Below are 144179 nucleotides of genomic sequence, written 5' to 3'. Positions count from 1 at the left end.
TTTTACCCCTCTGTAATGATGATGAACTGGTATAACACCTTATCTTTCCACTTCCTGCCCTGCAAACAACAGTATATTACTTAAAAATCTTAATTAATCTTTTATTTTGACTAAATAACCCTCTTTGTATAGTGTTGAAAAACTTCTCTTTGCTTTATGGTCAGGAAGCATAGTACTTACAGGAATATTGCTCTTTGTTTTTTAGAAGTGATTATTCTCAAAGAAAATAATTCTTTTATTTTGTGTTGAATATTCTCAATGTACCTTTTTCAAAAATTTAAACTTTTCCATTTAAAACTGAAGGTCATGTTGCCTGGTGATAAGTAGCTCGCTCAAGTACGGTGAATCATAAGGCCAAACAGAATTGATTGGGAATTGGCAGGACTCTGCATTCTCAGGGCTTATCAGGAGATTTAGTAAAAGCTAATCACTTCACTGAAAAAACAGCTAAAAATTTAAAGATCCCTTTTGCATTAGGTAAAGCATATTGACAGTAATTAGATGAGAATAATAAAGGTAACTAACTGCATTATTTTAAGCATATTTTCATGGGTAGTAAGAGTGTAGGTTTTGGATTAAAGGAGGGATTAATTGAAGAACACATCTCTTTTACCAGAGTCCATGCCTGAGCATAGTGACTACAGTCTTTACACTGAATTATTCAGAAGCTTTATTTATACCACTGACCCATCCACTGAATTTTTTTAAGGTTCTTTTGTCATTATTCATGAGGCAAAAGCTGCTCAGTAAAATTGTTTGTGGGTTATCATGTATCATCATACAATGGTCTTCTGGAACATCGTTCCTTTTCAGAATCTTAACCTGCCTAGCTCATAAAGAGCCGTGAGACTCGTCAGTTTTTGAAATCTAATGTCACATGCTCATGCCTAAAACTTAGCCAAATAGTAGAAAGTACAGACTGATACTTGTGACTTTCAGAACTGATGTGGGCCAAAGCTTAGTGGACTACCTTATTCCTTTAATCCTGCATATTATTTCTATGCATTCATTGTATAGAATATGTGGTTTGTTATAAATCTGCATTTTAAAAGATAACAAAATAAAGAGAAATGAAAAAGTGTTATAGAATTAAGTTGTATTTCTTGGGGGTCCACAGAGAGTATATACACATTTAATGCAGAGCTAAGTTTCTCAAATATAAAATCAATTGTACTTTAACTCAAACCTCAGAGGGATAAATGCTCTGTTTTAGTAGAAACTGCCTTTCTCTAAATTAATTAGGCCCCTTGATGCTTGGGATGCTAAACAGAAATTTTTTAAAGTAAATTTGTGGTAGTCATAGAAGTGCTTTTTAAAAAGTTCATTATATATCATATTTGAAACTGGAGGTTTTAGAGCACTGGGCTATTTCTGAAGTTCCTAAAACCAAGGATCAAGCTATATTTACCATAATAAATTTGCTAGTTGACCCCCATATCATAATGCCACCTGCATCACTGAAGAGTTAACCTAAAACTAGGTAATTTATTTTATACTTTTTTTTTGTTGTTGTTGGTCTTTTTTGTCCTTTTAGGGCCGCACCCGCAGCATATGAAGGTTCCCAGGCTAGGGGTCTAATCAGAGCTGTTGCTTTCGGCCTACTCCAGAGCCACAGCAACGCCAGATCCGAGCCACGTCAGCGACCTACACTACAGCTCACGGCAACACCGGATCCTTAACCCACTGCACAAGGCCAGGGATCGAACCTGCAACCTCCTGGTTCCTATTCGGATTTGTTTCCGCTGCACCACGATGGGAACTTCTATTTTATGCATTTTGAATTGAAAGTTTTTATGTAGTTTTCAGCCTAATTTTACTGAATCCTGAATACCACTTCTGCTGGCTCTTTGACTTCCCCTTTGCATAGGGACAGTAGATGACATCAATACTAACAGGACTGAAACATATAAGGTTCTGTTTTTTTTTTTTTTTTTTTTCTACAGTTTTAGTTTATTTTGAGTCTTCCAGTCACTGAGTGTAGTCACTATGCTCTAAAGTGAGGCCTTTTTCCTTGTGTAAAAACTTACTATTTGACTAGCAGGGGTGAGGCACATATGAATATTTGAATTTTGTGGAGGAGCAGCTTGATATTACCACGAGTTAGCAACATTCATTTTTAGCCAGTAGACAATCAACAAATAATTTGCTTAATGAACGAATGATTGTAAGTTCTAGAACTTGTTACAACTTCCTCAACTTTTCAGTACTCTGTCATCATCAGAAGAAAAGAGGGATAATAATTTCTGCCATGTACAAGTGTCTTGGGACAGCTTAGAGCAAGGTTGGGCAAACTATGACCCTCACCCAAATGTAGCCTGCCTCCTGTTTTTTCTTTTTTTTGTTTGTGTGCTAATGGTGATTTTTACATTTTTGAATGGTTGAGACAACAAACAAACAAACAAAAACGAAAAGGAGGATAACATTTTGCAGTATGTAATAAAATATGAAATTCCAATTTCTCTGCCCATAAATGTAGCTTTATTGAAACCGACCCGTGTTCATTTACTTACATCCTTACTGCTTTTGCACTACAAAGGAAGAGCTGTTTAGTTATGACAGACTCCATATGAACTGCAAAACCTAAAAAATTTACTATCTAGTTCTTTACAGAAGAAAAAAATGTTTGTCAATCCCTGACTTAGAAGATTGATGAAATGGTTCTCATAAAGAAAACTACTATGGGAAAAACAGTGCTGTATAAGCACAAAGTGTTATGACTTTGATTTCTAAATTTGTTTCTATTATTTCTGAGCATTTTGCTTGTAGGCCTTATAGTGGTAACAGGTGCACAAGAATATAACAATACCTCCTACTATAATGGTCCACATTCATAGAAAACTGCAGGTGTAGCTGTACCAGATGTTTAAAGAATAGGAACTGAAATGAAAATGTAGAAGTCTTCACTGAAAAAAAAAAAAAGAAGGATAAATGGCATAGGAATTGCACTCTTAAGACCTGGTAACAGCACAGGCAAAATAATTGTTTGTCTTTAATTCATGTGTATAATCCCTGGAATGGATTTTTAATAGTTGGCCCCACAAAATGCTTAAGAAATTTGACTAGACCATAAAGCAGTTTTCTAAGGTAAAAACTTTAATTTCCTTAAAATTTATGTAACGTCAACCAGTTCAAGTAAAAGTTACATTTTATTTTATTAACGATGAGTCATAGAAAATTTTGGCAATTTGTTTGTAATCATAGCATAATGTCTTGGTGAGATGTTTATATCCCTATGAGGTGAGTGCATAGGGTATTAATTCAGTGGCAGGGGAAAAAGGATGGGATATTAAATTTTGAATAATACAAGGAAACTTGAGCAGCTTTTAGGACTACATCCATTTTTAGGGCTAAAAGCTTATAACCTAGGCTATCTCAAAACTGCACAAATGAAAGTGAAGTTTAACTAATGGAGTTAATTTAACTAATGTAGACAGTAAAACGAGATACTTCACTCCCCAAATGGGATTACATTTTGGCAGTTATCTAGTAAATTTGATTCATTGAGATTTGTAAATTGGATCATTCAGAGTCCAAAGTGAAATGGTGATTCAAATGCAGCCCAATGGCCTCTGAAGAAATAATCAATTCTTTACAATTCATCTGAAGAATTAGCTTTTATCCTAATTACTCACCTAGAGAATTAACTAGAATTTTGAAGCATTTGACTAGGAAAAAAATAAACCTGGGCTTTCCATTTAGTAAAACCCTCCAGGGGACAACTTTGGAAAAATTTGAGCCCAGTAACAACAGGCTCAAAGCCTTTCTTTATAAAAAAATTCAATTATATTGCTCCATGGAATTAGCCAATCCATTCTCTTGTTTATTTAGTAAATATTTATGAAATTCTTCTCTGTGCCAAGTACTTATGTAACTACTGGGAATATAGAAGTAAACATGTAAATAAGATAAGTAGTTTCTCAGCCTTTTTGGAGCTAACATTCTTGTGTGTGGGGGGTGATAGATGATAATTATAGGTAAAAAAATTATTTCAGGTAGCAATACATTCCATATAATAAAATAAAACAAAGTCATTCCATAGAGCCTGAGGTAAGAGGCACTACTCTAATGTATGGTCAGTGAAGTCCTCTGAGGAGGTATCTTTTGAGCTGAGACATGATTGATGAAAAGGAGCTGGTCATGGGGATTTAATAGAGAAGATACCCCGAAATATATGAAATTAACCCCAGTATGGAGGCAGATTTAATTCCAGAGACTATTTTGCTCAACACTGAGACCCAATCTATGTTTTCCAAAAATACCTTGGCATCATTACTTTTGCTTAGATTATTATTAACATTTTATAACTCTTAGAGTTGAGATGTCTTCACATATATCCTTCTACTTGAACCTCGTGGTATGGGTCCTAATAGTATATTCATTTTATAGAAAAGAAGCCTTGGGATTCAGGGAGATCAAGTAGCCTACCCAAATTCACTCAGAGAATAATTTAGTAATTGTGCAGTTAGGGCCTTGAATTCAGACTATTTGTTCCAAATTTCCAAATTTCTTATTTTATTAATACCATTTCGTCTTAAGCTATAGCTGGAATTGTAATTGTCTGAATACTAATTAATATCCACAGCAGACAATATATTTCTGTCTGATAAAGTAAGATGCTTTAATATCTGTTACTTAGGAAAATAATCAGAACAGAATTTCCATCTGAAACTTCATGATGATTTATGATCAAAATAGAAGATATGATTGATTTTATATAGTATAACATGATTCCCCCATATTTAGGTTTTTTTGCTTCCTCTTTTCAAACTCAACATATTATTGGTTTATTTTTTTAAAGGATAATGGTTTTGAGCATGGAATTAGTCATAGTGTAAATTTGAAATTCAGTGGGATTTGCTTGGTTTATTTTTTGCTTTGCTTTTTGTTTTTGTTTTTGAGTTTCCCTGGCCCTAATGCTAAAATGACCACCTGCACTGGCCTGGGTGTGTGGGGGTATTTATTGACTTTATGTCCATAGTGAAGTAGTGCACATCGTCTTATGTGCAAAACACATTTGGCTATGGTTGACAGGATTTTCATTTTCCATTCACAGATGTAAAGCATTTTCAATATAACACAAGCCTCGGCATAACAAAGTCAGCAATTTATGAGAGACACACAGTTCTGCTTACCTTTCATTTGTCAAAGGTTGATGGGAAACATCTATATTGCTTGTTCAATCTGTTAATTGTATGTTTTCATCCAAGCTGAACTGACAAGCTAAGATCTGTCCACTCATATTAGTCTGTAGGGATGTGCTTGTCAATAAGGCCTTTAAACTGCTTTACATGTGACCTGTAATTCTTAATAAAACAATATTCAAAAGGTTATCTACACTTTAGCATTACAGTTGTGACACACTCTAAAGAAGGGTTGCAAACTTTAACGAGTGCAGTTTCATCATTTCTGAGGTTTGTAACTTAGTTAATTTTAATTGGGTTAATATTAGTTTTAGGAAGAAGTTAGGAAATTTATCATCAAAATTGTTTGCTTTTATTTATTTATTTTTTGGCTGCCCCATGGCATATGTTGTTCCCAGGCCAGGGATCAGCTTTAAGCCACAGTTATGCTGCAACTGCAGCAATGCTGGATCATTCAACCCACTGTGGCGGACTGGGGATCAAACCTACATCCTGGTGCTGCAGAGACACCACCAAACCCATTGCACCACAGTGGGAACTTCTTAATTTTTAAATTACTCAAGCTTTTACAAAGAATTTGGAGAAGTTTGGATAAGTAACATTGTGAGTTGTAGAGATGTTTTTTTACTCCATAAATAAGACCTGAAAAATCGCTCTAAAATCTAAATTGTAAAATACTCAAACCATAAGCATAGTGGACTATGAGCCCCTTGAGAGGAGTATCTTAACTGCTCAGCTCTGGGCCTTGTGTATAAAAGGTGCTCAGTAAACAATTGATGATTAAGTCACTAGTCTAACTTATTATTACTATTTTTAAATCTGGGGTTCGAAGAGATGAAATACCTTTTACATTGTCACAAAAAAGTAAAAGAGGAAAGCATCCTGGTCTCTTGAATCCCATCTACTTACTTCCTTTTCCTCTACATTACCATGTCTCTTTTAATTTACCTTGCTTCCTTAATCCTGATTTCCAGTGACTTGGGTTGAATAGGCAATTTGCTATTTAGACTCTTTCTCAATAAAAGGCTACACTCTCCAAACAAAGTATAGATACTATATCAAAGCATATATGGGGATTTTAACGTTAATAATGATTGTTTTCCATAAAAAGGTCAGTTTTTATTTGTCGTGCCTAGCATAGGTTGTATCTCAGCAGTGACAGCTGAAACTAATGTAATAGCACAGCTTTTTTTCATTAAGGAGCTATTGGCAACATAGGGAGCAAGAACATTTTCTGAATAAATGATCAAGTTGAATTGCTTGCTCTGATACATTACATATATGTTCCTCTGATATATTGTATAATCCTTTGAGAAGTGTTATCTTATTGATGCACTAGAGGGAAGGTTTCACTAAGTGTTGCCAGATAAAATACAAGATGCCCAGTAAATTATAACTTCAGAGAAACAATTAATATTTGTTTTTAGTATAAGTATGTCCCACCTGGGATTTATTTGCTATGTCTTGGCAGTCGTAGATTGTCCATCATGTCAAACACTCAAGATGGTCTTGATTTGCTTTTTGACAGCCTGCACTTGATTTTAATAGTAGTGATTGCTTTGCTCACCGTCCTCTTTACTGTGTATCAGTGAATCTTCAGGGCATCACTGAGGGCCGGTTGCTAATGCTAGCAATTTATAGGTCCTGTTAACAGAGTAGTGATCCAGGCATAACAGAAACTTTTCCCCAGAGCCTTTAGGGAGCTGGGGCTAAAATGTTGAACTGTTTTTTAAACTATTCAAACACATATCTCCAAATAAAAACTTATGTCCCTGAACTCCAGTGAGAATGTTATTTTCTATAGATTCTTTTATGAAAATATTTTGTCTTTTCTTTTACAAATATAACATTATATTATGATAGTAAGTATGCTTTTTCAAGGTACAGTCCATATAACATTGTTCTTGAGATTTTTGAAATCCATCTCTGGAGAATTGGACCTCCAAATGAGAATCAGTGGTCTATGAGATGTCAGAACCAATTAGTGAAAAGTCAAGTATTCAATCAAGCTACCCATTTAAATTTTTCTTTTTCTAAATCAGTGTTTTTCAAAGAGTAACTTCAACAAGGTTTAAATAGTAATTATATAGTTATTTTAATGTGCATTACAAAATAATGGTTTTCCATTCTGTTGTAGAGATAGAAAACTTCAATTTGGAAACCACTGGTTCATATGAAAGCCAAGAAATAGTTTACCTTTAAGAGAATTCCATTACCTTCTACCTTTCCCCCTAAGTTGACTGGCTGTTTGGGCCCTTTATAAGTGAGCAGAAAAAGACTGCTGCCCTTAACGATGGTCACATTCAAATCTGAAAATCTTTTTATTGTTAGCAAGTATAACATTATAATAACTTGCATTTTTCTCATTTATCTTTTAACACAGGGTTACAATTATATTATTCCTATTTTGCAGATGAAGAAATTTAATTGAGTAGAGAGATGCCTGGTTGAACTATTGAGGATCAGATCATAATCTTTATTATAAACCATAGCTTGTTTTTAGTTCTCTTGAATTAATTAAAAAATACATTATTGTTCATTTCTGTGCTTAAAGTGTCTATTGATATGTGAACTATTAGATTTAAAAGAGGAAGTTTTTATGAGAAGATGAATATCTAGGCAATTATTACTCTAGGAAAGAAGTATAGAGATATGTATTAAATCTCCTTATAGGTATTTGTTTTGTTATTACCCAAATCACACCTTATGCTAGCATCATGCATGGAAATATATAAAAGCAATGTCTTGTGTGGTATCATGCACTTGTGGATTAAGCTTGCTTAGCTGCCATAACAGCCCAGGGTTCATACATGTAATCTGGTTAGGCTGTTGCCTGCCAGTTAACTAGGACTTATTGATTTTCTTCAAGTTGGAGTGCACTATGACTCACAAATATTTACCCATTGATTTAATCAACCTAAAATAAATACCAAACTTAAACTGATTTCTGAGTTTTATCACATAATATCACTCAAGCGTAGACTATCATTTATCATTGTGGCACATCCTGGCCTCCTAAATAAAGGAAAACACAAATTACCTAGTGAATTTTTTTTTGGAAAGGTGTGAAAATACCACTTTACCAATTAGTTAGACATCCAGTATTAATTCTCTATGTTAACCAAAGGCAGAAATGAATAATCAGGATCTTTAGTGGTTACCGTGATACGAATTATGTATTTTAAAGTTATTGCAGATTAAAGTATTAAACACTGATTATTATTAAAATTAAATACTAAGATATTTATCAGACTCTTTAAAATTCATAGTCTGTCTTAAACAAAATTTCTATAGCAGTAAAATTTATATAAAATATCTAAAATCCTACCCTAAAGCAATTGTTTTGTAGTTACTCTTGATTTATGATTGTCCACCTCCATTTGCCTAGACATATTTTTTAAATCTTTTATTATGATTGATTTACTATATTCTGTCAATTTCTGTTGTACAGCAAAGTGATCCAGAATGTGTATATATATATACTTCTTTTTCTCACATTATCCTCCATCATGTTCCATTACAAGTGACTAGATATATAGTTTGCTGTGCTATACAGCAGGATCTCATTGCCCATCCACTCAAAATGCAAGAGTTTTCATCTACTAACCCCAGATTCTCAATCCATCCCACTCCCTTCCCCTCCCTCCGGCAGACACAAGTCTGTCCTACATGTCCATGATCTTTTCTGTTTTGTAGATAGATCATTTGTGCCAAATTTTAGATTCTACATATAAGTGATATCATATGGTGTCTTTTTGTTCTCTTTCTGGCTTATTTCACTCAGTATGAGAGTCTCTAGTTCCATCGATGTTGCTGCAGATGACATTTTGTCCTTTTTATGGCTGAGTAGTATTCCATTCTATATATGTACCACATCTTCCTAATCCATTCATCTATCAATGGGCATATAGGTTGTTTCCATGTCTTGGCTATTGTGAATAGTGCTATGATGAACATATGGGTACATGTATCTTTTTCACTGAAATTTTTGTCTGGATATATGCCCAGGAGTGGGGTTCCTGGGTCATATGGTAGTTCTATTTTTAGTTTGCTGAGGTATTTCCACACTTTTCTCCATAGTGGTTGTACCAATTTACATTCCCACCAACAGAGTAGGAGGGTTCCCTTTTCTCCACACCCTTTCCAGCATTTACTATTTGTTGACTTGTTAATGATGTTTTAAAATTTATATGGAAACGCAAAAGACCTCATATAGCCAAAGCAATATTGAAAAGAGGAATCAATATTGGAGGAACTGATTGGATTGGAATAAGTCCAATATTGATTGGATGTTGGAGGAATCAGGCTTCCTGACTTCAAACTCTACTACAAAGCTATAGTCATCAAGATGGTATGGGACTGGCACAAAAAGAGAAATACAGATCAATGGAACTGGATAGAAAGCCCAGAAATAAACCCAAATGCCTATGGTCAATTAATCTATGACAAAGGAAGCAAGAACTTACGGTGGAGGAAAGAAAGTCTCTTCAATAAATAGTGCTGGTAAAACTAGACAACTTCATGTAAGCAAATGGTCAATTAATCTATGACAAAGGAAGCAAGAACTTACGGTGGAGGAGAGAAAGTCTCTTCAATAAATAGTGCTGGTAAAACTGGACAACTTCATGTAAGCAAATGAAATTAGAACATTGTCTAATACCATACACAAAAATAAACTCAAAATGGATTAAAGACCTAAGTGTAAGGCAAGACACTATAAAACTCCGAGAGGAAAACATAGGTAGAACGTTCTTTGACATAAATCACAGGAACATCTTGTTTGATCCACCTCCCAGAATAAAAACAATAAAGACACAAATAAACCAATGGGACCTAATTAAATTCAAAAGCTTCTGCACAGCAAAAGAAACCATTAAAAAACAAAAAGACAGCCCACAGAATGGGAGAAAAATTTTGCAGATGACTCAACTGACAAAGGTTTAATCTCCAAAATATATAAAAACAACTCATACAACTCAACAACAACAACAAAAAACCAAACCCAATTGAAAAATGGGCAGAAGACCTAAATAATTTCACCAAAAAAGACGTACAGATGGCCATGAAAAAATGCTCAACATCACTAATTGTTAGAGAAATGAAAATCAAAACTACAATGAGGTACCACCGCACACCAGTTAGAGTGCCTAGACATCTTGATTTTTGAGACAATTTTGTCTTTTCTGTTTATCAACATAGAATGTCTCAAAAGATTACTAGCTGCATTGGAGATGAAGATTATATAGTGTAGGAAGATTAAGTGACTTCATAAAGGAGTTTTCTGAAGCTTCTTGCTCAGCCAGTACTAGGTAGAATTGTAGATATTGAACATTTTGAGGCTCTGTCTTCCTGATTTAAAAAAAAAATCAGAAAAATTGAAATAATGCCTGTTAACTAGATTAGTTAATCTAAACAAGGACCAACTTTTACATACTTTGAAAAAACCTGATTATTTATTTTCATTTGTAAGTCAAATGCTTGACAAGCTTGTTGCCCTAACCATCTTGTACATATTTAAATAAAGCTAAAAGAACATGTTAATCAGTCAAGTAGACACCAAATGACCTTAGCTAATATCCATGAATTGTTTTGATCCCATGCACACCCATCTTTGGTCTTGTGCCCTATCAATGTTTCCTTCCTTTAGCCTTCATTTAAACTGATTTTAGGGGAATTCCCATCATGGTGCAGTGGAAATGAATCTGACTAGTTAATATCCATTAGGGCGCAGGTTCGATCCCTGGCCTCGCTCAGTAGATTAAGGATCCAGCATTGCTGTGAGCTATGGTGTAGAACGCAGATGTGGCTCGGATCCTGCTGTGGCTGTGGTATAGGCTAATGGCTACAGTTCCAATTCAACCCTTAACCTGGGAACCTCCATTTGCCATGGGTGGGGTCCTAAGAAAGACCAAAAAATTTGATTTAAGGGATAACAAAGTATAATTCAAGTTGAATATCATTGTCAATTGATTTAGTGTTTTTTGCAAATATAATTATTATACTATTCTGTGAATATCTAAGTCACAATTGTAATGAGATTATCAAGATTTATATCAAAAAGACATTTTAATTAAATTATTACAACCTAAAAAACTGACTCTGGGTATAATGGTGTGATTAAATTATTATAATTATATGATGTTTTATTTTAAAGTACAGTTATAAATATATTTAACTTGAAAATCTATTTTAATACTTTAAAGTCTATTTTAATACTTTAAAGTTGTAAAGTGCCAGTTCAGTTCTAAATGAGTAGTCACATTTTAATATTTGAAAGTGTACAGGAAGCTGTTCTTAGTTTCTATCATTGTAATATTACATCATTTTTCCCTGAAAGTTTTCTTGAAAATGTGAAGTAAATCAAACCCTAGGTTATCCTACTGGAGCATTTATTGAGATGTTTTCTAGATGTTCCTTAAACAACAAAAACAACATACACAACCAGATAGCAACAACAATAATCAAAATTTATTGTTCAGTATAATGGAGAAATATTGCCTACTAACCGTAGTATTATCTCGGAGATTCCCAGTGTATATTAGTTAACTAGAGGCTCTATAAAGTTCTGTGATTAAAAAAAAAAAAAAACTGTTTATTTGACCATAGAAGTCAATTTGTTGGAGTGTGTAATACCTATTAGCATCCTAAAGAATGAGCATTATGTGGAACACACTTTGGCTAATGCTGTCCTAGTCTGATTGCTTTCAGTGTTCTTTAGGAATGAATTTTGAACATCATTTTAGTTTGCAGGAAAGGGTACAAAGCTAAGAGGCAGGCAAGTTGGCATTACTTGTTTTCCTAGTGCCTAGCCCCATGTCTTACAGAGAAAAAGGATCTATTGTTTCTGTTCTGTTACAAACTTGCCCTGGTATCTTAGATCAGTCTTTTGAATATTTGTTTCTTAAATGTCTTTGTCCTCAAAAAAGGAGAAAATGGTAGAAATTTAAATATTTTGAAAATAATACAGTACAAAAGGTTAATTTTTATATGTATACAGAAATATTTAGGGGAGAGACGTCATCTGAGATTTATTTTAAAATACTGCAGCTAAAAAACTAAAGCAAATTTAGCAAAATATTATTCAATCGAAGTTATAGGAATGTGGATATTTATTATTGTATTCAATTTTTAATGTACATTAAAATTTTTTCATAATTGAAAGTTTTAAAAATTTGTAAAAGATGGTATGCTCTTTGTATGTAAAGCTGCACTTACAATTGACATGTTCGCATGATTTTACAGAACAGAGTATAATATTACAAAGAAGCATGCCTATTTTGCCATTTCATCCTCCCTGTAATCAAGGGCAGATTTACATTGAACTATCAAATCTGGTTAGTGTAGTCATATCAGAATTTTCCTCTGTGTAAAACCAAATGACTAAAATGATATTTGAACTTAAAACATTAGGCTTGTTATGATCACACTTTAGTACAGTAATTCTCAAAGTGTGTTCTCTGAACCATCAGCATCGACATCACCTGGGAACTTGCTTGAAATGCAGATCTGCAGGTCAGATTCAAGACTTACTGAATTAGAAACTCGGAGGCGGGGGGGGGAATCTAGAAATCTGTGTTATAACAAGCCCCCCCCCCATTTGATGCATGCTCAGGTTTTAAAGTCACAAATCACTGCTCTAACCTATTGTGTTGATCTGCATAGACTGAAGAACAATATGTAAACTGTTTCTATACTAAGCATTGTGTAAATTCTGTCTTAACTCTATACTAATATGATAAAGTTAACAAGGATTGTATCATTGCTTGACTTAGCATACTGCTTCTCCATTTTTATTTTTAATTTTTAAAATTTTTTATTTTTATTTTTTTTTGCTTTTTTATAGGGCTGCACCCACTGCATATGGAGGTTCCCAGTCTAGGGGTCGAATCGGAGCTGTAGCTGCCAGCCTACACCATAGCCACAGCAACTCCAGATCTGAGCTCCATCAGCAACCTATACCACAGCTCACGGCAATGCCAGATCCTTAATCCACTGAACAAGGCCAGGGATCGAACCTGAAACCTCATGGTTCCTCGTTGGATTCGTTTCTGCTGCACCACAACGGGAATTCCTGCTTCTCCGTTTTTAGGACACTGTTTACACAGGTTGAGTAGATTTGAGGTAGGAGCTGAGAATGTGTATACTGCCTTAATGACCTGAGCGCCTTGTTGCGTGCCGCAGTGGTCTCATCCACACAAGCCATGCTTAGAGCATGCAGTGAGAACCTTTCACTGTGCAGATACTTTTAGACACATCCTCCAAGTTGTTGTGGACAGCTTATTTTATATATATATATATATTGTGTGTGTGACAAACATATTCTCTAGCAGGGTCTGCCTATATGTGGATGGTGGGTCACAGCCCATCTCAATGCTTGTAGCATATATAAGCACCCAAGTTACTGGATCACAGAGTTTGGGTTCAATTGTTATTTCAATAGGAACTGGTTACTGAAGTAGAAATGTCCTTTTCAGTTTTGGTAAAAAGCAAAAGGAACTCCCAGTCATCAGGCTGAAGCTTCCAAAAATTATAAAGCAGCCCAGTCTCTTTTCCTTGAGGCTTTATGGTAGAGGTGGCTAACATCTTTTAACTTGAAAATAAAACTCTAAATCAAGCTTCTTCAGAGAAATTCACAAATCCCTGCAGTTCCACTGTTAACTTGGTGAATTAGAGAAAGGAGAATCATTTCCATACAGGGGAAGATTGATGAGGAAATGGAAATTTGGGAACTTTTCTCTAATGCATACTTGGCATTATTATATGTATTCTAAATGCAAAGCAATATTACCCTCTGTTCTTACACTTCTTAATGAGGGAGGTCATTGTGTTGATAATATTTCACTTTTCATGCTAACACTTGGCAAAAGTTCTTCCCAGATGTTCATGGAAATACAAGATTAGGCATAGCATCACAGGTGATTTCCTCAAATCTTCTCCCTTTTTCTTTTGCCCCATCAAATAATGGCAGAATCTTTTGGCTTCGTAGAGAACATAGCCATTTCTAATCATGACAGCTGTAATATGATATTGACTGGCACTGTATTGCTGGCACATCAAGGGCATTTTCTCACTTTGTACATTGAATCAGTGTTGTTATAGGTTTTACCATTTACAATGTTTCCTGCCTCCTTTTCATTTATTCAATTCTAGAGCCATTAGGACTATGAAAAATTCCCAGTCCCTCTTAACAAATCTCTTGGGATAGTCAAGAGTTAAGTCAATTCATGAAGATGTGAATTGTAGAAACCAGAGGGCCCTTTAATTAATTAGTAGTAGAATTACTGGAGTTTGTAAAGGAAGTACCCATTTTCTGGGCCTCTACCTGGTAGTTGTTACAAGAGTCTAATAAGGAGGAAAAGATGACGGAGCAAGTCTTATTTAAGTGGTTCATTTTCTTCTTTTACTTGATTTTCATCTAAATCTCTATTAATCATTTTAACCAAAACCCATTTAGAAAGGGCTTACTTTTGGGAGTCAAATACAAAACAGTAAATGTTGATGCCATATTTTAGCTTTATTGAGGTGTAATTGACAAAAATCGTATAATATCTAAGGTGTACAACATGTGATTGTATATACTATACATTGAGAAATGTTTATCACAAGCAAGTTAATTAGTGCAACTATCACTTCACAGTTACCCTTTTTGTGAGGTGAGAACACTTAAGATTTACTCTCAGCACATGTCAGGGGTGAAATAGAGTATTGTTTAACTGTCATCACCATGCTGCACATTAGATCTCCAGAAATTATTCCTCTTATAACTGGAAATTTGTACCCTTTGACCAACATCTACCCCATTTCCCCTATCCGCCTAGCCTGTGACCACCACCATTCTTATATTGGGGACTCTGGCAGAAAACCAGGCTTTCAGTGTATGACAGGTTAAAGGCCAGCTTGTGATGAACAAGGACAAGGTTCTGGAGTTTTGGGGGTACCAAGACACTTCTGAGCTTTGTCTTAAACAGGAAAGTACCCTCAGTCACTCAGGAGAAGAGAAAGTGACTTAGAGGACAGGCCTGAGTGAGGGCCTTTGTGTATACACAGCAAGAACTCTTTTATTGGTCCCAGAAAGGTCTCTCCACTTACAGTATTAAACATAGTCACCAAATTCAGACTTCGATTAAATAAATACTTAGTGTACATCTTACTCTCTAAAGAAGGAAACAGACAATATGTATCAATTACAATATAAAGTGATAGGTACAATGATAGTGCAAAGACAGTGTGCTGTAGGGAGCTCAGGTGAGAAGCATTAGGTAATTTTAACCTTCATTTATTAAAGAAATATTACTGGACACTTAGCATGATCCAAGTACTAGCTAATATACTGTACTGTACTGTAAAATGCAGTGATGAATAAAAAAGATATGACCCCTGCCTTCCTGGGGCTTATATTTTAGGAGAGAAGAAAATTAAATAGCAATAGCTATACTTCTCAGTGTGATCAACTTAGGTTTTTTGGGGGGGGGCGGTGGTAGTCATAGATACCTTCCTGATAAGCAGTAGAGCCTTATCTTTTGACCTGAATTGGTTGTGTGTGTGTGTGTGTGATATCTCTAGACAAATAAAGGTAGAGGTAAAGGTATATGTAGAAGTATATATGAAGTTATGGTAATACTTACCAATGTAATAAAGTACCCTCAAATCACATTGGTTAAACACAATGAAAGATGATGATGATTGATGATGATGATGATGACGATGATGATGATTTTTGCTTACTTCTTAGTCTAGTGTGGATTGGTTGGAGTACGAGTTCAGGGATTCCACTCTGTGCACCCATGCCTTTCATTGTGGTCCATAGCTTTTTCTACCCTGCATTGTTTTGTATCCTTGTATGGACATAATCTTATTTCTCTAACTAGGTTTCTAGCCTCTTTTGGAATCTTAGACCTCTTTGTCTCTCAGTGCCTATCATATGTTTGTTGAAGATAATTTCCTAGATGTGTGTAGATTATCAAATCAAATAATAGAGCAGATTTAAAGTGAATTGAATCATGGACAGTTAAAGCAGAGAAATGACTTTGGACATCATTTAGTCCCAACTATCTCATTTTACAGACAAGGAAACTGAAATCTAGAAAATAATCCTAAAGCTATCATTTCTGTCAATGAATCTCACCTGACATTGTCAGCCAAGTGTGTTCTATCTCATGTGGAAAGGGTATTGTGGAACCAGAGGAGATAGCAAAAGATAATTATGGTGAGACCTGCCTCCTATTACCTTTCAAGGGAGGTTAGAGGGGTGTTTTAGTTAATCCACATGATTCACTTTTCTGATGTTTGGACTCCCTCCCTTATCAATTTATACGTACAAAGATCCTTCCAAATATAGAGCAGAATTTGAAAAGAATTGAAATTAGACAGAAACACAGAACAAGTTAAAAACAAGGTCATACATGTATGCATGAATGACTGGAATACACATGGATGACTGGACAGTGGGCAAGCCTTTTGCAGGCTTGTAAGCAAAATCCCTTCTGTAATTTAATTAAGACGCTAATTTGAATTGAAACAGGTGGGGAGGGAAGCCAGCTCATTCAACTACAGTAAGTTGAATTCCAGTGGAGTTGGTCTCTGGTTGTGATTAGAAGCCTTTAGAAGTCTCAAAAACTAGAAACAGGACCCTCAACCTTGTAGAGTCAGCAACTATGGGTGAGTTTGGGAAATGTTTTATTTCAGGATGTACTTCTCAGATGGCGGGGCTTGCTGGTCAGCAAGAAACCATTTGGCTGCAACAGATACAATATGTACGTGGTCATTTCTCATTTTATGTGAAAAAGCAGGCTCAGAGTTTAGAATTTTTCACATAGTTTATCACTTGGTGCAAAAAAAAAAAAAGGCTTATTACTTTTGATATTAAGGCAAACATCTTCTGTTCATACCAGACTCTATCTCAATGTACATTAACATGGTTCCTCTCATATTTGTAACATATGTTTTGGAAGTATGATGCTTTTAAAGGAATTCTGGAAATATAAATCCCACAATGAATATTCATTGTTTATTTTTCTATATTTTCTATCCTGACATAAATAAAAAGACGTCCCCAATGTTCATAGACTTCGGTTATTCTCAACCATGAATATCAGATGAACTTTCAAGTTTCGACATTTTCCTTACTTTAGGTCAGATAGTATTTTCAATTATTAAAACCATAATCCTGAAGACAAGCATAATTTTTGTAGCTTACTTGTAAATTTGTAGTTTTAATGACTTAGTTTATGCTGAACATGAATAATAAACTATCACCTATTAAATCTGGAGAGCACCAGAAGTTGCTAATATGATTTACAATGCACTATGAAATAGGATTCATTATTACCCTGCATTTTAGAGATTTGCAGTAGAGTAGTGTAAACAAGTATTTGCTTTAATTAAGGAAATAGCAAGGATTTTTTAGGGCTGTATTTTATATAGAAAAATACTTATCCAATAACCAGGAAGCTCATACCTGGTAAAAAGAATTCTCTGCATTTACTGAATTCTACCTGAAAACTTGTTCATCCTTTTGAAAGCCAATAAGGCATTTCTAAAAGCTTATCTACACACTGCTGCTGATGGCCTCTTTTCGATCTTGCCAGCTAGCCCTGTCTTTAAGGCAAGGTCAGTGGGAGGGCCTTTACTCAAGGGAGAGAGAATTTGAAGTATCCATGTTACTTTTCTTTTCTTAAATTGCCTTTATAGAGCAAGACGTTTATTAGTGGGCCTTGACATATCCTTGAGACTTAAAAAAATCACAGGTGGAGGGGATAATAGGCTAACTTTAGATCATGCTCAAACTCCCTAGCAGCATTCATCCAGCAGTCCTCCTCCCCCTGTAATCTGAGTCCACCATGCTATCTATGTTTGTCTCTCACTGTTCTCTAATATTAACATCTGCTTTCGTTGATGTTTGGTTTAAAAATGAGTTTCAGGAAGGCTTCTATTTCATGGATTATAATCTTTTTCAAGTCCACTTTTATTAACTCATCAAGTCAGATTCCTCTACCCTATGTACAAGATCTTTTCCCTTATTAACTAATATTTAATTCATTCTTCAAGCCCAGGGGGGTCATTCCTACTTTTTTCCATAAAGCCCTTGTCAACTAGTCTAGTTCATGTTGATCTCCACATCATTTGAGTACTCATAGTATTTATATGGTTTTTGTGCATGGGTAGCTCATATGTGGGAATATTATTCTCTAGTTGTCTTACATAAAATGTGAGATGTAAAATGTGTAGCCTCTTCATTTTAATATAAACATTTGCATTTTAATATGAACACACATACTAGAACCACAGCTTATAGATTAGGTTTTCTTCTAGGGAAGTTATTGCTGATTTTAGAGATGCTGCCAATGCTTCATAATTTGGGGGCAGGAAGGTGGTTTTAGAGAGAAATTCCATCTCAGTTCTTCTTCTTGTATCATGTTTTGTTTTTTTTTTCCAAGAAGGGGTTAGTGTGGTATAACACTCTTGGGAAATTGTGTTGACAATTTATTAATTTGGGTAGATCACGGCCTCAAAAAATACGAAGTCAGTGATTCTTTATATTCATTTGTTCATTTATTGAAGTTCTCTTCTCATGACACTTGTATGCTTCCTAGAAATCAGTTCTTAATTTAATTAATTTATTTATTTAGGGACACACCTGCGGCATATGGAAGTTTCCAGGCTAGGGATTGAATTGGAGCTGTAGCTGCTGACCTAAGCCACAGCCACAGCAATGTCAGATCCAAGCCATGTCTGCAACCTACATCACAGCTCACGGCAACGTCAGATACTCAACACACTGAATGAGGCCAGGGATCGAACCCACATCCTCATGGATAGTAGTTGGGTCTGTAACCCGTTGAGCCACAGTGGGAACTGCCTGAATCATGTTCTTGATGCCAAATGAAATTATGTAGCTTCGTAGCTCACTTCATTTGACAGATTTTATTCCGACTTATTTTTTTTAGGTATTTACAATTTTTTCTTTTTTCTTTTTGGTCTTTTTTCTATTTCTTTGGGCCGCTCCTGCGGCATATGGAGGTTCCCAGGCTAGGGGTCCAATCGGAGCTGTAGCCACTGGCCTACACCAGAGCCACAGCAACGCGGGATCCGAGCCGCATCTGCAACCTACACCACAGCTCACGGCAACGCCGGATTGTTAACCCACTGAGCAAGGGCAGGGACCGAACCCGCAACCTCATGGTTCCTAGTCGGATTCGTTAACCACTGTGCCACGACGGGAACTCCCTACAAATTTAAACTTCACCTCAAAGATAGACGTTTTCCACTAGTGAATAAGATAAGAGTGTGTTTCAGGTTTAGAACACAATCACTAAAAAAGAGTTCTGGAAATGTTTACAGCAGTGTAATAAGTGTATGGCTCCCTAAGGTGACTACTTTGAACAAGACGATCCTCATTTGTTTGTATCAATTCTACTGTGTTGTTAAAAAGAATCCATGATTATTGTGTTCTCAGGAGACATATGTTAAAATGTATATCCAAGGCTTTTGCCTCAACCAGAATGTAAGCTCATGCCTCCACCCATCATCTAACCTCAGGAAATTTAAGTTCTTGGTGCCTCACTTTTCCCATAAGTCAAATGGTTATAAGGCCTGTCTCATAAGATACTATGAAGACAAATAAGAATATATAGAAAACAGTTAAACATGGAGCCTGCCAAGCAGTAAATATTTAGTAAATATTAGCTGCTATTGTTATTATTAACATTGATTTTTTTAAAAAGTCTTTGTTCATGTTTACTCTCTTTTCTCAAATCCTATGGTCATTTTTTGGACCTAGTCATCTTATATTAAGTGACCATGCACAACACTCCTGATACACTCATCTTTATCTGTTTTTGAGCTCTTACTCTTCTCTTGAAACTTCTCAGTGGCTTCCTATTTAATTCTGTTCCAACTTCAAACACTTTGAAGCCAGTTTCAATGCTTATATCCTATTAACACTCATTGAAGCCAGAGACCATATGTCCTTATGCTATCTAGCATCATGTAAATTACATTAATAAATAACAGTAATATAATAATGAGCTACTTTGAAGAACTAGCAGCAATCTGAAAGGCACTCATGGGAAATGAAAATTTTTTTGTAAGATGAAACTCTCCATTTTAAAGCCACATGGTGGTTGACCATAATACAGAATCACAGGTGAAGCGATTTAAAATTTCATCCCTTCTAAAACGAACATGCACAACTGATGCTGTTAATAAACCTACTCAGGGTTCGCTGCCTTGACCTTGTACATAGATGAAAACAGAGTGATTTAGGAGATGGAGGCTTTCCAGACTGTTTTAAAAAATGGTCAGAGGTTGTTCTACTTGAACAACCTTACTATCCATGTTGAAAATGGGACAAGGGAGCAATCAGATCTAAAGTGGAAAATCACAGCCTAATTTGTGTTCAGGTCTCGTCTGTGTCTTGTGGTGTCCAGAACCACTGTCTCACACCTGGAACTAGATGTGCCAGGGAAATCGAGACTTTGGCATTTGACAGAGCATGTTGTCAAAGTTCCTATCATTAACTTGACCTAAATTAATGGAAGCATTCGTGAGGAGAGCACACCAGTAATGTTAAAGCACATTAAACTGAGACCTTTTGTCTCTGCAGAATAATGTTCTGTTTTGAGATTTCTCATTACACAAAGTAATGAAACAGCCAAATCACTATATGCATCTGTGTTTGTTGATACTCAACATTTGGTTTTAAAGTGAGATTTAAGAGGACCCTTATTTAATCTGGGTTGGAGTCTCCAGTGATCTAATTTATTTGCTGCCATTTGGATTTCATTTCTATAGTTGAGCATCCAGTTGCCCCAATATAAAATTAAAAGGCCTTCTTCTTTAATTAATTATACTTACTATATTCTGCACCATTATTCAACTCACTCACCTTGAAGAGTTAGAATTAACTGTATCTCATAGACAAATGGCACTCTCAGCTAAAGTTGAGTTTGGAGAGGTTTTGGAATACAGTTATAATTGCTATTGGCTCACATTCAAACTCCTTAATCTACTAGCATTTGAGGCCTTCCATGATCTGGTCATAGTTTGTCCTTTACTTTCATAAATTACCTTTCACATTCCCCAGACAAGGTAGTTGCTTAATAAACCAAGTATATTCTTCCTTCTCCCAGCTTTACTTGTACTTTAATCAAGCTGCTGTCTTCATACTTCTCTGCTTTCAAACTACCTGTCCTTTAAAGTCTACTAAAATCCCACCCTTTTTTGAAAGTTCTCTTTGTAGTATAGTGTCCTCTATGCTTTCTCTCTTTTCTTTAATTTCTATTGGGCTAGGCGCTAGATGCTGGTGGCTAGTTGATAGATGTTTTACACAGGTAGGTCTTTTCAACAGGATTATAATGGCTAATTGGGCAAGGACAACATCTTGTTCACATATACATCCTCCAGAGTGATTGGCTCAGTGCAAAGCTTATAAACAACAAACCTACTGACCTATGATCAAGTGGTTAACTGGCCTGCTATACATTTGAAACTGTTTATTTGATGAGAGTATGTATTTCTTGGCATAATGAGGATTCTGTAAGTGGGAATTTCACGATGAATGAAATATGAGGTTGAATTTCACTTGAAAGTGCAATTTTATTATTCTGGAAGGAGAAAAGTGATTGGTTTTTGTGGGGGTTTTGTTTGTTTTTATTAGTTCTTTTTTATTGTTGTTGTTCTTGGGTTGTTTGCCTTTTAGCTCTAATGGAATCAATAAATCCCCTCCTGATTTAACGTGGAATCTGTTGGTAAGCAGCTGTTAGGTTTCTAATCCTGAAATCCAGAAATAAAATTGGACTTTTGACTTGTATATCTATTTTTAGGAATGCTGTGTTAGACATATGTTTCATATGGACTACTCAGAACCTAGCTACATCTGTAAGGTAGTTGCTAACATAGGGCACCCTGAATAAATTAGTTTTGTTGTCACTAATATATTTTCAGGGACTTAAGAGTGTTTGCAAAAAGCTAGGTCAAAAAGTTAATATGAAGAAGGATTAAAGAATTTGAAAGATCAGGCACCTATTAGGCGATTATAGTATTTTGGGATTATAACTTGGATTTTCTGAAGAATATGCACAATTCTCAGATTTCACTACTGAAAGTCTACTTATTAATTTAAAATAAAAACCTTTTATGAGTAGTTTTTCCAGAAAAGCACTAAAGCACTTAATAAATTTTCTTTATTATGTGACTTACCTTTAAATGTCTAAAATTGTGCATATTTCCGCTGTTTTTTTTTTTTTAGGGAAAAACAGTGTTTTATTTTTCCTTCCAAATGCATAACAACTTAGTCTGTGAGAGGTTGTTTGTGATGTTTCTATAAAAACTAAGCATTTAAAGAAAGATGAAAATCAGAAACACAGCTTAGCAAATTGAAAGTATTAAGGAAAAAATTTAAAAAGGAATTTAAATATTCTTGCCTTTTCCCTTTTATGGTTAATGCTCAAATACTTCCCTTTACATTCGTATATATACTTACTATTTTGGTGGTAATAAAAACACTTTATACTCACATTCTTTAAAGCATGTGATTTATTGTTTAACTAGTGAGACTGAGTTCATGCATTCATACACTCCCCTTGATGAAAAATGTCATACATATTTGTAGCAGTTGGCAGAAGGTAAGGGGTTAATTTGAAGCCAAGTAATAGAAAAATGTCCCAATCCTGTGTTCTTGGCCTAAATGGAAGCAACATTTTGCCATGAAGAGTTACAAACTAGGACTCAGGAAACTTGGTTTCTAAAGTTCTGTGAACTTCTGGAAATTCATGCATTAATTTACTAAATTAATATTCATTGAACTAAGAGCAGGCTTTGGGGTGGGTATTGGGGCTTCAGTAGAATAAAATAGACAGGAGCCTTGCTGTGATGGAACTTATAGTCCAGTAGTAAAGACAGACATTATTAAAATAATCACACATCTAAATTATAAAACTGTACCTGTGATAAGTACATGAAGGGAATGATCCAGTGCTAAATAAGGGGAATTTGAATAAGTCAGGAAGTTCAGAGCCAGCTTCTCTGAAGAAGTTATGATTAATGCCTGAAGATACAAATTAGGCAAAGGAGGGTGGGGAGAGAAGATCATTTCAAACATAGGAAAAGCATGTGCAAAGGCCCTGTGGTGTGAGGGAACTTGGCAAGTTTAAGGAACTGAAAGCAAGTTAGCATTATGAGAGCAGAGGAAGTGAGGAGGCAGGTGGAAAAAGATGAGACTGCAGAGGTCCACAGAGGCTATATAATTTAGGGCCTTCAGGATCACATTAAAGAGTTTATCACTCATCCCAGGATCAATGAGAGGCCTTTCAAGAGTTTTAAGTGATCTTTTGTGAAAAGATCACTCTGACGACAACATGAAGAGCAAGTTATATTGGGGCCAGGGAAGAAGCAGGGAGACCACTTAGGAGACCGCTGCAGTGGTACCAGGGCAGTGATGGTGGCAGCTTGGACTGGGATGGTGGCAGGGGAAAAAAGTGGAAAGAGTCAATAGGGAGGATGTAAAATGGAAAGAACTTAGACTGAATCTACGGATGATAGAGTGGGGGCTGTCAGATGACTTATAGGGCTTGTCTGTCTAGGTAGATGGTGTGTTGTTCCTTGAAAAAAACACTGTAGAAGAATTGTGATTGTTTTGGGGGGCCAGGCAGATAGCAAAGACCATGAATCTTTTAATCAGATATGTTGAATTTAAGTCATTTAACCTGTTTGGGACTCAATTTCCTAATCTTTAAGGTAAGGATGATGATTCACTGAGGTCTCCTCTAGAGCAGAGGTTGGCAAATTTTTTTCTGTAAAGACCAGACATTATTTTTGACTTTGTGGAACATGTCTCTGTTGCAGCTACTCCACTCAGCTGTTGTAGCTGGATTAAAGTATTGTACCTCAGTTATCAGATTTAACACCTTTAGACCCTGTCAGTGTAAACCTGCCAACTGATTTGGTCAGTTGCAGGAAATAATCAATCAATGAATAACTGATTGTGTCATCAGTTAATGAATCAAACCAATAAAATTAATTGATGCAGTAGAGTTGAATAGACATAAGTATATGTATTATTAATATAACAGACCCTGCCGCCAACCTAAGGGGTGACAGTCGGGAGGTTAGAGATTATCCACCAGTGCAAAAACTAAACAAAGCAAATCAGAGCTATCATTGCAAAATGAGGGCTGAATCAGGCCTTTACTTTCTGAATAGAAGTTACTGTTTTTGCGGATGTTGCTTCTTGTTCCAATCATGGCTGTTGCCACTGCCTCTGTTTTGCAGAGTGAGACAGCCCAGCGACAGAAATGATATGTGTTTATGTGAACATTTGGGGAAATAAAATTATATGAAGAGTAGTATATTGTAATCTTATTTTCCAACTTAATGAATGTTTTGGACATTTGTTAATTTTAACTTTTTGTTGAAAAGTGCATATTCTTAAAAAAAAAAAAAAGAAAAGTGCATATTCTTAACTTTTTGAATTGTCTGTATTTAATTCTCATTTGACTTTATCCTTGCCACTCAAATTTTTCTGAAATTGCTTCCTCCCATCCTTAATTGGTATATATTTTTGTCTATAGTCACTACTCAATAAATGTTTGGGTAGGAGTGAGGTAAAAGCCTCATATAATGTACTCTCAGAGCTCAATAGGTTTAGGTTTTGAATAATATACTTTGCTAATGAAATGTTTTCTGCTCCTCACCATTAGCAGTGGTGATCAACAGTTAATCAGTTAATTGTGTTTGAGCATGACTTACGTAAAATGAGGCTTCTGAGTATATGGACCCTGACAGTTGGGTGAATAATTGAGTATCTCAGGAAAAAGTAAAAGTTTTAATCGAATCATGCCCATAACTCATCCTTATGAAATACTAGTTCGTTTCAATTCTTTACAGCTTGTTATGAGCGAATATAAGAAAGCTAACTAAGCTTAAAGCCAAAGATGTTTTTCATAAAATTCTCTCAATTAGAGACAGGTGGGTTAACATTTCCATGATTTATTTAATGAGATATTTTTACCTCATGCTTCATTATTATTTAATATTTATTGAACACTATCGACTGAGATGCTTGGAGAGGGAAAAGAAAGTTTTTCAAGTCTAGTTTACACCAATTCTGAGAAAAAGTTTTGCTGTAGAATTGTGTCAAAGCCACTAATTCTGCTTATCATGAGTGGAACATGACTACCAGTGAGGTCAGACTACCAAAGAGGCCAAAATCTAGAAGCTAAGCAGATGGATAGAGACTAGACAGCATTAAAAAAAAATGGATGAAGGTCTTATTTGTAGGGGGTAAATAGAAGGAAGTCTAGAAATTTAGTGACTTGTCCTCAGGGAAGCCAAGCAATATATAAAAATCTTAATGAGCAAGTCTGACATGTATCAGAGAAGGCCAATGGCAGAAATTTAGGTATTCTGGTAGTCACTAAATGTCAGGTTTGGTTCTCCTAGGAGTTGATGGGGCCAAATACAGCCAGGTTTCCACTCCTCAGAAGTACCAGAGTGAAGGCACTACTCACACTCCGGGAACTGTGGTTTTAGGCTAGGGAGATATAAGGAGGCGAAGACTTGGTTCCTGGAACTGGGATCATGGATGGGGCTTAATTGTAAAGGTGCAATACTGAAATACTAAGAGTTCAGAAGGTTAAAGCAAGTCCAGCAGCAAAGCTAATTTGATTCTAGACACTTGAGTCACTTAGAGATTTTTTTTTTTTATTCAACTTGCTAATTAGTCCCAGTATCAGGGATGGGAGGAGGGAGCATAGAACACAAATATGGGGTCTTAGTGACACTGGCTGCTCATATTAGAAGAATATAGAGTCAAGTATCCTATCATTATCAGAGCAGGATTATAAGTGGTACAAATTTCCCTTTTCTAGCAATCATTTGACTGAAAATGATAGAAATAGTCACGAGAACCACTTTGCTACATGAATTTGAATGTTTTCGTTTTCTTTCTTTCTTTCTTTCTTTCTATCTCACACACACACTGCTTGCACTCTCACAAATATCTGGATCCATAAGAAGAGAGCAGAGCTGGCCTTCCCTCTGGGGTGCTGTACACTCCCCCAACTATATTCATCTTCCACTATGACTGACCTGAAACTCCTGCATTGGCCACTCCTTTGGGAAGAAAAAGAGATGGTTGCTGAATTGCTGCTTTGATAGAAATATATTCCAGATATTTCAGTATTTCAGGGAAGATACAGAAGGGGTAGCAAGTATCACTTTGTCTGGGGCTAGTCTTGTACAAAATTCTTAAGTAGGGGTGAAATCAATCTTTGCCTCTCTCCCACCTACCCTTTCATACACTTATTTCCAATTGGACAAGTCTACCAAATTATGTTCAAAGTCCTCTGCACTACAAAAAATCTCCCAATCATTCAGTTTGAATCTACCTTTCTAACCTTATCACTCCATGATCTCCTATGCTGTACTTCCACTTCAGACAAACAGACCTACTCAACATTCTGTGAATAACAGCATATTCCCACCAACGCTGCATTTGCTCTTACTGTTCCCTTTGCCTAGAAACACCTCCTATTTTTATCATAGTTCTCCACTTACTGTGTTACTGGGAGCAAGTTACTTCACCTTCTGTAAACCTCAATTCCTTCATTATAAAATGTGAATAATAGTCCCTTTCTTATTAGGGAGGGTTGGGAGAATTGAATGAGAAATGAATAAAAAGTGCATAGCACAGTGCCTGGAACATAGGATATGTTCAATCTCTAATTAGTTTTATAATCATATCTTAAGTATTCTATTTCTTTCATGAAGTCCCTTCTTGATATTACTTTGTGAGCTTTGGGTCTATTTCAGCATTCCCTTTCACTTCTAAGAATTCCTAGTTAACTGTCACTCAATGATTATAGATAACTGTAATATTGTGATTTATAATAAGAAATATATATTTAATCTTCGTCACTTTCCTGGCACAGAGCTCCTAAAACCCTTGGAGTTTCCTAAGTGATGAGAGCTGTAAAGGTGTCTCTTGTTAGGTTAGTGATGTGACTTTTGGTTGTCCCCTAAAGATGGAGACTGGTTGCCAAGAGAACCAACCCTGTGACTAAACAGTTGTAACTTTCAGTTCCACTCCCTTGAGTTCTGGGGAGGGGAGGAGGGCTGGAGATCGAGTGCAGTCACCAAAGACCAATGATTTAATTAATCATGCCTATGTAATAAAACCTCCATAAAACCCCAACAGTATGGGATTTGGGGAGCTTCTAGGTTGGTGAATACGTGGAGGTGCTGGGAGAGGGCATAGAAGCTGTGCACCATTACTCCATACCTTGCCTTATGCACTCCTTCATCTGATTGCTCCTGAGTTATATCCTTTTATAATATACCAATAATCTGGTAAATGAAATGTTTCTCTCAGTTCTGTAAGCCATTCTAGTAAATTAAGCCCAAGAAGAGGGTCTTAGGACCCTCTGATTTATAGCCAGTTGGTCACAGGTACAGGTAACAACTTGGACTTCCAACTGCCCTCTGAAGTCCAAAGAGTAAGAACTTAAAATCTGTAACTAGTCCATCAGAAGGATAGGTAACAACCTGGACTTGCGATCAGCATTCTAAGTTGGTGGGGTTTTTTGCAACCTGCAGTTTGTAGTCAGTTGGTCAGAAGCACAGGTCACTGGAGGAGGTCATGGGAACCTCCCTGTCTGTAGCTGGTCCATCAGAATCACAGGTAAGCAGTTAGGGCTTGCAACTGCCCAATTGCCGGCCAAAGTGGGGAGGAGGACAGTTTTAACCTGTGGAATCTGATGCTGTCTCAGGGTAGATAGGTGTCAGAATTGAGTTGAATTATCTGGCACCCAGTTGATTTCCTGGGAAGTGCTTCTTTGTGTGGGGACCCAACCCAACCACTACATTGGAATTGGTACCATAACCAATTTAATAATAATAATAGGAATAGTAATAATAGCAGCAAGTAGTTTTTGAGCTATTATTTTGTGCCAGGCACTATATTGAGCACTTAACATACATTATCACGTTCAGTCCTTACCACAGTTTTGTGAGGAACGCACATTCTCTGTCTTTCCAGGCACCAATTCTTCCTCATGTCTGTGAGGACACAGAGGACATGTCTGTAGCCTTAGTGACTAAATCAGTGGCTGTCATGTTATAGGAACTCATGGAAGATTACTGGTTGAGGGAGTGAATGCTGTTCCCTTGTTGCTCAAACCCCAGCACCCACCCCCTCCCACCATGGTGCTCTATCTAGGCTTCAACACCTGAGCTCATCCCTAGCTCCACCCCATTGTATCTTTCCAACATTAGATAACCTTGGGGGCCTTTTATTTCTGCTGGACAATTAATGAATTAATCCTGATAGGATGATAGTAGCAGATAATTACTGTGAGTACATAGCATACTTTCATTTTAATGGAGCAATTTTGGATAAAATCCTTTAAGACAAAGGAATGAATCTTGAGGTTGAGAAAGACAGTGTCAGTGCCAGACTGCACTTGTGTGGGTGGGGAGGAAGATGGTGATGCACATACCTCAGAAGTGACACCATATAGACAGCCGCCTGCTCCACCTATGTGTTGTGCCAGCTTTCGTGAATAACGTTTATAATCCAGAATTATGATCTGTGGCAGTCCTTCCTTAGTTTTTTATTAGATTTGTGAATTCTCTAGAGCAAAACCTCAAGCCCGTTTGGGCAAAGACCAATGGCTAAGCCTAATAAGATACATGGTGCTCCGAAATTAAATTAACTAGGATTTGAATTGAAGTTGTTTTCCAGATAAAATTTGTCCAAAATGTATTCTTATGAAATGTTTGTCTATGGTGCTTACAGTATGCCACATTGAATGTAATTTTTATTTTGGTACTGGTAAAGGGAGTATGTAGTGGGACATCTCAGAGGAGGAGAAAAAAATATCTCTATACCCTTCTGTCATCTAGGAGGCCTTAGATGAACTCACCATGGTGTATTCCATTTTGGTTGTTGATATCTTTAAGAGGTTATAAGAGTAGTCTTTAAAAATTGTGTTAAAAAAAGGCATAAGTATATTACCATGGATTTTAAAAGGTTTGCTAATTTTACCTCTTTAAGATATATGTATATGATCTGCTTTTACACATAAATGATTGATATTGAGATTAATGGAGTTAGATTATTTTCAAATAACATGATGTCAGTTACCACAGAGAATGAAATTTGTGCTAAATGGCTTATTGTCCTCATCTGGATGCTTAAGATGGATCTATTCAACAAATGTTTGATGAACACCAACTATGTACCGGAAACTGTGAAAGGTACTATGAGGAATGTAAAGGTTATTAATAAGTGAATATTTTTAATATATCCTCAGGCCAGATCTGGGGTTTCAGACATTTTTTTCCTACATAAGACTTCAAAAGAACTGCTTCCATTTGGTTCCACTGATTTCTTTATCTTTCCTTACAATTATACCATATATTCTTGATTACTGTTATTTTGTAATACATTTTAAAATCGAGTAGCATAACTCCTTCAACATTTTTCTTCTTTTTCAAGATTGTTCTGACTACTCTAAGTTCTGTGTTTTTCTACCTAAATTTTAAAATCAGTTTGTCAATTTGTACAAAAATCCCTTCTGTTATTTTGACTGGGCAGGCAATTTGGGGAGAATCAGTATCTTAATGATATAAATCTGTGAACATAGTGTATTTCTCCATTTATCTAAATACTGTTTCTCTCAATAATGTTTCATAGTTTTAAGCATAGAGGTCTTGCATATTTTTGTTAATTTTTTTCTTAAATATTTTATGTTTTAGTTGATGACATAGTTACTGGCATTTCATATTTAATTTTCCAGGTTGCTACTAGTATGTAGTATAAATAAAACTAATATTAATATATTGATCATGAATCTTAAATTTACTTACTAGTTTCTAGTGGCTAATTTGTCAGCCCATAGGATTTTCTATGTAGTCATGTCATTTGCAAATAAAAGCAGTTTTGCTTCCTTCTTTAAAAGCTGTATCCCTTTTACTTTATATTTTTGCTTACCTTTTTGCATAGTCTAGGTCCTGTAGTACAATACTGACTAGAAGTGGTGAAACCGTGTATCTTTTCCTTGTTCCAGATCTTAGGAGAAAAATTGTTAAGCTTTCACTATTATGATAGTAACTATATTTTTTCATAGATGCCCTTTACAGGTTGAAAATTTCCCTTTTTAAAAATATTTTGCTGAAAGTTTTTTTTGTCATAAATTGATGTTAAATTTTGTCAAATATTCTTCTGCACTTTTTGAGGTGATCATATGAATTTTATCTTTTATCCTCTCAGTAGTGTAAATAATATTTATTGGTCATCCCTGTGATAAACCCTATGTGGTTATGATGTATTAGCCTCCTTTATATGTTGCTTGATTACCTTTGGTAATAATATGTTGGAGTTCCCATCGTGGCGCAGTGGTTAACGAATCTAAGAACCATGAGGTTGTGGGTTCAATCCCTGGCCTCGCTCAGTGGATTAAGGATCTTGCGTTGCTGTGAGCTGTGGTGTAGGTTGCAGACACGGCTCAGATCCCGCGTTGCTATGGCTCTAGTGTAGACCAGTGGCTACAGCTCCTATTCGACCCCTAGCCTGGGAACCTCCATATGCCATGGGATCGGCCCAAGAAATGGCAAAAAGACAAAAAAAAAAAAAAAGTTGACGATTTTGTATCTAGGTTTATGACATATTGATGCATAATTTTTTTTCTTGTAATGTCCATTTCAAGTTTGGGTATTTGTGTTATATTGGCATTGTAAAATGAATTGGGAATATTTCCCCCTCTATTTTCTGAGGTAGTCTAAGATGGTTATATTTATTTTAAAAATACTTGATAGGTAGATTTACCAGTAAAACTATCTGAGTAAAATTTTTCTGTTGAAGTTGTTTTTAAAACTACAAGTTCAATGTCTTTAATAGATTTTGGGGTAATTGGATTTTCCCTTACTTCGTGTATAAGTTTGCTAATTTTTAAAAGAATTTGCCCATTTTATCTATGATGTTGCTTTTATTGCTCTAAAGCTGCCCCTAATTTTTTTTTTATTATCTCCTTTAAAGTCAAAGGATCTGTAGTGATAACCCTAACTTCATTCCTGATTTGTCTTCGGCTTTATTTGGTGGTGGTAAAGAAATAGGTCAATCCCAAATAATATATAATTATGAATGTCCATCCTTTTAGATTCCATAACCATTGCTTCTTAAACTCCAGACATTTGTTTCTCCCTCTCTTTAATTATCTACCACTCCATCCTTCCCCAAATTCTACAATTGCCCAGAAAATACATTTTTTCATAAACTACTGCTATTTGCTTTCAACAAATTTTTTATTAGTAGGAAACAGTCGATTACCTTAAGCCAAGCAAACATGTCACTTTGAACTTTAAGTTACAGTAAGTTTTCAGATTGTTTGAGGAACAAACAAAAATCTGGTGTTAGTGTAAATGCTTGAATTAATCATCCAGAGTTCATGGTTCTAGAGATATTCTTCTAAATTCCTGGAGAGTAAAACGTAAAGGTATTTAGGAAGAATAAAATCTTAGCTTTAAATTACATAAATATCTTTAAAGATAGTCTTATACCATCTTTTAAAATTAAAAGACATATGTGTATATAACATGATATATATAATTCATATATATATATACCTAAAATGGAGGGCATATGGACAATATATATCATTTATATAGTTTCAGCATCTTAACTACTGTCATTTATTTGCATTTTCATTTGGTCCTTTTTATTCACAGATTTAACTTAGTTATAAACAATACGGTATATTTCTTTTTCACTTATGTTATAGTATATACATATTTTTAAGTCTTTACATAGTTTTCTTTGCCTTCACTTTTTTTCGTCTTTAGGGCTGCACCTGTGGCATATGGAGGTTTCCAGGCCAGGGGTCGAATCAGAGCTGTAGCTGCTGGCCTACACCACAGCCACAGCAACGCGGGATCCAAGGCACATCTGCAACCTACACCACAGCTTATGGCAATGCTGGATCATTAACCCACTGAGCTAGGCCAGGGATTGAACCTGTGTCCTCATGGATACGAGTCAGATTTGTTTCTGCTGAGCCATGACAGGAAGTCTGTCCTGCCTTCATTATTAATGATGGCATAATAGTAAGTCAAGTGGTAGACCAAAATATATGTATTCCCCTACTTCAACTCACTGGATTTTCCTCCTAGTATTTCAGTTCTCTAAACAATACTGAAATGAACATCTTTATATATAAACTTTCTCTAATATTTTGTCTTTTTTTAATTAGGATAGGTTCATATAAGTGAGATTATAATCAGGTGTTAAACAGGAAAGCAACCAGATTTTTTTTAAAAAAATTAGACTCACTACAGAGACTGTGACTATGAGTTTCCTATTGGAATTCCTTACATGTTGAGGATGATGATTAGTATTATTATCAGGGGGTCTCAATTTGGCTTACTTTAAAAAAATTCTTGAGAATGAGAGGTAAGGTATAGTGTAGCAAAAACATAGGAAAACTTAAGTCTTTCAAGATCATGGATTTATAAGGAATCCAGGTCTAGGGGAAGGATGTGGCGAAGGAATAGTGGGACAATTGTACAGTTAAATCCATTGAAGAATAAGAAGACATGTAGTAGCTTAAGAAGGTCCACTGCTGAGACAGCTAACATATATGCCCTGGGAAGGCCCTTGTTTCATAGAGAAATCATTTAAATACTCTTTGTAAGAATCCAAAATTGAAAATTCTAAGATTGTTGGACATTATACTGTCTTGTATTCAGAGGGAAGCATGGATAAGAGATTGCCTAAAAGAGCAATGATGAAGTAAACCCTAGGACAGCAGTCTTGACTCTTGAAAGAGTCCTAGAGGCTTTCAGATTCTTCCTTAGCATAAGGCTTAAATATTATATGAAAGTGACAACTCCATTTCATTTCTTAATTAAGAGGAGATAGGGGAGTTCTCATCATGGCTCAGTGGGTTAAGGACTCAGCATTGCCATAAGCTGTGGCGTAGTCTGCAGATGTGGCTCAGATCCAGTGTGGCAGTGGCTGTGGTGTAGGCCTCAGCTGCAGCTCAGATTTGACCCCTAACCTGGGAACTTCCATGTGCCGCAGGTATGGCCAAAAAAGAAAAGAAAAAAAAGAGGAGAAAGATCACCCTGGCCATCATGTTCAGAAAGATCTTGAAACAGTTGAAAAGTATATTCTGTGATACCATTGAGGTAGATCTTCCCAAAGAAACTGTATACCTTAATATTTTATTTTCACTGATTGAAACATCTCAGGTCAAGGAAAAGGTAATATAAGAAATAAAACATGAAAGAACTCCTTATTTAATATATATCCCTTTATCTGATTTTGAATAGAGCTATTATTAGTATTATTATTTTAAAAAAGAATAGTGACCACCTCTCCTTATATTTGCTCCATGTGCTAGCTTGTCCACCATTCTTTCTAGTCTGTGTCTACCTTTGGTTAGAAACTGCAAACTTTTAATTACCAGATCTCCTCCCACCACTGGCATTGCAGCTCAGTATACATGATGTGTCACATTTAATTTTTCATGCTTTTAAAAATAATGTTTGAGTTGTGATGTTGTGTAGAAATGTCAGGGCTACTGACTTGTCCAACTCATCATGTTGTGCTTCAGTGACTACCTCCCAAACATTAATTACATTGCAGAGACCACATCTATTGTTTTTTTTTTCCCCCTTTAAACTATGAATTTTGAATTGCTTTAAAAATTAAATGCAGCTAATTAGTTTTTATAAAATTCTCTTAATTAAACACAGTTGGAGGTCCAGGCTACATATTATATGAAAAACACTGATAGCGTTGCCAAAAGATAGCCCATACCCAGTTCATTTTCTGTGACAAGGAGTTTGTAAATGATTACAGCTCATGCCACATTTGTCAACCTATGTGTATTCTGATGTCAAGATAACTTGGAGATATAAATGACTACTTATCTCTAAGCATAGTGGATGTCACCCATGTGTTATTCACACTTGCCCAGGAGTAAATGCTTTAAGGTGACACTGCATCAAAGAAAGGTAGTGGGCCTAGAGGGTGATTCACAGGTCTTTGCCTTGATATTGGTGTTTTTTATAAATTCAGTAAGATTGAATAATCAGATGCCCTGCTTAATCAAATAATATGTTTTGTACCACTTCTGAGGAATGAGAATTTATTAGACTATATTTAAATGTAAAACTTCAATTAATGGCACTTTGAATATTCAGAAGGCACTTCCAGTTGAGGCTCTTCTTCAGGGTCATCATTAGAATTATCTATTATAGTACTGGCTGGAGCCTCAATCAGTAGAGATTTCTTGCTGACAGAATGCACCAACACAGAGTCTTGACTATAATTCACATGCTTTATTGAAGACAAAAGGGTCAGAGTCAGTTACTGTGGGCATTTTTAATCTCAAATATTTGAAACAGACACCAAATGAGACTCAGTAGGAAAAAAAAAAAATTCTAGAAATACCATTTCATTCTCGGTAACTTGAGGCCAATAGCTTCTTCAAGTCTCCTATAGTGTTGACAGAGATGGAAAAGAGCCCTAGCTTTGTATCACTGAATTCTACTAGAGGAATTTTATATAAGTGCATGGACACTGCAATTCATAGGGAGTTCCAAATTCTTAACCTATTTAGCAATGTTAATTCTTATGTTTAAGCAACCAGTGATGTAACACTGAATCTCTCTGAGACTACAGAGGGGAAAAAAAATTAGCTATCTAGAGATGAACTCAATTCTCACTTTATTAAATCCATGGAAGACATTTCATGGGGATTCAGACCAGTCCTGTCTCTGCCCTAAGGCTTAAGGAATCATATCCAGCTAGAATTCAGCCCTGTAAAGTCAGTGGTTGCTGGAATATTTTGATGTTAGAGACAGAAAGGAAAGCACTCTCTAGTCACAGGATATCTTCATAATGGTATTCTTTGGGGCTTAAATTTTAAAACTAGAAATTAATATCTTTAGTCAAAGATGCTGAATTTCCAAATGACCTCTGTGAAAATGAACTTTTTCTAGGAGGGAATAACTCATTTAGTTCCAGTTAGTCATTAATCACTTTGTATAAGTTGTTGACAGGTAAACATCTGGAAAAGACATGAGAGAAGGGGATATAGAGACAGATCAAGCAATCTTTAATGAAGGAGAGGAAAGAGGGAAAGACTTAGAATAGGAATGAGAGTAAGGTGCTATAGTAGGGCCTTTTATTTAGTCTGGGAGCAGTAAAAAGCTATTAGAATTCTGAAGAAGATAGGGGTGGAATTATAAGTGTGTACATGTTTGCGTGTGTGTGTGCACACACAAGTATACATGCACATGTATACATGATCAAGAGAGAAAAACTACCTACTGATTGAAATCTATGAGAATTGGTAAATTATTATTTAAGAGCACTGTTATTCCTTAGTTTTCATTATCTGGAATCCCTTCTTTTTCTTGATGTGATTTAATGACTCTGTCAAATCTTCATATAACTTCTTGCATACATTGTCTGCTTTTCAACATTTTGCTCCGTTTTAAGCAGTCTGATTCAGTGAGTGCATATTATGTGTTGCCAGAGTTTGGGTAGTTGACTTTCTCAGCCAAATCTACTTATTCATGATTCATGAAATGAGATGTATTTATATATGGGTACATTTCAAACAGTTATGTTAGGCATTTTACTTGCTTCTGAGATACATGGAATTAAGTAAGCCACCATACCTCTTTAAGCTTCTGTTTTCACACCTATAATAGGAAGAGTGAGGTGATGATGATATTAATGACAATGATAATGGCAGCTACCAATGAGGAATGAGTCCTTATTGTATTCCTCACACTAGAATATGAACTTCACATACATAATTTTTTTTTTTTTGTCCACACCTGCAGCATATGGGAGTTCCCAGGCCAGCGATCGAATCCTAGCTGTAGCTATGACTTGTGCCACAGCTCCGGCAACACCAGATCCTTAACCTGCTTCTCCACAGCAGGAACTCCTTCACATACATAATTTTCTTCCTTTCTTTCTTTCTTTTTTTTTTTTTGGTTTTTGTTTGTTTGTTTTAGGGCCACACCCACGGTATATGGAGGTTCCCAGGCTAGGGGTCTAATCAGAGCTGTAGTCGCCAGCCTACACCAGAGCCACAGCAACGTGGGATCCAAGCTGCATCTGCAACCTACACCACAGTTCATGGTAATGCCAGATTGTTAACCCACTGAGAGAGGCCAGGGATCGAACCCGCAACCTCATGGTTCCTAGTCGGATTCATTAACCACTGAGCCACTATGGGAACTCCATATGTAATTTTAAAATAGTGTGATATTATCTTTCTCATTATAATATTGGAATGTGTTCATTGTAAGAAAAAAGGCAGTAGAAAGAAAATGATAAAAATTTGCCTTCAGTACTGTCATCTAATAATCAACCTGAGAATTCTACCATGTATCCATTGTTGATACCTTAATGTTGTATATACTTTCAAACCTTTTTTTTATAAAATACATCCAGCATATATTTTTGATATTTGATATTCTCACATCAACATCGCAAGGTATATATGTTGTTATTCTAATTTTATAGATGAGAAAACATAAAGTGAATGGAAGAGCTGTTAGTAGAACCCAGGTCTCTCTGCTTGAAAAGCTTTCTCCAATATGCTTTGTCTTATCCTGCTGTAATAGAGCTATTTAAGGATAAACTCTTCTCTTTTGCCAAGTAGATGTCTGCACTTAAAAGGAACTCAAAATATTTCATTTCATTTCTTCCTCTGTACAAAACTTGTCAGTAAGGAGTCATCTACATGTAAGACAAGTTTTATCAAATGAAAAAGGTTGACCGTACTATGTGGAGAGCTAAGTCATCCAAAGTTACAGTGATATTTCTGGTAAAGACCCATATCTCACTCAGTGAACCCCTTCACTTTAATGGAAGATATTTTCCCTGAGAATTTCTATTAAACTGATAGCGAAGTTTCTTATAGCAGATAAACTAAAATTTTCTTGTTCTTAAACATCTACAGAGATATCTTCTTCACATATTCCACAGTCCCCTGCTCTACAGCATCTCTCTTCCTTCTTAAAGAAGAGGTGGACTCACTTGCAATGATTAGATCCTTTGTACCAAACTAAGGTCTACTTGAAGGTTTTAAAACCCACCAGGGCAAAAAGGGCAAAGATACTATTCTGCATATGAGCCCTTCCTTAGTTACTTCCTTAGTTGCCCTAACCCCCCCCCCTTTTTTTTCTTTTTGTCTTTTCTAGGGTCCCACCCACGGCATATGGAGGTTCCTAGGCTAGGGGTTGAATCGAAGCTGTAGCTGCCGGCCTATGCCACAGCCACAGCAATGCAGGATACAAGCTGCATCTGAGACCTACACCACAGCTTACGGCAACACCGGATCCTTAACCCACTGAGCGAGGGCAGGAATCGGACCCACAACCTCATGATTTCTAGTCAGATTCGTTAACCACTGAGCCACGATGGGAATTCCAGCCCTACTCTTTTAGTATTCTTGGTTGCTTCCTGATTTAACTTTCATTTTCTTCCCTGGGAATTACTTTCATTTTCTGAAGTTATGAATCCTCCTTCTCTAGCCAGAGATAAACCTAAAGCTCAGTTGTATCCCCACTTTCCTTGAACTGATGGGGAACCTAGATGACAACCTAGAGTACTTCTCTATAGTGTGTAATCTGGATAGTTTGTATTCACAAATGGGTCAAGCATATTGCATTCAGTGTTCCATCAAGTCATGCCAAGTCCATGTTCTCACGGGTTTAGATTTCAAAAGAAAGGGCTAGGAGGTTGTGCATTTCCTGGCATGGGGTATACCTCTTAGTGAAATGAAAGACACTTTGCAGACCAGAAGCTGGCATGAAACATAACTTTGATTTCATCAACAAGCCTGCCATATGTCACAAAATTCTACTGCTTCCTCCCTGTTATTTCATCCGAGTGCCTCTTTCCTGCACATGTTGCAGGAAAGTAAAATGGATAGTACAATTAATTGATGTAAATAACTTGAATTCAATTGGGCCTATGTTAGTTATTTGCTAAATTAATAGTATTCTGAGTCCGATACTCTTTATGGGAGGTAACATGTTATAGTGAAAAGAGCACCGGACTAGTAATAATGAAGCCTGGGTTTTTGTCCAAAGTCTGCTACTGCCTTGCTGTGTTTTGCAAATATTTGAGGCTCTGTTTTCTTATCTGAAAATAGGAATAATGATATCCTGCCAATGTGCTATGTCAGAGGGGTGTAAGCATAAAAATTATAATTCCGTATGTGAAATTTAAAAGTTGAAAATGTCTAAAGTGTTCAGCAAAGGGTGAGGTCCTCTTAATATGTGCCTTCTTATGAATGACCAAATAGCCATACATCTATATGAATGTGGACAGGAAAAGCAGAAAAGGAAAAGCAGTAAAAATTTTAAGTTTTCCATCCAAATCTTGTCATTCCTAATATTCTGATGAAAGAGTAATACATCCTCAATGTAGATAATAGGGAAAATATAAAGGATATAAAAATCATTCATGGTCACAAAACACAGAGATAATTGCCATTAGTATTTTTATGTATTTCCTTTCAGCTTTTAATTTTTAAAAAGTAATTGGTAGTCAACCTCTGTATGAGGGGTACTGCTTTTCTGATTAAAAATTAATAGAAGTTAATTATAGAAAATTTAATAAAATGTTATCTATAATCACTCCCTCTTCCCATGAAACTAGTTTTAACAACTTTTCACTATTAATTTGTGTTATATCTCTTACTTTTTCCCTTTAACCTTGTATTCTAGTGTTTTCCTAAATTATTAAAAAATTATCTGAAATTATTTTACTGTTTAGTATATAAGCTTCTTAACATATGTCGAAGTAGAGAGCATGCTCGAATGAACCCAACATTTAGCCATCACATAACCTCAATGACTTTCAACTCATGGACAGTCTTGCCTTGTCCTCATTCATTTCTGTCTCTTGCCCACCTAGGTTTTTCTGAAGTAAATCCAAGATATATCATTTCATCTTTAACCTAACTTGATACCATATTATTATTATGATACCGTATTGCACCTTAAAAATACACAATAAACAATAAATCTTTAATATCATCAGATATGCCGTACATTTTCAGATTTTTCAGACTATCTCATAAATGTATGTGTAGTTTTTTCATTTCCTTGTTCAAATGGGAAGCCTAATAAAATGTACACATTACAATTTATAGCTATGACTCCTAAATCTCTTTCAATCCCTGTATTTCCATTCCTGCTATTTTTTTCCTTGCAATTTATTTATTGAGGATACTCGATCATGTTTTCCTCCAAGTTTCTCTCATTCTTAATTTTGCTATTTGTATTCCTACTGCATTATTTGGGTATGTTTCTTTGTCTCTAGTACTACCAATAAAATGGATTTAGGTCTAGACTAGTATTAGCTAATATAAATATAATGCAGGACACTTAGGTATTTTTTAAATTTGGGGAGCCACATTGAAAAAGGAAAAATAAAACAGGTGAAATTAATTTTAATAATATATTTTACTTAACCCAATATATGCAATCTTCATATCAATGTATATATATAATCAATATGAAATAATGAGGTATTTAAAATTGTTTTTCTTATATTACATCTTTGAAATACTAAGTAAAAAAGCCACAAATCTCTAATGTGTAACACTTTAATAAAGTCCTGCCATTAAAAGATCAGTGATTTGGGCTGGATTTTGGCTGTGGCCTAGTAAGGATCTACAAAACCACTTCCTAAAACACCTATAAGCTATAAAGCTCTACAAGTTGACAAAAACAACCATTTAAGCACTCTGGAAATCAACCAAAGGCCTACAACAATCCAAGGGCAAAGAAAAGTATCTATAAACTCTCTCTGAATATCTCCAGATGTTGTAGTTAACATAGGAGACTTCAGAGCAACTATTATAAATATGTTCAAAGAAGAAAAAGAAAACATAAATAAAGACTTAATGGAAATTATGGCAAAAATAAACTAGTGATTTTCAAGAAGGAAGTACAAATATAAAAAGAACCCAGTGGAAATAATTGAAATGAAAAATTCACTAGAGGGACTCAATAGCAGACTCAAGATGACAAAAGAAACAGTAAGTTAAGAAACCATCCAATCTGAAGAACAGAGAGTTAAAAGATCAAAGAAAAATGAACAGAACTTCAGGGACATGTAGGACATCATCAAAAATACACCCAGAATAAAAAAGAATACCAACATATGCATAATATGAGTCCCAGAAGAAAGGTGAAAAAGAAAGGGGTGACAAAACATGCTTAACAAAAATATTAGCAAATTTAACACAATAACATTTTAAAAGGACATGAAAGACTGATACGTGTTCCAACATGTATGGATAAGACCATTATGAAAGCATTGTGAGGAGTTCCCATCGTGGCTCAGTGGTTAACGAATCCGACTAGGAACCATGAGGTTGCAGGTTCGATCCCTGGCCTTGCTCAGTGGTTTAAGGATCTGGCATTGACGTGAGCTGTGGTGTAGGTCTCAGGTGTGCCTCGGATCCCGCGTTGCTGTGGCTGTGGTGTAGGTCAGCGGCTACAGCTCTGATTAGACCCCTAGCCTGGGAACCTCCATATGCCACAGGTATGGCCCTAAAGAGAAAAAAAAAAAAAAAAAAAAAAAGAAAAACACAAAAGCATTGTGAAAGAAGCCAGATGCAAAAGGCCACACATTGTGTGATTCCATTTGTAGATGTAACAACCCTGTAAGTTTCATAGCATTAATGATATTAGGTATTTTCACTAATTTACAAAGAAGAAAAGAGTGGCATATTACACTTTGTCATAAAGGTGGGTCTGGGACCTATATTTTAGGATTCTCTCATTGGGCTCTTTCTAATATAGCCTGCTGCCTTTGACATAGCATTTGCCCAAAGGAGCAAAATGCTTGGTGCAAAACTCAGCAGTCATTATTAACCCCTGTATCCACCTCTACAATTAAGTCACTAAAAGGTCTACATCTTCGTAGTATATGTTATGTTAACTTGATTAGCTCTTTTTCCAACCAATTTTTAACATAATTGAAAATGAGGTTCAAGCAGTAAAAAGTGAAAATGTTTCTTCTCCCAATTGTTTTACATGAAACTTGGGAGGATTACCGGTAAAGTACAAATTTCACTGAACTAATATAGAAGATTGATGGCAATAGAGAGCTATGATTAATAGTTGCTTATTGCAAACTATGGAAGAAGGTGGTATCTCTGGTTGTTCAATACCATATTTAAAGCCTGTTACTTTTCAAGATACAGTATTAAATTTGATGCTACATTTTGACTAAGTATGTTAATGCTAAAATTACTATGAAATTTACAAAACCCCAGTGGATTTCATTGTGAGAAAAATGAATTGAATATGATTGTTTACTTGGGGAAATAAGCAATTATTGTTTTCCTCCAAAGAGTATAAAAAGGCTTTTATACATTGAATTACCTTCAATTTTTTTGAAGATTTTTCCCCATATTAAGTGTTTAGTTGATTTACATGATCTGCCACAAAGGATATTGAGAAGTTATAAAAGAAAAAGAGTTTGAAATTACTTCAGAAATATGTTGGAGTTCCAAAAGAGATAGTGTAATGGAGATAGATGTCATTGCAACTCAGAGATGTATTTTTATTTTCAAATTACTAAGGTATAGAGATGTGCTAAGTACTTATACAGAATTTTCAAGAAAATCCCTGCCTCAATGAATCTGAGATATGAACTAGAGATTCTGGGTCCTCATTTTGGCACACACTAGGCTGTTGCCATTTATCTAATGGGATATTATGAAGTAACAAATCTTTAAAATTAAGGTGTACATTGTTCCAATTCCTAAGAACTTTGCCCAAATGAATATGTGTGTGTGTGTGTGTGTGTGTGTGTGTGTGTGTTGTATGGGGGAGTTTTGGAGCTTCAATTCCCTAGGCAGCAATGAAGAATATGAAATGAGATTAAGTGTCCAAAATAATTGGCCTAGAATTCTAGATGTTTTTCTTTTAAAATCATTTTCCATATTAGTGTTTTTACGGAGTCTGACAACAAGACCATCTTTTCCACTAACTAATTCTTCTCTCTCTGCACTTATTTTGTGTGATTTAGTATCCATAGCCATAAAAAGGTTTAATTTTTATCCAAAAATAATGAGAAAAAAATAGACACAAGCAGCCAGGAAAAAAAAAACAAAACAAAAACAAAAAACAGCAAAAAACAAAAAAACCATCTACAAAAAGAGATGCGAGATTAATTAATCATCACTATTTAGTTGTGGAATTAAATGACTTCCATTTTTGTTTTTCAAAATGGCCTAAAGAGCCTGCCGAGGGAATCTACTGTGTCTGTTCTCACAACTGAGTCAAATTAGTTTTGGAGGAATATTTTTCAAAGAGGGATCTTTCATCCTTCCATTGTAAGATTTTAAAAGCACTTATAGAACAATTAGGTTAAACAAACTCGTGTGAACCAGTGTGGTAAACGGAATTTTACTTCAACTCTTGAATGTCATCTCTTTGATACAGTAGAATATCTAGGTAGCGCAAAAGTAGTCTACTTCAATAGCTATCATTTCCTGGCCTGGAATTCCCATATTCAGTACATAAAATTCTCAGCCTATTTCCTGAAAAATGATGATTTATTTCTCTTTTTATTTACTAAAATGTTATGGTAGTATCCATGAGACACCAAAATACCTGGGCAGTTCCATGATAAAAGCAAAAGTAGTAGTTGAGGTTTTATGTGCCTATCTAGGCTCGCATCATACAAAAATTGACAGTTTGTTTTTAATAATAGAATTCAGTCAAATTACAATTTGTTGGTGTATAATTAAATGAAGTCAGTCAAACAGCTGCTAAGCAATTAGATACTAACAAACTGTTTTCAGAAAAAAAGTCTTGGTTTTTAGTTGTCATATCTTTCTAAAGTGACTGATTTCTGTCCAGCCAGTGATCATGCTTTCCTTTTAGTGTAATGTTCATTCATCTAAAAAGGACAAAAATAAAAAGGGCAAACAACACACTATGAAAGATAGTTTCAGCAAATATTATAAAGGCTTAATTTATTTGCCATATTGTACCAATAAAGTTTAATTTTTAAAAAACTCACTAAGGTTCCCCAGTAGATAAATGCACAAAAGCCATAAATAGTTCATGAGAGGAAACAGAACTGCAAACACATGCAGAGAAAATTCAGCCTCACTAATAATCAAGGAAATGAAAACTAAAAGAAGAAGATATCTTTAATGTACTTATTTCAAATGGACATTAAAAAGTAATACTCAAAGTTGACAAGGATACAGTGAAAGGAGTGCTGTCCCACACATTGCTAATAGCAGTGTAAATCATTACAGCCCCTCAAAGATGCAAAAATGTTAAAAACTTTTGGTTCATTAATTGAAATTCTTGGAATCTACCCTAAGAAAATAATAAAAAATTTTGAAGATGTTCATGTTATCTTTCTATGACTTTAGTTATAATACTTGTAAATAGAAAGTGAAGAATATAAATACCCAATAATAGGAGAATGGGTGTGTAAATTACTGTACACCAGTACTAAAACTGCTTTTAAAAATGATGGTTACAGAAATTCTACAGAAACAAACATGCAAAGAACTCTAGACTAAAGGAAACAACACGAAAAATATATGTATATATTATGACTGAAAAGAAATGGGCCAGAATGACAGCAGTCACACTTACAGGCTGGAAGGATTATGGGGGAGATTTTCCCCTACATTTTGTAAAGATTCAAGTGATTATGTCACTTGTAAAGCTTTTTACCTCCCTATAACAGTTTACTACTTAAGGGTTTCCTTAAGATGAACAAAGAGGGAGTTCCCTGTTGGCCTAGTGGTTAAAGGATCCAGCATAGTCACTGCTGTGGCTCTGGTTGCTGCTGTGGCTTGGGTTTAATCCCTGACCTAGGAACTTTTGCATGCCATGAGCATGACCAGGAAACCAAAACCAAAACCAACCAAACAAATAAAAAAGCAAAGAGGAGTTCCCATCCTGGCTCAGTGGTTAACAAATCCGACTAGGAACCATGAGGTTGTGGCCTTGCTCAGTGGGTTAAGGACGCGGCATTGCCGTGAGCTGTGGAGTAGGTCACAGACGCAGCTCTATGCTGTGGCTCTGGCATAGGCTGGCAGCCGCAGCTCCGATTGGACCTCTAGCCTGGGAACCTCCATATGCCCCAGGAGTGGCCCTAGAAAAAGGCAAAAAGAAAAAAACAAAGAAAAGTGAGAGAAGAATCAGCCAAGAGTTCACATTCATTTCTTAAGCCCAGTGTTTTCTGAATCAGTTAACTGCATTAAAATAAAAACTCCGTATCAAGCAGACATTATTGTAATAATTCCAAGGAGTACTATCCCCATTTGCTAGCTATTCTCCATATACTTGGTGTCCTCATTTCCTGTCTGCTATGCTATGAAGACCTGTTCCTCTTGGACAATGTGCTATGTACCCTTTACTTGCTTTTTCTAGGGCAGAGGGAGTCTTTTTGGTGAAAGCCTCAACATATAAACAGTTACAAGGAGTAGGACAGTTCTGTTTTCCATTTTGAGAGGGCAACACATATGATTAAGAACAAGATATATGGAAAGAAAATAATACAATAGAGAAAAAGGAAGGGGGGGGGTTATCCTCAATGCATAGATGTGTACACAGATCTGCAAATTCAAAAACAATATTTTAAACTACCCTATAATAGGTTGGAATGAAAGTGAAAGGTTGGGAAAAAGGAGGGGAAAGGAAGGAAAGGTAGCCGGCCAAGGGGAGGGTGCGTGATGAAGAATGTACACTTGGCTTTGTATATACCCACCATGTTTTTGGCCAGTCATGCTGAGCTTCCCTTCAATTTCACATACAATCATGGGATTTTAGAACTTGAAGAGCTCTTTGATATAATCTAATCTATTTATAAGTATTTATAAGCTAATTATATAGTTTATAATTAGATAAACTAGAGACCCTTAGAGAGGGAAGGTGATGAACCTTAGGTCACTCTTCCAGGTGTTCTTCTGAAAGATAAAGTGGAATAGTGATTAAGAGTGTGGCCTTTGGAGACAGATTGTATGAATTGAATCCTCAGCTCTACTGCTTACTAGCTATGCAACCTTGGGCAAGTCACTTAACTGCTCTGTTTCTTAGTTTTCTTTATAAAATGGAGATAAAAGTGGTACCTACCTTATAGGGTCCCATAAGAATTATTGGAGTTAATGTATGAGAAGCATTTGCAAAGTTAATATAAGAAAAGCATTTGCAACAGTGACTAGTAGGCCTGATACCTGGTAATTGTCATGAGTTAGCTGCCAGTGGGCTACTACTGCTGTTGTTGTTATGATTTTCCTGCCATTTCAAGACTGGTAATTTCCACATATTATGTTGTCTCTCCATAGCTCTTATGGTGACTAAAGAAATAAACATAAATCTCATGGGTCTCCTCTGAAATCACCTCGGAGTTTATCTTGTTAGCAAGCAGAAAGTGGGAAACACAAGGGTAAACCACAGGTGGTGACATTTGAATTTATACTATGAGATCTGTCTGAATAGATCTTCTGCGGTAGCAAAGATAATAGACTTTTTTTTTTTGACTCTGTTACATAGCATCATGTGTTTTACCTACACAATTGCTTTAAAAAAAGCCATCATTATAAAAATAATAGAGAAATTAAAAATTGTTTTGAAGTGAATTGCATTGTGCATACATTTGGTTTTTGTATGAATTGACAGTATCATCATGGCTAAATGACAGGATGCACTAAATGTGCAAGATGATAGGCACTGAGTGAAAAAGTCAATTAAGCAAATATGAGCCTTTACCTTAGAGTATTTAAAACAACCTCTTTGCAGAATTTCTATGCTTTCATACTGTTACATTTAAAATATTAATTTCTTAATGTTTTAACATTTTTAATTTTTCAATGAGTGAAGTAGTTGTGACTGATGTCAAGTTCTGTCTCTTAAGAACTTGGTAAATCTCACAATTATACACTTTCTAAGCTCTAGGCACACAGTTATCTATACCTTTGTATCATGAGAGACTGGAATGTATCTTCTGCCACCTGGGTCCACTGACACAGATATTTAAGATAGGAAGTTGTGGTTGAGGGTCAGGCAGCAAGGAAGGACTATTTTTTCTTGTGTGTGTGTGTCTGTATGTGTGTTTAAAATGTGTTTGTTTGTTTTACCAATTTATGGTGTAAAGGAAGGTTGTTTCCAAGGGATAATCAATAACTTTGACTAGATGTGATATTCCTAGCTGACTATACTTCAAGAATGGTTCAAAATGGCTATAGGAATCCCTCTCTCCCCCCATCTCCCTCTAGTTTTCATGTTGCAAATGCACATACTGAGGGAAAGGAGAAGGTCTAGATTTCCATTCATTAAAAATAGAGGTGATTTTAACATGACAAATCATAGTAGCCAAAACACAACATTAGGCATTAGAAGTGAGATATTATTTTTCATTTTTTAAATTTAACTTGTCAGGTTTGAGTGGTATAAACTAAGGCTTAAGAAGGAGCATTATTTTGGCCATACCTCTGCTATGTTAATCCAGACAGAGTGAACCAAAGACTTCATTGAAAGAGCAAGTGAGAGATGGGAAGTGTGCTTTAGAAAATAAAACAATAACTATTTATCTCCATATTATAACATTTTTAAGCATTTTATATTTATTTTTAATTATAAGTTCCTTGATTGACATTTTTTGCATTGTCATTGACTTTATGTGGAGAATAGCTCTCTACACCTGTTTGGTAAACTTTCATTTTTTTTTTTTTAAGAACTGTACCTGCAATATATGGAAGTTCCCAGGCTAGGGGTTGAATTGGAGCTGTAGCTGTCAACCTACGCCACAGCCACAGCCACGCCAAATCTGAGCCATGTCTGTGACCTACATCATGGCAACACCAGATTCTTAACACACTGAGTGAGGCCAGCCAGGGATCAAACCCTTGTCCTCATGGATGCTAGTTGGGTTCTTAATCCACTAAGCCACAATAGGAACTCCTAAACTTTCACTCTTTAATGAAGAACTGTATGTGTTAGTCAAAATGAAGTGAAATTAATTTTATTGATGCCCTCTTTCTGGGTGAAATCCCAGTCTTGAGCTGCAAGTGTGTGTCTCTCAAAGTCTGCTATTGGTACATTTTTTTCACTTTGTACTGTTTTTTATCAAATCAAGGCCTAAAGTCCAGACAAAGTGTCTACCTTCTGAAGACCATGCTATGGGAACTTATTAAAAAAGAGATTAAAGCTGGAAATTCTAAAAAGTGATATATTGTTCATGATTGAGAAGCCATCATCTAGATGTCTGTAGCTTTCTTTAAAAATACATATAGTGAAGAGCTGAAAAAAAAGGAATCATTTTCACTGCAAAATAAAATCATAGCATTATTTGGTTTCAAGCTAGGTTTCTTTAACATTGTGTGAAAGGACCAAGTTGCAAAGTTGCAATAGTGGATGAAAAGGATGGTAAAATAACATAAAGAATGAAAATAAGAACATTTTTACAAGGCTTTAAACTTTTCAGAAGACTTTGACATCTCAGATGGAGTTTGATCTTCTCAAACTGCTCTGTGCTAAGTAAGGGGAATAATGCCTCTACTGGTCTTAAGAGCCTTAGTGGCTCCGAGCTCAGCATTCTGTGGGGAAGGGGGGTTCTTTCAATGATTTATCATGAAGTTTTAAATTTCTATTTCTAAACCCTATTTAAATCCTGCTGTTCCTACACCAGTGTACTCACCAGAAGTGTTGTTTATATCCTCTCGGTACTATGAAGAACAAAAATTTACCACTACCTAACTCATTAAAAATGCTCTGCAAGCCTGAGGCGCAGAAGCCACGATATGAACACAAAGAGCTCAGTCCCCCTTAAGGACACTTTATTTCATGAGCCTCTCTAACTCAGAATCCGTCTCTTCCTCAGAGCCCCTTTCCTAAATGCAATATTAAACCAGAGGCAAGAATGTTTTTTTGTTTGTTTGTTTTTTGGGGTTTTTTTTTGTTTTTGTTTTTGTTTTTTTCCTGAACGTAGTTCTCTTACCAGTTTTCATTTCAAATGTAAGATGTGCTGGGTTAATATTTGTACTCCTGGCCACTTTAAAATCTTATAATTTTTTTTTAACCTAACCACTGACTTTAACATTAAAATACGCACACATCATAGAACAATGTTGTCCTTTATTTGAATTCCAATACAAATAATTTTGAAGGCTGAGTTCCCTTCATGGCGCAGTGGAAAAGATTCCGACTAGGAACCATGAGGTTACGAGTTCAGTCCCTGGCCTTGCTCAGTGGGTTAAGGATCCAGTGTTGCCAATGAGCTGTGGTGTAGGTATAGGTCGGCTTGGATCTGGTGTTGCTGTGGCTCTGGTGTAGGCTGGCAGCTGATTAGACCCCTAGCCTGGGAAACTCCATGTACTGCAGGTGTGGCCCTGAAAAGACAAAAATAGTAATAATAATAATTTTGAAGGCTTTTTTTTGTACCTTGAGTATTTTCTGATACTGCTGCCTCCAGTTTAATCCTAAATGCTTGACAATATATGCCTGTAACTCAGAGTTATTATTGCCTCTGGCTAGCTTCCTCTTATGTAGTTTGTCTTTTGCTTCCCTCTTTTGATAGTATTATCAGGACTAATTGTGAATCTGCCAGATGTATTTCCTCACAAAAGGACAAATCTAAGAAGGCTTGTGTTTTCCCCTCTCTTTCAGGACTGCTTACATTAAAGGAGTTTCTCTTCCTTTTTTTTCATGAAACTGAGCTTGCTTAATCAGAGATGGAGCAAACAGACTGCAAACCCTACCAGCCTCTGTCAAAAGTCAAGCATGAAATGGACCTAGCTTATACCAGTTCTTCTGATGAGAGTGAAGATGGAAGAAAACCAAGACAGTCATACAACTCCAGAGAAACTCTGCATGAGTATAACCAAGAGCTGAGAATGAATTACAATAGCCAGAGTAGGAAGAGGAAAGAAGTAGAGAAATCTACTCAAGGTACATTTTTATTGAATTTTTATAGCTAATATCATTTCTCATTAGAGAATGCTTGTGTGCTTGAACTTATGTTTCAAAAACAAATTTGCTGATGTTAACTGGTTAATAATTTGCACTGCTTACATATGCTTAGTGAAACTGTTTCATATGCCAATCCAGCTGAGGTTGTAGGTTACATGTGCTTTTTACGGATTATGCATGAATTTGGATGCAACAATCCTCTTATCAGAGCATTCAAAATTTGTCTAATCCTACAAATAGCCATTTACAGACTGAAGGATAAATAATTTATAGTAAGATGAAAAGTAAACAGCTAAGTGCTTTTCAAGCCATTGCCTATATGGGACGAGAGTCTCAAATAAATATGTGACATCTAAAAGAGCTTTAAAACGTTAGTGGAGAACTACCAAGCAAAGGTCCAAAAAGTCCATCAACAGAAATGCTGAAACCTTGTGCAGCACAGTCCTAAGAAAAGGTAAGAATTTGTTGGACCCCTTCCTACCACAGCCATAATATGGGGCATATCCTTTGTTCAGACTTGGTTTCTCAATTATGGATTGATAAAACAGTTTCTAATAAATAGAAAACAGATAGAAATATGATTTCCTTATTTCTTTTCAATTGATAGATAACTAGTACTAGACACTATTTTGTGATTATAAAGTATGTAGTATTTTAACTCCATAGAAAAAAAGATACTGACATTGGTACAGGTTACTTTTTAAAAAAAGAATAATAAGTCAATGTTCAGGCTTAAACAATAGATTTGATTATCTAGATCATTGATTCTCAAAGCATGAACCCTGGACTAGCAGGAAGAGCATTACTCACTGATTTGTTAGAAATGCAAATTCTCAAAGACCACCACAGACCATGGAAAATGTGGTTATTACAAATAAAAATTACTGCATTCAAAAAAGTATTAGAGGAGTTCCCGTTGTGGCTCTGTGGTTAACGAATCCGACTAGGAACGATGAGGTTGTGGGTTCGGTCCCTGCCCTTGCTCAGTGGGTTAACAATCCGGCGTTGCCATGAGCTGTGGTGTAGGTTGCAGAAGCGGCTTGGATCCTGCGTTGCTGAGGCTCTGGCATAGGCGGGTAGCTACGGCTCCGATGGGACCTCTAGCCTGGAAACCTCCATATGCTGCCGGAGTGGCCCAAATAAGTGGCAAAAAGACAAAAAAAAAAAAAAGTATTAGAATCTTAAAGGAGAAATACTTTAGGGGTTCCTGTTGTGGCTCAGTAGGTTAAAGACCCGATGTTGTCTCTGTGAGGTTGCAGGTTCGATCCTTAGCCTCATTCAGTGGGTTCAGGATCCTACGTTGCCTCAAGCTCTGGTGTAGATCACAGATGCATCTTGGATCCCTAGGCCTCAGTTGCAGCTCTGATTAGAGCTCTAGCCTGGGAACTTTCATATGCTGCAGGTGTGGGCATAAAAAGAAAAACAAAAACAAAACTTTAAATTGAGCCAAAGATTTAAGATATTCATCACAATATTTACATTAAATGCTTATATTAACTACATTACTCATTTTATAGCTCTTAACATACCTGGTAAAACTCTTTTATCTGTCTTTTCAAATAATTCATTTTAATCTTCCCTATTTACTCAGCTAAGGACTGTGAAACTTTGTTATAAAGTAATTTTATTCTTTTGTCTAACTGGAAATTGGGGAAATATATTCCTATGGAAATTTTTTGACTCTATTAGGCTTTAAGAAATGTGTGGTTCCCATTAAAATATTTCTAAGTTTGTCTTTACAGAATATAAACTTACTGTTGTGAGTTGTGACTTATGAGAGTGCTTGACCTAATAATGTTGTGAATTTAAATAAGAATGCACTTTTGGTGACAGTTTGTTCTAAAAATATAAGCAATTTTGTATTGAGTCAGTGTGAAGAACTAATCAGTCTCAGATTTTGTATCTGTGCATTGTGATCAAAATGAATTTTGAGAGGGAAGGTTGTCTTCTAAGATGTCATCCTAATTTCCTTTTAATAACCTATTATTACTAAAAGACCTTTTATTTAGCACTTGCTATGTGTTAAGCCTCCAGTCAGATGCTTCAGATGAAAATGACTCTGATAGTTACTGCTTATAGGAAACATAATGTTGTGGAGAAAATAGAAATCCAACAAATCATTACTGTTAAATGTAGTAAGTAGTATTATAGAGAGATAAAGTGCTATGGAAGTACACAGGGCAATCAGGGTCCGTAGAAAGGTGATATTTGATCAAAGTTTCAACATTTAACTAAGAGTTCAATAGGAAAAGGACTTTCCAAGAGGGTAGATTAACAGGTGCAAAAACATAAAACTGTGAAATGGCTTAGAATGATGAAAATTTCAATATGCATAGAGTGAAGTGCACTGGATCCAGATAACAAAAATTCTTGCATGCCCAATTTAGGAGTTCTTTTTTCCTTTCAACATTTTTTTAAAAAAAAGCTCTTAAGTGATAGAGAATTTCATGATGAAATATAATTTTTAGGATGAGAAGTATAGCAGAGAATTGTAGATGTGTAAGCAGCAGTGTAGAAGATTGATTGCAGTTGGGAAAAATTGGATGCAAGGAGACTATCTATGAAGCCACTGAATTAGCCATGGCTAAGAATGGTGATGAATGTCTAAACGCTGGCTGTATCAGTAGAGGTGAAGAAACATATTCAAGAGGTATTAGTGTGGTAGAATTGATAAAACTTAGTAATTGATTACTTGTCAAGGTTAAAAGAGATAACAGAGTCAAGGATGACTTTAAGTTTCAAGTTTGGTGTGCTGGGAGGATGGTGATCCATTTACAAAGAGAAGGCAAATAGGAAGAGTGGATTTGGAAGGTATGAGAATGAATGTTTTTCTGGACATGTTATGTTTAAGTTGCTTGGGTGACATCCACGTGGAATTTCCCACTGTTCATATAAGTAAATTTGAGTTCACCAGCATCTTATAGTAGGAGATGCTTGGGGATGGATGAGATTACCAGGGAGGAAAGTATAGAGTGAGACCTGAGAAAGGTCAAGGACAAAATCCTGAATCTATTATCCATGAAGTGACATAAAGGTTTTAACCCCTTTAGGTTTTTTTTGGTTTGGTTTGTTTTGTTTCTTTGTTTTTTTAATTTTTTTAATTACTCAAATGAATTTATCACATCTGTAGTTGTATAATGATGATAACAATCTGGTTTCACAGGATTTCCATCCCACAGCCCAAGCACATCCCCCCACCCCCCAAACTGTCTCCTCCGGAGACCATAAGTTTTTCAATGTCTGTGAGTCAGCATCTGTTCTGCAAAGAAGTTCAGTCTGTCCTTTTATCAGATTCCACATGTCAGTGAAAGCATTTGATGTTGGTGTCTCATTGTATGGTTGACTTCACTTAGCATGATAGTTTCTAGGTCCATCCATGTTGCTAAGAATGCCGGTATTTCTTTTTAATGGTTGAGTAATATTCCATTGTATATATGTACCAAATCTTCTTTAGTCACTCCTCTGTCAATAGACATTTAGGTTGTTTCCATGTCTTGGCTATTGTAAATAGTGCTGCAGTGAACATTGGAGTACATGTGTCCTTGTGAGTCATAGTTTTCTCTGGATAGATACTCAGGAGTGGGATTGCTGGATCAAATGGTAGTTGTATTTTTAGTTTTCTGAGGAATCTCCATACCACTTTCCACAGTGGTTGCACCTATTTACAATCCCACCAACAGTGTACTAGGGTTCCTTTTTCTCCACACCCTATCCAGTACTTCTTGTTTGCAGACTTTTGGATGATGGCCGTTCTGGCTGGTGGAAGGTGGTACCTCATAATGGTTTTGATTTGCATTTCTCTAATGAGTGATGTTGAACATCCTTTCATTTGTTTCTCGGGCATCTGTAATGTCTTCTTTTTGAACTGTCTGTTTAGATCTTCTGCCCATTTTTGGATGGGCTTGTTTGTTTTTTTGGTATGGAGCTATAGAAGTTGTTTGTAAATTTTGGAGATCAATCCCTTGTCAGTTGATTCACTTGCAAAGATTTTCTCCCATTCTGTGGATTGTCTTTTCGTTTTGTTTAGGGTTTCCTTTGCTGTGCAGAAACTTTGAAGTTTGATTAGGCCTCATTTGTTTATTGTTGTTTTTACTGCCATTACTCTAAGGGGTGGATCTGAGAAGATGTTGCTGTCGTTTATGTATTTATGTGGGAGAGTGTTTGGCTAATGTTTCCCTCCAATAGTTTTATAGTGTCTGGTCTTATATCTAGGTCTTTAATACATTTGGAGTTTATTTTTGTGTATGGTGTTAGGGAGTGTTCTAATTTCATTCTTTTCCATGTGGCTGTCCAGTTTTCCCAGCACCACTTATTGAACAAGTTGTCCTTTCTCCATTGTATATCCTTGCCTCTTCTGTCATAGATTAGTTAGCTGTAGGTGCGTGGGTTTAATTCTGGGCTTTCTATCCTGTTGCACTGATCTCTATTTCCGTCTCTGTGCCAACACCATACGGCTTTGATGATTGTTGCTTTGTAGTATAGCCTGAAGTCTGGGAGCCTGATTCCTCCAGCTCCGTTTTTCTTTTTCAGGATGTCTTTGGCTATTCTGGGTCTTTTGTGCTTCCAAACAAACTTGAAAATATTTTGTTCGAGTTCTGTGAAAAACGTCCTTGGTAATTTGATAGGGATTGCATTGAATCTGTAGATTGCCTTGGGTAGTATAGTCATTTTGATAATATTGACTCTTCCAATCCAAGAGCATGGTATGTCTTTCCATCTATTTGTATCATCTTTGATTTCTTTCATCAGTGCCTTATAGTTTTCAGAATACAGGTCTTTTGTCACTTTAGGTAGGTTTACTCCTAGGTATTTTATTCTTTTGGATGCGATGGTAAATGGGATTACTTCCCTAATTTCTCTTTCTGATCTTTCATTGTTAGTGTATAGAAATGCCATCAATTTCTGTGTATTAATTTTGTATCCTGTAACTTTGCCAAATTCAAGGATGAGCTCTAACAGTTTTCTGGTAGAGTCTTTAGGATTCTCTAGGTATAGTATCATGTCATCTGCAAATAGGGATAGTTCTACTTCTTCCTTTCCAATTTGGATTCCTTTTATCTCTTTTACTTCTCTGATTGCCAAGGCTAGGACTTCCAAAACTATGTTGAAGAGTAGTGGTGGGAGCGGACATCCTTGTCTTGTTCCTGATCTCAGTGGGAATTCTTTCAGCTTTTCACCATTGAGAATGATGTTCGCTGTGGGTTTGTCATATATGGCCTTTATTATGTTGAGGTAGGTTCCCGCTATGCCCACTTTCTGAAGGGTTTTTATCAGAAATGGGTGTTGGATTTTGTCAAAGGCTTTTCCAGTGTCTATTGAGAGGATCATATGGTTTTTATTCTTCACTTTGTTAATGTGGTGTATCCCACTGATGGATTTGTGGATATCGAAGAACCCTTGCATCCCTGGGATAAATCCCACTTGATCATGATGTACACTCCTTCTAATGTATTGTTGGTTGCGGTTTGCTAGTATTTTGTTGAGGACTTTTGCATCAGTGTTCATCAGTGAAATTGGCCTGTAGTTTTTTTTTTTTGTGGCATCTTTGTCTGGTTTGGGTATCAGGGTGATGGTGGCCTCATGAAATGAGTTTGGGAGTGACCCTTCCTCTGCAATTTTTTGGAACAGTTTCAGAAGGATAGGTGTTAGCTCTTCTCTAAATGTTTGACAGAATTCACCTGGGAAGCCATCTGGTCCTGGACTTCTGTCTGTTGGAAGTTTTTCAATCACAGTTTCAATTTCAGTTCTTGTGGTTGGTCTGTTTGTCTTTTCTATTTCATCTTGGTTTAGTCTTGGAAGATTATACTTTTCTAAGAATTTCTCCATTTCTTCTAGGTTTTCTGTTTTATGGGCATATGGTTGCATATAGTAGTCTCTTATGATCCTTTGTATTTCTATGATGTCCGTTGTTACTTCTCCTTTTTCATTTCTAATTTTATTGATTTGAGTCCTCTCTCTCTTTTTCTTGAGAAGTCTGGCTAAGGATTTATCAATTTTGTTGATCTTTTCAAAGAACCAGCTTTTCATTTCATTGATCTATTCTATGGTTTTCTTCACTTCTATTTCATTGATTTCTGCTCTGATCTTTATGATTTCTTTCCTTCTACTCACTTTAGGTCTTGTCTGTTCTTCTCTCTCGAGCTGCTGTAGATATAAAGTTAGCTTGTTTATTTGAGCTTTTTCTTGTTTCCTGAAGTGGGGTTGTATTTTTGTAAATGTTCCTCATAGAATGACTTTTGCTGTATCCCATAGGTTTTGTAGTGTTGTATCTTCGTTGTCATTTGCTTCTCGGTATTTTCTCATTTCCTGTTTGATTTCTTCAGTGATCCAATGGTTGTTTAGTAGCATGTTGTTGATTCTCCACGTGTTCGTGTTTTTGGCAGTTTTTTTCTTGTTGTTGCTTTCCAGTCGTATAGCATTGTGTTCAGAAAAGATGTTTGATATGATTTCAATTTTCTTAAAGTTACTGAGGCTGGATTTTTAGCCCAGGAAGTGATCAATCTTAGAGAATGTTCCATGTACACTTGAGAAAAATGTGTATTCTGTTGCTTTTGGATTGCATGTCCTATAAATATCTATTAAGTCCATCTGGTTTAATGCTTCATTCAGGCTGTGTTTCCTTATTGATTTTCTGTCTGGATGATCTGTCCACTGCTGTAAGTGGGGTGTTAAAGTCCCCCTCTATTACTGTGTTATTGTTGATTTGGCCTTCTAAGGTTGTTAGCAGCTGCCTTATATATTGTGGTGAACCTATGTTGGGTGTCAAGATATTCAAAATTTTTATATCTTCTTCTTGGATTGACCCTTTGATCATTATGTAATGATCTTCTTTGTCCCTTAAAATAGTTTTCATTTTAAAGTCTATTTTGTCTGATATGAGTATTGCTAATCCAGCTTTCTTTTGATGCCCGTTTGTGTGAAATATTTTCTTCCATCCTCTCACTTTCCCTTTGTGTGTGTCCCTAGAGGTGAAATGGGTCTCTTGAAGACAGCGTATATATGGGTCTTGTTTTTGTATCCATTCAGCCAGGCGATGTCTTTTGGTTGGGGCGTTTAGTCCATTAGTTAAGGTAATTATTGATATGTATGTTCTTATTGCCATTTTATTAAGTGCTTTGTATTTGCTTTTGCTGCTCTTTTTTCTTTCCTTTTTCTCTTGTTCTTTTCTGCCTATGGATGTTCTTTTAGTATTTGTTGTAAGGCCAGTTTAGTATTGCTGAATTCTCTCAGCTTTTGCTTATCTGTGAAGGTTTTGATTTTTCCTTCAAATGTGAATGAGAGCTTTGCTGGGTAGAGTTATCTTGATTGGAGGTTTTTTCCTTTCATCACGTTAAGTATATCGTGCCACTCCCTTTCGGCCTGCAGAGTTTCTGCTGAAAAATCTGCTGATGACCTTATCAGGGTTCCCTTGTTTGTGACTTGTTTCTTTTCCCTAGCTGCTTTCAAGATTTTCTCTTTGTCTTTAATTTTGGTCAGGTTGATTAATATTGTCTCGGTGTATTCCTCCTTGGGTTTATTTTATAAGGTACTCATTGTGCTTTCTGTATTTGAACAAGTGGTTCCTTCCCCATGTTAAAAAGTTTTGGCTATTAGCTCTTGGAATATTTTTTCTGTCTTCTTCTCTCTCTCTTCTCCTTCTGGCACCCCTATAATATGGATGTTTGTGCATTTAACATTGTCCCAGAGTTCTTTGAGACTCTGTTTCTTTTCAGTCTTTTTTCTCTTTTCTGTTCCGCATGCATAATTTCCACTCATCTGTCCTCCACCTCGCTTATTTGATCTTCTTTCCTCCTGTATTCTGCCATTAGCCACTTCTAGTGAATTTTTTGTTTCAGTTACTCTATTTTGCATCTCTTGTTTAAGTTTTATATTTTGTATCTCTTTGCTCAGTGTTTCCTCTGTTATCCATCTTTGCCTCCAGTTTATGTCCAATGTCTTGCATCATCTTTAGCATCAACAGTCTAAAGTCTTTTTCCTGGAGGCTGAGAATCTCCTCATCACTTAGCTGATTTTCTGGGGTTTTTTCTTTCTCCCTCATCTGAGTTATAGTTCTCTGTCTTTTCATTTATATAGGTTTTTGGTGTGGTGACCTTTTTACAGAGAGTAGAATTGTAGCCTCTCTTACTTCTGGCATCTGCCCCCCTGTGGTTGAAGTTGGTATGGGGGCTTGCTGTAGGCTTCCTGATGGGAGGGGCTGATGCCTGCCCCCTGGTAGGAGGAGCCGATTCTAATCCCTCTGGTGGGTGGGGCTTAGTCTCTGGATGGGATTAGAGGCAGCTGTGTGCCTGAGGGGTCTTTAGGTAGCCTGTTTACTGAGGGGTGGGGCTGTGATCCCACCTGGGTTGTTGTTTGCCCTGGGGCTTCTCAGAGGCTGGCTGACGGGTGGGGCCAGATTTTCCCCAAATGGCCACCTCCATAGAAAGGCAAGGCTGCTGAATATTCCAGAGAGCTTTGCTTTCAATGTCCTTCCCTCACAACAAGCCACATTCACCCCTGTTTTCCCAGGATGTCCTCCAGGAACTGCAGTCAGGCTTGACCCAGATTCCCATGGAGACTTTGCTTTGCCCTGGGACCCAGTGCACATGAAAGTCTGTGTGCACCTTTTAAGAATGGGGTCTCCGTTTCTCCCAGTCCTGTGGAAATTCTGTGCACAAGCCCCAATGGCCTTCAATGCCAAATGCTCCAAGGGCTCTTTCTCCCCATGCCAGATCCCCACACATGAGAGTTTGATGCGGGCCTCAGAACTCTCCCTCCTGTAGGTGAGTCTCTGTGAACCACTTAGTTTCCAGTCTGTGGGGCTTCCCACCCAGTAGGTATGGGGTTGTTTACATCGTGAAATCACCCCTCCTACCTCTTGATGTAGCCTCCTCTTTTTCTTCTGGAGTAGGGTATCTTGTTTATCTGGTCCATTTGGGTGAAGATTGCTCAGTCTTTAGTTGTGAATTTTGTTGTTTTTTAGGAGAGAAGTTGAGCTCCAGTACTTCTATTCCGCCATCTTCTCAAATATCTAGGTTTTTAACTATCACCATCCTTTGGTATACTGACTTGTGTCAAGGATAGAGATCCAGGAGGTGAATATCTGGAAACTTGGGTTCTTCCTGTCACTGACTGGATGATCTTTAGAGACACCTAGAAGGGAAAATATATGCTTCTTCGGGGCAGTAATGAATCAATTTACATTAGGCAAAATTGTGGGCCCCATAATCATTTTTATGTGTAGTCCAGAATCCCATTTATTGTTTTAGTCCGTATATTATTACCTATGATTAAAAGAAAATGTTTCTGATTTTCACAAATATACAGTAGCATCTTGCATCAACCTAGCTAGATGTGAGCTTGACTCATTATTTTTAAGGATGAAAATCCTCAGAAAACTAACAAAATTGATTGGGCACCTGCTATAGTTCCAGACACTGCTAAATGCCTTTTAACCTTACTAACTATGCTGCCTTAAGTAAGTTACTTCAGCTCTCTGAGCCTGTAAAGTTTACTGTAAAGTTGACTTCATCATCCTCATCAACACCATAATCACAATAATAAAAATAAAAGCAGTAGTAATAATAATAATAAAACTTGAATAGTACCTGCTCTGTTCCAGTATTCTGCCAGCTGCTTAAATTTGCTTCTCAGGAACACCTTATGAGATATGAGGTATTGTCTCCAGTTTACCAATGAGGTAACTGAGGTTTGCCACTTTCTGCAGCTAAGAAGTAGTAAGAGTTGGGATTGGAGATCAAGTCTATGATGCCAAAGTTTCCATTGTTCACTATGCTAATTGCCTCCCATATGTACATCATAATGCTGTGATAAGGATTAAATTGTGATCATCAGTGGGAAAGTGTTTAGGAACTCAGTGATTTTTAGTCTTCCTTCATGTCCCTAAAAGCCTTGCCAGCCTCTTTATGTTCTGATGACTAAGGGTTTACAAGGAGGTTTAAAAAACCTTTCTGTTCTGTTTATCTTTAGAAAAGAGCAGTTGTTATGCTTTACAATTTATAATGAAATATTCCTGAGTCTGTTTATTTCTTTCCACTTCTTAGGGAAGTTACTGTGTCATTGAATTCAGGGCTTGTTTGGGGAAAATACCAATGAGAGGAAATACTCTCATTTGAAAGTATCTTCATATTGTTATCTTTATTTGCCAAAAAAGCAGTACCCCCGCCACCCACCCTACCATGTACACAGAATGCTGGATTTTAAAACTGATTGTCTTATTTTCTAAAAGCTTTTGAATTAGGTGATAGACACTAATCTAATCTTATTTGCAATTCTTTGCTAATAGGATGAATGAGCCTTAGGCAAGCTTATTTTGTATGATTTTTGGCAGGTCTAATAGCAGGGGTACATTTCCTGGAGGCACATAGGCTAGCAATTGTTCCCAAGCAGCCTCACTTCTAAGAGAGGCATCAATTAACTAAGAGATTAGTATAAAACAAATGAAAATATAAATATATGGGTATATAAATCAAAGGTAATTATTTTAGTTATGAGAATTATGGTATAATTTTTATAATAGGTAAAATTAGTTTTGATATAGCCATTTTTCTAAAAAGTAATTATGAATGAAAAGTCACCCAAGCATTTAAAAAAAAAAAAAGTATAGGGAGGACCTATTACAAATCCCATAAGATCATAGACTCCTGAGATACTACAGCTGATACAAACATTTCATTTCTCCCTTCTTAACTTCTCTTTTGTGGCTTCCCTTTCTCCTAATCTGGTTTTTGTTGGTTGGTTTCCACTTGGTGTATTATAACCTAAATCTAAATCTCTTATTATCGCCATCTGGTGGGAGAAAACTAAAAGTGCCAATCTGTATTTACCAAGATTGGGTGGAAGCAGTTTATCTGTCATCCACCCCTCCCTCCCTCCATCCATCATCCATCCATCCATTCATCCATCCATCCATCTACCTATCCTTCCCTCTATTCATCCAAACATCTATCCATCTGTCCATTTTTTCATTTTCTCATTTATGCATCAAACATTCATTTAGTGTCAACTGTTCCAGATACTTTGTTAGGTGGATGAAGTTAATCTTGAAATAAATGGGCACAAGTGACTATAATTTTCCTCTTCATTACCCCCGATTAATAAGCCACTTTATCCCACAGCAGAAACTGCTCAAGCCGTATTTCCACTTGTGATTTCAAGGTGTAGACAGAGCCCAGATTTGAAAAGCACATTTCCTGATTCTAATTTCAAACACTTAGCAGTAGAATGAACTATTGTTGGCTTATAGTTACTACAAATAGTTTGGATAACTGTTCTTACAAAAATCTTGAAACAACTCAATCTCCAGATCTGTATTTATGGGGTAAATATCATAGCTGGTGTAATATAAAGTAGCATGGCCTATAAAATGAGATTTTCAATAACATTTGATGACCTGTGATGAATTTTCTGCTGTAAGCATGTTATATTTCTAGTTGCCACAAGTTTCTAGCATAAAAATTTATGACAGTTCCAAAACTTAAACTATAAGAGAAAAGTAAGTATTTAACAACAACTCCAATGGCTCATGTCTTTCAGCCAGTATCATTTTTTCATGAAAACTTAATAAATAGACATTTATTTATATAGCATCTAGAACTGGCATGAAATATCCATAGCACTTGTGCCACTGCTCCCTCTACTTGTCCCAGTGGTAGATATCCGTAATCAAATCATGGTGCTCTTTCTTATTGAGCCCAATTGCAGCCTCACATCCTTATCATCACAGCATTCCATGTAAGCATTGTCAATTAATTAGAGTTGGCAAGAGAGATGAAACTTATTTCCTGTCTGTGATCTGCTTATCTGTGCCAAGTTCTGTGTTAAACTCTGAAGATATAGATGAATAAGAAAGCAGTCTTTGCCCTCAAAGAATTCAAAGTACTTTTAGGATTTTACAATATAAAGCAGCTACAGTGAAGCAATGTGATTGATAATATAGTAGCGGTATATATAAAGTACCATGGGAGTCTAGAAGCTAGAACCATGTACTCTGCTTGAGAAATGAGAACAATGATTATAAGTGAAGTATCTAACATTTATTAGGTATCAGGCACTGGGTAAGCCACTTTAGATGGATTATGTCATTTAATCTTCCCAATACGCTATAAGGTTGGGTTCATTATTATCCCCATTTTATAGATGAGTAAAGAAAGGCACAGAGATGCTAAATAACTTGCCCACTATTACAGAGGTAGTAAGTAATAGGACTAGGATTGGAATCCAGACAGTCTGACATTAGAGCCCACTGCTATAACTGTATGCAGTGATAGACAGCTCTAAATTCACATCTTGAATTGAAGAAAATGGTATCACTGTGTGCATGTATGTGTAATCATCTAGAAGTAGATGGTTCCTGAAGCAGTGAAGAGTAAAAAAGATCATTCAATGGGAATATGTATAGTCAGAGATAAAGAGAGCCAAATATAAGACCCTGGGTAACATCTGAATTTAAAATAGTGGGCAGAAGAAAGAGCTGGTCTTGAAATGTCAGGGAAGAATCAAAAGGAAGGGGTATCACATAAGCTAAGGGAAGAGGTTTTCCAGTGGGCAGATGTGACTACATACTCAAATACTTCAGAATTAACAAGTAAAATGAAAATTGGCAAAAAATAAATAGGCAGTTTATAAGCTCATTGCTGACTTTAGACCAGATATTCTCCACTTTCTCTGGGCATTAAAAGTCTGGGAAGTTTTACAAATCCTAGTGCCAACACTGCATCTAAGACCAATTTTTATTTTATTTTGTTTTTTTGGCTGTGCCCATGACATGCAAAAGTTCCCAGGCCAGGGATCAAACCCATGCCACAGCAGTGACAACCCAGATCCTTAACCCACTGAGCCACCAAGGAACTCCATCTCAGACCAATTAAATGAGAATTTTCAATGATGAAACCCAAGCATTTAAAAATCTCCTCAGGGGATGCCAGAGTACATCCAAGATGAGGATCCACTGCCTTAGAGTTAACAATTTCAGTCTCAGATGCCAGATCACAAGGATTTGAAGAATGAGTACAAATGAATGTCATGAATTGAATAAGGCTCTATTGGAGAATGCTTCAGGATCTCAGGTGGAAGCAAAGACTTTGAAAGCATGCATTGCTTCTTATGAGACAGGGAGTATGTTCCAAGATGGAGTGGCAAGAGTTGACGTTTGTATCTTGATGATCTCAGTCTTCTTAGATAAAGGAGAGACAAGGCTATCTGTTGTAAGTTTGCATCAAGTCAACAGCTTTAGATGAGTAACAGGGGAGGTTTTTGACCTGGCCAAGATGGAGTGTACATACATACCTGCAGCTCAGATGAGGCAAGACTGAAGATGGAGATATGGGAATATTAATAACAATACATATTATTGACCACTGTATGCTGAGTACTCTTTTGAGTGGATTCACATATAGCTTTTGTTTAGTCCTTGTCCTAACCCAATGATGTAGAGATAATCATCATGACCTCTATTTTATAGAAGTACATGGCTTGAATAAATAGCAGAGCTAAAATATAAATCCATGACTGATTAAAGCCTATGTTCTTTCTGCTACACTATTAGGTGCAGCTCTAGTAGATGATGTTCACAGTGTGCTACATGCTTTAAATATTCATTCTTATTTGAAAAAAAATGGTTTCCAAACAGTATTGAGTGCCAAATTGAAGTTGTAAGTTCTTTATTTTTCGGGTGCCACTCTGTAACAGATTTAAGGGAGATAGGATACATACTTTATGTGTTAAAGTTTCTTCTTCTAATGAAGAGAACTCCAGACTCTCCTCCATATTGTTATCAATGATCTTTGTACAGCACAAATCAGGTCATACCATTCTTCGAAAATCCTTCAGCACCTCCCAATCCCCAGAGTAATCGTTCTTTGCAGCAGGAAGCAGAGGGGGGCACACTACTAAATGCTTCAGGAATCTGATGGAAGCTCTGAATCTTCTTTTCAGAAAAAAAAATGCACATACACAAAATATCTGTCATTTATTTCAAGGTTTTGGGGAATATTTGAAGTCCTTCTGCATCCATGGACCATGAATTTAGAGTCTCTACTAAGGGAATTTCATTTCCTCTTAGTTAATGCAACTGAGATCTTCCAAGATTTAGTACTAAAGGGAGAAGCTACAAGAAGCTGTTGGGGGTGGAAGGCTTAGCCTCTGACTTTCACCTTCCCTTGGCACTGAGTGACTTTGATTTACTACATTCATCATCACCTAGGAAGTTTTCTACCCAGTGTTAAATCCACAAATAATCTACATTTTGTTTCTAACAGGGGAGACAATATTTCCTTATATAGACATTTATATAACATCCCCACATACAAATGATTTCAAGTTATGCTGATGTGTACAAAAATATGTATTGTAGAGGTAAGTTTGGAACCCACTTTTGGAGAAGGGAAGGGAGCCATATAGGTGGAAAAATGGAGGAAAGATATTTACCATGATGCAGCATAGAATTTGCACCTTCAAGCATCCTTCTGGAAGTCCTCATTTGTATAAAACTCTTGTTTGCTTTTCATCACTTAGCTGTGAGTATAGGTAACCATAGTTAGTCACAATTAGTTACTTCCTGGACAAAGTCATTATCAAATGGTAGGATTCACCTAGTAGGGCTAAATTTCATGGAAATAATTCTCTGTATAGATTTTTTTTACCTTTTTGCATTAAAAAATTAAAGTATCATTGATTTACAGTGTTGTGCCAATGTCTGCTGCACAGCATAGTGACCTAGTCATATATATATGCACATTCTTTTTCTCATACTATCTTCTATCATGTTCTATCACAAGAATTTGGATATAGTTCTTTAACTTTATAAAACAATAAACAGAGAGTTCCCACTGTGGCACAGTGGGTTAAGAATCTGACTGCAGTGGTTCAGGTCACATCAGAGATATGGGTTTGATCCCCACCCTGGCGCAGTGGGTTAAAGAATATGGCGTTACTGCAGCTATGGCCTGGGAACTTCCATATGACACTGGTGCAACCATAAAAAAATTATAACAATACACAGTTACCACTAATTACAGACATAATACACAGTTGTGGGTCTTTTTTTAACCTTTGATCATCTTTCTTGTTGATGGACATTCTTTATCCAGGAATAGTTAAGTCAGTTTCCTAATTCTTCATCCAAGCTGCTTCTGAGGCTACATGGCCCTTTTAGCTCTCAGTCTGAAAATATCTCTTGCCTCTGCTACTATCTATCCCTGAGCCCACTTTGCTTGATACTATGTTTAACCCTTTAATGCTTCTCAATTTAGATTAAAACCTACACCATAGTATGGAGAATAATTCTGGTATTCTCTTTTTAAATAACTTAATTCAGTGGAATTATGTACTTTTTCCTATGAGTATGTACATAATTTCAGAAGCAAAAAATGGCTCCCTAGCCAAGCGTCACAGAGATGACTATGCCCTGGGAAACAAAGCAATTGTCCTCTTTTTAGGTACATAACTTGGTTCTTTTTTATGAATTTCTTGACCTACAGGGCAGTCTCAAAGGGGATTTATACCCTGGGAATGTGAAGACTGGGGAGAAATAAAAGCTTTATTCTTTTTTTTTTTTTAAACTCTTTAGGGCCCATTTATTATATGGTTAACACAAAGGCCAGTCAAAGCTAAGTCAGATCATTGGAATGACAAACATGATAGATAACATGGTTGAAACAGAGAGACTACTGAAGACTGATGAAAAAGGGAGGTTGGTAAAATATAGAAGAAAGCAGTTGCTAAACCTAAAAAGTGAAATGAAGGGGCATGGATTTGGTTCAATAGATAACAGGGAAACTCTACAGCATCTTGAAGGGTTTTAGGTTATAGATTTGATTGAGACTATATCCATCCTACATGTTGATTCTCTTTTATCACAAAGATTTGAGCAAGATTTAGAATTGGCATTTCAAAATGTGGCTTTATGTTTATGTGAACAGCAAAAGCAGTTTTAAATATCTGCAAAGGAATGACTGTGAGGTATGCCAACATGTCCTGTCAGGAAATCGTCCTGTCAGAAAATTGTTATTCTGCTTTTTTGGTATCTGTGATGAGAACTAGTTCCATATACAAATAAGTTCTATTTATTTTCAGCACTTTTCTTTCTCATTATAATTCTGAAAGGGTCTAGAGGTGACAGAAGATAAATCTTGAATCCCCTGGAACCTTGAAAATATCTCATTTGAAGCCATTTTACTAAAAGCTGAGGATTCTGCTGTCCTGTCAGTATAAACTGAACCATATGCAGTGCTATTTTGGTGCCAATCATTCCTGTAACACATGAAATATTTAATTTTATTACTCTTTAGTCTTTAACTGAGCAAATGACCCTTTGTGTCTTTCATGTCATGTAAAAAAAAGTTAGAAATGAACTCAAGACAAAACAAAACAAACAAAAAAAGAAATTAATAAAGAAACACCCAAACCTTTTTTTTAATAGAATTTAAAGGTTTGAGGTAACATTCATTTCACTGTCTTCAACTAAGACATTTACAAGCCTTCACTACTAAAGTTCAATTATGTCTCCTCATTAATGGTTCAAGTCTAGAGTTTCAAGAACACTTTAAAAAATTATCACATTGACATACAACTAGCCTGAATGTTAACATGTCTCAAATTAATCAATAAACATGGTTCAAAACCACCTTCAATAATTGGAAAAAAATAATCTGTGATTTTGAAAAATGAGAGTCATAGGAAATGCAGAATTTTATTGTACGTTTTCTGTGTATAAATGCACATATGTCATGTACTTTATAATCACCATCATTTATATGTAACATAATTTATATTTTGTAATTTTATATTTATTTATATATATAAAATTTAAAAGAACAGTAAAGATCAATTTTTAATAGAATTTCTCTCTGATTTTTTTCTATTGATTTCATTTTCTTAAGCAAGGCATACTTGTATGTAATAATGGAGAGGCAAAACAGAAGAGAAGCTATATGGAGTAGCATTGGATATTTCTGCTTCCTGTTTCTCACATAGTTTCCCACCCCAAATGCCCTAAGCCCCAAGTATTCTCAGCAAGTGTTAGTGGCTCACAAGTTATGTGTTCTCAGTTGTTTCCCTCAGACTACCTTCTATTTAGTTAGGAATAAAGCTGATTTCTGACACATTCTAACTGTAACACACAGCCAAGGCATCAGTCCGTATGTCCTTTCCAATCCACACTATGATTTGCAGGGACAGCATAGCTGGTCAATAGACTATGGAACGTACCTGATCTGTTTGACTTAAAAGTACAATCGGGCTGGCTGTGCCATCTTTCTGCCACCATGCTTTTGAAATTAACTTTAGAGCCTATAGAAGTATTTGGCACATAATAGGTATTTTATGAATATTTATTGAACAATTGAATATTAAATGTGTCACACTTAGCATTCTCTTCTGGTGAATTAAATTTGTAGAAGGCTCAAATTTGAATTTTGGCTACCTTGATTGCTTATATATCTTTTTTACTTTTCATAGAAGAGTATTTGACAGTTTTAGTTGTTTTTTTTTTTGTCTGAATGGTTTGTAGTCTTTGCCATACATAAATAACAAGTTTAAATAAAATGATTATGCAGTTGGAAAGTAAGTTCAGGAGTTCCGTCGTGTCTTAGCAGTAGTAAACCCAACTAGTATCCATGAAGACGTGGGTTGGATCCCTGGCCTTGCTCAGTAGGTTAAACTATCTGGCATTGCCCCAAGCTGTGTTTTAAGTCACAGATGCGGGTCAGATCTGGTATGGCTGTGGCTGTGGATGTGCCTGTGGCTGTGGCTGTGGCCAGAGGCTACAGCTCCAATTCAACCCCTAGCCTGGGAACTTGCATATGCTGCAGGTGAAGTCCCATGGTAAGTTCAAAACCTTTTTCAGGAGTTCCCATTTTGGCTCAGCAATAACGAACCCGACTAGTATCCATGAGGATGTGGGTTCAATCCCTGGTCTTGCTCAGTTGGTTAAGGATCTGGCATTGCTGTGAGCTGTAGTGTAGGCCAGTAGCTGCAGCTTTGATGATGCAAGCCCTAGCCTAAGAACCTCCATATGCCACAAATGTGGCCCCCAAAAGCAAACAAAACAAAACAAAAAAAATCTTTTGCAGTTAACAGCCCAATATTTATTGACAAAAAGCTTTTAAAATATGTGTCTTCTTTTTTTCCATGCCTTAGTTGATGGAGTTGGATTTGGACATGGGATTGATTTAACTGACTTTATATGTTCCCAGGAGGGCATTATTCTGATCAGTTATATCCAGTTTTATGTACTAGACTATACATGTAGAAGTTTGTGAAGAATGGCCTCAAGATAGAAATGAGGAAACTGAAAGTTTGGAGATGGCTTTGGATTGTTCATATTTATCTCATTCTTATAAATGCTGTCAGTAGTGAATGGAAAAGGAGGTAGTTACAATAAAATGAGGCTCTCTATTATTTAGACACTTAATTGTGTTTATACTATACCAATAAGATGATCTGAAATGTATATTTGCAATTCTTATTTGCACATATTTAAATATTGTGGGATTGGAATGTACATTTCAGTGTAAAGTTTGGAGCCCATGTTGTTAAGAGTTCTGCTTTTGTAAGAACACCATGAAGAACTGTTGTCCTGGGATTTGTAATCTTACAAGACTTCCAGATTCAACAAAAGTGTCATCAGAAAGTTAGCTTTTCAATGAACTAAACAAACTCTCATAAGTCATTCTCATGGTAAAACACTTGAACTTTTGCAAAAATAACTCTTTAAAAAATAGAAGCTGTAAAAAGAACACAATTAAGCAGTTTTTATTACTCAGGTTCCAAACCAAAGTTCAAAGCACTTAGAATTGAATCACAAGGCTGCCAAGGACCTTCAGAGAACATACCCTCAGGCAGAACTACACTAAACCTACAGCTCTATGAGTTACATGAAATTTGATTCTATTTCAGTCGTATCACCAATCTTTGGTGATAGTATGGTGTGTTGTTTTTTTCCCCTCCCTGTGTTAGCATAACAATTCTGATTTTTCATTCTTTTTATCCTAAATCTCACGAGAGTTCAACTCAGTCATCACTGTTTTCCAGATGAAGCATTCAATAAGTATTTATTGATTATTGATTTGGAAAGCATAAAGAAATTTCTACCATTTTCTAATGTTTGACAATTTTTATTGCTAAGTGTATTTTACCAGAATTCCACAGGTAGAACTTTAAATCCCTTTCTCCTTGTCCTATCTTTGGAGACTATAGAGTAAAACTAGACAGCATTAACCAGTAACTGGGTATTTTTATATAGTGCAGTATTTTGCACGTAGTGAGCTATGCATTGAACAAATATGTATAAATTAAAAAGTTGAGTATCTTGGTTTTGATGTATTTGTTGATGAATTATTCAGAGTGGTATAAGAAAAAGAGTACTGAACTAATAGTGATATGAGTTCAAATTTTTCTTTTCTTAATAGCCTTGCACAGTTCAGTATTCTTTCTCTTATACCACCCTGAATAATTTATCCGAGCTGCAGCTGCAACCTGTGCCACAGCTGCAGCAAAGTTGGGTCCTTAACTCACTGCATGGGACTGGGGATTGAACCTGCACCACCTCAGAGACAATGCTGTATCCCTAGCCTGCTGTGCCAGAGTAGGAACTACTTCACTCTTGCCATTTTTATTCAATATAGTTTTGGAAATACATGCCAAATCAGTCAGAGAAGAAAAATAAATGAAAGGAATCTAAATTGAAAAAGAAGTAGTAAATATATCACTGTTTGCAGATGACATAATACTATACATAAAAAATCCTAAAGACACTATCAGAAAACTACTAGAACTCATCAATGAATTTGATAAATTTACTGGATACAGAATTAATACACAGAATCCCTTGCCTTGCTATATGCTAAGAATGAAAGATTAGAAAGAGAGATTAAGGAAACAATCTCATTTACCAGCTCATCAAAAAAAAAAAAAAAACACAAAAAAACCCCCTAGGAATAAACCTACCTAAGGAGGCAAAAGACCTGTACTCTGAAAACTATAAGATACTGACATAAGAAATTGAAGACAAAACAAACAGATGGAAAGAGGTACCATGTTTTGGATTGGAAGAATTAATATTGTCAAAATAACTGTATAAGACAATCGATAGATTCAGTACAATATCTGTCAAATTACTGAAGGAATTTTTCACAGAACTAGAATAAAATAATTTCAAACTTCTATGGAAACACAAAAGACCCCCAAATAGCCAATGCAATCTTGAAAAAGAAAAACAGAGCTAGAGGAATCAGGCTCCCTTATTTCAGACTATATTACAAAGCTACTGTCATCAAAACAGCATGGTACTAGAGTTCCCATCGTGGCTCATTGGTTAACGAATCTGACTAGGAACCATGAGGTTGCAAGTTCGATCCCTGGCCTTGCTCAGTGGGTCAAGGATCCAGCGTTGCTGTGAGCTGTGGTGTAGGTTGCAAACATGGCTTGGATCCCATGTTGCTGTGGCTCTGTCATAGGCCGGCGGCTACAGCTCCAATTTGACCCCTAGCCTGGGAACCTCCATATGCCGTGGGAGCAGCCCAAGAAATGGCAAAAAGACAAAAACAGCATGGTGCAGAGTTTCTCCTGTGGCACAATGTGCTGAGGATCAGTGTTGTCTCTGCAGTGGCTCTGATTGCTGCTGAGATGTGGGTTCAATCCCTGGCCCAGCACAGTGGGTTAAGGATCTGACATTAGTGCAGCTGTGGCATAGGTCGCAGTTGTAAGCTGGATTCAATCCCTGGCCCAGGAACTTCCATATGCTGTGGGTGTGGCAAAAAACAAACAAACAAACAAAAAACAGTATGATACTAGCACAGAGACACATAGACCAATGGAATAGGTTAGAAAGCCCAGAAATAAACTCATGCATTTATGGTCAATTAACCTATGACAAAAGAGGCAAGAATATACAATGGAAAAAAGATAGCTTCTTCAATAAATGATGCTGGGAAACAGTGGACAGCTAGATATAAAAGAATGACATTAGAGCATTCTCTAACACCATATATGAAAATAAACTCAAAATGGATTAAAGACCTAAACATTTGTCTGGATACTATAAAACTCTTAGAGGAAAACATAGGCAGAACACTCTGACATAAATGGCAACAATCTCTTTTTTGATTCATATAGTAGAGTAATGGAAATAAAAACAAAAATAAGCAAATTGGATGTAGTTAAAAGCTTTTGCACAGCAAAGGATACCATCAACAAAACAAAAAGTCAAGGTATGAAATGATAGAAAGTATTTGCAAATACTGTGACCAAGGAATTAATTTCCAAAATATAGAAACAGATCATACAATTCAATATAAAAAAACAAACAACCCATTCAGAAAATGGACAGAAGCTCTAAATAGACATTTTTCCAAAGAAGACATACAGATGACCAACAGGCACAGGAAAAAATGCTCAACATCACTAATTATTAGAGAAATGCAAATCAAGACTATAGTGAGGTACCACCTCACACTGGTCAGACTGGCTATGATCAAAAATCTACAAATAATAATATCACTTCTCCACCTCTTGGCTAAGATCAAATATGGTATCTGTTCTTATCAGTTTAATATCTGATATATCCTCTATCCAAGGACAATGTATTAAATGGGTTTTTGGAGCAGGGAGTTAGAACAGGAGCTTTCTCCATCCACCCCACGCATTGACCTGATATTGAAGTACCTCCAGGAACAGTGCACCCCCTTCAGGGAGAAAATTGTACCAAAGGCAGTCTCACTTCAGCTCTCCTAGTGATCTCTCTCTCTCTCTCTCTCTCTTTTTTTCCCTCTGTACCAAGCCCCATTTTTCCTGGAGGTAGAGGTTGGTGTCCCACCTGTGAGTCATCAGCTGCTTTTTCTCACATTTTCCATGCCTCTACAGTCTTACCTCTTGCTTGGCTCAAGGAAGGAGAGCTTGCTTTGCCAAAGCAAAGTACTTTCCTGCATCCATTCTCATCCATAGACCAACTACTAGACTAATTTCTTTCCTACTCGCCAAGTATCCCGGGAAGGTGGACTTGTGTCACCCACCCTGCTAGTGACTCTTTTAGTTTTGTTCTGCTTCCTTCGACCTGCAACTGGGGACAACACTGTTGTAAGCACAGGACAGATTTTTGAAACCCTGCCACACAGTTGAGTGGTTTTCTGGGTTCAAGTCCTAAAGGTGAGCATCTTGGCTTGCCTTCCACTTGGGCACTCTTACATGCCTGCTGTCACACCACTGCTGAAGCTCATGAGTGATGCCTCCAGGACAAATCTCATCATGCTCCATCCTCATCTCTCAGGCACCCCCATCTCTTCTCTGCCACTCACAATCTCCTCCCCCCATATCTCCTGAAACTTGCTTATTTGCTAGATCTCACATATATTTGCAGCATTCTTAAGTGTTTTTCTTGATATGCCTGGCTTACTACCTTGCCCGCTGCTCCTGAGGTTTACCCCAGCCGACAGTTTTGTTGATGATCAGTTTCTAGTAGAGGAGTTCCTTGTTGGTGGTTCAGTGGGTTAAAGATCTGGTATTGTCACTGCTGTGGCTTGGGTCACTGCTATAGCACTATTTCCATCTCTGGCCTCGGAACTTATGCACACTGTGCGCATGGCCGAAAAAAGAAAAAGAAAAAAAAAGTAAAAAAAAAAGTCTACAAATAATAAATGCTAGAGAGGGTTTGGAGAAAAAGGAACCCTCCTACCCGATTGGTGGGAATGTAAATTGGGACAGCCACTGTGGAGAATATGGAGGTTCCTTTAAAAACTAGAAATAGAACAAATTGTGAGGACATATTTATATAGTTACACTGTTTTTTAACCAACTTATGCATTTTATATTTTACTTATTTTCAGAGGGTGTATTGTTTTTGTTATGCTTACCAGTTAAGTTATTCTTTTTACTATGCTATATAAAATATTTAATGGTATATAAGGCTTTCTTCTTTATAAACTTTAGTTACATAATATAGCAATTTAATATAATGCTAATTTTTAAAGAAAAATTGAAATATAATAGATAAAACTAAGTAGTAAAGCTTTTTAAAAGGGTAGACACCTCTGTCTGCAATGGAAGCAATGATCTTGTTGCTTAGCAGAAACATCTCATTCTAATATATAATTTGCTGTTAAATAAGTTCTAGAATAACATGTTTTGGGGAATTTTCCCCTTAGTAGATTAAAAGGAAAATGAGGAAAGAGATTTGTTGGGTTCTATTACTCATGGTCTTGCTTATGTTGTCTCAGTTCTCACAATAGAAATGGGAAGCTCAGAGAGGTTAAATGGTTTTATGCAAGTCACAAATGTACTCAGCAGATTACTAGAGAAGATGGATACTTAGGTCTGTCAGGCCTACAGATTGTCACTCTTGTCAGAGAGGGGCCTTGAAACACAGATTGAAATACTGTCCCTCCTACAAAGCTTGGATATTCAGTGGTAACTGCTATTGTCGCTGGACGCATTTCTTTACCACCCACTGAATTCCAAACCTTGTAATTTCCCTTTCTTGTAATCTCGTTCACTTAGCATAATGTTTTTGAGGTTTATTTGTATTGTCGCCTGTATCATTAGTTCATTCCTTTTTATTGTTGAGTAGTATTCCATCACACGGACATACCACTTTGCATTTATCCATTTATAACTTAACAAACATTTGGATTGTTTCAATTTTTGAGTTTTTTAAAAAATTACCCCTGCTCTGAATTCTTAAGTACAAAACATTGAACAGATGAATTTTCCTAACCCCTAAGGAGTGAAATTCTTGAGTCTTATTACAACTTTTTAAGAAATGAAAGAATGCTTTTTCCTAAGTATCTGTGACACTTTATATCCTCTGTTTTATAATCGAAGCATAGTTGATTTGCAATGATGTGTTAATTTCTGCTGCACAGCAAAGTGATTCACTTATGTGTATGTGTGTGTGTGTGTATATATATATATATATATATATATATATATATATATATATATATATACACATTCTTTGTTTGTCTTCTTTTCCCTTGTGGTTTATCTCAGGATATTGAATGTAGCTTCCTGTGCTATACAGTAGGACTTTGTTGTTTAGCCATTCTATGTATGATAATGTGCATCTGCTAGCTTAACCAGCAATTTATAAATATTGCAGTTTCCCTACATCCTCATGAGCACTTGGGGTTAAAAGTCCTTTCTTGTTTAACATTGTAATGCTTATGTGAAGGTGTCACACTGTGATTTCTGTTGACAATTCCATGATGAATAATAGTTGTGAGGTTCTCTCCACCCACATATTTATCATTTGTTTACCTTATTAGGTGAAATGTCTATAAAAATATTTGTGTCCATTTTTTATTAGATTGCCTGTCATTCAATGGTAATGGTTGAGTTGTAGAGTTTATTATACATTTTGGACACAAGTCTTTTATCAGAACTACACTTTCCAAATACTTCCTCCTTTTTTGTGGACTATCTTTGTATTTTCTTAATGAAGTCTTTTGAAGAGAAAGATACATAAATTTTTTTATGTAAAAAACAAAACAAAAAAAAAACTAGAAATAAGTTACTATATGATTCATCAATCACACTCCTGAGCCTATATGCAGAGAAAAGTATAACTTGAAAAGACACATGCACTCCTGTGTGCATAGCCAAGACATGGAAACAACCTAAATGTCCATTGCCAGATGAATGGAAGATGTGGTATATATACACAATGGACTATTAAACAGCCACAAAGAAGAATGCAATAATGTCATTTGCATTGACATGGATGGACCTAGAAATTATCATCCTATGTGACTTGAGCCAAAGACAAATACTATATGGTATTGCTTATATGTGGAATCTAAAAAAAAAAAACAAACAAACAACAACAAAAAAAAAACAAAAAAAAAACAAAACCAAAACCATACAAATGACACAAATCTGGGTCTAGAAATAGACCTGCAGACATGGAAAACAAACTTATGGTTACCAAAGGGAAAGTACGTGGGAGGGATAAATTTGGAGTATTGAATTAACATCTATACACTGCTATATATAAAATAGATAACTTGGAGTTCCTGTTGTGGCTCAGTAGTAACAAACCCAGCTAGAATCCATGAGGACGTGGGTTCAATCCCTGACCTAACTTACTCAGTTAAAGGATCTGGGGTTGCCGCAGGCTATCATGTAGGTCACAGATATGGCTCAGATCTGGTGTTGCTGTGGATGTGGCTGTGGATGGCAGCTACAGCTCGGATTTGACCCCTAGCCTGGGAATTTCCATACGCTGCTGGTGGGGCAGCAAAAAATAAAATAAATAAAGTAGATAACCAGCAAGGACTTACTGTATAGCAAAGGAAATGATACCCAATATCTTGTAATAACCTATAAAGGCAAAAAATCTAAAAAATTATATATATATATATATATATATATATAGTCACGTTGCTGTACACCTGAAACTAACACAACACTGTAAATGAACTATACTTCAATAAAAAAAAAAAAAAGAAAGGAGTTCTCTTGTAGTGCAGGGGGTTAAGGATCTGATGTCACTGCCATGGCGTGGGTTCCATCCCTGGCTAAGAACTTCCAAATGCCACGGGCATGGTAAAATCCAAAAACACAAACAAAAGCAAAGAACACAACCCCTCCTGCTTTTCTGTGATGTGTGCCATCCAGCTATACCACTTTACTTTCCCTTATTCCTCTATTGTTTTTGGAACTGACAGAATTCTTTCTGTTGATTCCAAATGTTGTCATAGCCATATATTGACTTGCACCAGCTTTCATTTTTCTCTGAAGCATTGTTATAAACCTGCTCTTCCCCTCTCATCACCTTGTTAGGTCCTTCTCAGCCTTCAGCTCTCCGTTTACACACAGCCTGCTCTGGAAAGCTTTTCTTGGTACTGTGAAGTCTCAGCTAGATGCCCTTCTAGGTGCTCCTACAACACACTCTACATATTGCTACCAAAGCACCAGTCACAATTATAATTGACTATTAATTTGTTTATTTCTCCAGCTAAACTATAAACTTCTTGAGGGCAGGGACTCTGTCTTTTATATGCTTGTAGAGTTTGCTACATAGGTAAGTTCTCAAAAATACTTTCTCTTTTTTTTCTTTCTTTCTTTTTTTCTTTTCTAGGGCCACACCCATGGCATATGGAGGTTCCTAGGCTAGGGATCCGAGCTGCGTCTGCAACCTACACCACAGTTCACGGCAATGCCAGATCCTTAACCCACTGAGCAAGGCCGGGGATCGAACTTGCAACCTCATGGTTCCTAGTCAGATTCATTAACCACTGAGCCACGACGGGAACTCCACTTTTTCTTTTAATAAGAAAACTTTTTACAAGGTTTTATTTCCTTTTATGTAAAGTGAAGATAATATTTGCTTACTGTGGTACAGAGGATCAACTGAGATTGTATGCATAAATCATTCTGAAAGCTGCTGGGACACAAATGTTATTCCCAGTTGTCAAATCCTTTCACAGGTGCCTTCAACTCACAGAATGACGATTATAGCCATTTTCAGAGAGTGATTTCCTGCCCATTTTAAGCTCTAGGAAATTGTGTCATTGGAAATAACATGAAAATGAATGAAGTGGAACTTTATACCTGGAAATATAGGTGCATGCTATGTCTACATCAGCTGTTCTGAGTTCATTGAATATTGTAAATTCCCATGCACTTGCTCTGTAGCTTAACTATCGGGATGAGTAATAGTGGAAACAGGCTTAACAAACTACTTGGTTCTGTCATAGTGACTGCAGTTGTAAGACCTCCAATTAACTTGCTGTGAAACCCCAGAAAATGGTTTTCATTTCGGATCTTCTCCAGAATGTCTGTGCTAAAAATGACATGATTAATACCAGATAGTAAAAATTTTAAATCCTGAAAGAGTATTGATGAAAATCAAATTTCTAACATCCATCTTTTTCAGTGTTGTAGTCATGCACATTAACGAATTAGTTTAGAAGAGTTTTACTCTGCTATAATCTGCCAAGAACATCATGGTTTTTGTTACACTGCAAGTGTCTAAAAAGTATCCAAAGTAGTTAGAGCCTTAGAACATGTATTCCCTCTAATACTTGCTGATGGCATTGGCCTGAAGGACACTGACTTTAGTGACCTTTCAACAGCAGATGATCCTTATCCTGTTGGATTATTTTTCACCTTCTATTGCCTACATGCCACAAACCCATTTGAAAAGTTTTATGATCCAGTCTCATTTCAGTTACTATCATTGCACACACATATTTATTCAAAACTCTGCACATACTAATGGGTCTGTTTTGGGAATCCTCAGGAACTGTTAAGAAAATTGAACAAATTAATCCAAATACTTCCCTTTATTGGTAGAGTATAGGAAGCACATTCTGTTGGTGTTGTGGTTTGAATAAATGGAAATATTGCACTTTAGTTTAATATCCTGATGGCTTTCCTAACTAAGCATCACTGGATTATTTTACAATTTAGTCTACTCAGAGAGAATGGGAGAGTTTCTAATCTTCAAGGAGATTTTTTTCTTTCTTGAAAGGTTATGATAACTAAAATTGGTAGCTCATAAAAAGCCCAAATCAATATTGCCATTGACTTAATCCATGTAAGAAGCTTAACTTCATAGGTGACTTCTGAGAAGCTGAAACAAAACAAAAATCAGTCTCTGGTGAGTTCCCAAGTTTAAAATAGAGTGGATAGTTGCAGAAAAATGCTTCTAGGCTAACAAAGATAGAAAGGTGGAACCCTGTAAACAATTATATTTCAGCAAATAAATTTTCATGCTTTCTCATTTTCAAGAATAGTAAGATCCAATATTACTATGTTTAGTGCAATTTTATTTAACCATTAAGACAACCCTGTGACATTTAGACACACTTAAAATCCCACTTTACAGGTGATGAAATTGAGACTTAGGGAGGCAAGTTACCTTTCCCAGTGTAACACATCTAGTAAGTGGCCCAGTTAAGACTTGAACATACATCTGCTGGATACTAACGGTCATGTTCTAAATCAATATATTGTATATATAAAATCATTCACGAGATATGGCAGTTGATGTTCAAATAGGTCAGTAATAGAAGATAATACTCCATACCTACCTTTAGAAATATCTATATGGCTTTCCTAGACATAAGGAAACACCATGAGCTTTCTGCTCTTTAATGTCAGGAATCCAAAGACTAAAGCCTATGCCATGGCCATCGGACAGTATTTTTTTCTTTGTCAGAATAGCTATCTGGGATGAAGATCAAATTCTTTTTTTATCATTTATATATATATATATTTTCTACTGTAGAGCATGGTGACCCAGTTATACATACATGTTTATGTTCTTTTTTCTCACATTAAGTGTTCCATCATAAGTGACTCGACATAGTTCCCAGTGCTACACAGCAGGATCCCATTGCTAATCCATCCCGAAGGCAATAGTCTGCATCTGTTAACCCCAAGCTCCCAGTCCCTCCCACTCCCTTCCCTTCCCCCTTGGCAACCACAAGTCTATTCTCCAAGTCCATGATTTTCTTTTCTGCGGAAAGGTTCCATTGTACTGTATATTAGATTCCAGATATAAGTGATATCATATGGTATCTGTCTTTCTCTTTCTGACTCAGTTCACTCAGGATGAGAGTCTCTGGTTCCATCCATGTTGCTGCAAATGACATAATTTTGTTCTTTTTATGGCTGATTAGTATTCCATTGTGTTTATATACCACATCTTCCTCATCCAATCATCTGTCAATAGACATTTGGGTTTTTTCCATGTCTTGGCTGTTGTGAATAGTGCTGCAATGAACATGCAGGTGCATGTGTCTTTTTTAAGGAGAGTTTTGTCCAGATATATGCCCAAGAGTGGGATTGCTGTGTCACATGGTAGTTCTATGTATAGTTTTCTAAGATACCTCCACACTGTTCTCCATAGTGGTTGTACCAGCTTCCATTCCCCCCAACAGTGCAGGAGGATTCCCTTTCTCCACACCCCCTCCAGCATTTGTTCTTTGTGGACTTATGAATGATGGCCATTCTGACTGGTGTGAGGTGGTATCTCATGGTAGTTTTGATTTGCATTTCTCTAATAATCAGGGATGTTGAGCATTGTTTCAAGTGCTTGTTGGCCATCTGTATATCTTTCTTGGAGAAATGTCTCTTCAGGTACTTTACCTATCTTTCAATTGGGTTGTTGGCTTTTTGGCTGTTGAGTTGTATAAGTTGTTTGTATATTTTAGAGATTAGGCCCTTGTCAGTTGCATCATTTGAAACTATTCTTTCTAACATTGTGCACTAACTACCTGAATTAAGTGAGCCAGATGCAATTTACTTATTGATAACAAGTTTATTCCAGGCTTTCAGTTTAATAGCCTTTCTTCTTTTTGAAATTCATACCATCTGACTTTTGTGTTCTCCTTCCTTCTACCTCATTAAAGCAGTCTATCCATCTTCAGACTACTGACAGGCATTTTTCAGTGTCTGAATGTTGCATCATTTCATTCTCTACTAAAACCTACATGAAATCCAACATTTAGGTTAACAATTTTTCTAATGTCTAAGCCTTAGAGTTCTTTGACATTCTTAGCAAATGCTCTTGTCACGATCACCAAGACCTCCACGTTGCTAAATTCCCCAGTTAGTTCTTAGTTCTCATCTTGACCTTTCGGCAGCATTTGATACCGTTGATCATTCTTTCCACTTTACTTGATTTTCAGGCTATCTGTATTTTTCTGAGTCATCCTATGATTATATGTTGGATCTTCCCCATCTTCTCAACCATGAAACATTGAAGAGCCCGAGGACCCAACCTGAAGACTTCTCTTCCCTTTGATACTCTTATTCCTTGGTCCTTTCATCCTATTTCATGATATTAATATCATTTATATGCTGAAAAAAATCACAGCTCCAGCTTAGAACTTTCTCCCCAAATTCAGATTTGTATGTCCAGCTGGATATCTCCATTTGGGTGACTGATAAATATCTCAAACTTAACGTATTATATCAGACACCTACTGTTTTCTAGATCATATTCTCTCATCCCATGTTTTTATTCCAGAGTAGCTGCAGCGACCAGTTCTGTGCATATGTACATTAACAACACTTTCTCTCAGCTGCACCAAATATCTCTCATTTCCTGGGTTTTCTGCTCCCTCTAAGTGGAATGACTGTGGCAACCAGCTCAGTCATTCTGAGCATGTGAAACCTGGATATGTGACAGAATTAATATACCATGGGATGGTTCTTAACCTATAGGAGACAAAAACCAGTCATGAATGCCTCCCTCTTCTAAGTTCAAGCAGATACTCTTCCAGGCATTTTACAAGCTCCTCAGAAGTTCTTCAGTAAGATTAAGCTTTAGTTATCCATAGCTGTGACCAGCTCAAAAACTCACCCTTGAATTTACTTCCTTTACTTCTCTATTTCCATTTTAACTGTTCCTCCATTCCTGCTTGGGAATCACTTCCCATAGTTCACTCCCTGCAAGACAATCTCTTGTCTAAGGTTCTGCTTTTTGGGAAACCTGACTGAGACGATATTCAAAACCAAACCCCTGATCCTTCCTTCGAAACGTACTTGTCTTCTCAGATTATATCAGCTCTTCTTTCCAAGTTTTCTTATCAAGTACTTGGTGTAACCACTAACTTCAGCTGTCATTTTATCAGGAAACCTTGTCATCTCTATCTTCAAAATATATTCAGAATCTGACTAATTTTTCCCACTTTCTCTGTTACTATCCTAATCTAGTATCATTTTTCACATCGATTTTTTGCAGTAGTCTTCCAACCTATCTCCCTGCTTCTGCCCTTGTACCCCTACATTTATTCTCAATATAATTTCCAGAATGATACTTTTAAAACCTAAAGTGGATCATGCGCCCTACCCCCAGTCAAAAGCTGCTGCTGCAGTAGCTGCCCGTCTCACTCAAAACACAAGAGTTTATACAATGTCATCTCCCTTTACATTTGTGACCTCATCTACTACTAACTTCTTCATTCATCCTGCTATAACCACATTGGCTTCTATGATGGTTCTCGATAGGCATATCTCTGCTGCAGGACACTTGGAATTGCTATTCCCTCTGTAAAAAAATTTTTTCCCTTTGATAACTACCAGGTTTGATCTCTCTCCTGATACAGGTCCTTACTTAAATGTCACCTCAGTGAGTCATTTCCTGACCATGCTATTGAAGATAACAGTCCATATACTCCCTTTCTGCTTTTTTTTCTCCATAGTACTTATCACTTAGGTGACTGTATAATTTATTGTCCAAACTGGGGCATTTTTGAGAGTGAAAGAGTACACTAGGAATAATCAAAATAGGACCACACACATAAGCCAAGACTGTCTGAGACAACTAAGATATTACAGTCACCAGACTTACCACCCTCTGAATACTATTTTGCTTATTTTTGTTTGTTTTATATATTTATACTTACTATATATGTATATTGTAAGTCATAATTCAATACATATTTATTTATATTTTTACCATATTTTTATTTTATTTATTTTCTGTCTCCACTAGAATTAAGTTCTATGAAAGCAGGAATTTTTGTCTGTGTTGTTCTCTGCTGAACATTGCTTGTAACATATTAGGCATCTGATAAATAACGAAACAATGCAAACCCACTAGAAGAGTGTCTGGTTCATAATTAGCTCTCAATGAATATTAGTTATTGTTATCAATACTTATTATTATTACATATCATCAAATAGAAGTGATTGCTTTTAGCTCAGAGAATGGTGTTTCTTGGGTGGCATTACTGTATGTTATTTACTCTTCAATAATATTTTCATGAGCTACCTGTATTGAGATGCTTGCAACTGCCAAATAATTTTTATTGACATGGTCTGTTATCCTCCAGTTTTTTCTTTTTTTTTCTTTTTTTTTTGTCTTTTCGCCTTTTCTAGTGCCACTTCCATGGCATGTGGAGGTTCCCAGGCTAGGGGTCTAATCGGAGCTATAGCCTCCGGCCTACGCCAGAGCCACAAAAACGCAGGATCCGAGCCATGTCTGTAATGTACACCACAGCTCATGGCAACGCCAGATCCCTAACCCACTGAGCAAGGCCAGGGACCAAACCTGCAACTTCATGGTTCCTAGTCAGATTCGTTAACCACTGTGCCACAACTGGAACTCCTATCCTCCAGCTTTTTAATCAAGATGCCTAGTAGTTGGGTGACTTACAATCCTTTGTGATTCATGACATACTGATGAATTATTCTTTTATACATCAGAGCAGAAAAAATTTTAGCTGGTAAAACCTTGTATGAAGTTCGTCTTTTAATACATTGGATTAGTTTATTTTAAGTCCAGTTGTGAACATTAAAAAAAATCGTGGACTCATAATTGTAATAACAAGTAGCACATCCTTTGTATACTTTATCCACTTGGGGAATGTGGCTAAAAATATCTTAGAAGAGTGATTTTTGAGTTCGTTCAGTAGAATTCTAGAAATGCAAATTCAGATAATTATAATGATCAATCATTTACTGGTATGTTAATTTCTTAATGCATTCAATTTATCAGCAGCAGGTTTTTCCTAATTCTAAAGAAGTAACGCTTAATTCTCTTTTTACTGATTAATTGTGGAGAATTATACTTCTGGCAGTTGACAAAGGGACTTACATGGCTTGCTTCAATACCATTCAAGACATAGGTAAATAATAAAAGTAAACAATTCATGAGAAGTGGAAACATAATTAACAGCAATCTTATAAATGTTTGTCTCTTCTTGTGAAATCCTTGGTAAGCTATGACATGAGCTTCCAGCTTTCTTTGGATGAAAAGTACTTGTTAGCAAATTAATGTATAATCCCAAATGCTCCTTAAACATTAAAAAATTGACATTAGCCAATTACATAATTCAATTGGACAAGCATTTATGGGAAATTTACTATTCAAAGAATTTCCTTTGGTCACAGTTACAAATTAAATACAGCAGCATCCTTTTGTAAAGCTGACGTTCGGAAACATAACTGGTAGCTTTTTAATTTTGCTTTTTGTCTTTCTGAGCCTTTATATTTCAAGGCACAGGATTTTCTCTACAGTACATCTGTAGCCTTATAATCGTAGGCTGTGTTGTAACAGGATTGTGCTTTATTGAGATAGAATGGATACACTGAAAGTTCACTTGGTAAGTTCTTTTATTTTAATAAAGAATTCCACACTGAGAAACCTTGTCTTCTAACCTTTTGTGCACATAGTGTCCCTTATTCCCATTTGCCCCCTTTTGGATTTTCTCTACTATATTGTCTACCAGAAAGATCACATCACTGGGTCAAGACTCATGCTTTCAATTTTGCTTCATTCACTCACTGGATGACCTTAGGTCTTCTTTTAACTGCCTTTACTAGTATATTAATAGTCACCTGGGGTCTTGTGGCACAGTTAATCAAAGTCCTAAAAATAATTTGAAATGTGCAGCCCTCTCTTATGCCTCTAGAGAGACTCTTTGAACTAAAGAAGAAAAGTAAAATGGAAAGGGAGATTTGCTAAGATAATCAACAATGTCTCTGTATGATGATTTCTTTTTTGGCACTGGCCTGTCTGATCCTCCTTAGTCTCCTAAAACTGAAATACTCATTTCTGAGATTCTTCTTTATAACTCCTCATTTGAAGAACAGACCTTAGAAAATGACAAGATTGTCATCTATTTGAAATAAAAATAATAAAACTGGTGATATTTCTTTATGATGCCCGTGTTAAGGTACAAGAGAATAGCAATGACTTCCAGTATATGCTAATCATATAATATCGTGCTTGATCTGCACATAAATATGGTTCAGAAGAAGTGATTGAATTCTAGCGATAACCAAATTATAACAAGAAGTCAGGTAGGAGTTTAATTCTCCTCCAAATTACATTGGCATCTCTCTTTTTTGCAGTGTTTTACCTCTGTCTAATGCAATTACCAGTATCCATTGACTTCTTATTGCTCCTAATAGACTTCTACTTAATTACTTATCAATATAACTTTGAAATGTTCAAAGGTACATTTTTTAATGATTTATAATGAACCCAGTGGGGGAGAAATGTAAAGTCTTCAAGGTGGACTTTGGTTTGTGCTTTAAGCACATTTCTTTACACTGGGGAAGATTTCCTAACTTTTGTGGTTTCTGTTGGCAATGTAGTGGACATATTGGAAGGGTAAAAGGTTGAAAAGATACCAGGTAGTAAGGCATTGCAGTAATCTAGAGGAAGAGATGAGGAGGAGCTTAACATAAGCATTGAATGTCTGAATAAAGAAAAGTAGAAATTCATGATAGAGAAATTAGAATTAACAGGATTTGGAGTCTGACTGGATGTGGGTGATGAAGAAGAGAAAGGAGTGAAGTTTTCCATCTTTGGTAAGTGAGTGAAGAGGGGTGCTAACAGTCAAAGTAGGGAAGCAAGAAAGGCAGAGTTTGGGAGAAAGTGTTCTCATTTGAAAACAACTTTGCAGGGACTGTAGGTTTTCCAGGTAGGAATATCTAGTATGAAGTTAGATATAAACTTGTAGTAGAGGTGCTAGAAAATTGATTTGGGAGTTGTTGATACATAACCGATGCATGAGATTAGACGTGATCACACCAGAAGAGCTTATGTGCTGAGTAAAACACAGGAAAAAGAAGATAATAGAGAAAGTCATGGCGTACACCAGCTTTTAAAGGACTCGTAGGAAGAGTAGCCCAGGAAAAATGCTGAATGCTTAGAGAACTAGATGGAGAAAGGCAAAGTAGTATTACTAAAGTCAAGAAAGAAAAAAAAAGAACAAGGGATCCAGAAAGAGGGGATAATAGTATCATATACAATTTGGCAATTAGGAGTATAATGCTGACTTTACCAGGAGAATTTTTAACGTAACAGTAAAAGCATAAGATAGATTCCTGTGGATTGTGGAATGAGTGGAAAGGAATGAAGCCAGGGCATTAAGTATAAGCCTTTAAGGAGTTTCCATTCCTTACAGGTACAGTGGGTTAAGAATCTAACTGCAGTGGCTTGGGTCACTGTGGAGGTTCAGGTTCAATTCCTGGCCAGATGCAGTGGGTTAAACAATTCGGCTTTGCCGCAGCTATGGTATAGGTTGCAACTGTGGCTCAGATTCCACCCTGGTCTGGGAACTTCCATATGTTGGATGTGGCCATTAAAAAAAAAAGAAAGTATAAGCTTTTGATATGGTTGGCTGAGAAGGGATGGGATGATCTAGGAAAGGACAGTGGCTTAAGGAGAACACAGGTTCCAGGAAGGAATTTTTCTTGTCTTGTTTATTTATTTTGTGGGGAAAAAAAAGAAAAAAGTTAGCATGTAAGCTAACCTAGCCCTATGCCTCCCATAGTGGCAGTGAATAAATATGTGAAGTATGAATGAATGAATGCTTATAGAATGAAAGAAAACGTTTAGTGAAGAAAGAAAATTTTAACTGATAGGAAAGACAAATAATGACTGGTGGAGCAGGGCCCTGGAGAAAGCCAAAAGGGATAGGATCTGGAATACAGATGGAAACATTAGTCTCTGAAACATGGAAGAAGGAAGGACAATTGAAGGAGTTCATGATGTCTCATAACATCTGTTTTCTATATTAAGTAAGAGACAATGTCATTTTCCAAGATTCAATGAGAGAGGGTTGTGAATGGACTAAAAAACATTGGCAGAGTGAACAATTGACTTTAAAGAGACTAGAAATGACTATGCTAAGGGTATTATGATTGCAAGGAAGGTTAGCCTCTAATTTAGGATCTTAGTTGTAAGTGACCAAATTCAGCTCAAACTAACTGAAGCATAAAGAGAGAACTTGCTGGTTCAGAGAATTTTTGGAAAAAAGTTTGAATATTAATCTTTGGAAAATGTAGGGTTGGGACTGATATAAAAAACAGCTAGAACTAGTGAACCAAATATTATCATCATAGTCTCTATTTCTAGTGGTCTTTATATTTAAGCTTTGTTTTCTTTTATGCACATAGAATTTCTCCACAGAGTGAAAAACATGGCTGGTAAGGGCTCATGAGCTTCTCCTTTTACATGTCTAGCCACCCTGCCAGAAAAAGGATTCTATTCTATGGGCTGTAAGTCCTAAAATAATAAGCAAGGACTCTGATTATCCCTACATGGTTCAATTGCCCACTATTGGATCCATCAGTCATGACCAGGGGGTGGGATCTGTAAAATGTACCTTGACTGATAAAGCTTGGGTCAGGTGCTGACATGAGAACTAATCAACTATAGTGATTCATTACATCATTCAACAAGTATTTATTGAGTGCTTACAGTGTGTCAGGTCTTATTCTAGGTGTTGGTTACACAGTGATGAAAAACATAGACATGGTCCCTACTGCCAGGAGCTCACACTCTAGTAAAGGGAGATTTGGTAATAAACAAGATATTTCTTGCCATTGATAGAGTGAAGAAAGTAAAACAGAATGGGACCGATAAACTGGGAGAATAGGAAGTTGTCCTCAGCCTTGTGGTTTTTGATCTACAAAGTTTAAGAGGAGGTTTTATGGCCATGATAAAATCCAATAGGTAGAAGGGTGGGAAATCTTTGTCAGAGTGTGATTTCCTAGTTAAAGATGATGTAAGACCCTTTCTTCTTGTTCAGATGAATATTTGTTTCAATATTTTTTACTTATAACCAACCTATACCCATGAATACCTTATTAATGTGCCTAGTTTCCAGGAACTTGCTGATGTGGATTCAAAATACCCTCTCTTTTTCTCCCTCCCTTTTAAAACTGTGATCTTTTCCACTATTAAACATTGGCTTTTTTCCCAGGGATGGCACTGAAGAAGAAAATCAATGACATATCTAGCCAGCCGCCTTGGACTGAATGGGCATTCAAATAGACTCCAAGGGCCAAGTACAGATGGTGATTTATTGTGCATACAACTTCTACAGAATGCCTTCATTTGAGCATTGATGTATATACAATTACTTACGAGAATGCTGCAGTTTTACAATTTAGCCAGGGATCTGTAGAGAGATTATGTTCACTAAGAAATCCACAAATGCAGTTTCCACCCTTTTCAATAATTCTACAAACTCTCAGTAGTCTTCTATATGAAGAAAAGAGATTTGAAAAATAGTTCTTACATTTTACCATATTTCTCACTATCGTCATCCTTATGCAATTCCCATTTCAGAACCAATTCCAATTTATTAAACCTTGTTCCTCCCCTGACTTGTAAGTAGATGGAGTTGCTAGAAGCAAATCATTCGCTGGGGCTATTGTGAAATCTAAAATTGTAGTAGTCATGCACTCATATCATAGGCCTGCTCATTGTAAAAATCATTTTTAGGCAATGTTTATATGATACTGAAATAGTCAATTGAAAGTTGAACAGTTTAAATAAACCAGATACATGACATCTCATAGGCAGAAAAAAAGATGAAGGCACTCCTAATTCCTTTTTCTTATTGAAAACAGTTAGAATTACCCAAAGTTTTCCTTAAAATTTGAAGCGGATTGCTATGCTATTTCAGGGAGAGCACCCATGTCCAAGCATGTATGAATTTACTTTGTATTTATGTTTTATAATATTATGGAGAATGGGTTGTTTACACCTAAAATTAAATTGTTTTTCTTTTCACCTACATTTATGGTATTATATGACTATTTTCTTTAATATTTTGGCTAAATTTCAGTGAAAAAAATGTTAATCATCTTAGTAGAAACACTTCAGATCAGTCTTTAATGCAAACAATACACAGACAAGATTAATAGAAGCTATAAATAAAAAGAAGCTGTAATAGTATTGATAAAAATCAGCTCGGCAAATGAAAATGAGGAAGTTCAATAACAAATAATATACTGCAATGACATAGCCCATCAAGTTTCAATATGAGGCAGCATGAATAATAGCCCTTGAAATTATTTATGTACCTTACAGTATAATGGGCATCTTGGATGGTAAGCTACTAGAAGGGATAAACAAAGTTAGTATATGTACAGTGTTTAGCCTAGTACTACCCCTAAATTAAATATGACTATGCTTTTGATGCTGCATGATAATGCTTCTCCTAATATGATTGTACCCATCATCACTGACAAGCTTCCAATTTTCATTAGGGTTTTTTCTTCCTATCTGTATTTTCTCTATGCTTTCTCAGGGCATTTCTACATTTGAGTCTTAGTGTGAGTCATATAATGGAAAAACTCATGATCTGTTGTCTGTTAATACAGGGAGAAGCCCTGACATGAGCATCATTCATTTGCTGAGCATTGCAATAGGTACTCTTGGAACAATAAAAATAAAATAAAATCTACAGATGCTATTCTCTATGTATAGAGTCTATTCTCCATTTATAGGAGGAATAAGCACATAACTGTGGAGGCACTTAAATGTACTTTTCCAGAAAATAAATAAACAATAATTCCATTTTATTTTTAATTGGATCTATCCATCTATGATAACACTATTTCTATATATAGATTACCATAGTCATTACTGATTCCATATTACTATATCATTTGTTGAATGAATGAGTGAATAAATGGGTGTGGTATATAAGTTTTAAAAAATTACAGATCATTTTAAAAATTTTGACTAGCCACTAAATACCTATTTATTAAGGGACCCCTTCCCCACAATTAACCATATGTTGGTTTTGCACCAAAGGCGGTATCATCATCATTTGTACTTTGAATCAGTATCTATTATGTGTTACCTTAATATTACACTTCAACATACTGAAATGTATGTGCTGAGTATTGTGGTAAGTGAAACAAATACAGATCCTGCCTTCATTGAATTTCTGGTCTAATAAGTTTCTGATCTAAAAGGTCTGTGGTCTAAGAAGACAGTAAAGTGCTATGAAGTGAACCAACAGAGTGTGTTGTTAGAAGATAGAAGGATAAGATCAGGGGTCTTCTCAATGTCTTCAGGGCTGGCCTATCTAAAGAAGTCATCTTTAAACTGAGATGAGAGGATAAGAAAGGGTCAAGCAGGTGAAGAACTTGGGACAGAGCATTCGAAGCAGGGGGAACAGCATATGCAAAGTCTCAAAGGCATGAGTTTGGTATGTTTCAGTAACTTTAAGGAGACCCCTGTGGCTATAGTGCAGAGAGAAAGGGTAAAGGTGCTACTTGATGAAGCTGGGGCAATAGGAGGAAACCAAACTTAAGTCTCTGTAGGTCATGCTGAAGATTTTACTCCTTCTCATAAGGGTAATAGGAAGATATTGATGAGTTTTAATCAGGGGTAGAAGGTGTTTACACATTTAAATGATTACTTTGGCTATTGTTTGGTTAATGACTGGAGAATACAAAAAATCAATAGGAGAAATCAATTGTAAAGTTACTGTGGAGGTTCATGTAAGAGCTGAAACTAAAGGCAAGTATACCAAATTGAAATATATTCTAGAGATACAACCTATAGGACTTTCTGTTCCAGGTTATATTTGAGTAGAGAGGAAAAGGGAATAATCAAGAATGAGTCAGGTTTCTGGCTGGAGCAACTGATGTGAGTAAGACTAAGAAATGAATGGGTTTTAGGCTATGAATGAAGAATTCTGTTTTAAACATCTTCATTTAGAGATACCCATTAGATTCTAAAAATATAAATATTTTCATCCACTAGCCAATGTTGTAGCAAATTCCAAAGCTTCTACCATGAAAATAATCGACAAGATCGGTTTAACTGTTATACCTTAATTCAGCAAACCTTTTTTGAGTCTTTGCTATGTGGCAATTATTGCACTAAACACTAGGAATAGTAAGTCATAGTCACTGCCAATAAGGAGTTTATTATAATCTAACAAGGAGACTGAAAAAACATGGATAATTTAAAATCCAGGGTAATAATGACAGTAGGAAGAACACCTAACTCAAATAGGGGCTTGGAAGGGTCAAGGGAGGATTCCTGGATTCCTGGAAGATATGATATCTGAATTAGGTTCAAAAGTAAAATCTAGCCAGGCACAGAGGGGCAAAAGGCATTCCAAACTATCTTTACTAGAAAAAAATTGTGTCAATAATGGATTTATGACAAATCCGAAAAGGAGCATTTTAGTATTTTTCTGATCACAGAATATTTTATGGCTATACAATATGATCATTAAATATATCCCTAACGTCAGAATCATAGAAATGAAAGAGCTGTTAGAAATCATCTAGGATAGCCACCTAGTTTTACAAATGGGGGATGAGACTGAGAAAAGTGACCTGTTTAAATAATCAATTCCACTGTTACTTTTTGTTTATGATTCTTGTAAGTATGCTATGAATACATAGCCAAAATGGTGCCACAAAGCATTAATTTAATCCCCTGGACTGTCCGCTTATTATAAAAGAGTATTTTATTCCCATAGAGTTTGCCTTTATACCTCAATTCTGCTCTGTTATTATTTCCCCCTTAATTCACAGTGAATAATGTAAGGCAGTCCTTCAATAAGTGGCTGAAATCAAACAGCCTCTTTAACATTATAGGGCAACATTAATATTTTGCCCTATAGTTATCTTTCAAAATAATGGTTGTGGTTACATTCTCTTTACTTCCTAAGACATTTATGTTTCCATTTTATTCCACTGAACATACTAGCGTTTGGGGGGAAAGATGAAAGAATGGACTACTCATAGTTAAATTACATTTGGTTGTCTCATAGACCTTTGTTTCTGCTGTTGCTATCCTTTGCCATACTGACTCTGTTCTGCTGCACCATTGATATCCTACCTGTTCTGCCGCTGTTGTTTCTAGTATTGTATGTAGTAGGAAAAGCAGCTCCTCACAAACTGCATAGACGCTGGTCAAAAATAATACAAAAGCTGAGAACAATACAGTTTTCCACTTCTCCCTGCATTGCAAAATACAGTATAAATAAGCTGAGAGCTAGAAAAAGAAGGCAAATTATGTCACAATAGCAACAGTGTCTTCAAAATCAAAGGAAGGGATTGTATAGTGGTCCTCACTAATTTAAAGCAGTTGAGAAGAAGCTCATCAGAATGTTTTATATTAGTAAGAATTGCAATTTTATTACTCTAAAATACAGAGAATCAGGCAGTTTGTGTAATGTTATTTAAAATATATTATACATGCACTAATACACAAAATACACAGTACACTTTGATCCACATATGTGCATGCACACACATACATACAGACACATATAGGTGTGTATATGCATAAAAATACACAAATATTCTTTTAAAAATTTTTATTATAGTTGATTTACAATGTTCCATCAATTTCTACTGTATAGCAAAGTGACCCAGTTATACAAATACGTGCATTCTTTTTCTCACATTATCTTCCATCATGTTCCATCACAAGTGATTAGATATAGTTCCCTATGCTATACAACAGGATCTCATTGCTTATCCACTCCAAATGCAATATTTTGCATCTACTAATCAAATTCCCAGTCCATTCCACTCCCTCACTCTCCCCTTTGGCAACCACAAGTCTGTTTTCCATGTCCATGAGTTTGTTTCTTTTCTTTAGATAGGTTCATTTGTGCTGCATATTTGATTCCAGATATAGGTAATATCATATGGTATTTGTCTTTCTGACTTACTTCACTTAGTATGAGAATCTCTAGTTGCATCCATGTTGCTGCAAATGGTATTATTTTGATCTTTTTTATGATTGAGTGGTATTCCATTGGCTACACAAATATACTCAATTGTTACCTATGGGGAGTAGCATTTAGGAACAGGGATAGAGAAAGTATAACTTTCATTTGATTTTTTTTATACCTTTGGAAATAAGTACTGTGCAAGTACTTTTTTCATAATGAGAAAGTATGAGATAACATGAAAATATTTCTGTAGAAAATATATCATACACAAGTAGTATACATAGTGTTATGTATGTAACTATCTAAAAATTAAGGAGTAAAATATGCCAAAATGATTTTTAAATGTAGAGGAACTTAAACTAGGTAAACAAACTATGGCCAAATAGATTCTTTGGTATCTGCTTTAATGAATAGATAAGAATGTTTACCAATTGTTGGAATGTAAATACATGCCTTTAAAATACTTCTTAGGGAGTTCCCATTGTGGCTCAGCAGAAAGGAACCTGGCTAGTATCCATGAGGATGCTGGTTTGATCTGTGGCCTCGCTCAGTGGGTCAAGGATCCAGTGTTGCCATAAACTGTGGTGTAGGTCTCATGGCTTGGATCCCGCTTGCTGTGGCAGTGGCCTAGGCCTGGCAGCTGTAGCTCTGATTAGACCCCTAGACTGGGAACTTCATATGCTGCGGGGGTGGGGGTGGGGGGGCAGCCCTAAAAAGCAAAAAAAAAAAAAAAAAGGAAGAAGAAAGAAAGAAAGAAAAAAAGTGCTTTTTAAAAGTTTATGTGAAAATAGCTTAAGCTTTTCCTCTCCAAATTTTAATTTCGCAATTTTGTTTTAAATTCATTTTCACTAATAGTTAATTTCTGACAAAGCTTGTTGGAATTTTAAAAAATTCTGGATTTGTAGAACATTAACAAGAAATTTAGACATCTTTTTAAAATTAACAATATATAATATCTAATCCTTCTTTTAAAGTACTCTTTGAAACATTGAATTGAATACTGTCTGTAAGTTGAGAAGTCACTCAGGATTGCTTTAATCACCCTTGATGTGTGTTTAGATTTGTTTATACTCTTTGAAATCATAGATATCTTCTGTTTGATGAGTCAAATGCTCACAATTTTGAGTTGTTAAAAGAGGGTTTTCCCAGTTGGTGGACTGTGAGTGCCTTTCTTTCTGTTAGCTGCTGGCCTTTGGCCTTTGCACTGCTCTTAACATCTTTATGAGACTGCTTGTTACTGAAAAGAAAGGTGGGAAAAAAACACTGGCTGATGCTGCTGCCCCTGAGATAAAAATATGGGAGGAGGATTATATGAAAACCAGAGGTTAATTTTCTCTATTACTACCACATGGATAATTAAGAGTCAGAATCTGTAGAGTTGGAGGATTTGGTTTTATGATTACTCCTAGGATTATTTTTAAATAGAATTTATGATTGATTTGAACATGAACTCACCAAGTGTGGTGACTTTATTATGGAACACATTCAGAGACACCTCTTGGGACTTCTTTACTCTGGCACTGATTGTGATCTTAAACCAAAGTATGCAGAGATGCCTGAAATTTAATTAAAGTAAAAATTTTAAAATTTGTTTTTCTGTTCGCGTTATATGCATGTTTAGAGAAAACCCACATGAATTGTGATTTATTTCATTTTAATCTCTAGGGACTTTAATTTCCATATTAATAAGAATATCTCTACTGATTCACATACTCAAGAGTAAACATAGTAACTGTGACTCATGCTGAAGGTCATATTTGGAATCTCATATTTCCCTTGAGTTTTGGTTATAAACATTCTTTCTGAAATTCTTTCTTACACTTACAAATCCTATCCTTCCCTCAAGGCCTAATTCAAGTCTCCCCTCTTTGATAAAGTTTTCCTTCCTAACTTCCACATGTATTGTGCACTGCCTTCTTGTGAACTCCTATGATTTTTATTGTCTGACATTCACAGTCTGCAATTGACTATTTGCTAGCTTAAGCATTGGTTATAAAGCTTGTCTTCCCAAAGAAATGGTAGCTTCTTTAAGGGTAGGAACTGTAAATACTTTTAATTGTATTGACATAGAGATCTCTTAAATTCTTTGCAGTACCTAACAGAGGACCTAGTGGGTGCTCAGAAATACTAGATTTTTTGGGTCCTTTTTTGGACCGTTAAACAAGTAACATTTAAAATTCCTTCTATCTTATTATTGCCACTGCCTCAATTAGTTCCATCCCTTACAATATCATTTTTTTTTTTTACAAGGCAGGACAAAATATTGCCATTGATATTGAACTCAAGTTTGGCTTATCTGCTGGCAGCAGGCTTTCCTGTATGGCATTGTGAGTGTTTACAAAGCTAGTAGAGCTAATCTGTTATAGAGCTATCTTGCCCTTTTGGTCTGATTTATTTTCATGGGGCTCCAGTATTCTGCAGGTGACTATAGAAGCTCAGAATTAGACTTTTGTGAGCGTCAATGACCATGTAGTAACTTTGTAGAACCAGAAATATGGCATGTTCACAAGTGACCATCTACAATTAAAGGGCCAAACACTTCCTGTGGTGAAGGACCTTTTGACCAGTGTTTTGGGAAAAGGGGGCATGGTAATTGTACCTTGTCTCCCCACTGCCTCCATCTACTCTACCAGTCCCACTAGGCCTCTTGCCACCTGAGCTCCAATACCTTTAAATAACATTTTAATATACCACATAATAACTTATCTTCTTTCTCCAGTGTAGGCCATAAAAAATGTTTGCCTCCCTCCTCTGCTCAGGTCTTTAAGGAATAGCCCTTTATCTGCCAGGAAAACAACCTGAAATACTGTGAAATTTGAGAGACTTGCCTGGAATCCTGTGTGGTTACTCTGCAGCCATTCCTGCCAAGGAAATAACTCCAGAGCAATCGGGAATGATATTTAAGGGTCGCAAGAGGCATCCTATCCTGTGTTTGGGTGTTTTCTGCTGTTTCAGCCTCATGGTTCCCTTCCCTGAAAAGAACAGGTGTGCCTGACAGCAGGTGTGTTTGTTCTACTTTTCCTATGGCAGCTGTCACTCCCCAGGTAACTCCCTTTTCCAGGTGGTGAATTCTTACAACGCATCATCTTCTTTCCTGGCTACCATTACTTTAAAAAAAGGTTTGGCTATCAGCCTCCCTTGTTGGACTTTATATTCTGTTGAAATGTTATTGTTGTCATTGTTGATTTTATTTGCCTTTGTGTTTGAGGTTGATTTTTTAAAAGGGAAAATATGTCTTCAGATGGATTCTATTTACAATTCAGACAAACTTAACATTTTCCTTTTAAAACCTCCATGAAAGTCTGCAGCCTTCTTTGATTTGGATTGGGTTTTGAAGCCTTCTCCTTGACAGATTTGAGTTTCTCCATTTTTGCATTTTCCAGTAGATCTTGGGGTCTGTCCTCAGTTAAGACACCTGCTGCTGGGACTGCCAGTCACCACATGCTTGGCTTTTATCTTCCCTCGTTTCTATTCATAGCTTGTACTTCTCATAACTCTAAAGGACTATTTGATGCCCCAACGTTGTTTAATATCTACATGATTAAAGCAGCTGAGAGAATTAGCACGTGTCCTGGGCCTAAGGAAAAATCCAGTCCAAAAGAAATTGTATCACAGGCCCAGATCATTTTTAATAAGGTCTGCTGCTCAATCTTACCTGTTCCTCTGTTGCGCTCCCTTGGGCATTTTGTAGGTATTTGAGAGTTAGCTTTAAAAGGGTACTTTCAGGCATGCATTTGGCTCTCAGTATAACAACATTTACTGAGCCCCCACAGTGCAGAAGACCCTTGCAGTGGTCCCCTGGTAAGTACAGAAGAAGCAAGCATACCATTCTACCACTCAAGGAATCAAGGGACCTAAAACTTCAGATGGACCAAGGGAGACAAAGTACACACAAATGAAAGACTTAGGTGCATTTTGAAGGCACCGTTTGGGTAAGATGACATGATAGCCAATAAGGTACATAAGTTGTGGGGGTGCATAAAATGAATATGTGATCAGAGTTGGGAAGAGGTAGGCATCCTTAGTGAGAGCCTCAGAGAAATGAATGGTGTGAGTGGAAGGGTTTTTCTCATGAGGCTTTTCAGGGACTTCAGTAAATGTGATGAATGCATAGTGGAGAAAACAGTTTGTCTTCTGATAGAGTTATAGTATAATAATAACTGCTACTATTTATTGAGTTTTGACTCTATGTCAATGTAAAATGAATGGAGGAATTAAGAAAACAATGTAACATTAGCTTTAGAGAAATACATTCTTTTTATTTTGTGGGGGGGGCTTCATCTGCCGCATGTGGATGTTCACAGCCCTGGGATTGAACCTGCGCCACAGCAGTGACCCAAACCACTGCAGTGACAATGATGATCCTTAACCCACTATTCCACGAGGGGAGTTTGGGTTATTTTTTGAGAAATACATTCTTGAAATGTCAGGTGCATGACCATAGATTGTGGTCTACAACCTGGGGAGAGAGAGAAAGCTAGAGATTAGAAGAGAGACAGAGATGGCGGGGGGTGGGGGCTTGGAGAAGAGGGCAGGGTCTGGGAATTAGGAGTTACAATGTAGTGGAATAGTAAGTTAAGTGAAGAAAGGAGTAAAAGAAAAGAAAGTCTGTTTTCAAAGAGAAGACTTCATAATTCTAGATCTTGAAGTTAAATTCTTTACCTTCTAAATCGATTTGTCAGTGAAACCTTGTACGTATTTTGCTCATACATAATGAAATAGAACATTTAAATTTGAAAATAGAGTTTTCACAGAAAATAAAGTGTTTCTTTAAAATGCTAAATTCTTAACTTCTAGAGTATGTCCACTTTTTCCACATATTTATAATCCATGGTAAGTAAGTCTAGGGCATAGCCTATTGGAAATTAGAATGCCAAAGCCATGTCAGAAAACTAAGCAGGTAGAGATTTACAGTGAATTATTTAAGAAACTCACATCATCACATTAGCACATGGCTTACCTGTATTATGACAGTGGAAAAGCTGGCATAAGAGCCTCCTAGAGCACCAAGTAATATGCCTGAGGTCCTTTTCCTGCAGGTTAATTCTCTAGTGGCAGTTATCACAATTTATGCCAGAGGCTTATTTTTATGCAGACATAATCTCTAGCAGAAATTTCACAGCCTCTGTTGACAGAACTGACAGTGTGTATAGGCCCAGGCTTCTAGAAAACACCAGCAATCAGTTGGCAATCAGCAAATATTTATTATGTCTTGACCATGTGCCTAGCACCAAGCTAGAAATGAGGGGGATATAAAAGAAGAGGCATACACAATCCCCTAAAATACTTTATGGTCTAGTTTAAGCAACAGGGATGACATACTTAAAGTAACTAAAATAGTGACAAGGCTATATTGAAGCAAATGCCATACATGTTGGGGCAGGTGGTGAGTATTTTAAGATGTTAACAAAGGGAGAGGTCAGTTAGAGCAATAGATTGTGGGATTGGGGAAGTTTTCATGAGGGATTGGAACTTGTCCTGTAACTCAAAAGATAGGTAGAATGTAAAAAATAGAGTGCACAGAGAAAATCTGTTTACAGGGAGAATAATTCAAAGGAAGGCAAAGAAAAAACCTGATACTTGTACAACAAAACAAGGAGATCAGTTTGATTGTCATGCAAGGCATGTTTGAGATTAATAGAAAGTAAGTTAAGTAGGGCCAGATTATCAAAGGACCTTGACAACCAGGTCACATGTTTTGAATTAAATATATTGAGAAATGGAGAGGGGGCATTGATAGTTGCAAGATAGGAATATAGCATGATCATAAAAGGAGTATTTGAAGAAGGTGAATATGATACTGATATCCAGGACAGATTAGAGAGGGTAGAGAAAATTATAGAAGTATTACCATAGCTGTAGAGGAAGCACATATTTAATTTAAATCTTATCTTTCAAAGAGGTAATGCAGTTCATTCCCAACAAAGCCCTAGATTCCTTTGTTAGAGGGACCATGTGCTTACATCAGTATAGAAAATCTCCAGTTCTCAATTTTGATTAATTCTCTATAGATTTTCTTTTAGGAATTATCATTCCTTTTTTTAGAGCTACCTCTCAAATTTTCTCCATCTAAGGCTGATGAAATAGCTTGGCAACTCCTATTGTAGGAAAAGTGGAGCATAAAAAAAGATGGAGTCTTTTTTTTTTTTTTTTTTTTTACTTTTTAGGAGAAACAATATGTTTCAAGTGGAAAACATAAGCAAATCAAAAGAATTTAGGTGGATGACCTAAAACCCAGGATGTAGCTGCAAATAGAAATTCAACTAAGTGCCATCTCAAATAAAGACAAACTAGAGTAAGAAGATGGTCATTGCAGAGAACTCAGGACATAAACTAAATATCACTGGAATTATACATTAATGTTAAGACAATTAGGTATTTCAGTTTTTATTCATACACTTGGTTATTTCTCTGTCAAGCTTTGTAAGTATAAACTTGGTTATATTTACGTTACCATTAAAGGAGAGTTGATTGCTAGGTTTGAGGGAAAAAAATGCTTTAAAAAAATTGGAAATGAAGACTCAGGAAAGCTACTTCTTGAATGAAAACCTTTTAAAGATAATTGATATTAAGAAGAAGTTAATTAAATGACACTGTAAGGGAAAAAGTCAAGTACATCTTTACTTATCTGTCCTTTGCCTTCCTCAGTTCTTTTTCTACAGCATGATTTCTTTCCTTTAGACCAGTGGTTCTCAACCCTGGCTGTACATTAGGATTTCTGTAAGAACTTTCAAAAAATTTCACTGCCCAGACACCACTCTAGATTAATTCAAGCTTTGGTATTTTCCAAAGCTCCCTAGGGGACTGTAATAGAATGTTAGATCAGTACCAGCATCTTTCCCTCCTAATATAGTTCCATAAGGCATAACACTTTTTGCAAGGAGCATATATTTTAACTAGACTAAAAACTAATGTTACACTAATGACTGAAAGCTCTTGAGGTCAGATCCTTGTTTTGTTCCTTTTTATGTCACTCACTGGACTATAGTCAGTAAAATTTGTTAAATTAATATTAAGTAGAGGTATAAGTAGTAACCAGGAATGGAAACAGGACCTAGGACACCTGAGATTTTATGTAAGGGGTGAGGGGCAGGAAGAATCTAGATTGCAGGATACCCTAGTGGTGGCTATAGCAGGAAGGTTCTAGCTATGTCCTGTGAATATAAAATGCCACCTTAGAACTGTAGTCAATAACTAGATCTTCTAGTTATTGGTACTGTGACTTGAGGTAAGTTGCTTGTCACTGGATATCTCTGATCTTTGTAAAATGAGGGAAATAGTTTCAGCCCCATCTACTTTGCAGGGTTGATTTGAGATTCAGTTGAAATTTATAGTTATGAGAGTTCATTTTGAGTACTTTTAAGTACAATAAACTGTATATGTAAAATTGTTATTATGATTCATAAAGCCAGTGAATAGACTTTTTGTCAGGATGAAAATCCTAGAAGAATCAGTAGAGCACTGTAAGTGCCTTTAACCATCAAATTCAGTAGAAGTGTGAGGAATAGACTCTTTTTGAAAGGTCTCTTCCTTCAAAGCTTGCATTCTCTCTAAACCTGAAAAAGGATTATGTCCATGTTGGAAATTGCATAATTTTGGCAGATTTCATTAATACTGTGGAAATAATCCTAAAGAAGGAAGTTCATATGAATTTATGTTCAAGGTACACTATTAACTTGCACAATAAACTTGGGCAACATACACATATGTGTCCTTGCATTTGTTCATTCATTAAATGGAAGGTGTCAAGTCATTATCATTTGTTGAAATCATTAATTAATCTATTCAACCTATATTTCTTCAATACCTGTTATATGTCCATCAATATTTTAGAACCTGTAATAAAGCAGTGAAAAACATAAACATTTTCCTTACCCGCATGAAACTTACTTTTGAGTAGGAGGTGTGGCACAATATAATTACAAGTACACAGAATTACTACTAGAAAAAAAAATAAAGCAGAGCGGGGACATAGGTGATGAATGAGGCTAAAATAGTGAATGTTTTCTGTGTCAAGATTTCCCATAGGCACTTCCCATAAATTATGTTTATATAATCTACATAAGTATTTTATGTAATAGATATTATTATCTTTGTTTTTTTAAAAAAAGCAAACTAGGAGTTCCCATCGTGGTGCAGTGGTTAACAAATCCGACTAGGAACCATGAAGTTGCGGGTTCAGTCCCTGCCCTTGCTCAGTGGGTTAACGATCCGGCGTTGCCGTGAGCTGTGGTGTAGGTTGCAGACGCGGCTCGGATCCCGCGTTGCTGTGGCTCTGGCATAGGCCGGTGTCTACAGCTCGGATTCGACCCCTAGCCTGGGAACCTCCATATGCCGCGGGAGCGGCCCAAGAAATAGCAAAAAAGACAAAAAAAAAAGCAAACTAGAATTAGAGAGTTTAAGAAACTTGCCTGAGGTTTCACGTTCTCTGTGTAACAAAGTTACAACTGAAACTCAAATCTACCTGAGTTCAAATCCCATTTTCTTTCTTCTACATGTGGGTAGCATTTATGTGACTTTGTTTCCATATTCCTTTCTACAGAAGAAATATGTTGGGCTTGATCAAAAATTTAAATCTGGCATGTTATGCACCCTATATGTCTTGCACATAGGAACGTTTTAAAAAAAATGAATTAGTTAACAGCACTTAAAAGTAAGAGATTTCATATAAAATTATTGATTTCCAACTTAAGTATTGGAAACCCCACCCCCTTGGGCCTACATTGCAACTTGTCAATACCATCTGAGCAGTAGCACCTCTTTCAGATGATATATTCTCTGGCTCCCCACCAATCCACATGGCCATAACCCACCCACTTCCCTCACTTATATTACTTACTTAACTGACCCATGAGGGTATTTGCATGTGTGACTTGATAGACCATATGCTCTGAAAAACCCCTTCTAATTCCAAAATGTGATCCAATGCTGAAAATTCAGTTATAAACTTTATATTTAATTTTTAACTTTTAACTATGGATTTGACAGCCTTCTCTGTATTTCAATGAGCTTTCTTCCTTCATATATTTCTTGTTTGCTTTTTTTATGGTTTAGCAACCATGTAAATGATAATCAAAACTACATACCAGCTCCTTTATTTTTTTTCATTTAAAAATATGATCCACTGAGTCTTTATGCAGGGAAGAAGTGAAACATGCTAAACATGTTACGTCTTAAGCATGCGTATAAAATATAAACAGCATAATTAACAAATAATTCATAGAGTTTCCACTGTGGCTCAGCAGGTTAAGAACCTGACATAGTATCTCTAAGGATGTAGCTTCAATCCCTGACCTCACTCAGTGGGTTAAGAATCTGGTGTTGCTGCAAGCTGCAGCGTAGGTCACAGATGGTGGCTCTGATCCACTGTTGCCATGGATGTGGTATAGGCCAGCAGCTGCAGCGCTGATAAAACCCCGAACCTGGAAACTTCTGTATACCACAGGTGTGGCCTTAATAAAATAATTACAATAATTCATAATGGTAGTTAAATTCTGCCAATGTGGAATCTTATAAGCCAATTTAGAAGTCCATATTTTAATTAAGGCTATTATTCACCATAGTCTTTAAAATCCAAATAAATTTATTTTTATTTTTTATTTTTTTTCTTTTTAGGGCCACACCCACATAACATGGAGGTTCCCAGGCTGGGGGGTCCAATCGAAATTACAGCTACTGGCCTATGTCACAGCCACAGCTCCGGGGGAATCTGAACCGTGTCTGTGACCTACACCACAGTTCACAGCAACTCTGGATCCTAACCCACTGAATGAGGCCAGGGATCGAACCTGCGTCCTCATGAATACTATCAGATCCATTTCCGCTGAGCCACCATGGGAACTCCAAAATCCAGATAATTTATTAAGCTAGTATTGGTGAGAAGAGAAATCCAGTGATAATACTGAAAGGGGTATAGGAATAGATCTCTTTCACGAAAATCATTTGAAGTAGAATTATTCTTAAGCACAACATTATTAAAATATATTTCTGTAATATAAAAGGTTTTATTAAAGGTTTTATTAGTATTGTGTGATATAAGGTACCCTATTGCAGCATTATGTTAAATTCTTTCTCCATATTTATAAGTTTTATAGCATTTATTTTATAGTGGTAAATAGTGTAATCTCTGCTAGGCTCAGAATGAATTACAGTTGTGTTAAATATTGTGGATACAAGTTCTTTTGTCAGCTCACAGGCCCAATTATCTGACCATATAGTTGCCCTAGAGCTGCCCTGAGGCACAGTATCCTCTAAGGCTTGTTTGGTGGTTCATACTCTGTTGTTACTTGCTTGATTTCACCTAGATGGAGTAGGAGCCCTCTTACATAGTGCATGGTGAAGTATGACGTGGAATCCCCTTCTTTCATCCCAGCCACAAGTGTCTCCTATGTGGAGAATTGACAGGTGACATTCTCTGATGAGAATTTTGTAAAGCTTAGATATCAATAATGAAAATAGGACAAAAATTGGAGTTCCTATCATGGCTCAGAGGTTAGCGAACACAACTAGCATCCATGAGGATGTGGGTTTGATCCCTGGCCTCGTTCAGTGGGTTAAGGATCTGGAGTTGCTGTGAGCGGTCGTGTAAGTCGCAGATGCAGCTTGGCTTTGGTGTTGCTGTGGCTGTAGCATAGGCCAGCAGCTACAGCTCTGATTTGACCCCTAGCCTGAGAACCTCCATATGCCATGGGTGCAGGCCTAAAAAGAGAAAAAAAAAGTACAAAAATTAAATAGAGAAAACCTTGGAACCATATAAAATACCCAGCCTTGGGGACTCATTTCTTTGAGTATAATTAATTGTTCCCTTTTGGAAACCAAAACCACTTAGTCCCACATATAAATAAATTGGCTTCATTAACAACATGAAGTTGTTCATTGGTTTGCATGCCAAAGTGTAATGGAGCATGGAGCAAGTTCCTGGGGGAACAGGACACAGAACAGGTAACTCTTAAGGAGAGAGAGAGAGAATAATCGGGTGCAGATATGAGATATTCACCAGGAAGGTCATGCATAAGATGGAGCTCTTGCATGGAGAGCCTTGAATAGTCCATTCTTGGTTGCTGATGAAGGAAAGGGACAATAAAATGGAGGTAAAAATGAAATAAGGTTAAATTTCACCTACTTCCTGCCACCATGTCCCTGGGGCTAACCCTCATGTCATCTGTTGGTTATAAATTAAAAGGATAGTAAGCCTTCAGTTACTATTACTGCTTGGGAATGGGCCACTGTAACTTAAACTTTTGTTAATATAGATTGAGATGTACTGAGAAATAAAATACCAGTAAACTTGCAAATTGCTGTAGGGGGCAAATAAGGAATAAAAAAACAATTTAAAAGTTAAGAAAATAGAGCTCATTTATGGTGCAGCAATCTAGGGATCTTGCGTTGTCATTGCAGTGGCTTGGGTCACTGCTGTGGCATGGGTTTGATCCCTGGCCCAGGAACTGTGGGTGTGGCCAAAAAAAGGAAAAAAAATAGATACAATAAATAACAAAAATGAATATTAATATCCTTATTTAATTCTTGAATTGACTTTTTCTCATTATCCATCTGCCCCTCCCTTCTGCCCCCAGTAATTTGGAAATGTATTGTTATCTACATTGTACAATATTATGTTAGTTTTCTATTGCTGCTGTAATAAATTACCATAAACAGCATTTAAACAATAAAAATTTGTTATAGTTCTGAAAGTCTGAAGTTTGGAACAAGTCTCACTGCACTAAAATCAAGGTATTAGCAATACTGCGTTTCTTTCTGAAGCCTTTAGTAGAGAATCTATTTCCTTGCCTTTTCCAGCTTCTAGAGGCTGTCCACATTCCTTGGTTCATGTCACCTTCCTCCATCTTCAAAGCCAGCAATGTTCTCTTTGACCATTATTCCAGTGTTATATCTCCCTGTGCCTCTTCTTCTGCCTCACTCTTCTACTTTTTAGGGTCCTTGGAATTACATTGCATACACTCAGGTAATCTAGGGTAGTCTCCCTATTTTAAGGTCAGTTGATTAGCAATCTTAATTCCCTCTGCAACCTTAATTCCTCTTTGCCATTAATCCTAACATATTCACACATTCTGGGGATTAGGACATAGGCATCTTTGGGGAGCCATTATTCTGTCAACCACAAATATAATACACATAAATTATTACACTAATCAATATATTGGATTTGTCACAATAAATAAAAGGGTTGGCATCTTTTATTCCCAAAATAAAATACACAGGTTTATAAATTTTAACTAGGTACACATATAAGAGAGAAACATTTAACAAAATGGTGAAAATATTTCAGAATAAAGGAATGGACAAAGAGGTTCAAGAAAAGTTTCAATAAATATTGAGTAGAGTATAGATGGCAATATCAGATAAAGTGGCTGTTGAGGCCAAAAGTGTTAAAATAGAACCTACATGGATTCATTTATTCAACAAATATTTATTGTGTATAACTATTTGGAATCATACACAGTGACAATTGTGGGATACAGCTCTCTGAAAACTTGAAAAATAAATAGCAAAAAAGTAACAATATAGTGTATTTGAAAATATAAGAAACTTGACCTAATATTTTGACAAATACACAGAATTATATACTGTAATGGAAAAGAACACGCATGCATATCCTTTGCCCTGGACCATTTACAAAAATTGGCCATGTACTTTGCCACAAGAAATATCTTAAATTCCCAAGTAGAGAACTGACAAGTGACATTCTCTGATGAGAGTTTTATAAAGCTTAGAAATAAGCAATAAAAATATGACAAAAAGTAAGAAAAAAACCCATAGATCCATAAAATACTTTTTGTAAATGGTTTTTGGATGAAAAAGGAAGTCTAAATAGAAATTTTTAAATATTTAAAAATAAATAAAAATGAGAGTACTTCATAAAAAGCTGAGGAATGTGGCCAAAAACAAGACAAGGGAAATTTTTATAGCATTAAGTGAATTTAAGGCACTATTGGAAAAAACGTCCAACTCAGAAGAACAGAAAAAGTATATGTATCACATGAAAGTAATCATATGAAACTAAGTTAAATCATTTAAAGAATTTAAAAGTCAAAAATTCTGGGGAGTTCCCGTCATGGCTCAGTGGTTAACGAATCCGACTAGGAACCATGAGGTTGCGGGTTCGGTCCCTGGCCTTGCTCAGTGGGTTAAGGATCTGGTGTTGCCGTAAGCTGTGGTGTAGGTCTCAGGTGTGCCTCGGATCCCACGTTGCTATGGCTCTGGTGTAGGCCAGCAGCTACAGCTCCGATTAGACCCTTAACCTGGGAACCTCCATATGCCGCAGGAGCGGCCCAAGAAATGGCAAAAATACAAAAAAAAAAAAAAGGTTCTACAAAAAAGATGTATAGAAAAGGGTTTCTTTGTTCTGCACTTAAAAATACATTAATAAGTTTCCTGGACTCCAAGAATAACAAGAAAAATCTTGCAGGCTTCCTGGCAGAAAGAACAAGTTTTCTACAAAGAAAAAATTTGACAGGTATTGGTTTTCTCATCTAAGTCATGGAAGCTAGAATATAATGGAATAGCATCTAGAAATTTGTGAGAAAAAACAAAGACTACAATCCAAGCACCTTATTAACCAGGACATCATTCACCTGTTTGATTCAGAGAGCGATGTTTGAGGACATGCCAGAATTCAGCAAGAATATCAGTGTCATACACCATTGAAAAGAATATTTGAAAAAAACAGAAACCAAAAAATGAATTAATCAGAACAGAGACCTTAAGGTGAGAGAAGATAAATAAGGGAGGAAACAAGGATGAGCAATGAACCGGGCTCTTTTGAAAAATATTTAAATCTATATGGAAAGTCAGATTGCTTAGGATAAAGTTCCAAATTAGTGTAATTTACACAGAAAGGATATTTTATAAGGGAGGTGTAATAACATTCATAACAGACTGTCCAATAGAAATATGAAATCTAATGTAAAACTTCTTAACATTTTGAAAAAGCCAAAAAATGGATGAAATTAATTTAATAATGTATTTTATTTAACAATATATTTGATGTATTTCAACATGTAATTAGTGCAGAAATTACTAGTAAGGTGTTTTGCTCTCTTTTTTATTCTATCTCTTAGAAACCCCACATATATTTTGTATACTCACTTCAGTGCATCTCAATTCAGGATAGCCACATTTCAAATCCTCAGTTACACGTGGCTAGGGACTAGCACATTGGACAATGTGAACCTATAACTAAAAATACTAAACCATCTCAGCAAAACATAGGAGTTGGAGGTGAGGGGAATGGGGAAGTAACAGCACTTGAAGATTCACGAGGTCAGGAGGATAACGGAGAAGGATGTTTAATATAATATTGTTTGTAGGGTTAACAATAACAACAAAAAGAAACAACCCGGGTATCTAACAATAGGACATTACATAATTAATTAACACTCATAACATTGAGTGTTCCTAAATATGAAATGAAGGAGTTAGATATAAATCCTATCATGAGGAAAATCCATTTTATGTCATTAAGTAAAGAGAGAAGCGTAATTTATAAAATATCCTATTTTCATAAAAATAAGAGGAAGTCCTCTTCTATATATGTGTATACTATATATATATATATATATATACACACACACACATATATATATACACACATATGTATATATATTTATGGACGTAGAGAAAGGTAAGGAAAGTGAATATTAGTTGCCTTGCAATGGGATCGGAGGAGGCAGAGAAGGAATTATTAATTCGTTTTATCTTTATGAATATTTGTATTTTTTAATCATTTTAATGAGGACATTTTTGGTAACTTAAAGAACGTCTTAATATAAATGAGCCTTTTTAAAAAATTTCTTTATAATTGATTTACAATATTCTGTCAATTTCTGCTGTATAGCAAAGTGACCCAGTTATACACACACACACACACACACACACACACACACACACACACACACACACACACACTCTTTTTTTCACATAATCCTCCATCATGTTCCATTACAAGTGATTAGATATAGTTCCCTGGGCTATTGCAGCAGGATCTCATTGCTTATCCACTCCAAATGCAATAGTTTGCACCTACTAACCCCAATCTCCTAGTCTATCCCACTCCTTTCCTCTCCCCCTTGGCAACCACAAGTCTCTTCTCCATGTCCATGAGTTAGTTTCTTTTCTGTTGATATGTTCATTTGTGCCATGTATTATATTCCAGATATAAGTGATATCATATGGTATTTGTCTTTCTCTTTCTGACCTAGTATGAGAGTCTCTAGTTCCATCTAATTTGCTGCAAATGGCATTATTGTGTTCTTTTTTATGCTGAGTAGTATTCCTTTGTGTATATGTACCTCATGTTCTGAATCCATTCATCTATTGAAGGACATTTAGGTTGTTTCCATGTCTTGGCAATTGTGAATAGTGCTGCAGTGAACATAGGGGTGCATGTATCTTTTTCAATGAAAGTTTTGTCCAGATACATGCCCAGAACTGGGATTGCTGGATCATATGATGGTTCTATATTTAGTTTACTGTGTTACCCCCATACTGTTTTTCCATGGCGGTTGTACCAATTTACATTCCCACCAACAGTGTAGGAGGGTTCCTTTTTTACCACACCCTCTCCAGCATTTGTTATTTGTAGATTTACTAATCATGGCCATTCTGACCAGTGTGAGGTGGTACCTCAATGTAGTTTTGATTTGCATTTCTCTAATAATTAGTGATGTTGAGCATTTTTTTCACGCACCTGTTGGTCATCTGTATATCTTCTTTGGAGAAATGTCTATTCAGGTCTTCTGCCCCTTTTTCAGTTGGGTTGTTTGTGGTTTGTTTTGTTTTGTTTTGTTTGCTGTTGAGTTATATGACTTGTTTGCATATTTTGGAGATTAAGCCCTTGTCTGTTGCATCGTTTGCAACTATTTTCTCCCATTCCCTAGGTTGACTTTTTGGTGTTTTCCTTTAATATGCAGTTTCCTTTGCTGTGCAAAAGCTTCTAAGTTTGATTAGGTCACATTGTTTTATCTTTGTTTTTATTTCCATTGCCTTGGGAGTCTGACCTAAGAAAACATCTGTATGATTATTTTACGGAATAAACATGGGTGTGTCCCTAAAAAGACAAAAAAATTATATAAATAAAAAACAAGAACCAGTAAATCTGAGTGGCATTAAGGTGTGAGATACCAACATCTATTAGCAGAGACTTCACCATGAAGAAATATTCCAAATCCAACTGTAAATGATTTCTTATGTTGTTTTTCATAGTCAGTTCTCTGATTCAAGTGATAGAAACCAACCCCAAGTAGTTTAAGAGAAGAAAAGAAGATTTTTTTGGTTCGTGTTATCAATCAGCAAGGTGATCATGGTCTTAGGGAAAGCTAGAACTCAAATGAGAACCATGGACTTGAGCACTATTTAGAGTCCTTAAACTTAGGTCTCTCAGTTTAACTATGTACAAGTGGAAATCCGGCCACTGCTGACTGCTCTGGGCTGTCACCCTACCTAGCTGCCTAATAGGAAAGTATCCTCTTCTGCCTACTTGCCCTAAACATTTTAAAAACAATGAAAGAAAGAAAACCTGAGAACATAACCTAGATTGCCCTGGCCTACATCCCAGACTGGATCAGGTGTCCACCTCTTGAACAATCACTGTGGCTAAGACTGCAGCACAATGGTGGAGGATTTTTTCTGATCACAATTATAAAAATGAAGATATAAAGAATGGCTTCTTCAAAGAAGTGAGATTACAGAATAATATGGACACTTTGTAGGTCACTGTGAGCCAGTTATTCAAACATGGGGCAGTTCCATCGGGCAGGAACCTTTCATAACAAAGATAGTCTAGAGATACTGAAGGTATGGATAGGTATTTGGAAAGTCTAGATTGAAATGGAGACAATATGAGCAACTGTTATAGTAGGAGATACCAAGAGGCAGGTCTAAACCATCTCAGGCCTTCCGTTGTTCTCTATTGCCTAGAGAATAAATTCTGTAAGACTTGCCTTATTAATTAAGGTCCATCACAGTCTTCACAATATTATCTTTCTTTTCACCTTCACTACGAACTTTGATCTAGTCAGGTTGATTGATTGATTGATTGATTGATGAACTGACTGATTTACTGAGCAAAGAACCATGTGCTTATGCTACCCTCATGCTATCATCAGTCCCCTCGATTTGGCATCCTTATTCCCATCTGTCTACATATTCTGTCTTTTCTTACAATGCTTTCCCATTACACTTCTTTATTCACCAAATATGTATTGGTGCTTCTATGTATAAAAAGTTATTTTTGGACATGGCTATATACAATGATGATCAAGACAGACATGGTCCCTGCTCTCAAGGAATTTACATTCTGGTCATGTTAGTCATTGCATAATTCTATAAATAATGCTAAAATTATAATTGTGATGAGTGCTATAGAGAAGGAAGGACCTAATCTGGGCTGGAAGGTCAAGGAAGTAAGCTGAAATCTGAAAGATAAGAAAGAATGAAACAATAGGAAAGAAACTAGAGGGAGAAGAGTACAAATGTAGAAATATCATGAGGTGAAGAAGAGGATGACGCATTTGAGCAAGTGCAAGGAATACTGTGTTGCTGGAGAAAGAGTAGGAGGCTGGAGACCTAGATAGGGAGCTAGATCATATAGATCCTTGAATGTATATTAAGGACTTTTGTATTTACCCTGAACATGATAGGTGTAATATTTAAAAGGGGTGATGTGGTTAGTTTATCATGACTTTGGTGACTATGCAGAAAATGGATTAGAAGGGAACAAGATGAGAAGCAAGAAGACCAGATAGGTTATTGCAGTCATCAATGCAAGTGATTATTGAAAGTGGAAAAGGAAAGAACTGTATAGGTTCAAATTATAATTGGGACATAAAAAATGGCAAAATTTAATGTTGTGTACAATATGGAGGGATGGCTCCTAGGTTTCTGGTTTCTGCAAATGAATAGTTACATTCACTAAAAGTCAATGCCAAGAAATAGATCAGATTTGGAGGGAATGATAATCATATTAGCTTTGGACATTTTCTTTTTCTTTTCTATTCTTTTCTATTGTTTTTTCTTTTCTTTTCTTTTCTTTTCTTTTCTTTTCTTTTCTTTTCTTTCTTTCTTTCTTTTTCTTTCTCTTCTTTCTTTCTTTCTACCTTCTTTTTCTTTCTCTTCTTTCTTTCTTTCTTTCTTTCTTTCTTTCTTTCTTTCTTTCTTTCTTTCTTTCTTTCTTTCTTTCTTTCTTTCTTTCTATTTATAGGGCCGCATCTGTGGCATATGGAGGTTCCCAGGCTAGGGGTCAAATCAGAGCAGTAGCTGCTGGGCTACACCACAGCCATAGCAATGCGGGATCTGAGCCACGTCTCTGACCTACACCACAGCTCACGGCAATGCTGGATCCTTAACCCACTGAGCAAGGCCAGGGATTGAACCTGTGTCCTCTTGGATGCTAGTGAGATTCATTTCCACTGAGCCACAACGGGAACTCTGGACATTTTATTTGTGGTACCTTTCACACATCTAAGTTATATGACAGGTGAACAGTTTGATATATATATCTGGAACACAGTATTGAGGCCTAAACTATCCTCTCTACTTATTCAAACATGATCCATTCATTAAATCTACCACTGCCATGGGATGTCACTGACCTATTTTTCTCATTCTGACCTTCCTCTCTTCTGTGCTTTCCTGGTGCTCATTGTCTGGACCACTCATTAGGTTCCAGTTATATACTCTACCACGTGTAAGTGAATATGTCGTTTCAATAATTAGAAATTAAGTTTCTTGAAATTAGAGACTGTGTTAGATTGTACTATCCTCCACTACCACCGCTAGCTCTCCATATAGTAAGAGTTCATTTTACCTGTAACAAAGTAAACACATATCATTTCTGCTACTAGGTAGTATATAGTTAGAAGTAAATGGTGTTAAATATAGATAACTAGGATTTGAATTTTTACTTCACCTCTTACTAGCAAAGTTGCAGTTTCCTCATTTGTTAATTCACGATGATACTAATACCTGTCTCAGAAAGTTACTGTTAGGATTAAATGCATAATATATTCAAAGTACATAGCATAGTGTTTTTAGCACCTGGAAAACATTATGACAACTGTTTGTTGTTGTTATTATTATTATTTTGGTAGGGATCAGAAGGTACCTTAAGTTAATATCACATCTAGTGGCTAGGGAGAGGTGAGAAGTTAGTGAATACAAAATTTGGTAAATACATGTGCCTGCTTCTCCTTTCTTTTTAATAGCAGGATTTCCCATCATTCTGTACTTCAGAGATAAGCCATCAATTTGTCCTCTTTATTCCTGGCTGGAGCTTAGCCCCCAGTTTTAGAGAACATTCTAGTGGAGCCAAGCTTTTGTGTTTAAGAAAGCATAAGTTAAAGTATGGCTGAAAATTACAGTATATGAGTTGTGTGCACATGTGGATATATGTACATAAATAAGTACCTATTAATCATTTTTATTAACAGGACTCATTGCTCATGTGCATGCCATGTACTGGCCATTATGTTGCTGACAACTAAAAAGAAATTACTCATTTCAGAAGATAGAAGCATATTAACTCTTCAAACTAATATGAGGTGCTTTTCATAAATGACTTGTTCCAGTTGCTTTAATGGTGCCCTAGTCACCCCCATTAATGTATCTCCAAACACTAAGTAATTTTCTGTCACCTCAGCAGGAGAACTAGGATATTTCTTTTTGTGACATGAAGAGCTTTGGAATAGTTTGTGGGTTTTTTTTATTTATATTAATGAAATATTTATTTATTGAATCGCATTGGGAATGTATATGTGTGTAGTAGATTTAAATTGCTACTTCTGCTTATAAAAATCCTGTGTCTCTTTTAAAGAATAGTAATAGTTAAAAAGAAGTTATGATAAACGTTTTTCCAGTTTTTTCCATACCAGTGAGTCCAATTTTATACTTAAATTATTTTGCTAATTCTTATTATAAACGGCTTTTTTATTGAAATGTGGACTTGAAATCCAGTGGCATTTTTAATATACCAGTAGATAATACATATTTAAATTTCATATATGAATAATTAGAATTCCAAATGGCCTTTCTAGTTTTCTTTTCACACCACTGCTAAGGCCCATTTGAATTTTATATAGGTTAAGAAATAAAACTGATTTCCTAGATGAATGAAAGTTATCTTTCAATAATTTTAGCCTAATGCCAAAATTAAGCTGTTCACAAATGGACTGTTTTAAATAACCCTGCCCAGACTTGAAGTTCTTAGAGAAAATAATATTTGGCATGTATATAGCACACCCTAGCCAGAATAGACTTTTATATATTGGTTATATGTCATGACATAGATCAGTGATATGCCTATAATTTTATAGATAAACTGGAATAATTCAGTTTTTTCCTCATTCCCGCTACCAAGTCCCAGTCACTGAAAGCTGCCCTCTCACTTTCTCCCCTACCCTCAAAGTTATTTTAAACTCTCAAGTATTTAGCCAAAAATCTTTTGAGAGCAAAGTGAACACATATAGCAGGGCCAAATAAAACATATCTCAGCTTAGCTTCCCTGATAGAGGATGGTGCAGAAGATATCATTTTCACAGAGTAGATTCAGTTGTTACAAGAAGCTAAATTACAGTGAGTCATTGTTTTCATATACACAAGATTTAACGAAACATCTGGAAGGACCCTGAATTAATACCCAAATGATATACACAGATTAATATACAGATGAGAATCTGTGTAATTCTGATCCTGAGTTTGGTCCGAACACCATTATTACAAATTTATTGCAACTAGAATATGAGCTCTGTGCTGGCATGGATTTTTGTCTGTTCCGTTCATTGCTCCTTCGCTAATATGTGGGATGGTGCCTGCCATATCATATGGTTAATAAATATTTTCTAAAAAATCAATTTTCTTATATTCTGGATGAAAACTCATAGCTCCAGAATTTCCAGGTTGCTTTGTAGATTTCTGAAAAATTCTTAAAATTTGATTATTTGTGTGTAATGATTCTGCCACCCTTACATATAAGGAACAGTAAACGATATGGGGTATAAGAAACAAGTGAGTCCCAAATCCTTAGCATGGCATGTAAGGCTCATTGGTAACTGGCCTCTCTACACATATTCCTATAGCATAGACACAGCAAATTATTTGCTGTTCTTTGAATTTACCACTTACAGTACCTACTTTGCCTTTAAATATGTGATTCTTGCTATTGGAAATGCTATTACTACCTTTTAACCTGCCAGAGGCATATTTATCCTTTTAGATACAACTCAAATATCATCTCTTCTCTGAAACTATTCTCAATATTCCAGTCAGGTTAAGTCCCTCACTTCCCTTAGACGCCACAGTCCTTTATGCATAAATTTGTCATGGAAGTTACCTCCTTGTCCTGTCATCATTTCCATGTCTTCACTAGATTGTTAGCTGTTCAAGGGCAGAGGATATGTCTTTTTTTCCATCTTTCATATCTGCCTGGATCCTATCATAGTGCCTATCACACAGTACGTACTTATTAAGTGCTTATTGAATAACTTATTAACTAAGTGCATGAAAACTAATGGTGGGAGTGCTATTAAAAATGATAATATATAATTTGGCATGAGTTTAGAAAAAGTAAGTATACTGAACCTGGCTTAGATTTATTACATTTGCTAGCATAGTACTACATTTTGAGGTAACTGGCCACAAAAAAGGAATAGTTGAAAAAGAAAGGGAGAATTAACACATGGAGTTAAGGGTCTAGACAAGGAGGTAACGCCATAAAAATAATGGATGCTGGATATGGAGTGAGAGAGGCTAAAGGACAAGTGGATGGACAAAAGGTACAGAATCACGTCTAGGACAAACCTTGGAACCAGTGAAAGAGCTAGTAACTATGTCAAAAGTAAAAATTCAGCCAAGCAGATATTTTGTCAATATAACATCAAATCACTGTTTGGCTGTTTGTATGGGGTGTTTTTCCCGACCAAGGTGATGATTTGTGGACTGAATGGAGTCCACTATTCAGGCATTGTGTAGACTCATACTACATGGTCTTTATATCATTAATGTCCTTAGGCAATTCTCATAGACTGACCTGCACATCTTTCCAAAATCTGTAAAATGAACACAACTGTATTCATGTGCATAGATCAACCATTGTTTTTTAAGTGCCTGAAATGTTCATTTGCTTGTTCAGGTTAAATGTTTAGGGCAATGTTAATAAGGAATTGAGCCATGTAAGTTTCTAGCATAGAAGCTCTAATGTTATTGTTGCTGTTTGTTTTTGCTTTCCAGCTTTAAGAGGTTTTGGAAAATGCATTTTATAGCAATTGCCTGCAGTGTTAGCACTAAATGATAATAAAGATAAGCATGCCTTTATTTAATTTCATACCTCCTTGATGAATTTAGAATAAAGAAAAACTTGCTCAGCATTTAATCAGAAACTGTAGAATATTTTCATCTGAAAGCCAGTCTCTGATGCTGTGATTGATACATGAAAAGTTCTGAATGTAGATCACAGATTTAGGCTCAGTCTATTTAGCCTGAGATGGTATTGCTACCTTGTAAACAGGAAATGGCCCCGATTTTTATCTGATTGTCTCATCTGGCTGGGTGATAGTATGCTGAATAATACTCTAACACACATTTCCCAATGAGTAACATTCCTTTCATCTTTGCTAATGTTAAATAATTTCAAAACTCTCCTCAAGGCAGCTGCTGTGAGCTAGAGATCTAAACACAAGAGAGGCCAACATTTTCTTTTATCGGTCCTCCTGTAAACACAGATGTTGTTTGTATTATCTGGAAGCACAGAATACACTCTAAAATATCACTGTTATTTTCAGTGAGTCAAAGTGACATGACAGTGGTTAAATGAATCTATAAGCATTAATACAAAGTGAAATAATAGTTCAAAAGAAGGTGTAAAAATACATTAAACTCTTACAACAACCATGAGCTAATATATGCATAGTTTAAGGGCCTCTTTTTTATACAGTCAGTGACAAAGGAACAGTCCATTGTCTCCCAGCTGCCATATCCCTCAAAGTAATTTTGGCGGCTGGCTGTGAAAATCCAGATGGAAACAGCAGCAAGCTGAATGAAACCTGAGAAGGTGAGAAAGCAGGAAGTTCTAGCATCAGCCACTACACATTGCACAAATGAGGAGAACCAGGCCGTGAATTCAAATGTACTACTTATAACTTCAAATGCTGTATAAGGTGATTAGGAGTCAGTGTTAAAAGTGTTCCAACTTGTCTTTGCCACATGGTATCTGTGTGGCTTTGGACAATTTACATAAACTCTCTTTGAGCCTCAGTTGCCTTCTTTGAAAAACAGGGATAAAAATAACCTTTTTCACAGGGCATACTGTGAGGATTAAATAAAATAATATCTATCTTGGGACCTGGTACATTGAAGATACTAAATTCATGTTTGGATGTACATATTTTTTCAGTATGTAAAACTGTATGTCCCTTCGTAGCTTGACTTGCATCCCTTTGAACCCTAGGACTGGAGAATGTGTGTTTTGAAATCAGAATTACTAATCCAAGTGGTTAAGTCTAAAACTTTGTACTTCATCAGTTACAAATGGGGAAGATTAGTTCCCCAGTTTCCACGGCAAGTAGAGAATGACCATTTTTTCTAAATATAAGTTTGTACAGGTAGGATTATAATGTAAACACAGCTCTCAAAAATAATTCTGTAACCAGTTATAATGGAAAAAATAAAAATCATTATAAATGAAAAAATAATTCCATTACTTCAGATGACCTATATGTCAGAATGAGGTCAATACTGGCCCTGGTTACTGGAGTGTTTGACTACTATGCTATTGTTTCTGTGTAATAACCCATTCTGCTACTGACTATATATACACTGTGCTACTAAAGACCCCTTGTAGAAATTAGTGATAAACAAAGGGGACATTACCAACCTCCCATTATTGAGAGGTAGCTTTTGAGGGTTGTTTAAAGAGTAGGGCTGCATTTACATTGAGTTAACCATTTCCTCTGATCTAGTCTTCTTTGAAACAAATAATATGCATTTAGACAGAATAATTAGACAGGATTGTGTGAGAAATCTCTAGCTGTAGAATAAAACAAAGGCAAGTAGCTTGTTATGGTGGCAATGGCTAATGTGCATCACCAGTATCGAGTCACCTGATCTGTCATAGTACTTCGTCACTGAGCTTAGATTGGCCATGAATCCTTCCTGCCACATTAGGATCAAACCTAATTTGTTGATCATATTTACATTAGTCTGTAACTATCAAGTCATTCAGGAATTTCGATGTGCAGAATTGAAACCCTTATGATTTCACTGGAGTGAAGGCAAAATGGCCAATAAATCAAGAGAAATTCATCTGTCATTTCCCTCATTCATGGCAGTTTGTGAACTCAGATTGGTTTTTCAGTCTTATCAATGATGTCACTTTGTTTCATTTTTCCCAGTGTTCAACTGGGGCATTTAAATTAGGCACATGGGAAACATACTTCTCCGTTTTTACAATACATGCCTATTAAAGTGTAGTTAATATACAATAAACTGTACACATTTATAGTGTGTCATTTGGCAGATTTTGGCCCATGAAAACATCACCACAACCATTATAGTGAACATATGAATAACCCCTCAAAGTTTCCTCTTGGCACTCTGTAATGCTTTTCCCTCCACCACTTCCAAAACACCCAACTCCCAGGCACCCGGGATCTGCTTTCTGTCACTATAGATTAGTTTGCATTTTCTAGAGTTTTACATAACTGGAAGCATATACTATGTAAACTTTTTGACCTTTCTTTAAAAAACAGCACAGTTTGATATTTATCTATATTTTGCTATGTATCAATAGTTCATTCCTTTTTATAGCTCAATAGTATTCCATTGTACGGATAGAGGAAAGTTTGCATTTATTCACCAGGTGATGACTATTTGAGCCATTTTCAGCTTTTTGCTCTTACAAATAAAACTGCTATGAACATTCATGTACAAGTCTTTGTATGGACATGTGATTTCATTTCTCTTGGGTAAAATATCGAGGGGTAGAATAGTTAGATCATATGGTAAGTGTATGTTTAACTTTATAATACCTGAAGGTCTAATTAGCCCTAGAGCAAACATTGCTCTCAGCCCACCTAACAAAGCTTAATAGCAAGACCCAAAAGGATGAAACTGATGGCACGTATGACCACAGCCCAAAATAAAGTTCAATAATAGATATAGGAATATAAAACCCTCTTTGCAGACTCCACTCAATGCTCATGAACTACAAGGTTTTTCACTCTGGTTGTTGAGAACGGGGACTATTTGCAGCCCTGTTTCTGATTCAAAGTTGTTTCCTTTCATCCTTTCAGTTGGGTCTTCCTCCTGTCTCAAGTGGTTTCCTTGCATGCGTGTACTGTTCAAGACTGGTAAATATCCAGGGGAACCCTGTGCAGATCTCTTGGAGTTCTCTTTCTCTGTACCTCTCTCCTCTTTGGTATTTGTACTGCGCTCTGGCTGTCTTAGCTTTCCCAGGTGACTAGGTCCATCTCCTCAAATCAAAGAGACTGCCAGGTTGCACCTACATTTTCCCTCCCTTCGCTAAGGCCTGAAAACTCTTTGAAGGCAATAAGTTGAAGCACTCATAGGACTTGTCTCATCTGTTTCCCATATCTCAGGGATCACCGTCTTTCGTTGCCTGATGTCTGAAATTGTTGTTTCATATATTTTGTCTGGTTTTTGTTGCTACAGTTTCTGACAGGAGAATAAATTTGGTCCCTCTCACCCTATCTTGACTAGAAGTGGAATTCTCCAGAATTTAATGTTTTTCTCTAAACAGAATTCAAATTCAGAGGTCCCTGATGAGCATCCCAAGGGTTCTTTCTACAGTCTTTGCCCCTTTGGAGAGTTTCTTTTATCCCTGAAAAAAAGTTCTCTGAGTTCATAAAAATAAAATAAATTCACTCCAGGAAACTCTACAAATTTGCCAAGATGGTCATTTATATCTGGTATATGGGATGAAACTGGTGGGTAATAAGAACAAAAGAATTTTTAATTCAAGCCAGCCTAAAAATCGTCTTTTGCCAAGGCTTTGTGGCTGGTTTTATCAAAGGCCTCCCAGTCCCATACCCTAGGGTATATTTTGAAGAATTTTAATAGAGATTCTTTTCTCAATTCATTAAGCCAAAAAGAATAGTGAGGACAGCTTCCTTTGTGAGAGTGTTTGAGTCAGAAGATGATACAGAGAACTTGTTCCCCATTAGTCTAATATTGCTATAAATTGTTTTTTCCTAAATCCACACCAGTAGGTTGCTGCCTTTCTCTTTTTGCCAAATTTGTGTAGCATCTATTATTTGAAATGCATGGCTAATTTACCAAAATAGGAATTTTTCAATTTGCAACGGTAAGCATTGTTTTAAACAAAAGCAGACCAAAACAAAACCATCTCATATGTGTCAGCATTGCATTTACAAATTTAACCATTTCAAGGGTGGTTTCATATTAACTACTGACTTTAAAACTTGTAATTTATGATCACTCCTTGCCGAGAATTATTCTAAGGCGAGAAGGGATGGCAATACTATCTTATACTTATAAGGTCCTTCATAGATCATACAACATTTTGCAGAAATTATCTTATTTGATTTTGAGAAACGCTAAATGTTTAGAAAACACTGGGATGTGGAGGTCTAATTCATGAGGTAATATAGACAGCATACATATAGAAAAAAATATACAATCAGAAATAAAATAATGTAGTAAAGATTAGAAATGCTATGAGGAAGCGTACGATTATTGAGAGGAAGGAGAGGAAGGTTGGAGAATACTTTGTGAAGGTACTGACCCAAGCTGGATGTTAGGAATTATATTGGTGAAAGATCAGAGGAACATTTTCCAGTTGGTTGGCACAACATGTCCAAATATACAGAGGTAAAAATAAATTGGGCATCTTGGAAAGTTGCCAAGAAGAATCCCCAATAGACCAGAATGTAGTTTATTCAATAGTTCTTTGTGTATAGTGACTCTGGTGTACAGTTCTTTCTTGACCTCTTTACTCAATCATGACAAAATAAATGCTTACAGATTAGAGTAGAATGTTATAGAAGTCACATTGTTTGCCTTTAAGAGTATGTGTTTGAAGCACTCACAAGTGTTTTTAGTGGTCATCTAACTCTAGCTCACTGTTCTCATTTCTCTAGATGGAATTGTGCTGCAGATTTATGTAGTTTAAGACATACACAGACACACGCACATACATATAACACACACGAAACAAACAGCTTCACACACTTAGTGAAATTAACGAAAATACGGAAGTATACATGGTAGACCTACAGTGGTCAATAAGGATTCAAGCTCTAAAGTGATATGAACAGCCAGAAAATTGGACCAACACAGGTAAGAAATGAGAAATTTTTAGGGCCATTGAGCACAATGCATTTTCAGTGTCCAGTAGCCCTGAAAATTTCTCATTTAGGCCAGGAAGTCTCTGTCTCATTTGAAATATTGAAGTAAAGGGAACACACGCAGGTTCTCATTGATCTAAATTTCTGTTTAGTCCAGGACTTTTCACCATCTTTCCTAGTCTCTGATTCTTTATCCAGACTCTTGTTACCGAGGCTATAGAGCAGGCATCAGCTTTTTTATTGCAGTGGTAACTGCTGTCTGAGTTAGCTTCAGAGCACGTTCTCCCATCTGTGAGTACAGTCTAAACTGGACCCTGCACCAAATGAATATTAGTTCAAGAAAATAGAAGTTGTTTATTCCCGCATCAAATTTCCTTCCTTCTTACTGAAGGATTTTTGCATCTCTAGGTAAGACTGGATGGAGTGCCTTTTGATTTTGCCAAGGCTCATCTCCCTTCCTTTTGACTTTATGCTATAATTCTGTGTCCTTCTCCAGTTTGAAGAGTTTTTACAGATTTGCTCACTGTAAAAACTCACTGTACTTTTGAGAGTATCCTTTTTGACATTAATGTGGTCTTTTAACTGTGTTCTGGAATGTCTCCAGTTAGCCAGTATTAGTCACAAAGCATGAATGTTTATACTTTCAGGCTTTTAACTCCGCCCAGATTTTTGCCATACTTTTCACTATACTGACAGATGGAGAAATCTTGAAAATTAAATAAGGCATAATTGGAAGGTCCTGAGTACTGAGATAATGGGTGCATTTGGAAATGTGAGGGGGGAGATTAGGCTTCAGAAAGCTTGGTTTTTTAAGTCCTCTGATATCCACAGGCTCCAGACTTGCATGTGGGAGCACTCCATATCTCACTCCTATGCCCGAAAAAAGGCTGATGAACCCTCAGCAGAAAAATAAAGGTCATGTCTGGGTGGTATGCCTTTATTACTTTGTCATTTGGACCTATAAAAAGGCTCTCTGTGGAACTTGCCAAAGGGCATGGCATGGTCCTGTTAATTCACTCTGTTCAGTGCCTACTACAGGGCTGTGCATTTGATAAAGCTTTTTCACAAAGAGAAGAGGAAATTAAATTGGGCTAATTTTCTAAGACTAAGAGAAATCAGAGAAGTCTGTTTTGTTTTATTTCCTTGACTTGAAATTGAGTGGGTGTTCAGCAGAGCTGTGTTTAAGTAAACTTAAATGAACTGATTTGTTTGACAATTTGATATCATTTTCCTTTCAAAGCCCCCAAACTGAGAAATACAAAATGGTACCCACTTGTGAAAATTATTTGTCTCCTGTCTGGTGTTGCTCCCCTCCATCCTTCCTTCCAGCCTGCCTTCCTTCCTTTGTATTTCTTGCTTAAGACCCTAATAACTCATTGTATTTTTCTCTAGCGCCAGGAATAGTTAGTGAGTCAGTAGTATTTCTTATATTTCTTAATTGTGTGATTTTTTTATGCATTATACCATAGAATAGTGCTTTTAAGTTTGCAACAGCCGTGTTTATAAACTGATAATTTCATGTTTGATAAGAAACTATTGACTTGTTAATGATATATTTTACATACTCTATTAATAATCTTACAATTCACAATGGATATCTAGGCTCTTTTGATACTTTAACATGGCAAGACTTGTAATCCTGACAGAAGATCTTATAGAGCTATTGTGTATGATTATCCTTCACAGTAGAACTATGAATAGCACCTCAATTCATTAAATGGCTAATTCTTTTCCCATTTGAAAATATTAACCATTCCACATTTTGCCATAACAGGTTCAAGTTATAATTACAGAATTTTATGACAAGGGATTTCACCTAGAGATTTATTTCTAGTTGGACCTGAAGGTTTTGCAAATGAGGAAACTGAAGCCCCAGGATATTAAGTGATTTATCCAAAATCCATGTGGCTATTTAATAACAGTTGCTTTTGCATATAGTCCATAAGGCTTGTTATGAGTCACAGAATTAAAGCTAATGATTTTGTCCCCTCTCCTTCTTTCTTTTTTTGGAAATGAACTACACTCTTTGCAAATTATATTCCAAATCACTCAAGTCATGGCTAAGATATATCATGCTTTTTGACCTCCAGTTATTTATTTGGAATGTGATACCTTAAAGCTCCATTTTTAGAGGAAGTTTGGATGGGTAGGATTTTAAGAAAAATAAAGTCTTGAGCTTATCAGAAACTCAAAAATGGCACTTCTAGAAAAATGCTGATATAAATAACTACTACTTTCCCTTTCAAGTTTTGATAAGTGACTTCTCTAGGCTGAACACCTGAAGATCAATCTCTAAATTCAGAGAGAAAATACAGTAGTTCATTTTATTCAGCACTTTATAGAATTTTTAAAAATTATTAATTTATTAGAATTAACGGAGGCCTAAAGGGATCCTTCAGGCCAGATCCACTTAACTTAGTCTTATGATTTCCAACTACAGAATGTTCCCTTAGCTGCCTAAAGCTCATCAGTGATCAATTTCGTCTTTATTTCCCACCCCCTAGAATTGGCTTTCAACTGTTATGTTCTAGGGAGAAAGTGCTCCCTAGAGGATCAATGAGAAATTATGAATCATTTAGCCTTGATTGCCTCTTGGCTTATATATAAGCAAAACAGCATCTTGACTACTTTTTGTTTTTAATACCTGTACTTTCTCCCACTGGGAGGAAAAGAGCAGGGCCTCCTTCTAACTCAGAGATCCTTGGATCCATCCATGAAAATTGATGGATTCTCCAGTATCCTCACTTTCTTACTATCTTGTGGTACACAATCCACTAAAAGTAAAGTATAGAGGTATAGTTGAAGTACAATAAACTACACATAAACTATACAATATGATAAACTTTGGTATGCATACACATGTGAAACCATTGCCAGAGTCAAGTAGCAGACGTTTAGATCATCCTAAAAGTTTCCTTAGCCCCTTTTTTCTCCATTTCTCCCTTCTTTTCTTCCCCAGGCAACAACCGATCAAGTTTCTATCACTGTTAGATTGGTGTGTGTTTTCTAGAACGTTATTTAAATGGAAGCATACATTATGTACACATGCATCTTGTTATGTCAATAGTTGATTCATTTTTTTTTTTTTTTTTTGGTCTGAGTAGAGTTCCATAGCATGGATATACCACAAATGATTTATCCTTTCAGCTATTCATGGACACTTGATTGTTTCTAATTCTTAGCTATTTTATTAACGCTTCTATATAACCTCTTACAGATTTTTATTTCTTGATGGTAAATGTCTAGAACTGCATTGCTCTCTTGTTAAATATAGCTTTATCTGGGGTTCCCGTCGTGGCTCAGTGGTTAACGAATCCGACTAAGAATCATGAGGTTGCCGGTTCGGTCCCTGGCCTTGCTCAGTGGGTTGGAGATCTGGTGCTGCCCTGAACTGTGGTGTAGGTTGCAGACGCGGCTCGGATCCCGCGATGCTGTGGCTCTGGCGTAGACTGGCGGCTACAGCTCTGATTAGACCCCTAGCCTGGGAACCTCCATATGCCGCAGGAGCAGCCCGAGAAATTACAAAAAGACAAAAAATATATATATATGTGTGTGTATGTATATGTGTGTGTGTATATATATATATCTTTACCTTTTTGAGAAACTACCAAACTGTTTTCCAAAGTGACCATACCATTCTGCTTTCTTACCAGCAGTGTATGTTATGGTAGTTGCTCCACATCCTGGTCAACACTTGGTGTGATCATAATTTTTTAGCCATTCTAGTAGGTCTGTAGTGGTATCTCATTGTGAAGTTAGTTTGCCCTTTCCTAAAAACTAGTGATGTTGAGCATCTTTTCATTCATTTACTGGTCATTTCTATATCTTTTTCTGGTGAAGTATCTCTTCAAATCTTTTGCCCATATTAAATATTGGATTTAAACTCTGTATTAACCTGCTCAGATTTTGTCTCCTCAAGGGTGCAAAATAGGTTTTCTTTACAATAAAAATTAAATAAATATTCGTGTGGCCCACATACATCATTCACTTGACAATGTCTATGTCTGTTTACTCCTGAAATATACTTTCTAATGGTACCAATTTATCCACTTAAATCTTACATAGCCTAAGATTTTACTTATATTTCTCTTGTGGCTAGCTTTTTGGTAAGAATAGTCTATAATAAATCCAATCGAACTTTATCTTCTCTAGTGAATATGTGGTATTTTAGGTAACAATGTTATATGTGTAAGGCTGAAAATAAAAACATCCACTTATGGTGCCTTATAAGTGCTTTATGGAAAATGCATCCTATGGGAATTTTGAACATCACCAAGACATTTGCGCATTTAAGGAAATAATTCACAATGGTAACAGTTTCACGAAAGGGAAGTGAGGCTATTCAATGACTATCACCTACTTACGTGACACCTTTCTTTCTTCCTTTCTTTCTCCTTCCTTTCTCCCTTCCTTCCTTCCTCCCTCCCTTCCTTTTTTTTTTTTTTTTTTTGCTTTCCTATGAAAAAAAAAAAGAGCAACTGGGTAGCTTACTTGGATTGTTACTTTTTAAAATTATGTATTGGTGGAGTTCCCATTGTGGATCAGCAGAAACGGATCTAACTAGGAACCATAAGGTTGCAAGTTTGATCCCTGGCCTCACTCAGTGGGTTAAGGATCTGGTGTTGCTGTAGCTGTGGCGTAGGTCAGCAGCCATAGCTCCGATTTGACCCCTAGCCTGGGAACCTCCATATGCCGTGGGTAAAGCCCTAAATAAATAAGTATATAAATAAATAAAATTATATATTGGCAAAGAATTGTACTGTATTTAATTGGGGAATTTAGGATTTATTCTTTGTATTCAAATCACAGTTCCAATTAGAAATCTTACACAATTTTTTGATCAAATCGCACCACATTTCCTTAGAAGGGAAAAAACCCATGTTCACATTTCCTTTTGAAGGGGAAAAAAATCTTCAACAAAAAGGGATTCTGCTTATATTCCTCAATGATTTTTTAAAAATCTTTTTTTATTATTTTATTATCTGGAGTGAGAAACTGGCTGTGTATTTTATTTGCTCATCCTTTTCCAGTGAATATCTTTACTATGACTCAGATGCTCATATTAAAATCTTTACAAAGTCATATCTCATATGCCATTCTATTAGCGAAAATAAATGCAAGTCTATGCTTTGGGAAAGTAAATTTCCTAATTAGTGCCCTAAATCCATGGCAAGTAAATGGCGGGAACATCACAGTAATTCAGTTCAAATGCTTTCTTGCTTGTGTCTCCAAATAGAATTTGAACTGTTGTTGAGAAGTCTTTGGTAGTGCCACAATAATGTTACTTTCTCACTTCTCCCCTTTTCCTGGCTCCCACTTATTTCAGAGAAATCGCTAGGGAAGTAGTTTTCTTTTCTTCTCTCTTCTTTTTTGTTTTTTGTTTGTTTTTTTTTTTTTTTTTTTTTTTTTGGCTGCATCTGCAGTTTGTGGAAATTCCCAGGTGAGGTATCAAACCTGAACCACAGCTGCAACCCAAGCCACAGCAGTGATAACGCCAGATCCTTAACCTGCAGCACCACAAGGGAACTTTTATTTATTTATTTATTATTTTTAATTTTATTTTCCCACTTTACAGCAAGGAGATCAAGTTATCCTTACATGTATACATTACATTTTTTCCCCCACCCTTTGTTCTGTTGCAACGTGAGTATCTAGACATAGTTCTCAATGCTACTCAGCAGGATCTCCTTGTAAATCTATTCTAAGTTGTGTCTGATAATCCCAAGCTCCCGATCCCTCCCACTCCCTCCCCCTCCCCCTCCATCAGGCAGCCACAAGTCTCTTCTCCAAGTCCATGATTTTCTTTTCTGAAGAGATGTTCATTTGTGCTGGATATTAGATTCCAGTTATAAGTGATATCATATGGTATTTGTCTTTGTCTTTCTGGCTCATTTCACTCAGAATGAGATTCTCTAGTTCCATCCATGTTGCTGCAAATGGCATTATGTCGTTCTTTTTTATGGCTGAGTAGTATTCCATTGTGTATATATACCACCTCTTCCGAATCCAATCCTCTGTCGATGGACATTTGGGTTGTTTCCATGTCCTGGCTATTGTGAACAGTGCTGCAATGACCATGCGGGTGCACGTGTCTCTTTTCAGTAGAGTTTTGTCCGGATATATGCCCAAGAGTGGGATTGCAGGGTCATATGGTAGTTCTATGTATAGATTTCTAAGGTATCTCCAAACTGTTCTCCATAGTGGCTGTACCAGTTGACATTCCCACCAACAGTGCAGGAGGGTTCCACAAGAGAACTTTCAGGAGAAGTTTTCGAAGTGTGGTCCCTAGATCGATAACATAGGTCTTACCTGGGAACCTGTTAGAAATGCAGATTCTCTGTCCCTACTACAGACCAGCTGAATCAGACACTGAAATTGGTCTTGGAGGGGGCAGGCACAGCAATCTGTGTTTTGATAAGCCTTCCAGGTGATTCTGAATGAAGCATGCTGAAGGTTGGAAACCACTGGCCTAGTGGAACGAAGGAAGTTGTGAATGCAGGCCTATATAAAATTCCTTCCCTATAATTCCAAGCTGACAGGTTCATGACAACGTTGCTGTAGCAACAACTGCACAATAGGATCAGATAATGAAACATTGTGAGATTGAGGCAAGAATATTAATGATCACAATATTCTAGATCACTGAGGTTTATATTGGGCAAATGGATTTTTACTTTTAGCTTTATGTCAAGGAGAAGCATAGTTTCATAAGGTTTTATGTTTGACAAGTGGTAAAAATGCCTATTTTTTGAATATCACTCCTTTGGAATTTAGACAAATTTTGGTAGAAAAATAGAGTTACTCTTAAAGATACTCATCAAAGAAATCATAAGCAACATTGTCAACAGTGACGTTTAACCCTGAAAGGATTAATTTATAATTGACTTTCCCGAATATGATATAGTAGCTTTATTTGACTACAACATCTGTTTCACAGAACATAGTGCTGGACACCTAATAGCTATTGAATAAGCACTGAGATTTGATTTGTTAAACCCTTTTTTGGCAATTACATGTCACAAAAATAGCTATTTTTTAAAATATACTTGTATCCTGTACTGTTCTTTCTAGTACATGGCCAGTCTAAATTCCAGCACTTTTTATATTCAAATAATTAAATTCATTTTAGAGTTTGCATTTTGTTGACATGTGCTAAGGATTAGATGTGCTCAGTTAAGCTTCTTCCTGGACGAATGACATACCCTGTCTCTGATGTCAGTCTGAGAAAATCCTATATAGTGTACAACATCCCTGGATTACCTTATCTAAGTATTACATGGACATTTCAGATGATATGTCTTGGCATGTGGTCATTTTTCATTAACTTATTAGGGCCTGTTAAAGCATCTTCTCCCCTTTTTGACACCTTGCCATAATTGAAGGCAAAATTGACTATAAAACTGAATGAATGCCTGATAGTCATGTAGTAAGTTGATGGGGCTTCCTTAGTATCTAGCAGATGCCATGCAGACATGAATGTTTTAGGAAAAAGGGCCCAGTTGCTGTCTGATGTGGGCTATGGACAAGGGACACCTACCCTCTGGACTTTATTTTCCTCAGTGTAAACAGAGGGGATCATCATCTCTAAGATTCTAAACATATGAGTCTAAGGCTTGGGGAAATTGGCAGCAAAATCCAAGCCATGAACCATAAAGGTACAATATATGATTGAAAATTTTACATGTCTTTCTCAAAAAAATGAATGAAACGAATAATTAGCATAAATTCAGCCTCAAGCTCCTTTGGAGACAATGGGAAATAGTGGTATTAAATATTCATAATTTTAGAGTTTAATGTGTTTTAGGGAAAATACTTTCAAAAAGTGTATTTAAACAATGTTTTTTCCTCAGTTATCACATTGAATTATTTATTCTTAACTTTAAGGTGTATGAAATGCTTAGAAAAGCCAATAATTTTAATATTTTAAGCATAGGTGTGCTCTACACATCATATATATTCTTCCTAGAAGATAAATATCTTTTAAAGGACAGCTCTCTACACTTTATACTCCTCTGCACTCACTTATTTCATTACATTTTGTGCAACCTAAAATTGTAGCTATAAAGCTATTTTGGGCATGCTTTTTCCAGAACCTTGTAAAAATCAACAGGAGCGTAATTTTAAGCTACAGAAGTGCAAAATAAGCACAGAAGCCTAGCTACCATAAATAAAAAGGCCAGAATTCTAACTTTGCAAAAACACATAAATACTAGCAATGGGGCAGTGGGACCTAAGGTCAAAAAGTAGAATTTTATCAGGTATTTCTATATGCTTCTTAACTTTTTCTCTGACCTTTGTTTCTTCGCAGAGATGGAATTCTGTGAAACTCCTCACACTTTGTGCTCTGGCTACCAGACAGACATGCACAGTGTTTCTCGGCATGGCTACCAGTTAGAGATGGGGTCAGATGTGGACACGGAGACCGAAGGTGCTGCCTCACCTGACCATGCACTGAGAATGTGGATAAGGGGGATGAAATCAGAGCATAGTTCCTGTTTGTCCAGCCGGGCTAACTCTGCATTGTCCTTGACTGACACTGACCATGAGAGGAAGTCTGACGGAGAGAACGGTAATAGAAATATCTATATTGTTTAAGTAAAGCCCAGAGAGAATACAGATTTTAGACTTTGATTTGTTTTCTTTCCCTATGTCTCCCTATCTTTCATTTAATATGTGGAATGGAAATGCAAGTGAGCAAGGTCCCATAGACAAGGCATGTACTTAAGCATCTGGTAAATAAATACATTCATTTACATTAATATACAAAGTCCTTTTTATTTCTGGTGATTCTTTCTAAGGAAATAATTTCATGTAGTCAGCAATATTGTGCATATCTCATTTATTACTCACCTTTTATTTTCATCTTTATTTTCCAGTGCAATACTAGTGGTATTTATTTTAGAAGTATTCATTTCATGTATTTTGGCTTTATATCAATTTATGAACAATGAAATGAACAACTGTATGGCAAGCATATTCTGTATGTGCTCTCTATTTTGATTTAGATTAACCTGTCAAGTGTACAGACAGATGCAGATTGACCAGGCTAGAGTGAAATGATTTAAAAAAAGGGTAAATTAACATCAGCCATTTGCCAGAAAATAAGTAATAATAGTAGTAACATTAAATTGTAATTGCATATTATTTTCTTACCACTTTCACAAATGGAAAATTTTGTAGTTTTGATTTGTTGGGAAAAGGTTGATTTATTTTCTGCTCTTCTGTCCCTACTGAAGAACAAAATCATTGCATAAAAATCAAATTAATGCTTATTAAAAACATTAATCTCTTCATCACTCTATCTGTCTGAATTTCATAGGTCCCATTACCATGGCCACAAGGCCTGGTCTATTAGCAGTGGAGAAACAGAATTTTCTCAGATGCCAGGGAGGTAACCAACAGCCCTGTTCCTGCACTTTTTCTATTCTGTCCTCCTCTGCCTCCTTCAGTGCCCATAGGGGTCACTGATCGCAAGGATATAATCAGGAATGACCATTTACGCACTAGTTATCATATCATTTCCTAAATGATAGGCCATGACACCTTTGTAATATCACCAAATATCCTTGGGGGTCTTGATTTTTAAAGATTATTTTCATGTACATATTGCTGACTTTGGCCAAGAGTGTAAGGGAGGTGAAGTATGGAAGTGAGAGGGAACATATTCCATCTGTGTTATGCATATTCATGTAAGTGAAGGAGTATTAGGATGGAAGTTAAGAGACCTTGGACTGGTCCCTACAGTTTTCTGGGCTTTAGCTGTCAAACGGAAAATAACAACCAAATTTATATGAAATGGGGTGATAGAGGATCTCCTGTATTTCCAAGACTTCCTGTTCACCCTCATCTCACTCCTGGCATAAGGAAGTTATAGCCAATCTACTGGGTTGAAACATTAAAAGAAAGAAGTTTCTCCATGGGATGCCACCCTTCTTTTGCTCCTGGAAGACCCTAGGTATGAGATTTCTTCTCGGGTGGTGAAATTATTCTGAAATTACATAGTGATGATTGTTGTACAACCCTGTGAAAATACTAAAAGCTACTGAATTGTACACTTTAAGAGGGTGAATCTATTACTATAAAGATACTACTGGATGAAGTTTAAGGATTAAAGATTGAGGAATCTCAGATAACTTGGACCAGGATTAATTAGTAAAAATGTTTGCTATTACAGGTTTTAAATTCTCTCCCGTTTGTTGTGACATGGAGGCTCAAGCTGGGTCTACTCAAGGCAAGTGTTTCCAAATGTTTAATGACAAATTATTTTTACCTCACCTCATTCCTGACACCTACCCCACAAACTGCAACCCTGCCCATCTGACAAACAACATGCAGGCCTGGTTAATTAACCTGTCAGAGATTAGTTTATTGGTACTTTGCTGGTTTGCTTTCCTCTGGAAGACTTCATGTGTGTATGTGGATAGTGAAGAGGAGAGGAGTAGCTGGTGAGAAGGACAAGACAAGATTTAAGGTAGGATAGGGAAGCATTGATTTAGCATGTAGGCAGAGCTTTAACTCTGTTTGAGTTGGATTTTGCCTCATGACTTTCTACATTATCTCTGATTTTTTGCGTGACTCTAGCCATTAATTTAGTATATTTCAGATATTGTCATAACTTTACAACGCCACCTAGCATTGGTCTTTTCCTTCAGATGCTCTGGCTTGGCTTAAGAATCGCACTATACCCATGTCATCAATTATAAGTAACACCTTTAACTGAAGGACATGTCATTTATTCTTTTCTATAGACCTTTATTTATATTGTGTCATATCTCAGTGAGGGGTCTTTGGTGTCCTTTTACTTTTGCCTTCCTTATGCTCATTGGGCTTTGCCACTTTGCAGACTGATACTGAAGCAATATTTATAAATGATTTTGATGAAAATCAAACACTTCATGGGAGGGGGTTCCTCACATCTGAGCACAGGGCAATGACTCAAAATATGTAAGGAGGAGTTCCTGTCGTGGCGCAGCGGAAACAAATCCAACTAGGAACCATGAGGTTGCGGGTTCATTCCCTGGCCTCGCTCAGTGGGTTAAGGATCCGGCGTTGCCATGAGCTGTGGTGTAGGTCGCAGACATGGCTCAGATCTGGCATTGCTGTGGCTGTGTCATAAGGCTGGTGGCTATAGCTCTGATTTGACCTCTAGCCTGGGAACCTCCATATGCCGCAGGTACAGCCCTAAAAAGACAAAAGACAAAAAAAAAATGTAAGGAGCTAGGGGAAAATGAATCAGGGCAAAAGTACATTAAAATCAGCTTCACCAAAAATGCACATTATCCTTCCCCACCCCCAACATGAGAACCTCTTACTATGATGAGCCACTCTACATTCTATGTTAATGTAACATGTCCCTTAGATGTGTTAGGAACTTTCAGGAATATTTGGGGTTGTTCAGCTTCATTTCGCCTTCAGTCTAAGCAACCATCTACTTTCATGAAACACTATTCACTGGGAGAGAGTTGAAAGACTCAGGAGTGAAGCACGTGTATCTTTTCTTTATGGGTCTATTTTCCTTGTGGTTTATTTTAGGAACAATATAGCATACCACAAAATTGGGTGGGTCTGCCAAGGAAAACCTATGATCCAGTCTGCTAAAAACTAGTCCTTAACTGCAAGCTTCTTTTGGCTCAGTGTACATTTCCAAGGAGAATTTCAACTTTTTTTTTTTTTTGGTCTTTTTAGAACCTCACCCGTGGCATATGGAGGTTCCCAGGCTAGGGGTCTAATCGGAGCAGTTGCTGCCGGCCTACACCACAGCAATCCTGGATCCTTAACCTACTGAGTGAGGGGAGGGATTGAACCCACAACCTCATGGTTCCTAGTCGGATTTGTTTCCACTGCGCCACGACGGGAACTCCAGATTTCAACTTTTGAGAGGCAATAGAGCATGGTGATAAAAAGTTTGTACTATGGAGCTAGACAGCTTAAATTTAAATCCCAGCTGTGTGATGGTGGGAAAGTTGTATAAAATTTCTTTGCCTGAATTTCATCATCTGTAAAATGGGGGAAATATTAGTATCAACCTCTAAGATTTTGTGATGATTGAATATATTAATATATATAAAGGTTTAGAATAGTACCTGTAACAATAAGAATTTTCACTGTGTTCATTGATCATCACTTCACAATTTCCAAATACACTTTTAATATCTTTATCTCATTTCATCCTCATGACCAATCTGTGGAATGGAGTCTTTTGTTATCAGCATTTTACATAGGAGGAAGAGCTAAAACAGCAATTCAGAAACAAGTTAGCTAAAATGCAATTGATTAGTTTTCCAAATAGCCACTTTTTTTCTCCTTTGGATCATGTATGAATATAAGACATGACCTTGAACAACTTTTTCGGCTCAGAGTTTTGTAAGTCTTACTCTGACTCATAATTTTCAGTAAGGAGTATACAATTTTGAATTTTATTTATGAACTACAGTAAGATTTCCCCAATTTAGATTCCATAAATTTTCAATCAGTGATAACCAGGCCTAGCGTGCCTTCAGCATTTCCATAGAGTCTCACACATGAGGTTTGAGTTGAGATGAGAGTATAAATGTTTTTTTCTAAAAGCATGTTAATTTGAAAAAAAAACATTTTAATGAATTAATGTTTGTGTGCAAATGTTACTATTTATTTCCCATTGATCTCATCCATTCATGAAAGCAGGCCTAGCAGGGAATGTATTTCAGTAATTTGAGTTTAAATATACAATATTTGAAAAGAGTGAAACAGCTTAAAATTTTTAGGATTTATATACTTCATTAACTCAGACTCCATGCCATCTCATCCCTATGCTTCAGTTAGTGTCAATGACATTTTATTTTATTTCTGTCTTCCTATACATTCTGATTTTTAAGATTATTGATGAGGAAATGGGCACAATATCATGGATAAGTTTAGGATGATTTAAGCTTCACTCCTGTAAACGTGGGAGAGAGTTGTTAGTTTGGTTGCCTTGTTCAACTGAGAAAGATTCTGAGATGTGATTTTTTTAAAAGACATTTTGAATTCTATCCATCCTAGGAGATTATGACTTGGGTTTTCTACTTGTATTTCCAAATTTGTTTAAGTACTTACTGCTTTCATTTGATTAATTGGTCAAGTCTTTCAAAATATTTTATTTTTCATCATTTTCATAAACTCTTATTTGGTTACCCTTAATTGAATTAAGTTTCCTATATGCTTTAACCCATGAAAAATTGAAAAATAACCCTTAATTTTAGTACTAAAACAGACCGAGAGGCCTGAAGTACGGGGAAGGGAGAGCAGATAAGCAAATAGAATCTGCATTTCTTGGGTTTCACAGGGCAATCAGAACACTAATGTACTTTGTTCCCATTCTCTCAAATTTGTCCTAAGTAAATCTTTTGCTGTATATTGATGCTTAATTGTCTTTTAGGAAAAAATGCAGATTCATTCAAGTTACCTTCATCCTGAGGCCCATGAGCAAGATACTGATACCTATCATAAAGCTTTATTTATTTTACGCCTTTTCTACTCCCATTTCATAGTAGTACCAACATCTGCTATTCATTGTAGGCTAATATTTGAGTTGTGTGTTTTACTATCTTCACTCTGGTCTTTAATAAGTATTAGACAGGAAGCTACTTGAAGACAGGGCCTGGTTTATTCGCTGCTTTTGCTTCATTACTTAGCTACTAGATCTGGAACACAGTAGGCACTAAATAAATGAAAAATATGCTTTACTCCGAGTGAAAGATTAAAACTGAGAAATAATATGTTTTTGTAGATCTCCTCTAATAGAAATGTGACAGTGGATCAAACCTCTGGTCATCTAACACACAACTCTGCCTCTGACAGGTGATCCAATGGGCTTTTCTTAAAAGGATTTAGCAGTCCTACTTGAGCATTAACCTCAGTGATTAGGGAGTTCCTCGGTAATTACATTTGACTCTACATAAGGCTGAGAAGAAAACTATATCAGCAACTAAATTTGAATAATAAATTTCTAAGAATGTGTTTTTCCCATATGGCTTAAATGAAACATTTGGATTATAAAATGTGAAAATGAAATTTCTTATCAAGAAGCTAAATAGAAGAAAATAGGTAAAGAGTATTTGTAACCTTTAACTAACAAACTATAAATTGCAAAGAAATTATTTGTGGCTATACTGTTTTTGAAAATGATATTTCTGTATAAGCAATATTTATTGAGCTCATACTCTTTGCCAGGCTATGTATTTGAGATTGGGGATATAGAAAAGATGACCAATACACAACCTCCATCCTCAAGGAATTTATAGTCTAGTGGGTGAGATTGATGCACTGTTAGTTAGGATTCTTTATTATTATTCATTGTGGTTATCGCCGGTAACAGAAACCAACTTGGGCTAGCTTAAACAAACAAACAAACAAACAAAAAAACAAATTTACAAAAAGGGCATGCAAATGCCTCATGGGACCAAGGCAAGACTGTGGCTAGACCCCAGGAAGGGACTAGAACAGAAGAATTGTCTGGACTTTGCCTCTTCCTTCTAAATCCATTTCCTTTAGCCCTGTCTCTGCAGATTAACTTTCTCTAAATCTCCATCCACAAGGCAGGCATAAAACCTCAAGTTTATGTCTTCTGTTCAGGAAAGAATTTGAGATTAACTGGATATTTTTCAATGCCATTTTTAAATTCCAAAGAGACAGAATAATTTTCCCAGTTCGAGTCAGATGTCTACTGCTGCTCCTATCGGCTAAAACCAGGGAGTAAGGTCAGCAGTATAAATGTTGCTTTCTGGGAAGCCACCCATTCGATTCTTGGAGCAGTTCTCAATGAAGAGTGTTCAGAATTAAGTGGGCATATATACCCACAAGTGATCTACCAGAGATGATAAAAAGCTACTTTTAATACAATTTAGTTAGTACCATGATAAAATATGTGCAGCTTGCTATGAGAAAACAAGGGATGTAAAATCGTTTATTAAAGTAAAAAAAAATTCTATTAAGGTAATATAAATAAATAATGTTCTCCAGACAGTGAGTGATTAAGAACATGGACTATGATAGAATACAGATCTAGGTCTGTGTCCTGGTTCTGCCACTTAACTACTATGTGTCCTTGGATAGTTAACTAAAGCTCTCCAAGCCTCAGTTTCCTTCTCTATCAAATGGAGTCATTAACATATTTCAGTTTTATGGTGTGTGATCATTAAATGAGAAAATGTATATATAGCACTTCACAGTGTGCCTGTTATAAGTACTTGGTAAATCTTAGTTGTGGTTGTTACCAGTCACACAATTAGTATTTATTATGCATGTATTGTGAGGTAGGTGCTACAGATGAAGTCTCTTGTATTAAGGATTAGCCAGACATACCATGTGGCTTCTGAAAAATCTGATGTCCCAGGAAATTCTAGCCTAGCAGAGTTCAGCCTGACTTCTCCTCATTTCAAACTGAGTAAAATTCCTTGCCCTTGTCTTACCTTAAATAATACATCATTTTAATAGCCAATAATCTTATTCTGCTAAGTGGGAAAGATTATAAGGGGAAATTCAGTGAAGCACTTTAGACCTGGCTGAAGTTTAACTTTGTACTATTGTACTTCTTATTGTCATTGTAGTAGCCCCTTAAGGTAGAACTGGGATTTCAGCTACTCAGAAGCCCTGTTGATTTCCATGATTGTTGGGCAGCTGAGTTCCCTACATGCTGCACAGGAACTTTACAGGTAATGGATTATCTGATAGACTCCCATAATAGCCAAAAAATCCATTAGTACTACTCCCTATTGCTGCTGTACTGCATACCACAGAAACCTGCTAATATACCATGTGCTATCAATAAACACCATACCATCATAGCCATGCATATGTCATTCTCAGACCATGAATTGCTGCATTGGAACAGCAGGAGTGATGGAAAAAACAGCTAGCCTAACACCTGGGTTTCCTGAATAACATGTAATAGTTAAACCCAAATGAGGAGTTATTCCTTCCGATATTTGACCATGTGGGGCCATTCATGTATATTTAATGGATGGAATTTGTTTGTTTTACATTTCTTTCTTTTGCTTTTTTATTTTCCCCGGTAGTATAAGTTATACAGGACACTTCCATTGCAATGATAACAGTTCCTTGGGAACTATCTGAATGTGGAAGGAAGTGTGTGAAACAATGCAATGACTTGGTAATAGCTTTGGCAGGAGCCCTGCCATATAACTGACATCCTAATGGCTCTGTTGGACCCATTAGGCATGTATAAGACAGTGCAGTTGACTTTGTAATGGCTCCTTTGGAGATGTTACATGATCAGAGGAAGAGCGTAAGTCACTGGGATTACTTTATGTGTGGGTGAGACACTTCTGTGACGACTGTGATGCTCTTACAATTGAAAACAATTTTGTTGATATTGAAATTTCAAGCCATTATAACATTAGGTATAATAAGTTCATATTTTCTTTTTTAGTAGTTAATTTTAGCTACTTTTTTTAGTATTAAAGTCATATCAGCTGATGGTTTAAAAATTAAAATAGTAAACACATGTTTAAAGTGAAAAATCCTTCTCCCTCTTTATGCTTCTATGTAAAATATAGAAGTCATAGGATTACAAAGATTCCATTGTGCATATGCAAGAAAATAAAAATTATTAACTGGCAGGTAAATGTTTTAGGTAAATGTTTTAGCTTTTGGGTATACAGAGATAGGACTTTAGTTGTATCACCAAGGCAAGGAATTATCAAGACACTCTTCAGAGGTAACCAGGGTTAACAGTGTATTATGTATCATTCCCTAAATGTTCTGTACATGTACAAATGGGATAACATACTATAAAAGACAGATAACTTTTTTCTAGTTACTATTATATCTTGGATATTTTCCTATATTTATAGGATAGCTCTACCTTATTCTTTTCAATAGCTGTATAGTATTATGTTTCTGCATGTATCATTTTTTATTTAAACAGTCCCCTGTTTATGGATCTCTAGGTTTCCAACGTTTCAATATTAAAAACAATGTTGTACGTAGCATCCTTGCACATATAATTTTGCAAACCAGTTGGATAATTTCTTAGAAGTAGAAATGATGGGCCAAGGATATATATGTTTAATATTTTTTATAGATATTAACAAAGTTCCCCTTTAAACAACCAATTTATCTTCCTATTAGTGCTATATACTACTAATACATCTGTTTTCCATATCTTTATCAGTACTACCAATGATGAAAATAATTTCTGCTACCTAAACTGCTCAATGAAATGTTATCTTTTTGTGTTATTATTTTGCAGTTTACTTATGATTGAGCTTGGGCATCTTTTTGTATGTTAATAGACCATATGCATTTCTTCTTTCTACATTTTCTGTTGACATTCTTTATCCATTGGATTTTTATATTTCTTATTAATTTTCAAGAACCTTCCATAAATAAGGGGTTAAAAAAACCCTTGGTCATATATTATGCACTTTTCCTACTTTGTCATTTGCCTTTTGAAACAGCTTCATAGGTTGTATCTGTTTGTAGATATGGAGTTTTATATTTTTAAGTGGTCAAATTCAACTGTCTATACTTTATGGCTTATGGAAGTATATGGAGATGATGGAAAGATAGATAGATAATAGGTAGATACAGATATAATTGTTAACAACATTATTATGTCTGCCATTTAAAAGTAAATTTCTTGAAAATTTATTTTAATTTTAGATAAGAATATAAATATCTACATATAAATAATAAATCTAAGTGAATGGTATACATGCATGTAGTATGCATCATGGATATATTTACATGAAAACAAACTTGAAAGTAGAGTTACAGAATAAATATAAATAATGTAAATATTAGAATTATTTAGGATAGTATCATAATTAATCTTGATGTATTATTTAATCACTTACTTTTTTAGCACATTAAGTAATGTTGAAGATGCCAAAGTGAGTTTTGTGCTTACAAAGATAGATTATCAGATTTATAGACAAAATACAAGAGAAATATGGCTGAGACTATATTCATTAGAAATAAAATGACAAAACTGTCATCTGAATTTGAAAATGATGCTTCAGTTGCCACAGTTAGGGCATTTGCTTTTAGTTGTTCTTTTCTAGGTTTGGGAATGGATTAGTGTTAAAGCCATTTGTGTTTCCTTCCTCTATCCATCTTTTAACTATTTATAAATATTCGAGATATTGCTGGTCAGTTAATTCTTTTTGTTTTGTGTAAAGGGTATGTAGAGTAGCCCACAATTTAATATACATGCAATTGAATTTTTATTTTTTCATATATTCTAGTTGATAACTTTTTAGAGTAATAACTTTAAAGAAAAGGTGTCATACTGGCTATTTCAGAAGCAAGTTTGGTATCCTTTGGTAAATTTTTTGTTATAAAAAGTAGTATTTTTTAGTAAAAAGATTATTAAACAAAATTAAGAAATTATTGAAACATAGGAAAAATACCCTCAAGCACCCCTCAATATCAGTTACATTTTCTTTTAATTAGCATCCCTTCTTTTTTCTCCACCCATCATTACTTTATAAGGACCCATGCAACCTGATATTTCAACTGAATTAAAACGTAAGCATTTTCCATGTTACCAAGGCTTAATAAATAGTATATATATTAGTCAAGTAGATGTAACATAACTTAATTAACTATACCTTATTTTTGAATTTTGACATTGCCAGTGCTTCACTAGTATAAAAATGATTCAGTTGACATCTTTGAGGGCAGAGTGTTGATCCATTTCTGTCCTTGCCGCAGATTTTTACAAACAGAATTATAGAGCTCAATAATGTTTACATTAAGGCTTAAGAGAGATATTAACAAATTATTTCTGAATTCATACTCTTCCATTAGCAAAGCATGGTAATGACCATTTCCCTTACTAGTACTAAATGGTTTACTTTAAAATATTTTTTGCTAATTTTTCAAGGAAATGTAAAGAAATTTAGCTATATGTTTAAAATTATGTTACTAATTTTGGAATTAAACCTTTTATTATCCTTTTTTTCTAATGACATTTCCTCATTTGTTAATTGAACTGTTTAAAATAAGTATCATAAAAAATTAAAATATGTATCATAAAAATATAGAACTAATGAATAAACCCGAGTCAATTCTGGGATAGAGGGGCCAAAAATAGATAAGACAATCAAGATATGGGGAGAAGATAAGAAATAAGTAACTATAGATAAAGAGGAAAGTGAATGATTCATAAGAGACTACTTAATACACATCTTTTAGGGTATACTTGAAAACCTGGGTGGAGTAGATGATTTTTTTAGAACAAATATAAATGGGCCAAAACTGGTCTGAGAAGATAGAACCTAAACTTTCTAATTTATATTATTGAAATAAAATTTCCAAGGAATGACCCAAATGAAAAAAAGTAACAGAAGTAGAAAGTTTCATAGGCAAAATCTACCAAAACTTTAAGGAATACATACAGCATTTCAATGCTGCTTAAATGTTTGGGGAGCATAACAAATTTGGAAGTGAAAGCTTCCAAATCTTTTAAAAAAAATTTAAAGCAAGAAAAGCATACAGCATTTCAATACATACAGCATTTCAGTGCTGCTTAAAGTTTCATAGGCAAAAATCTACCAAAACTTAAGGAATACTTACAGCATTTCAATGCTGCTTAAATGTTTGGGGAGCATAACAAATTTGGAAGTGAAAGCTTCCAAATCTTTAAAAAAAAAAATTTAAAGCAAGAAAAGCATTGAGACCTAAAGCAGGAAAAGAAATCACAAAATAAATCTACAAACCAGTTGCAGTTGTGAATACTGATGCAAAATTCTTAAGTAAAAAACTAGCAAACAAGGTCCAGCAATATAGTAGAAGAATAATAGCTATAGCTAAGCACAGTTCATACCAGGTAATACAAGGATAGTTCGACATTAGAAATTCTATTACTCTAATTTATCATATGAATAGATAATTATAGACAAACCATATGAAAAGTTGCATAGATGCCACAAAGGTATTTTATAAAACCCAATGTTGTACTAAACAAACACATAAAGTTTACTCTCTGGTAGATAAGTATTCTAAGTATATTACAGATATTAATGACTTTAATTCTCAATCGAAGTATTATACAGATGAATTTCTCACAACCACTCTATGATTTAGATACTAATAATATCCCCATTTACAAAAGTGGTTATTTAGCTGGTATGTGGCAAAGCCAGGATTTAGATCCATACGGTCTGATTCCAAACCCTTGCATTTACCCTCTACTACCACTCATTAATTTCTGATAAAGACTTCATTTTGAAAAATATATGATATATATAATTCCTCATGTAAAAATCACAAAATCCAGTTTTAGTCTAAATGAGTAAACACTAGAAAGATTTGTGTTAGAGTTAAGAACAAAACAAAGATGTCCACTTTCACTAATTATTTTAAACTTACATGAAGATAGCAACTGTAACCATTAGAAAAGAGGCTGAACTAAGAAGAATAAAATTAGAAATAATGAGGTTATTATTTGGAAGTTATATAATTGTATATCTAAAAAAACTAAGAAAACCAAACAATATGTTAATACAAATGATTTTAAAAAGTAAACTAATTTGATACAATATTAGGATACCAAATAATAGTTTTCTTCCAAACAAACCACAACCAATTATAAAATATAGTTGAATACATTATTAATTTAACATAAGCAGTAATGACAACCAAAATGCCTGGGAATAAAGTAGCAAAAAGAGCAAGATACACACTCATACAGACATATGATACACCCCCCCAACATACACAATAGTGCTATTGAGGAATACGAAAGAAAATTTTAAAAAATGGAAAGCCTTACTCTGTTCTTAAATGATAAATATCAATGTCATAAAATTCTCCCTAAATTAATCTATAATTTTAACATGCCTTCAATAACAATAACAATTGGCCATGTAAAACTCTAACTCAATCTAATGTTCAAATGGGTAAAAAAAGCAAATATGCAAGAACACCTTGAAAATATTTGGAGAAAAACATAATGCTGTGAAAATATGTTCGTCAGATAATAAAATATATTTAAGTTCATTTTAGCTTTTTTTAAAATAATCTTTTTAGGGCCACACCCATGGGATATGGAAGTTCCCAGGCAAGAGGTTAAATCGGAGCTGCAACTACCAGCCTATGTCACATTCATAGCAACATGGAATCCTAGCCGCATCTGTGACATACACCACAGCTCATTGCAACACCAGATCCTTAACCCACTGAGTGAGGCAGGGAGTGAACCCGTGTACTCATGGATACTAGCCAGGTTTGTTACTGAGCCATGACAGGAACTCCTACGTTCATTTTAATTAAACCAATATTGTGCTAACATAAGAATGAAGTGTTTGAATGGAAGAGGAAGCCTGGAAATGGACCCATTTACAAATAGGAATATAGTATATGATAATGATAGTATTTCAGATCTGTAGGGAAAGCATGCATTGCTTTAAAAAGGTATTGAGACAGTCAGGTAGCCTTCTAAAATATAATCAAATTGAGTCTTTACCTTACTCCTTTACACCAAAATAAATTCTACATGAATAAAATTTTAAATATAAAAATAAGTACTAGATGGAAATATAGAATTTTACCCTAACCTTAAGAGTAGGGAAGAAGGGGGCAGACACCAGAAGTAAGAGAGGCTACAATTCTACTCTCTGTAAAAAGATCACCACACCAAAAACCTATAAAAATGAAGAGACAGAGAACTATAACTCAGATGAGGGAGAAAGGAAAAACCCCAGAAAATCGGCTAAGTGATAGGAGATTCTTAGCCTCCAGGAGAAAGACTTTAGATTGTTGATGCTAAAGATGATGCAGGACATTGGAAATAAACTGGAGGCAAAGATGGATAACTTATAGGAAACACTGAGCAAAGAGATACAAGATATAAAACTTAAACAAGAAGAGATGCAAAATAGAGTAACTGAAACCAAAAATTCACTAGAAGCAGCTAACAGCAGAATACAGGAGGCAGAAGAACAAATAAGCGAGGACAGATTAGTGGAAATTACGGATGCAGAACAGAAAAGAGAAAAAACATTGAAAACAAATGAAGAGAGTCTCAGAGGACTCTGGGACAACATTAAACACAACAACATCTGTATTATAGGGGTGCCAGAAGGACAAGAGAGAGAGAGAAGGGGACAGAAAAAATATTCCAAGAGATAACAGCCAAAAACTTCCCTAACATAGGAAAGGAACCACTCACTCAAATCCAGGAAGCACAACAAGTACCATATAAAATAAACCCAAGGAGGAATACACCGAGACAATATTAATCAAACTAACCAAAATTAAAGACAAAGAGAACATCTTGAAAGCAGCTAGGAAAAAGAAACAAGTAACATACAAGGGAACCCCAATAAGGTTATTGGCAGATTTTTCAGCAGAAACTCTGCAGTCCAGAAGGGAGTGGCATGCATGATATACTTAACATGATGAAAGGAAAAAAACCTCCAACCAAGATTACTTTACCCAGCAAGACTCTCATTCAGACTTGAAGGAGAAATCAGAAGCTTCATAGATAAGCAAAAGCTAAGAGAATTCTGCAACACTAAACCAGCCTTATGACAAATACTAAAGGAACTTCTCTAGGCAGAAAAGATAAGACAGCGACAGGAAACAAAAATTCCACAAAAGACAAGGCTCACCAGTAAAGGTATATATATATATATATATATATATATATATATATATATATATATATATATACAGTAAAGATACGAAATCATCCATGCACAATTATGGCACCAAAATCGGAAATCAGGAGAAGAGGTGGGTACAAATGCAGGACACTGGAGATGCACTTGCAATTAAGAGAACAACAACTTAAATCAATCTCATATACATATAGACTCATATCAAAACTTCAGAATAACTGCAAACCAAAAACCCACAATTGATACACAAACAAGGAATCTCTGGAAAATAAATATATCTCATAGTAAATAAGTGCATAATCCACCATGAAGGGGGTATTTTACATCATTCTTGGAATGCTGAAGTCTTCTTAGATCTGATTCTGATTTCCTCCCCATCAAAGATTTATGATAATTATAATTAAATAATGCAACTGTGCAATTAAATAATACAGTTCTACAATTGTATTATTAATAACCATTTTTCTCCATGGTACAACGTAAAGTCTATAATGTCTTGTTTATCACATCACCTAGAATGGTGTAATGCCTATTTTGAAGAATCAATAAGATATAACAAATTGTGAGGACATATTACACTATTTTTGAACCAATTTATGCATTTTATATTTTACTTATTTTCAGAGGGTGTATTATTTTTGTTATTCTTACCAGTTAAGTTATTCTTTTTATTATGCTATATAAAATATTTAATGGTATATAAGGCTTTATTCGTTATAAATTTTAGTTGCATAATATACACAATTTTAATATAATGCTAATTTTTAAAGAAAAATATTGAAATGTAATAGATAATACTAAATAGTAAAGATGAAAGCCATAAAAAATGGGATAAAGTATAGAATAAATTTCCTATTTGTCTCAGCATATTTTCCATTCCACTTCTCCAGAGGGAGTCACTTAATCTGTTTCTTAAGATCCATGATATAATAATCTGTGTGAATGTAATTGTGTTTAAATATATGTATTTTCTTTTGTAAAATAAATAAGTAAGAGTACGGAAAACTTTTCTAGATATAGCAAAAAAAAAGAAAAAGAAAAAAAAAGTAGAAGCCATAAACAAAAATGTTGTAATGCTATTTTTCTTTAGCATCCAGAGACAAGGGGTTAATTTCCTCTTATATAAAGAGCACTTATGGACTTCTCTGGTGACCTACAGCATAACTATTTGGCATTGTCACTGCAATGGCTATGGTCCTGTCCTTGTCCCCAGAACTTCCACATGCCACGGGTGCAGCCAACCAATTAAAAAAAAAAAAAGAGCAATTATAGTCAATAAGAAAAAAGTCTCAACAATAAAATGAAAAAAAGGGGCTGTAGGCTATAGAAAAGGAAATGAGAATGGTTCTCGAACATATGAAATATTGGTAACTCACTCCTAAAAGAAATGCATAAGGGAACTATGTTATTCTTTATTACTGACCACATTGAAAAAAATAAAAATTTGGTAATATACTTTATTAATAAACATGCATAAAATGTTTGATGTTTCTAAGTGCAAAACTGAGTTTAATGTAACCTATCTTGTATTTTCATTGTTAACTGGCACATTTATATTTGCTGAAATAATCTCTCAGTTAGAAAGATTATGTGGCCTGTACAAATCTGTGCAAAGATTTAATAATTTTATTCTAAGAAAATTGGCATCCTTGTGAAATAATCCAAGAATTTCCCTTCTATCACATTTTTTGTAAACCTTATGTTACCTCTGCTAAACAAGGACCAAAACGAAGTTTAAAACTAATGGAGCATCTCATTCCCTAACAACTTTGTAAGTTCTCTGTGCTTTCTTTGCCTGACTTGCAGATTACCATGCTCCTAGTTTTCCTCTTATCTCAGTAGTAATTCCTCTGTCTTATACACTGATACTTCCTCTTCTCTCTGACCTTTTAATATTGTAGTGTTTCAGTGCTCAGTCTTTGTCCTAGAGTCTTCTCCTTTTAATAATCTTATACGGTCTTAATAGCTTCACTCAGAGGAAAGTATTTTCAGTGGTCTAAAATTCCCTCTCTGATATCTCTCTGACCTCACCTCCTTCTACACTTCCATATGTTAGTTCTGTTCCCACTTCAATGGCAAGTTTGTCAATCTCCAGAAAAACTTTAGCACACTTCTGCCTTTGCTGTTCTCTGCTTGGAACTCTTCCTCCAGATCTTACATGTTTAACTCATACCTCAAGTCTTTGTTCAGATGTCTTCTTCTCAGTGAGGCCGACTCTCACCCATACTATATAATGCTGCAACTCTTGCCCACCCCTGAACTCCCATTACCCTTTACCCTGCTCTTTTTTACCCCCCATACCATGTAGCATTTTTTATATAAATTACTTATATACTGCGATTATTTTTTATTTCCTGTTTCCCCCCATCAGAATTGTAAGTTCCACAAGGGGCTGGAATCCTTTGTTAACTGAAGTATTTAAAGCTTCTAGAATAGTTTTGGAAACTTAGTAAGCATTCAACAAATATTCTTGAATGAATAAATGAATGTAGAGATGTAATGTTTGCTGTGTATGTTCGTTTTTTTTGTTTGTTTGTTTTTTGTTTTTTGTTTTTGTCTTTTTGCCTTTTCTAGGGCCACTCCTGCGGCACATGGAAGTTCCCAGGCTAGGGGTCGAATCGGAGCTACAGCTGCCGGCCTATACCAGAGCCACAGCAACGTGGGATCCAAGCCGTGTCGGCGACCTACACCACAGCTCACGGCAACGCCAGATCCTTAACCCACTGAGCAAGGCCAGGGATCGAACCCGCAACCTCATGGTTCCTAGTCAGATTCGTTAACCACTGAGCCACGACGGGAATTCCTGCTGTGTATGTTTTGACTGTGTCTTTGTGCAAAAAATGAGTTACTGTTTTTGATTGATTTGACCTATTATTTCTTGGACAATTAATTTTTTAGTGCCTTGTCTATATGTGTAAACTGATTTGGCTTCTGAATGATTTGGTAAGTCAGCTCAATAAAGTCAGTAGTTTTTTTTAATTTTTTTATTTAAAAAAAATTTTTTTTGTCTTTTTAGGGCTGCACCTGTAGCATATAGAGGTTCCCAGGCTAGGGGTCTAATCAGATTCTGTGGTATGGGCCTGTACCACAACCACAGCAATGCCACATCCGAGCTGTGTCTGCAACCTACACCACAGCTCACAGCAACACTGGATCCTTAACCCACTGAGTGAGGCCAGGGGTCAAACCCGCAACCTCATGGTTCCTAGTTGGATTCGTTTCTTCTGTGCCACAATGAAAACTCCTAAAGTCAGTAGTTTTTAAACTCCTTTGGTAATAATTGAATCAATCAGATCTGTTTTCTTGTTTCCTGGATTTGTTTAGTTTCAGTTTGTGATAACTGTACTGGCTTTTGCAGGTAAAATATTAAAGCTCTTTTGTGCATGGAAAAACAGGTGCAATTGATAGGCCGAATCAATGCATGTAGACATAACATATTAAATCATGATTAGACTACAACTCAAATAAGTATTGTAGAACTTTATAGTCAGCATACTTCATTTTAAGACTAAGAAATAGCAAATGCCAATTGATTGGTTATCCATAAATCAATAAATATGCAGATAGTATATCTTTTTGAGTGATTTATGAAAATAAGCAAGTCAGTCAAAATTGTCAAATACATTGATTCATTTAAGATATTGCCTAAATTGATATGTTGTCTGACTAAATTGCCTGGTCATTCCAGTAGAAGTTAGCAAA

At 36.0% G+C, this 144179-nt stretch overlaps 1 protein-coding gene and 1 non-coding gene across 2 annotated transcripts; both read left to right on the top strand.

Annotated features, from left to right (window-relative positions):
• The first annotated feature begins 48844 nt into the window (after positions 1 to 48844).
• On the top strand, positions 48845 to 128319 carry LOC125118114 (teneurin-1-like). Its single transcript, XM_047764249.1, has 3 exons — positions 48845 to 49112; positions 126179 to 126439; positions 128045 to 128319. The coding sequence occupies exons 1-3, from the start codon at positions 48896 to 48898 to the stop codon at positions 128317 to 128319; spliced, it is 753 nt and encodes a 250-aa protein (XP_047620205.1). The 5' UTR covers positions 48845 to 48895.
• On the top strand, positions 70625 to 70815 carry LOC125119002 (U2 spliceosomal RNA). The gene has a single exon (XR_007132967.1). It is a non-coding gene; the product is annotated as a U2 spliceosomal RNA (small nuclear RNA).
• Positions 128320 to 144179: the final 15860 nt, after the last annotated feature.

Source organism: Phacochoerus africanus, chromosome X, assembly GCF_016906955.1.
Source record: "Phacochoerus africanus isolate WHEZ1 chromosome X, ROS_Pafr_v1, whole genome shotgun sequence".
Lineage (NCBI taxonomy): Eukaryota > Metazoa > Chordata > Mammalia > Artiodactyla > Suidae > Phacochoerus > Phacochoerus africanus.
This window is presented reverse-complemented; position numbering and strand designations above follow the sequence as displayed.

What these genes read in the sequence shown, in the direction of transcription:
- LOC125118114 (XM_047764249.1), top strand. Translation starts at nt 48,896, where the DNA reads ATGGAGCAAACAGACTGCAAACCCTACCAGCCTCTGTCAAAAGTCAAG. An exon ending in AGTAGAGAAATCTACTCAAG is followed by an intron (nt 49,113 to 126,178) that starts GTACATTTTTAT and finishes GTTTCTTCGCAG; the next exon opens with AGATGGAATTCTGTGAAACT. An exon ending in GAAGTCTGACGGAGAGAACG is followed by an intron (nt 126,440 to 128,044) that starts GTAATAGAAATA and finishes TTGCTATTACAG; the next exon opens with GTTTTAAATTCTCTCCCGTT.